General features: G+C 34.7%; 7 protein-coding genes and 1 long non-coding RNA gene across 10 annotated transcripts; 4 read left to right on the top strand and 4 right to left on the bottom strand.

Annotated features, from left to right (window-relative positions):
* Positions 1–25,334: 25,334 nt before the first annotated feature.
* Positions 25,335–26,693, bottom strand: LOC147399088 (chlorophyll a-b binding protein 4, chloroplastic-like). Its single transcript, XM_086448503.1, has 3 exons — positions 26,416–26,693; positions 25,729–26,144; positions 25,335–25,620 (listed from the first exon to the last, which is right to left on the bottom strand). The coding sequence occupies exons 1-3, from the start codon at positions 26,622–26,624 to the stop codon at positions 25,484–25,486; spliced, it is 762 nt and encodes a 253-aa protein (XP_086304629.1). The 5' UTR covers positions 26,625–26,693; the 3' UTR covers positions 25,335–25,483.
* A 1,932-nt stretch (positions 26,694–28,625) lies between these two features.
* On the top strand, positions 28,626–38,991 carry LOC147399087 (anaphase-promoting complex/cyclosome 2). Its single transcript, XM_086448502.1, has 16 exons — positions 28,626–29,098; positions 29,293–29,370; positions 29,878–30,109; positions 31,752–32,047; positions 32,231–32,302; positions 32,531–32,772; positions 33,016–33,432; positions 33,581–33,782; positions 33,932–34,046; positions 34,132–34,214; positions 35,074–35,193; positions 35,351–35,439; positions 35,516–35,597; positions 36,658–36,849; positions 38,173–38,241; positions 38,322–38,991. Exons 1-16 carry the CDS (start codon positions 28,871–28,873, stop codon positions 38,445–38,447), a joined length of 2,643 nt encoding a protein of 880 aa, XP_086304628.1. The 5' UTR covers positions 28,626–28,870; the 3' UTR covers positions 38,448–38,991.
* A 1,422-nt stretch (positions 38,992–40,413) lies between these two features.
* On the top strand, positions 40,414–42,074 carry LOC147399086 (uncharacterized). The gene is made up of 2 exons (XR_015180095.1): positions 40,414–41,184; positions 41,769–42,074. It is a non-coding gene; the product is annotated as an uncharacterized LOC147399086 (long non-coding RNA).
* Positions 42,075–42,706: 632 nt separating this feature from the next.
* Positions 42,707–45,505, top strand: SDG35 (SET domain protein 35). Its single transcript, XM_086448501.1, has one exon. The coding sequence runs from the start codon at positions 43,791–43,793 to the stop codon at positions 45,366–45,368; it is 1,578 nt and encodes a 525-aa protein (XP_086304627.1). The 5' UTR covers positions 42,707–43,790; the 3' UTR covers positions 45,369–45,505.
* An 802-nt stretch (positions 45,506–46,307) lies between these two features.
* Positions 46,308–56,306, bottom strand: EMB1579 (ATP/GTP-binding protein family). 2 transcript variants are annotated; one of them, XM_086448499.1, is made up of 23 exons: positions 56,091–56,306; positions 55,060–55,157; positions 54,723–54,926; positions 54,000–54,287; positions 53,862–53,888; positions 53,697–53,770; positions 52,768–53,436; positions 52,619–52,664; positions 51,865–51,957; positions 51,718–51,773; positions 51,369–51,486; positions 50,973–51,181; positions 50,826–50,889; positions 50,210–50,386; positions 50,066–50,090; positions 49,956–49,979; positions 48,889–49,874; positions 48,710–48,784; positions 48,551–48,625; positions 48,065–48,466; positions 46,845–47,132; positions 46,689–46,751; positions 46,308–46,591 (listed from the first exon to the last, which is right to left on the bottom strand). In XM_086448499.1, the coding sequence occupies exons 2-23, from the start codon at positions 55,129–55,131 to the stop codon at positions 46,502–46,504; spliced, it is 4,125 nt and encodes a 1,374-aa protein (XP_086304625.1). In that variant the 5' UTR covers positions 55,132–55,157; positions 56,091–56,306; the 3' UTR covers positions 46,308–46,501. The 2 variants fall into 2 exon arrangements, with proteins under 2 accessions (XP_086304625.1, XP_086304624.1); XM_086448498.1 differs by having other exon boundaries at positions 48,889–49,979.
* A 7,003-nt stretch (positions 56,307–63,309) lies between these two features.
* LOC147399083 (NAC domain-containing protein 100-like) lies at positions 63,310–65,318 on the bottom strand. 2 transcript variants are annotated; one of them, XM_086448497.1, is made up of 4 exons: positions 65,187–65,318; positions 64,556–64,778; positions 64,190–64,467; positions 63,310–64,093 (listed from the first exon to the last, which is right to left on the bottom strand). In XM_086448497.1, exons 2-4 carry the CDS (start codon positions 64,743–64,745, stop codon positions 63,473–63,475), a joined length of 1,089 nt encoding a protein of 362 aa, XP_086304623.1. In that variant the 5' UTR covers positions 64,746–64,778; positions 65,187–65,318; the 3' UTR covers positions 63,310–63,472. The 2 variants fall into 2 exon arrangements, with proteins under 2 accessions (XP_086304623.1, XP_086304622.1); XM_086448496.1 differs by lacking the exon at positions 65,187–65,318 and adding an exon at positions 64,864–65,021.
* Positions 65,319–83,713: 18,395 nt separating this feature from the next.
* Positions 83,714–85,625, top strand: LOC147399082 (pentatricopeptide repeat-containing protein At5g15300-like). Its single transcript, XM_086448494.1, has one exon. The coding sequence runs from the start codon at positions 83,904–83,906 to the stop codon at positions 85,533–85,535; it is 1,632 nt and encodes a 543-aa protein (XP_086304620.1). The 5' UTR covers positions 83,714–83,903; the 3' UTR covers positions 85,536–85,625.
* Positions 85,626–86,943: 1,318 nt separating this feature from the next.
* Positions 86,944–96,017, bottom strand: LOC147399081 (2-hydroxy-palmitic acid dioxygenase mpo1-like). Its single transcript, XM_086448495.1, has 4 exons — positions 95,522–96,017; positions 87,491–87,553; positions 87,327–87,398; positions 86,944–87,242 (listed from the first exon to the last, which is right to left on the bottom strand). Exons 1-4 carry the CDS (start codon positions 95,867–95,869, stop codon positions 87,126–87,128), a joined length of 600 nt encoding a protein of 199 aa, XP_086304621.1. The 5' UTR covers positions 95,870–96,017; the 3' UTR covers positions 86,944–87,125.
* Positions 96,018–107,645: the final 11,628 nt, after the last annotated feature.

The following is a 107,645-nucleotide window of genomic DNA, read 5'->3' as shown; positions in this document are numbered from 1 at the left end:
TAGAAAATCAATTAGAACTTGGCCTGACTTGAGTGTTGAAGTAAATTTAGTAGAGGACGGACCCTCTATAGTACTTTTTCCCTGTAATTCTCTGTAGTGCAGTAATACAGTTGAAAGAATGCCACATGGCAGAGATATCAAAATCCCTTCGATGAATATTGTACTCCAGCAACTATTCATTTTCAAAGACCTTGATCAGGATCAAATAAGGTTTATTTTTATTTATTTTTAAATATGATTTAAAACATGATTCTTATATGTTGGATTGGTCTTTTTTTTTTTCCAACATGGACACTGCACTATGGACTATGGAAAGAGTACCACAGGGAACTATAAAAAAAAGTATTATTGAGAATCTGTTCCCTTTTGGTTGACACCTAAGACATGTGAAGATCATAAAATCCCATTACCACCAACATCAAAAACTTATTCTCGAAATTTGAGATTGACCAACTAAATTATGTTCCTCCATTTAATTCTATAAATAAAAAAAAAAAAATTGGATCATAAGTTATATATTAATTTAAGCCTCCATGAGCATCTAATTAATTAAACACAATTGAGTTGCTATAGTTTTATGTTTTTTGAGTTGGAGATAATTGTCTAATCAGTTACAATTTTGTGATTGGATGAATATCCTATCAACTTACATCACACTTTTTTGTCTTTCCTTTACACTCCTTCTAATTTTATCATATCTCTTTTTTAACCATTTTCTTATTGACTATTTTTAACCTTTGAACCTAAAAAAAATTTAATAATAAGGGTAAGACGTACTTGTGTAGGATACAAATCCAACTAAGATAAATCTCCTATCAAGTTATAGTTTTATGGGTTCTACTTTATATCATTTATTCTTCAACCCCTCTCACTTTACTATATTTCATCTTTTACCTTTTTAATAACAATTTTTTTAATGATATCCTTTCAATTTTAGTTTTTTTTTACTTTTACCCTCTTAACTCAACTTTAAATCTCATTATTACATTTATGTATGTGTGTGTGTGTGTGTGCAAGGGGGAAATAAACCACCTACCAAATTATAGTTTTGTGGGATCTACTTTATTTATTTTTCTCTTCACTTTTCCTAACTTTACTATATTTTCTTGTTTATCCATTTTAACGTATTTTATTATTTTCTATCTTTTACCTCATTTAACCTCAAAATTCTTTTATAATATCTTTCGATTTTTTTTTTCACTTTTACCCTTTTTAACACTCCATCAAACTATAATTTTGTAGGATTCACTTTTTTTCTTTACATTTCACCCATATAACTTTTCCATATTTCCTTTCATATTTTTTTGTGGGATTTATTTTATTTTATTTTTCTCTTCACTTTTTCTAATTTTACTATATTTTCTTGTTTATCCATTTTAACGTATTTTATTATTTTCTATCTTTTACCTCATTTAACCTTAAAATTCTTTTATAATATATTTCGAATTTTATTTATTTTTTCATGTTTACCCCTTTTAACATTCCATCAAACTATAATTTTGTAGGATTAACTTTTTTTTTCTTTACATTTCACCCATATAACTTTTCCATATTTCCTTTTATATTCTTTTGTGGGATTTATTTTATTTCTTTTTCTTTTCACTTTTTCTAATTTTACTATATTTTCTTGTTTACCCCTTTTAACCTATTTTATTATTATTATTTTTTATTATCTTTTACTCATTTGAACCTTAATTTTTTTTTATAATATCTTTCAAACTTTATTTTTTTCACTTTATCAAACTATAATTTTGTAAGACCCACTTTATTTTCTTTACATTTCACCTATATAGCTTTTCCATATTTCTTTTTGTATTCTTTTAACCTAGTTTATTGTTTTCCATTTTTTACTCGTTTAACCTTAAAAAATTTCAATTATACTTTTCCAACTTTATTATTTATGTTATTACCCCCTTAATCCAAGAAAGGATGTTTGTGGTGCCTACAGTATAGGCGAACTCTAGTATATTATGTCTCAGGGCATTTCTATTCCATTTGAAGCTAGATAAGTGGTTAAAGTAGCTCTTATCACATGATGTGACACTTGAAATCATAATAAAATTACCAAACCTAAAAACAAACAGTTTAAGGAGGAAGAAATGATTTAGAAATGCATTAGGGGAAAAATAGATGTTTGGTTTCTTGTAAGAATGGGATGGATTGCTCCAACATCCTAAGCTTGTGTGCTTGAGTAGTTAAATTGAACATGATTGAACAAGCATACTTCTGGGGTGACCCATTGAGAGAGAGAGAGAGAGAATCCTAGGCAATAAGTTTTCTAAGAATCACCACAGGCATGAAAATGTATGCTAAAGTCTAAGGTAAGAAAAGGTCCCAAAGTTAATGTGGATGAGGGGACCACCATATAAAGAGAATGGCAGCTCCATGAGATTTTGTTGGGTCTGTCCCCTTGGAATTATATGAAGAAGAGGGGAGAAAAGCATGGTGGTGCTTTCTGACCCCTTACCATTACTATTGGGTATTCCCCCAGCCCCCCAAAAGAAGACAAAACCATACACCCTAGAATGAGGCTGCAAGGCAAAAGCATAATGTTGTAAGGAGAGACCATCCATGGAAACTTTTAACTATGCAGACACAAACATTAAATATCAATGACTTTGGCTTCTCCCTTAACACATCACATTTAAAGCCTAAAATTAATTACTTTTGAGATCATATGAACTATAACAACCATGAACCCATTACCTAAACCATGTGGTTCCATATGAGGACTTCTGAACCAAACTACATGGCATTACATACAAATTTGTTTAAACAATAGTGGGCCTCATGAATTGCCCATAGATAGCTATGGGAATGATCAAATATTCTTGATAATTTTTTTTTTAACTAGCTAGGTAATTAATTGGGATTGATTTTATTGGATTAAGTATTTTAAGAGGTGTTTGTGGCACGAGGCTCTCGTCTTCATTATCTGAAATGCCTCATGTCTAGTTAAAAATGTGTAAAAGCTTGTGAGGAATATTAATCATTTACAAAGGAAGAAAGATGGTCTAGCTACAAAATAGGGATGCCTGATGCCTTATTTACAAACATTTTAAAATAAATCATGCCAATGGTGTGGATTGGTCATGCATATGGTTCAATGGCAGAATGCAACATACACACGCCAACGCAGGCAATCATTCATTAGTCATGATAATCTTACTTTAAAAAATGTACTTTGTCTATACATTGTTGACGTGGCAAGTGCACAAAATCATTGATCTTTTTTCTCTAGACACAAAGAACAAGGAAACAGATCTACATTTACGTGCATTTGCCATGTCATTCGCATATAGACCGTGTGTGTTTTAGTGAGTCATTTTATCATTAGTCATCATTTATATTTAGGCAAGTGATTTAGCAAAAAAAAGTTTATATAATAAAACAAAAATGTAGGACCTGCTTTTCCGAGATATAAACTTCTATCCAACTAAGATAAACATCCTATTCAACAATAATTTTTATGGGACTCACTTTATTGTCATTCATCTTCACTCCCTCTAAGTTTACTATATTTCTTTTTTTACCCCTTTAATTCACTTTATTGTTTTCATCTTTTACTTTTTAATCTAAATAATAATAATAATAATAATAATACCTCCAATTTTAATTTTTTTTCCTCCTTTACCCCTTTATTTCCAAAGAGGATGCCTTCTACACAACCGAACTCTAGAATGTATATAAGTAAGCAAGTAGCTTATGAAGGCAACATGATGTACTTTGATAGGGGCATCCCACCTAATTACATAATTCGAGATCTCAAAGGACCCATTGAGTTAGCATTTAAATATTGTTGTACAACAAGGTTAAACTCTCAACATCATTAAAATTCACAGATGACTCTGATGTACTCCACATCGATGGGGCTTAGATAATTTAATTCTACAACGAATAAATTATGTGCGTCTTTAAATTCATACTAAAAAAATTTCAATCCAATCTAACATACTTCACTAGAAGCTTACTTAATTTGAAGAATCTGAATTCTTCACATAATCAGTTAATTCTAAGATAGATTTGTAATACACTTATAAATATTACAGTGTACTATATTTCATGTTGAGAATAGTACTCTCTTTGTTTTATATGCAAGGTGAAATGGGCAAATGTACATGTATCAAAAGGGTTTATTTGTAATTTAAAATATTAATTAAAGGGTTTTTGAAGATTACATAATGAAAATGATATTTTTTTGTAATTTTAAAACTAAGGAAGATGATAATAAGATCATGGGATCGTAATTTTCTTGATTTTATTAAGTTTAAAATGTATAGATAGGGACATTTGTGAGATCTAAATTTTGGTGTCCAACCACTTCTTCTTTGCCTTACCGCATAATAATAGCAAAGAAGTAAAGATATAAGATATTTTGGTACATTGTGACCCACAACTTAATTTCTTGTTACATATGTTTGCATGACATTTTTAACAACTTATGACCCACAATTTAATTGTTGGATAAACCTACCGACATTAATGCATTCAATGTCATTTAACGAATACTAGAAGGTGGTATGTGCAAACCCACATTTCTGAAGGGCTTAATTGTAATTTAAAGTATTAATTAAAGGATAATTTTGAAGGTTACAAAGTAAAAAAAGGATATTTTTTTAATTTTGTAAACCTAGCAACATGAAATAGAGATGCGAGATTGCAATTTTCTTGAATTTTGATCAAAATTAACTTAAGTATATTAAGTTTAAAATTTAAATGTTAAAGTGGGGGTATTTTTGAAATCTAAATATTTATGCGCCTGCAATCTTCCCAACTACTTCTTAGTGACAGTGGAACAAGATTTAGACCAAGAACAAGACTAGTTTCTTAATGTGAGGTGACAGAACTCATGGATGCATGCATGTTATACTTATGTGATGTGTATCTATGATCATGGGGTTTCTTTTTAATTATTATTTTAAAACCCTGTTTTAGTGTTTTTCGATTGGGACAAGAGAAACCTGCCCCTTCAGGATGGTTTAAAATAATTTTATAAAATATACATTTAAACCAAAATAATTTAATTATATTTATAAAAGAATTAATAGGTGCTCAATCACAAAATAATATTGTGTAAAATACATCTTTTCTAGAAATTTTTTTTTATTTGTATGAAAGACATCAATAATTTATGGATTCACTGAACTTAAATAAATCAACCAAGGTTTTGAAAATCTTAATTAAGTAATTGGAATCTGATTAATCATTGAACTAGACGATTCACACTGAATATCGTGTTCAAATCCGAGGGATGCACCAACTCAGATTAGGACTAGTTTCAAAACCATGTATAGGGGAGTAGATCCTCTGTAGCAATTTTCTTTTGTAGCACATATCAAGGATTGATGGTGTGCCACATCATTGAGACAGTTATATCTAATTGTTAAGATTTAGGAGTTAACGACCGTCCATTTCAAACACTTGATTTGACTAAGAAAAAAAAATTGATAATTTTTTTACCTTAATTCAGGAATTTAAGAGGATTGTGTTAGATTTTTTTAATGTGATTTTCTATGTATTGTAGAACAAGAGCTACAGAGAGCTACAATGGAATGGCTCTCCATATATAGTACCACTAATTACTAGTCATTAGCTCATTTACTTATCAAAAAAGAATTATAGCATTAACGGTACTGCCCAATTTTCTTTTCATTAAATCGTTTCAATATATCCTTATTTGTTGTATTATATAATTTCATTGAACTCACTCTAATTTTTGAAAGAGTAGAATAGAGGAACAATGTTTGTTTAGCAAACTCCAAATATTTGGGATTAGGCTTTGTTGTTTTTGTTGTAATTGTTATTGTTATTGTTATAGATATAATTGCATCTTTGTTTGAGAAGTGGTGGATTAAACTTGAAACTTGACTAAATTGAAATCTAAAATACATTAATAGTAGAAACTCAACAAAGTTAGGTGTTAAACATAAGTCTTGTGAGGGACAATAATATGGTATTTTCCTTGAGATCCACAATGAGTCTCCAATTTTGATTTAACTTCGATCCAAATTCTCCAAATGCCAAAGGGTGTATCAACAAAAGTATTTTGACACCAAAATAACAACTCCATTTGTGATTCAAAATTTTTTTTTTCCGCCTTCTTTCTAATTTCTAGGATTTTAGGTTCATGACTTACAACCATAATCCCTCAATCACAATACCATTTCCATTTCTTGCTGGTAACTAGTTTGGATGCTAAGGCAACTATTGCATGATAGGTGGTAATTCTTTGTAACATTGAGAGGCATTTATTCCAAGGAGTGTTACATGGAGTTGGGTAGTGATTGCACATCGCTATCTAGTGGGAGTGAATCCTCTACAGTGCTTTTTTCTTGTAGTTCTCTGTGGTACTCTTTCTACAATAAAAGTCATGTTAGAAAAAAAAATTGTCCATCAGATATGTAAGAATCATGTTTTAAATTAGATGTTAAAAGAATATCTATTTCTTTAAATCTGATCAAGGACTTTGAAAATGAATGATCTCTGAAATCCAAATATTCAATGAAGGGATTTTGATCTCTACCACATTGCACTCTCATAATCGTATAACTGCACAACATGGAACTACGAGCGGAGAGTATTATAGGGTATCCACTCCCCTATCTATCCAACTTTGATCATATTGGCATCGAACTACGGACTTATTCCTAATTCCCGCCTCTGTTTCTAAAATCAAGATCCCAACCTCCTGCCATGTATCTCAAGGTGACATGGGGGAGATGTCACTTTAACCCCTCATAAGTTTCTTGACTTGAAGTGTCATTAAAATAGTTGGTGTGGTAATAAAAAAAAAATGTAAAATAGACCCAACAACAGATGTAAGATGATGAAAACACAAGGTACATCACACCTACACAGAACTAGAGCTGGCTCTCTACAGTTTACACAGAAAAACTTAGATGAGGCCACATACAAGTGGCCAAGGGCCATATAGGTCATGAACAGTATACAGTGCTAGTAAGTAGGTTGGAAGGATTGTTTCTGAGATGGTTTCATGTATACATACGGATTTCAGTGAATTATCCAAAAATAGTGATTGGAGTCACCCACTTAAAATACCACATTTGTATAATAAAGGGTGGGTGGGTGCATGCAGTCTACTGCAAAGCACTCAAAAAAATTCCTAAAAAGAGATGAAATCAATACTATAAATGGATGGTAAAGATGGGTTTTCAGTCTTTTATATGATTTAAACAAATATATATATATATATATAGGGTCAGGTTCAAGGGCCATCTGAGAAACCGTCTAAGAAAACTTTCGTCGGTAAATAAAATTTTAAAATATGGGTTAGAAATTTTGGATTGAGCTGATTTTTTGTGAGGATGATCTCTATGATGGAAGATCATCCAAAAAAAAAATCAGCTCAATCTGAAACTTCTAACCCCGTTAAAAGTGATTTAGAATGTGGACCGTCGATTTTTTACCACTTTTTATCACTAATTTGTAAATCACTTTTGATGGATTTACAAGTTTCTGATTGAGCTGATTTTTTGTGAGGATGATCTTCTCATCATAGTGACCATCCTTGCAAAAAATCAGCTCAATCCAAAACCTCTAACCCTTATTTTGAAAAACGAATGTTTTCTTAGACGGTTTCTCAGATGGCCCTTGAACCGCCCCCATATATATATATGTATATAAATTAAAGTTTGTATAATAAATATACAAAACAAATCTTCTCTCTCATATGCAGTACTTGTACCATAAAATAATTTGGGAGATGAGAGAGAGAGAGATCCAATAGAAGCCAAATAACTGAGTGGTGAAAAACCAAAACAAGGGTTGAAAGATACTGAGTTTTTAAACTGTGGCAGTACAATGTAATAGAGGAGAGAGAGAGATGTAAGAGGTTATTTAACTGTACAGATGATGGAGCTGACAAAACAAGAACTGTGGCTGGCTTTGTAGCAGAAGAAAAGGAGAGAGAGAGAGAGATGATGATGATGTATGATGGGTTGGGTGGGAATGATGTATGATGGGAAGGGAAGGACAGTTTTGATTTTGTTCAGATTTTCTAACATTGATTGGTGAAGAGACAGCTTTGCAAGCATAGAGATGGTTTTCTCTCTCTCTCTCTCTCTAACTAGAACAAGATATTGGGGCCGTCCACGTGCACAGTCTGTTGTGTTGGTTCGAATAAACAAGGCAGCCCCAACGGTTCTCATGCACACAGTCCTCTCTCTCTCTCTCTCTCTGCACATTAATATTAGAGAGTTGCTATGGCCACACCAACCGTGTGCAATTCGTTTGTGTTTTATGTATAATGAATTGGTGTGGCATTAGTAAAATTTGTTGTGGCAATAGTAAATCTATAATATTATAGACTTATATTATTTTCTTTATTGAAAATATTTAGAAGAAATGGTACCTAACGGTCGTTATAACTGTAAATAACCGCCGTTATTTAACTCAGTAAAAATCTCTAATTTGGAGAATAGTCCTTGAAAAATAAGCATCCAATCTACTAAATGGACGTCAAAACAAATTAAGAGTTCTTAAAATTTAATAAAATAAGAGAAGAAAAAAAAAATATTTTAAATTTAACATTTTTTAATTATCTACGGATTTGATATAACTCATCGGAACTCCTTTAACTCAAAACCTGTTTAGGCAGGAGAATCTGACATTAGTCCAATCAGTCCCTCTCAAATTTATTTAAACAAATCGAAATTCGTCATTTCCAAGAATAAAAATCCTTATTGATTTAACTTTCCCTCAATTAAACTGAAATCAGACAATTTAAATAAGCATTCGTCACGTTGTCAGGTGTAACGTACGCCTAAATCATAATCTACACAATTTAAAAATCTTCACCTTTATTTATTTATTTTAGGAATAATAGTTTATTTTCTATTTTTAATGTCGAATCCAACTAGACTTACTAAGCTAGTAAGTATTTCATTCTGACTAAGGGTATGGCATCCAAAAACATGATCCCATGGCTCAAGATTGTAAAGGACAAAATTCTATGAACTTTGAAAAAAAAAATATTTTTCATAGTTGAATTTAAATTTTAAGTTTAGGAGATATGTGGAAGTTTGATAGGTGGCATTTTCAAAGTCTTGAATTAAGCTATAAAAAAAAAATATTGAATTATTATTATTAATAATTTTTGGATCTAAGCTTTTTGAAGAATCATAGGGGGGCTTTAATCCATTTTAGCAAAACGATCCATAGTAAGGCTTAAAATCTTACTATATTAATGAGGAAAATGTTCCTTCTAATGTCTAATAACTTTAAATGTTACTTTTTCGAAGTATCGACTAATTGAACTAAGAATGAAGATTAGGTAAGGGAAAAAAAATGAATAATGTTGAAGTGACCTTAGGTTGGAACCTCATATCGCACTTTTTAACATGAAAGTGTATGGGAACAATAGATACTTTCATTGAGATATAAGAGAAAAAGCATTTATGGTCTCTATCCACATTCACGTCAAGAAGTGCAATATGAGGTTTCAACTTGAGGTCACTCCAACATGATTCGAAAAAAAATTAAGTGTTGTCTCCAAGGATTTATCCCCAATATTAGCCAAATAGTAGGAGCGTGAAGTAAACAGAAAAAGTCATGTGTCATGTTATGAAGAGGGTACCTTCAAAATTTTGAAGCGGTATGAGTGCTTCAAAGTCCAACTCATCAAGTAAGGTGCCTTGTTTTGGTTGAAATTTAAAATACATTGAATTCCTAATCAAGCAAGTCGCTTTCTATTTTGTATGCAATCCAATATATGTAATGTCAGGTTAAAATATTTCATGCAGACAACTTATGTCACTATAAGAACAAGATACCCTTTTGGATTCTGACTCTAATATTACTTAGCATGCGAGACAAAGTAAATATGTTTTTCTTAGTGATTAAATTATTTGGATGTAAAAGATAAGGAGTATTATCTACAATTATAGAGAAATCGATCCAAGAACAATAAATAAAGAAAAGCAAATCAAGAAACAATCACATACAAAACACAAAGATTTTAACACAGTTCCCTTAAGATTGAGGTACACCCATGAATCACACGATTCCACTAGAGAAAATTCACAATTACAAATTACACCCTTTTACCCAATATATATATATGCCCCCAAGAAAACCTAACTTGAATTTTACACAATACCAATAAAATTATGAAAATACTCCTGAAAATTTTCTTTAGGAAGTTATGTCCCTGAATCCCTACCTTTTGAGAAGAGGGGACACTAGCCCCCCAACAAGGTCAGTGCTGAGTTTGATTGGAGTCTCTACTGTGCTAAATGATGAACAATACTACTTTCTAAACAATACCATCAAGCTTCACAAATCATAACAACATTTAACACCATTATTTGTAGTTACCTATTACAAAATTTGTAGAATGTTGGCATTAATTCAAAGAAAATCATTTGAAAGAGGTTCATAAAAATATCAACAATAAATCAAATGTGAAAAAATTAATGACTATTCAAGAACTTGACAATTATTTAACTATTCCTCTAAAGAATTTCTTTCATCTATCCCTCCACCTAAAATTTCCCAAGAATTTCCAAACTTATTTGAATTAACCAAAGTGATCTTGATCGAGAATCCTAACATTATTAGAATGGTAGCTAGTCAAGCAAGTTGGGTGGAAAGCATTATTTAATAAGAATATTTGAATAGATTTCCTAGAGATTTAATAAAAGATGTAATTGGTTATGATATTTTGACCTTACCATTTTATCTCTAGAAAGTAGATTATAAATATGAATTTCAATTCTATTTGTTGATTGTAATACTTCTTATAGACTTATAAAACTATCCAAATTCAAATCTGATATCCGAAATTTTCGAATAATATCCGATTTTTTGAATTAGAATTCGAATCGAATTCGAATTTTCGACTATCCATTGACACCCCTACACCCATCACATAACTTGTGTTGCTATGCTTATTAAAAAGAAAAAAAATTCCTCCTAACTAACTTGATTCAGGGTGCCCATTGCCCTCTGCAGGTCCATAATAAAACAAAAGATGCAGACGTCCTTTTGAATTTTTGCTCTACTCAGTCCCCATACCTGTATACAAACAAAAGATGTTAGTAGCTCAGGAGACAAGAACTTCATGGCTGCAACTTATAGGCATGGGGACAAGATCTCTGCTCAAAATGGAACAAAAATTTCACAGTTGGCACTCATCATAACGTGCAACGAAGCTACAAGGATGAGGAGTACTAGATATCGATCGGCAGATGTCAAGTAACATAATCCAATACTCGATGCTAAGAATTTGATAAATGTGGTTTCATGCCATGTGGGCTGCAACCCTACATCTTGTTCAACCAAGAGGCCCAAACTTTCAATTATAAACACCCCATACCATGTCAAAATTTACATACCAATGGGTGATTCATCGCTTATGTAACGATCTATTATATACTCCGTTCACGATTTTCTTCGTTTGAAAATATAAGGAAGGGTTATAGATTTCATGGATATGATAATCAAATATCAATCTAGAAGACCTGTGCCACCGATGTAATTATCCCGACAAATAAGCTCCCACTTAAATATAAAGTCCCCCAAAAGAAGTCCCTCAAAATTATTAGAAAAATCTGTAAAATTTTCTAGATTTTTGTGACTAAGTGGGTTTATTTGAACTACAATTTAAGTGACGCTTACTCTTTATTTGAGACTGGACCACTTGTAAACTTATTATTTTCATTGAAGAGAATACTTTCATATATTTAGTTGCCAAAAATTCGTTTTGGGTGAGTGAGAAATCGACTCCAAACAACTCTTACTAGTTATGGTTTGTTATATGTGATTTGTAAAGCTATTGAGTTTATTAGTAAAACTCGATAGTCCCACATCGGATAGGAGTAAGAAATTTATCTAGTTCTTATATAAAAATTCTCATATCATTTAAGTGTATATGAGAGAGATATTTGTATAAGCCCACACACACCCAAGGGGCCCACGGGCTCAAGAAGGATTTAAATCATTGGTCCATAAAGTCCTTAATGTACGGGAGTGTAATTTGGCTTCACCTGGGTGTGCGCAACGGGCCCTTTTCCAAGAGACATCATGTCTATAAATAGGTCATTTCGACCTTCGATTTGCTAGACATGTAGATTGAAATGTTGACAAAATTGTCTTAAGGACATTATGTTCAATACTAGTCTCGATCAATCTTTATTTTGTTCGCTTCTCAGGAATCTACCGAACAATAAAAATCATCTAAAAGACTACATATAAGAAAATTATGCCTAAAATACCAATGATAAAAATCACCTAAAAGACTACATATAAGAAAATTATGCCTAAAATACCAACGATAACTCGTTTACTAGAAGCTTATTTCCATAAAAATAAAAATAAAAACCTCTTGTTCTTCTCCTTCCATAGATCCCAATAGAATGCGAACAGGTCCATCTTCATAAATTGTAGTAGAGTTAAAAGAATATGATTTGGAGAAAAATACGATACATCAATGGAGATTCAAATAATTATAACAAAGAGATGAAAAAAATGAGACCAAATAGCTCTACCAGTTACAATGAATGAGCACACGGTCAATTGATCAGACATTGGCTTTACAAATTAAGGGTGTAGAAGTTCACCTTGGTTAGACCATTAGAGATAATGTGATTCAAACTCAAAATCTTAGCTTGAACCATCCACGTTAAAAAAAAACCTATTGCCTTCCACATAAGATATTACTTTTATAAGAATTATTTATTTTTAAAGTTTTTTTTAGTTTTTTTTATTTTTTTAAGTTAAAAAAATATTATTCGGTAATACAATCAAAATTAGACAGGTTCAACAGTCCAATGTGATAAATTTAGGAGTCCAACTCAAAACTAATTGACAATGAGTGGAGAGATCCAGGAGTTACAAGGTAATAAGTGTCCGACGTGAGACTAAATTCACTATGCCCCACACATGTGGGCTAGATTGGGCCAAAGCATGTAGAGATGTGAAATGGGTAACATAGAAGAGAGAAAGACCCGCTTATGATACCATGATAAATTTGGGGGTATAACTCAAAACCAATTGGCAATGAGTAAAAAGACTTGAGAGTTTACAAGGAGAAAGATGAGGTAATGAGTGTCCGATGTGAGACTAAATTCAACACGACTTGCCCAACCAATTCAAAACTATCTAACTCAGGTTAACCCAAGCTAAACCCACATTAATGAGCTCGAACTCAAACTGAGCTTGGGCTAATGAGCTCAGATTCAATCTTCGGGTTGCGTTTAGCTCGAGTTGAGGACTCTGCCACTTGAGTTAAATTTGGACTTGCCCTTAGCCAGCCCAAGTTGCAATCCAAATGCATTACAAAAAAAAAAAAACTGGGATTTAGGTAAGATTAAAAAATTTCATGATTTTTTTATTAATAGATTTTAAATAATTGTTTTTAATGATTTTATGTAATAGTCATAATTTAATACATTACCACTGTATTTTTATAATATTAATTAGGATAGTTTCAAATTTGCATCAAACCCTTATCTAATTGTAATATTAAAGATTAAAAGGGTATTTTTATAATTTCAACAAATTAACTGTTAAAAAAATATTGCACGTTCATTTTATTTTTTTTTACCAAAAATAGCCTAATAATTAGTAAGTTTAAATGCATTGTTTGATTTAAAATTTTGGTGTTGAACAACTTGATCTTCGTTCATTATAATAGCAAAAATTAATAGGTTGAATTTTATTTTTTCCCAATATGTGAGAAGGTATTTAGTGGGTGAAGATGGATTTTGTTTGAATTCCTTCCCAATTGAACTCTACCATTACGGTACAGCTCGTTCTGCTATGCTACTATGGTCTACCCTCCTTGCCAACCTACTGAGCTTCTCAGGTACCGCACATTTGGGCATAGTTGGATCTTTTCTCTAACTCGACGATTGAGTCACTCGTAGATCCAGACACGTGTGAGAGATTAGTCCGCTGAAGTTGGATAAAGTTGGTGAGAAATTCGGTCAAGGTATCCGACTATACATATAAAATCGGGAAGTGTTCGAAACCCTAAAGAGAGTCAAATATTTTTGAAAGTAGGGGTTAGAGGTTTCAGAATGGGCTGATTTTTTGTAAGGATGGTCTCTATGATGAAGAGATCATCATCACCAAAAATCAATTCATTCAGAAAGTTCTAACACTAGTTTACAAGTTAAAGAGTCAACTCATTCCGAAACTTCTAATCCTAGTTTATAAGTTGAAGAATCATGGACTGTCCGATTTTTATTAATCAGGATGGTCTCTGTGCCTCTCCACGTCAGCCACAGCGTACCAAAACCACATGTATTTATTAAGACTCAATAACCACTTAAATTCATTACTACTCAATTAAACTTTGAATCACTTTCGAAGTAGGATTCTTGTCGTCACAGTTACACTTAACTGTTTTATACAATAATATAAAGTTGAAAAACTCTGACACACTTACATCACACCTGAATTTTGTTTTTTAATCAATCATAAATACTTTTTCTTTTTTATACCCCTATTTTCCTACATGATTAATGCCATTCGATATCCAACTTTGAATCATTTTTCTTCTTGGAAAACAACTGATTTGATGATTTACCAAAAATCCCCAAATGTTTGAAATGGAATCCACCCATTGATGGATGCTTAACAGTGATGGATCTTTGCGACCTAGGCGAGGAGGTGAAGGTGCTTTAATTAGAGACCATAATGAAGACGTAGTCATTGACTACGCAGTATGCACTCAGCTGAAGACAGTCGTACATCACGAACTACTTACCATTCAAGAGGGTCTAAGTTTAGTAATAAAATACAGATATGGGAAGTTGAAGCTTTCCCTAAGTTTCCCTATACTCACAGTATCACATATTCATAATACATATATTACATAAGGCTTCAGTTCTTGATTTGGTTCGATTCTATAGAAGTTTGATCTGAGAGTCGAATCAAATTTGTTAGTTCTCCATTTTCTTAGCCTGAAATTAAACTACAACTTGTTCAAAACCAAACCAAACCATCCTAAAAATATCGGTTTGGTTCAAGTTCGGTTCTCGGTGCACACCAAACCAAGTTGCACCCCTAGTGATTTAGACATACCTTTCACATTTTGGTTAATATTTAGGATCACCTTTTATTTTCAAATTGATGGCATCCCTTCAATTTAGTCTTCTCTTTTGGGCTAATGTTATGTGGAATAAATACTCCCATCTTCAATCTCTAGCCCAAAGCCCTTCAATTTTTCACCTAAAATACATCATCTTGAAGTTGTTAAACTTTTATGGTAAATTTCGTTCAATCTTATCTTCAATCCACCATTTTCCACTTTGCCTTAACCATTCATAGAAAGCTCTTAAGTTTTCTTCAAAATTTAATCATTTTCTACTTCATAAAAATCCTACCTTATATTTTTAGGTTAGAAGGTAAACGTAGGTAAACTCTTAGGTTATATTTGGATTGAGAGAAGAGAAGAGAAGAGAAACTCAATTTCTCTCCACCATGTTTGGATTGATTGGAAAGAATTAGGGACAACTTTGAAATTTTAAAATATATTAAAAGAGATTTAGAGGCAGAGTTGGAATTGTAAAATATTTTTAAAGGGTTTTTTTCCTCTTTTCTCCACTTTTGGAGATAAAGAAAATTAACATTTTTTTTTCTCTTCTCTCCCCACTTAACAATCCAAACAAGATAAATTGAGATAAACTCATTTATTTTCTCTTCTCGGCTTTATATTTCTCTCAATTCAAACATTGCATTAAAATTTGTAAATAAGAGATTTTGAAAATGAAAAAAATGGAGGGTTGAAAGTGACTGATTTGTATAAGAGAAGGATATGAGGGTGTACACACCCCAAATTGTGCAAACTCGATCAAAAAAAGGTTTCAACTAAGGCCCATTTCACCTCAAAGATCTTACAAAGTCTAAAAAATAACCTTTTGCCTTTTTTGTTTAAAAAATTTCCAACTTAACCAATTTGGCCCATGGACCTCGTGCATTTTTCCTAAAGAGAGTATCCGTCAATATTTCATTAGACCCCGACATTCAAGAAAACCTCTTATTGATGGGTCAAGTCTCATGAGAAATTTTAACATTACCCTCATTTGAAAGTAAAGTTAATATAAAAAATACTTAGAATTCTTGTTAATTTATAAAAAATAAATAAAAAATCAAAATAAAACAAAAATTAAGATAATAATCTATTTTGCTTTCAAAAGACAAAAAGAACCAAGTATGATATATTATTATAATATTTCTACTCAGAAGTTTGGACTTGGCTTAAAGATAAAGTCAAACTGCTAAGAAGGTGTCCCGTGGAAGGAAAAAATCTGCAATGCTCCTTGAGATTCATAATATGCCTTGATTTGTTTTTTTTTTCTCCTATCTTTGTCCTTTAAGCACCAAAGCAATAAATTGCAACAAAACACATCATGCAAGCCACAACACCATAAGAGGATGATTTTCTTTCGTCTCTTTCAATTTTTCTCTTTATTTATAATTTTTTCCTAGGATGGATTTTTAAAAATCCGTTTCTCACTTTCAGCATCCGCTCATGCATTTGGTGCACATGTACAATTGTGGCGTGATATAACGAATTCAAAAGGGAAAATTAATTAAAGGACCCTCAGGAAGGGTTTCTTTCTAAATGGTCTCTAAGTTTTGCACTAAAATCTAATTTTGTGGATGGAAATGATGAGTTTGAACGTTTAGATGGATTCAATTGTGAGAAATGTGGGAGATGACATCCATGGACTGTTTAGAAAAAGAAAAGTTTACTTAAGTAGACTATTAAGAAATCGTCCAAAACTTATGGATTATTAAGAAAAAAATTCCCTTCACCAAGATCCTTTATGTAATTTTTCCAATTTAAAACCATCAATCATTCTTATCTATTTCAGACTCACCTTCGGCAGTACCCAAGGTTGATACATCCCAAGACCAACTTTGAGACATACTGAAACGAGTACCAAGTTTGACTTCAACTTAACAGTTACATTTCGGACTCACCTTGGCACCCCGCTTCAAAATTTTGTAGGAACTCTCTCAGCATTTTGACACGTGGTTTTTCGTATTTAATTCACATCTCTACTTTTTCATTTATATTTGATATACCTCTTAAGACCCCACGTGTAACCCAAGGAAGAGGGCTAATTCAAAATTTTGAAGCGAGCTGCCCACTTCAAAGTTTTTTCAAGTGAGAGTGAGGGTCTCATGTCTTGAGACTCGAGGTCACACATGTCTGATGCAGTGGCGGATTTAGAGTGGGGGCAATGGGGGCACTTGCCCTCATAAGAATTTTCAAACCTTCTTTGGTGTAATAAACTATTGCTCTCCCAATTTGTTTTACACTCTTAGTTACCCGCACAAAACAGTTTTCATTGTTATGTTGCCCTCACAAAAAAAATTACAATCTTCGTTGCCCTCACAAAGAATCTTTCACTCTTACATTGCCCCCACATGAGTTAAATCCTGACTCCACCCCTGGTCTGATGTCTCTATTTTGGAAAATTCCAAAAAAATTGTTGCAGCTAATATGCATTTCAGAAGTCATTGGTGTGGCAAATCCTTTTACTAGTCAAAGAAAGGGCTTTAGAAGAAACCATGATGAACAAATTTCACTTATCTATACTTGAGTCTGAAAGGAAAAATCTCTCTTTAATATGAATTTTAGATCTGATTTGCCATTTTGCCCATAAACTATTCTCTATATATTAAATGCTAAAAAAAAATAAAAATAAATGAATTGCAAGTTTTTGAGTTGATTTGGTTCGATGGACATTAGACTCGAAATTTAGAAATATGTTGTAACCATTTACAACATTAGTCTAAGAAGCATGTCATACAATTTTTATAACACGGGCTTCTAAAATATTCATGAAAACCTAAACGTGTCAACTCTCAAACAAGTACAGTGTCCTTAACTTTTTAAATTTATTGTCAGAGGAGTAGTTGAGGTATTTTTTGAATAATTTTTTTAAAATATATTAAACTAATATTTTACAAACACATCTTTTATGAAAAATGACTTTTTGTTAACAGAAAGTTCCACTATAATAGAAAGTGATCCATTTAGGAAAGAGTGTGATTGATACCGTCAATCACTCTAAGATTGTTGGAATTTTTTTCAATATGAACTCTACCATAACATTACTACTCATTTCTCTTCTTCAAAAATCAGTTTATTTTAAAATTTATAATCCCATCAAAAGTGATTTATATAAAATAGACAATCCATGATTAATCAACTTGTAAACATAGGACTAACAGTTTTGTAATTGACTGATTTTTAGTGAGGATGATTTCCTTACCAAAAATCAGTTCATTCCAAAACCTCTAACTTGTGTAAGACAAGATGAGTAAGGCAAAACGTAGGTTGCCAAAGATTTCCCATATGTATTAGGTTCCGTTGACTCAAGATATGACATAAGATCTTGATCGTCTAAGCACAAAATCCAATAATTGAGATTTTATGCGTATCTCAACAAAACATATCCTGATCTCGAGGATAATTTCCAATCTTTTGATTTTGTGTTTACATAATCAAGATTTTATATCATATATATGGTTCGGATTCCAATGACTCATGAGAGAACACATGTTCCCTGTCATATAAGCATGAAATCCAGCTATGCTTTAAAAATTGAATTGATGATGAACAAACCATAGTCAGACCCTGATTTAATTTGGTTGGTATTATTTTGAAAAATATAAAACTATATATTTATTTTTCAAAAAAACCTTTCTTTATAATTATAAAAAGATAATACTCACAAGACTTAACCGAACCGATTTTATTACAAATTTTGATTGAACTTGGTTGGACCATCTGTAAGGTTTGATTTTTAATACAGAATTTATATAAATTGTAAGTCCATATGGCATCTTAAACATAATCGGCCACATTGATATAAAACATTTTTTTTACCGTTGGAACCTCGATGACCCTGTATTTTTAGAGTTTTAGATAAAGAAGAAAAATAATTTATCTTTTTCTTGTTTTCTTAACAAAAAATCTAATCTAGACCATGAATACTAAAGATTGAGATGTGCCTTTGCACATGCCACATACTAATATCGTCATAAAAGATAGGGGTGCAACTTGGGCGGGCCATATCCGAACTTGATGGGTTTAACCTAACCTTGGGGCAAGTTTGGGTTGGGTTCGGGAATTGACATCGAATTGCTCAAACTTTGTCATATTTTCTTGAATTTAATATTATTATAATTTAAAAATATATTTAAAATCTTTGTTTCTTTCTCATTCACATTTCAAACTAAAAATAAAAAAACCGTCCTCGATTGATTTTCATTCAAAAATGAAGAAAAATATGAAAATAAACCCTTGAAAATGATTTCTTCGTTATTCTTAAATCATTTCCGACAATATGAAGTCTATGAACTTGATTGGGATGCCGAAAATTCAATTTATTTTGGACAAAAACGAGATATTTTTTCTTTAATATTCATGAATCAGAAATCAAAGGTTATTCTTTTTTTTTTTTTTTTTAAATTCAGATTCATGTCACTTATTATGTGATTGAATCATCTTCTCGAATATCAAGTACTCATAAAATACCATGAAAGGCATTGCAGAACACATCGACATATCACTAATATCTAGTTTCCTATTTAATATAGTTTGGTACACAATGGGAGAAATAACTCTAATCTAATCAGCACAAATCTCTTGGTGATATATATGTTTAGGCTTAATTATATTTCTATCTTCAGAAGTTTCATCATTTTATATATATGGGCAAGAAGTCAACAAAAGAAAAAAAGATTATTTGATGTATATCTTCCAACAATGGATCAAATATAAGTGAAATACTTTTCTTACAAACATTAAGATTTTAAGTCTTACTAAAGTCGTTTTGCTCAAATGTATTACCACATCAGCAATCCAATACCATATTCCCCTAAGTTTCATCTAAAAACTTAGATAAATATTTTTTTTTTAAACAACTTCTTTTGAGCTAGATCCGAGGTTTTGAAAATGGATGACTGGAACATAACTATTAAACTTAAAATTGAAAGTTAAATTTTTTTTTTTCTTCCTAAGTTCAGATAATTTTGTTTCTACAACCCTCTAGCATCAGATCATGTTTTTGTATGCAGGAGGTGAGTCCAACTATTATAATTATACAGTTAATAAAAGAAAAAATAAGTAACACGTAACACACCGATGATGAGACATGAAATTTGATTCTCATTTTTTTTTCAAATAAATAGAGGTACGATGGGTTAGGGGCCGATTGATTGCACTTCTAAACACGGATTTTGATGCGTTTGGTACCTTCCCAAATCACACAAAACCTCCTTTAATTTGTTAGAAAAGTTCTTCTCCTTTATATTCTCTTTCTAATTTGTGTATCAACGAAAGTCAGATTGTTTTAAACGCATACTCATAATTGGAGATTAACTTTCATATACCATTCAATACCTCCAAATCACCTGACATTTTTTTAAAATCATGCACAAGCATTTTATTTTATCTTTTATTTTTATTTTTTTCATTCTACTTTACATTTTTCCTAAGAATCGTAATCATGAATACCATTCAATATCCAAACTTGGATTGGCACAATACTTTCTGGACTAACATTTTTGTATCCAAAATCACTAAATTTTTGAAATGGGATCCACCCCTTTATAGAGTAGCGTAAATGCTTAACACGGATGGATCTTAGTGGCTAGGCGGGGCAGAGCTTTGTTTAGAGATCATAACGGAGACATCATTGCAGACTATGCTCTCAGTCGAAGACGGTCCTACATCACCAACTCCTTGCTATTCCTAAGGGACTAACTTTAGCGATCAAATACGGATGTTGAAAGTATCTTCAGACTCGCAAGAGTCTATCGTTGGATCTTTCCCTATACCCACAATGTCATATATTTTCAAAGAAATAGATAGGTTATGCAAAGAATTTGACAAAATATCATTTCATTTTGTTTATAGAGAAGTCAATAGGGAGGCTGATTTTTTAATATCATAATATATATATTTTGTGCCAAAGAGAGTCAAATATTGTGCCAAACATTTTTCAAAATAGGAGTTACAAGTTTTGGAATGGGCTGATTTTTTGTGAGATGATCTAACCCTAATTTACAAGTTAAAGAATTGTGAACAGTCCATTTTTGTAAATCACTTTTGATGTAGAGATCATCCTTACAAAAAATCTGTCCATTCCAGAACTTCAAACCTATGTATTGAAAAAATGTTTGACAGCTTATTTGGCTCCTTTTAAGGCCTCCGAACACCACCCTATATATATATATATATATATGAGGGCGGATCATGGGGCATAAGTAAAAAACATATGTAAAAACAATGTAATAACAATCATTTTTTCAAAATATAGGTTAGAAGTTTCAGATTGAATTGATTTTTTGTGAGGATGATCTCTTTGATGAGAAGATCATCTTAAAAAAAATCAGCTCAATCTGAAATTTCTAACCCCGTCAAAAGTGACTTAGAATGTGGACCGTCGATTTTTTACAAATAATTTGTGAACCACTTATGATAGATTTAAAAGTTTAAGATTGAATTGATTTTTTGTGAGGATAACGAAAAATCACCTCAATTCAAAACTTCTAACCCATATTTTGCAAAACCATTGTTTTTACTTATGTCCCATGATCCGCCCACTCTATGTATACGGGAAAGTGTTGCTTACTTCAGTAGAAGATAAATTAATAAATACTTTTTTAGAAATATTTTTCTAATTCATCTTTTTTCTATTATACAAAAGAGGACTAGTGGGCAAAATTCTTCTCAATTCTTTGTTTAATTCATTTTATGTTAGTTAACCATATGAAGAGAATATATATATATATATATATATATATATATCAAAATAAAATTTTTCTTTAACGAAGTTATGTCTCTCATGGTCACTTCCTTATCTTTTAAAAAGGAGTTCTAATAATCTGGTTTGCTTTTCTGTATACACTTTGTACTCTCTCTTCACACATAATCGTATATTTTTTGCTTCACAATATTCAATTAAAGGGGTAAAAGAGATAATATAATTAAATCATGATGAGGATGCTATTTAGTAACATCAAGATGATGATAATGTAATAATGAAAATTATGATGATAAGGATGCTAGTGATGAGATGAGGATGTCATTGTAGCCATCTTTTGATAGTCTATAAAAGAAAACCAAGATCAAATATAATGTATATAATAAACAATTAAAGACAGAAAGGGGCTATAGTTAGTTTTTTTTTTTATATCTTGAATAGATTTAGTTGATTGTAAAAATGCACATAAAAATGGAAGCAAATACATGCTTAAATCCCTATATACCCAATTAAGAAAATAAATAACTATAAATAGAATGAACCAAAAAAAAAAAAAAAATTTACCTGCAAATATTAGATTTTCAATTTCCACCACTATCTCAAAAAAAAAAAAAAAAAAAAAAAAAAAACTTTTAATTCTTTAATAAATTATTTAAAAATAAATAAATTGTGGATGATGTAGTTAAGAAATATAAGAAAAGAAGTATTTGCTACTTCAAATTCTTTATACATATTTGTTTTGCTCTTTGGATATTTATAAGAAAAAAGTCATACTAAAATTATGGGTACAATAGTCATATCAAATGAAATTAATTTTCTTACACATGCACTAACCATGTGTTCTATTCTTTTCAGACTAATGCTGAAGTGATCTCAAGATTGTACCTCATATCACACATCCAGATGTGAAAGTGTGTAGGAAGAACCATAGATGCATTCAATCAAGATATGATTCAAAAAGCGTCTATGATTCCTACATACTTTCATGTCCAGATATGAGATATGAGCTACAATCTTGAGGTCAGTTCAGCACGACTCTTTTTTTATTTTTAATGAGACTCTAAATGTGTATATCATATGCAACCTTCACCCCCATGTTTAGAAGGGCCTCGAAATTGTACAAACATGCTTAGTTTGTATTATCTTATACAAAATGTCTACTAGAATATTTGAAAATCCAGACCGCTTCATTTGTTTGATTTTTAATCACTAGGGACCATCTTAATTAATTAGTTACTGGGAGTGGCTCTTTGCTAAGCTTAGAAGTCTAAAAAATACTAGAAAGTAAATTATTTATACCAAGAATAATGATGAAGTAACATTGCGAGAGATATCGTGTGGGACATTGGTGTCCATAGAACTATAAATACATTCATCGAGATCTCACTTGTATTTCGATAAAAAACTTCTATAGTTCTAACACACATCCACGTCAGCCAATGTCCCCCCACAATGTTACTCTAGCACGATAGGGGAAAAAAAAGAGAAGTGAGATTTTGACAAGATTATTGTAGCTATTCATCAATTCATTTGAAAAATTGATTTGTTCTAGCAATGAGTTTGACATCGAAAATTATCTAATTTGCTCGTCTAAGTCATGAAAGCTCCATAAAAGCAAGGCAATTTAGACTGCTCCATACATGGTTGGGATTGTGTGTGAACATATGAGTTCACCTTCACGAGTCTACGGATCCCAACCCTTTAGATATACATTACTCGAAGGTGTGTACAACAAGTAAAAATGCAAGGGTAGAATAGTATTTTTAATTTTTTCCCTACCAAAAATCATTTAAAGTGGGTTTAATTAGCCTTCTTTGTGGGTGCAAATAGAGCGATCCAATGAAATTTTGTTTCATGGACAGATGGACTCATACCTAATCGTTAAATACGTGTCGGGGAAATGTCGGAAATTTCAGTTTGTTTCGGTTTGAATTTCGCTTTTCTGAAACCCGAAGCTTGTATTGGTTTGGGAATTTCGGACGCCTCGCACTCGTTCTAAAGATTGAATTTGAAGGTCGACCGATCATATAAGTTGAGCTAAACATCATTGTCCTCTCACTTTCATTTTATTTCTTCATTATTTTTCAGTTATTTATCTGTAACTATTTTTTCTCTGTTTTTTTTCCCTAATAGATTGTTCGACCTTGTTTTGGTTTCTAGACTTCTGGGCCACTTAGCTTCAACTTGTTTTAGCTTTTCTCCTTTGTTTTTATATATGGTAGTTCTGGGCTTAGGGTTTGTAAAATGGTTGGAATCTCTCAATGGGCACCGTTCAATTCCGTTCTGCTTTGATCCTGTTTTTTTTTTTCAAATGTTGCGTGCGTGTGTACTTCATGGGTTGGTCCTGATTTTAGCAATCAATGAGTGTTGTGAACAGGTTTCCAGGAATTTTGATGTGTGAGCGTTCAATTTTAGTGCGTTGGCTTCAAATGTTGTACTTCTTTATTTCTTTTTGTAGATTTTAGTTTCAATTTTTTACACATTTAAATGGTTTCTATGGAACTTAATGGCGTCGGAGAAGAATGCTTCACTTGGATTTCTATAGAGAATTGTTTCAATGCAAATTCAAAATGGAGTAATGTGGAAAAGTGTGAAGCAAGAGGATGCACATTTAGCTAGTTATAGGACAATTCTTTGCGTCCATTTGAAGGTGTGTGAAGTTCAAAGAGGAATAGAGGACTAAGGGGTTTGTCGTGAAATTCGTAGGATGGGAAGGGTTAAGTTAAATATACAAAGATTAGAGAACATGAGCAGTCGACAAGTAACCTTTTCAAACGGGAGGTTTGGGATAGATCTTGAAGAAAGCTAGGGATCCATCAATATGTTGTGTAAATGTTTTGTATTTTGTTGTGCTACGTAGAGTTGTGAGGGTGCATGCGACAACGCTCTTGCCAGGGCGTCAATTGGCAGGGGTGGAGCCCCTTACCCAAATTTTTTAAGGATACAAAAAAGGTAATTGTGTAATATTTTTTTAAGTGTTTTCTATTTTTGAAGATTTTGTATTTTGGGGAGATGTACATATTTTTGGTAACTTTCAATTTTATAAATAGAGATTTTCAGGATTGTAAAACTTAAGAGAAAATAATGATTGTTCTTGTTCTGATTCATGGACATAGGCACGTTTTTGAACCATGCAAATTCTTGTATTGTTCATGTGTGATTTTTTGTTCTCTTTACTGCTTCGTTCTTTCACACTATATTTGTGACATTGACATTGCTCTTCTCATGTTTTCACCAACTAAAAAACCACATCATTCCTTGGAGAGCTAATTAAGGTAGTTTTATTTCTTATTCTTTGCTCGACCTTTCTGTAAGAAATTTTGAAAATTAGTTTTTTTTTTGAAAATTATGTAGTTAGTTGTGTAGTGGTATTGGGCAATTTAAATCCTATTATGGGAGCTTAGCAAGCCAAGCCTCAAAACTAACCTATACAAAAACATCATATTAATTATTATTAGACAAGTGAAAAACCATATCTGCTATTTGTCAGATTAGATTGAATTTTTAGCATTAAGGGTTGTGAGTTCCTTCTTCTAATTTTCTTCTATTTGGAAAGTAAGATCTAATTAACAAATAGAGTTGAAGTAATAGTAGATAGAACTACAATAATATTGTCTTCTTAGTTCACCTGTACATTGAAAATTCTCTTTCTACATTGAAGCTCATCTCTCTCTCTCTCTTACACATAATACCATGATTACATAAGAAACCATATCTTCCATGTCAAATTAGACACCCCTGAATGTCTGGACAATGGTGTTGTGCCATGGGTCGGACAAGTGTTGGAGTAGGTTATCAAAGGGTCCTTTCCCGGTCACATTGTGTTGGACTATAAACCCTAAGAATGCCAACATTGCCAATCTCCCTACGAATACAACACAAACAATTAACACAACCAGTTAGTTTATTTAAGCCTTATGTTCTATATAAATAAGTTCATTAACATTAATGATGATATGGTGGCGTTACGTACCATTGGCGAGCTCCTTCTCCTTAGCTTCAGGAGTTGGTGCGAAGTTAAGTGGGTTGAATACGCTACCAGGGTAGCCGCACTCATGGGGAGGCAAACTATAGTTCTTGAAGATAGGATCTTGGTTAACGCATCCTGGGTTCTTTATGTCTTGCCACCTTCGAATCTCTACGTAATGAAATAAGATGAACTCGATCACAAACAGGGTTGAAGATGATGCGAAGTATTCAGCTTTCCCTGCCTCGTACCATTTTGGCACATTGATTATTCCTAGTGTGGTGAGGACCTCTGGCAACAACATTCCCACAACACCTAACATGGCCCAGCGCCCATTAACGAGCTCGGCTTGGACGTACCATCTCAAGTTCTCAGGATCCTCCGCAAGCCCAAGTGGATCAAACCCATTGTCACCAGGGAGGCTGGAATCAATTTTAGTCCATTAGTTGATGTCCATGGATAGTCTAATAAAACATAAAATTTGGTAATAAGATTAGGACTTTGATCTCAATCTATGTTTCGACATCTATATATGATCTATAAGACGGTCAAGATCTATTGTTTGATTGGTCTCATATAGATCCTCTAGGCCTAAAGTCGACCTGATATGATAATTACAACCATTGATTCTCACTGATGCATCTAACGGTTATAATCATCTGATCAAAAAATGTAATAGAACACAGAAAGTACCTGCCGTCGAGATACCCAGGCGAAGCCAAACCTGGTAACCATTCACCCTTTTTGGCTTCAATTTTGAAGGAACTTGATGACGAAGATGACACATTCGATTTAGTGGAAATTTCTCTAGTGAGTTTGCCAGAGGACCCGGCGAGGAACTTCGATCGCGATGTGCATGGTCGGAAAATGGCAAGAGAAGCTTGTGTAGCGACGGTTGTCATCTTTCCGACTTAAATTCCGGCAAATGGAATAAGTCTCAGGCAATGTGTAGTAGTAATGTTGGTTAAATGTACATCTTGTGTGTTGAATTTCAATAGTACTCCTATGGTCCATATTCATTACTGGAATATGACCGTTGGTTTCTGTGGTCATTGGAATTCAATGGTTGAGATCTATAGTGGTGCTAAAGCTGACCAATGGGAGCATTTGATCCCTTATCCTTACTTATCTTGTTTCCATATCCACAAATCTCTCTCTTTGTTCTTGTTGGTCGAAAATTTTAGTGGGTTCTACATTCTTGCCACGTAGGAAGATTCTGGTAAGGATATCTGATGGGGGACACGTGGAATCTATGAAACCAATCAGCTTCCGACATGTGGTTGGCCGAGGTTCTCTCTTTTCTTCTAAAATATCCAAGGCTATTCAGTTTATTTATAGTAAATTTTCTGTTTTGGGGCGGGGAGGAGAAGTTGTTGCATTGAACACTTAGATGGATAATTTCATCCTAGGAAAGGATAAGTTTATCCCGGGATAAGTATATGCTATGAATCATGTACTTATCAATGAAATTTTGGAAACTCACACATGTAAGATGTTAATTCAATTCAGGGGGGAAGCAATCTCCTATTATGCTGATAATTATGAGAAACTTAAATGTGACATATATATTTGTAGAAGAAAGTTTGATTTCAATTTTACTCTTGCTATTTGTACCAATCTCATGTAAATGTTGCCATGGCATAATGGCTCATTCAAATATACCTTATATTGAAGTTAGAATTTAACCCCCGACAATCGTCACGAGCATCTTCTTTAGGATTATAAAATTAAAGAGAAAAGATAATAAAATTAGAATAATATTATTGAAGAATGAGGGGAGGAGTAAAAACAATAAAATTAGAGAGTTTTTATTGACAACTTTTACTTATTAAATCCCAATTTCTTAAATTATTTGTCACACCCCAGCTATTGATTAGAACACGGCTTCATATATTATTAAGGTTTAGCTCAAATTATAAGTTCATCATTACAAAATATTGTAACAATCTTTCAAACAATTTCAATAATTGTTTACAATTATGATTAGACTCATATAAATTCTTAAATCCAAAAAATAGAAATCTAAGCTTCACAGAGAGAGAGAGAAAGAAAAGAGAGAGAGAGGGCATATTGGCGTCCTTAACTTTTACTTATTCTCAACCTTATCTCAATCACTCTTTACAAGGAGATTAACAATCAGACAAAGAGACGAGAAAATCATCTTGTTTCATTATGTAAATTATTGTTATATTATAATTTTAAATATAAAATAAAGTCGTGATTTTTTGACACTCCCTCTAACACACGTCCCTTGATGTGACATGGGTTAAAATCATAGATTTCCCTCCCTCGGGATGCATAAATGTACATTCCCATAAATATTTATAGTTGTATCTCTTGAAAAAAATAATCTATGATTCTAGCACATGCCACGTTAGGAGGTGTGTGGGGCCATTTGAAAATCATTATTCTTTAAAATAAGTGTTATATGATTAGGGTGACTCTAATGTAGATTAGAAATTTAAAGGCCATTGTCAAAATGGAATTATGCCAAACTACTGGGGTCAAAGTGTATTTTACCCTAAATTTTACCAATGTGATTGCCGAGGCAAATGGTAGCCATGGTTTTAAATCTCATCGCAGATCAAGACAACTCGTTCAATATATCTTGGTATTGTCCACCGACAAGACGAATAGACAAGTAAAATGTATTAGAGGAGATTTAAAATCATGGTTCATTATTCTCATCGTTGAATGAGACAACTCAAATATATTAAAAATTGTGCTCAAGATGACTCGGTCTCGTTCATGGACGAGACACCAAAACGAGTTTTAAAACCACGATGATAACTCAAAATCATACAAAATTGGGCGAGTTAGAAGATCTACGAGTCGTCTCAGACTCATCGAGTTGAATGAGTTCAAGGCTGGGGTGCGCAGTACACCTCGCCCGCCACATTTTATGTCAACCAAGTGGCGGCAAACAGCCCCAGCACATCTGCTGCTCGATCTTCTGAGAAAGAGTCGAGTGTGCAATACGCACTCCCGCCATTTTTACTCGAAGATCCTCACAGTTTCAATTGATCATCCTTAAACAACAACTCTCCATCTCTTCAATTCAAAGATAAAGCTCTGTCGAAAGCTAGGGTTTTTTTTTTTTACCTCAGTGTCTCACTGTTCTCTGTTTCCATATTCTCTGGAACTATAGATGGAACCAACATCTGCGACTTATAATTTAGGGTTTTTGGATTCAATTAGTGACGACTCCATCGACGAGATTCTGGAGAGCTGGAACGGTTTCTGTGTCAGCACAGATGCTCTTCTAAAAGACAAAGGAGATCTTTCGGTTGGATCCGACTTCATTTCTTATGTGCACAATCTTTGTGAGCACAACCTCGATTCTCTCGTCCAAGATCACTTTTTTAGGGCCCTAGAGGTAAGTTAATCAGTGATTCTCATACCAGAAGATTTGGTAATCTCATTCGAGGAAATTAGATCGTTATTTGTAGAGTTCTATTAAGGTTGGTGGTTGCTTAATTAACGTAAATGCGTTGCGGAGAAGAGAACAAAAAAAAAGATGAAACATTTGGTTTCATATGTTGGTATTTTATGAATGTTCTTTGGTTGCAGGAAACGTTTGAGAGAAATGGGGTGTCGAAGTTTTGGCGGCATTTTGATTCTTATAGCGACATTGCAATGTCAGAAAAAGTATGGATTAAACCCAACTTATTTTTTGCTGATTAATTAATTACTGAAATATATTGGTGGAGAACATGGGGAATGTTCAAGTAGCCCAAGTTGTAAATTTTAATTCTTTTTATATAAGTTTTAATGTACAAATTATCCAATTTTTATTAAGCCTTGCAAAGAAAACACATGTTAGGCATTCCCTTTCGTCTACAAATCAAATGTTCCATCACGAGTATTTCTTCTAGGGATGTTGCCCACACAAAAAAGGGATTGGGTCATTGGGGTATGCCTAATTAGTTTATCTGGAAGCAAAGACAACTGGTTTATTTCAGAGGATTATATTCAATATCTACATTACACGCCTTAGAAGTGAAAAATCGAATGATCCCGTTTCTTAGTTCATGATATTTGATTAATTTCATAATTTTAAATATGTATTGATCTTTTGTTGGGATACTTTCTCCTATTCACTTCATGTAAATATAACTTCTTTAGTGATGCCCTGATCTCGGTTTGTCAACACAGAGTCAGGAAGATTGGGCTCAGCAAGTATTGTGTAAAGCATTAGAAGAGATATGCTTGGAAAAACAGTATCAGGAGAAGTGCTTGTTAATGCTGGTTCATGCTTTACAGTCATACAAAGAGAGCATAGTGGAGGGAAGGCATACTTCAGATGTGGAAAGAAACCGTCTTTTTTCTAGGTACCAGTTGTTGGTATCTTCAGTTCTTTTGACATCTCTTCCTCGCCATTTTCATGGTGCGTTCCTTTGGTAGCTTCTGTTTCATGGTTTGACTTTATGCCTTGTATTAATGCTGCTAGACCTTCCTCTTTATTTTAGATGAAATAATTTTCTTTTGCTGTTGCCAATGCAAATCCTGTACCTCCATTCCATTTTTTCTAAATGGATTAAACTTTGGGGACTGAAAAAACGTTATAACCTCAAAAATGTTACTTTTAAATGCTATAATCTGTTTAAAGATACTAGAAGGTGGCATGTGCAAACACTCATGTATCAAAAGGGTTTATTTGTAATTTAAAATATTGATTAAAGGGTTTTGAAGATAATATAGTAAGAAGGATATTTTTGTTATTTTTGTTAGTTGGTCCAGGTTAGTTCCCTCTAAAGTATCTTTTTTTGTTTGGTTGGCCAATCTGGGTAGGATCCTTACGTTGGATAATTTGATTGTGCGGGGTTGGATCATTCCCAATTGTTGCCCACTTTGTATGAATGATGGGGAATCTGTCGATCATATATTGATCCATTGCTCATTTTCTTATAATATTTGGTCGAAATTCCTTGGTCTCTTCGGTTTGAATTGGGTTCCTCCTCGTAAGTTTTCCTCGTTGTTAGTAGAATGGACTAGTAACGTTTTCCACTCCAGAAAAAGGATTCTTTGGGCTTTGCTCCCCTCAGCTATCGCTTGGGGGATCTGGAACGAAAGAAATAACAGAGTGTTCAATAATCAGAGTAGCAGTTCTCATGCAGGTTTTTTGGAGATCTTGGGTTTGTTATACCTTTGGTCAAAGCAGCATATAGAGTTTGCGGGGACTACATTTGATGATTTTGTGTTTAGATGGCACTCATTTTGTAATTACTAATGTTGTTTTTCTTTTCTTTTTTGTTCTTATTTGAGGCTTTCTCGGCCTCTTTGTTTCTTATTTCCCCTTTCTGATCAATATATTATACTTTTCAAAAAAAAAAAATCAATCAACGTGATTATAGGGATGTGGGATTGCAATTTTCACTATTTTGACCAAAATGACCCTGATACTATTAGGTTTAAATGTGAAAGTGGGGGCATTGTTGGTCATTCTTATTTTGGTGTTGAACCATTTCTACTCTGCCTTCTCTCATTATAATAGTAAAGATGAACATATTTAGCATACAATATTTTTTCTTCCGAATCACTCTTTTCTACAAATGGTTAATTGAAACTGAAACCATGTTGCTTATACATTAAAAGACTAAATTTTTCGGGCATTCTTCACTACTGTCTTTCCTTACCACTCAGTATATTGCTCAATAATATGCATTATTGTTTGCCTGATGTCGGAATTTCCTCTTTTAGTAGTCTCCTTTAACCAGAAGGTACATCCCATTTCTTTACATTTCAAATGTAGTTCGGCATGATTTTCTCTTAGTTGTCTGCCCTGACATTCTTAGGGTTGCAATTTCGGAGGTCTATGGTGTTCCACTTCACCTCATGAGTTATTAGATTGTGCTTTCATGGAATCGTGTTATTCTGTTGGCCTAATGTAAATAACTACATATTTTGTGCTCGAGTATATATGCTGGCGATCTTTTTTGGAGGCTTTATAGTTTATATTGCATGGCCTTTTACATGTTTGCAGAGAATAATATCGCCAGTTATGTTTATGTCTTACCATGTTCTTCTAGAGATAATCCGCTTGTATTTCAAGGAAAGGTTGGAAGAACTAAGTACGATGATGGCCAGAGGTTATGAAGATGTTAATGAATCTTATGTTAAAGATGACATGGATTTAGATGAAAGAACTGAACCCTTGTCTAGAGTTGGTGAAATGGTCATTGATAAAACTTCTCATGAGAGTGTACTTTTGGAGAACAACAAATTGGTGAAAAATATAGGTAAGGTTGTTCATGATCTCAGAAGTCTTGGGTTTACATCTATGACTGAAGATGCCTACGCTTCTGCTATATTTATGCTTTTGAAGGTATGTTTTTCTCTATGAATTGACTTATTTTCTATCTCCTTTCATGTTATGTAGGAGTCAAAACCCAATTTACGGTTCTTATGGAAAAGTCAATTTATAGTGTTACCCATTGTGATGACCAAATTCAATGCATTTTTCTCACTCATACTTATCACATCAATAACATTCTTTTTTGTGTAGCAGACTCAAGTTCATGATTTAGCTGGCGATGATTACAGGTGTTCTGTTTTGGAGTCCGTTAAACAGTGGATTCAGGTAATTGTTTGGTTTCTGCTACTACTCTTGATTAGATAAGTCTTGGATAATGATGTCGTGGATTTTAAATCAAACATTTGGATTACCTACATTCTGACTTTTATGTTGATTATTAAAATCATAGCTCATAGGCGAGCAGGTATTGCGATTTTGCATGTAAACAAGTGCTGCGTTGCAGAATTATATTTCTGGGGGAGGCTTCTAATATTCTGCTGTTCTTCTGTGCAGGCTGTTCCTCTCCAGTTCTTATATGCACTTCTAGCTTATCTTGGTGACTCGGTTAGTTGTGATAGCCCTTCATCTGGTCTCAAGTCACCTCTGGCTTCACGTCCCTCATGCTACCCTGGGATCGATACTCCCTCTGAAGGACTTGTCAGATGGCAATTGCGCCTTGAATATTTTGCATATGAAACATTGCAAGACCTAAGAATAGCTAAGCTCTTTGAGATTATCGTGGACTATCCTGACAGGTAATTGTTTCACTTTTTTTACATGAATAGTGCCACAGATTCTTAACCTAGAAGCAGACTTTGATTGTTTAACTTGCTGAGATAATTATGCATCCATCATCCTTTGTACTGTTGAACAATTGAATTTTCAGTGGATGCAACAAAGTGATGCTCTAATGAACATAGAACTTGCAATTTTTTTCATAGGGGGTTTTATTGGGCTCATATTTCGTTCTATGAATGTGATTGTTATGGCTCTTGCAGCTCTCCTGCAATTGAAGACTTAAAGCAGTGTCTCGAATATACTGGGCAACATTCAAAGCTTGTTGATTCATTTATATCTGCTCTGCGATATCGTTTGCTTACTGCTGGTGCCTCAACCAATGACATATTGCACCAGTATGTTTCAACTATCAAGGCACTCAGGATAATAGATCCAAGTGGCATTTTCCTTGAAACAGTAGGAGAACCAATAAGAGATTATTTAAGGGGAAGAAAAGATACTATAAAATGCATCGTGACCATGCTTACTGATGGGCCTGGTGGAAATCCAAATGGGCCTGGTAACACTGGGGATAGCCTTCTTGAGGAGTTAAATAGAGATGGAGGAAATCAAGAGAATGCTGGTTGTGATGATGATTTCAACACGGACGACAAGCAAGCATGGATCGACACTGAATGGTATGTTTACATGTTTACATTGCCATGGCTTTCAATGAAGATGCAAGTTATGAGCTTTAATATTTTCTGAGCTTCTCTGATGGTATAGACTGTAGCTTAGCTATTTGAAATTAGATGTTTTCTTAAATGGGTGTTGTCTTTTTTCCAGCTGGGAACCTGATCCAGTAGAGGCTGACCCATTGAAGGGTAGCAGGAATAGGCGGAAGATTGACATACTTGGGATGATTGTTGGCATAATTGGTTCAAAGGACCAGCTAGTTAACGAATATCGTGTTATGCTAGCCGAAAAGCTTCTGAACAAATCTGATTATGACATTGACTCAGAGATACGTACTCTAGAACTCCTTAAGGTAACCTCTCTGTCCATTAAATGTGATGAGCTTTCTGTTGATTTAGTTGCTCGTATCGGCTGCAATTGATAGTTTGGATGCTTATTGCTAATGTTTATTTTACTTTGATGTGTAAATTTGATGCCCATGTTCCTGTTATCATTTTTCAGATACACTTTGGAGAGGGTAGTATGCAGAGGTGTGAAATTATGCTCAATGACCTAATTGGTTCCAAGAGGATAAATACCAATATAAAAGCAACCATAAATCATCCATCGCATAGTGGTACTACTTCCTTTAAAAAAAAATATTCAGCTTGTAAGCAAGGAGAAATCATGTTCAGTATTAATTTTGTTCGATGTGTTTTCAGGTTCCAAGCAAGGAGAAACTGGAGTGTCACTAGATCTTCTTGATGCAACAATCATATCTTCAAACTTTTGGCCACCTATACAGGTATTTTAGGACAATTTTAGCAATCGTAGCATCAGCTAGTATTACTCTCTTGAAATATTAGACATTGAAATATGGTGGATTTTTCTTTTGTTTGGGATGAGATTGGGAGTGCCTCACTCAACATTTGATCCTTTTTTTTTTTGTTTGGGGGTGGGGATAAAGAATTCTCAAAGAGAGTTTGAATATTGTGGTAGCTTCTTCCCTTAGGAGTCATATGGTCCATTTGGAAGGGTTTGAAGGGAAGAATATTGATGTGGGATATAACCTCAATGATATAGTGATGAATATCAAAGAAGTGTTGAACTCTTGGCTGTCAATCCTGGGTGAATTTGGTTGTTGTGTTGACAACTTCGTTTTCAGATGGGGCAGTTTGATTATTCCTAACGAGTGGATTTACTTTCCTGTTCTATTCTCTTTCATCTCTAATTATTGCTTCTATCGCTAGAATGTTTTTATTTGTATTTGCTGGTGTTCCTACTGTTTTATGAGTTCATTTACCGATCAGTAAAATGAAGAAGAAACTAGGACACTAAAACTTTCTGTTACTTACCAAAAAAAAACTTTCTGAAATGTGTGATTTACCTTTGAGTTATCTTACTGAGGGTAGATGTACTTTTCTTGACAATTAACAATATTATGGTTTTAGTGACTTAGAAAAAGGTTTATTGTAAACTTCACTTGACATTATCTGGATGCATTCAAGTTGGTATGTAGCCCCAGAATCAATAAAATTCTGCTCCAGTTCATGGTTATTTAGGCTCTGAGTATGTTGTTATGATCTTTCATAAAAAGCTTGAGTGTTAGGCTTATTTCATTGCTGAGAAATTTTCTTTGCACTGACCTTAAAGTAAATTTACAGGACGAATCCCTTAACATACCTGTGCCTGTGGATCAGCTGCTTTCTGATTATGCGAAAAGGTTTAATGAAATCAAGACCCCTCGCAAGCTATTGTGGAAGAAGAATCTTGGTACAGTCAAGGTTGGAAACTAGTAGAACTTGGTGGCATCAGTCCTATTTTTATAGAATATGTAAAACATTAAGTGGTGAAGTTGAATCTGCTTTCATCATTGCCTAAAAATTCTTGGAAGTTTTTTGACTGGTTGAAAATATTAATTATGATTGTGTGCTATTTCAGCTGGAGTTGCAATTTGAGGATCGGGAGGTACAGTTCACAGTGGCTCCGGTGCATGCAGCAATCATCATGCAATTTCAAGATCAGACAAGGTAAATTGTGGGAGATGTCCCTCTATATTCTGATTGTATATTATCTTCTAATGATATTTGTATTATTCACTTGCAGTTGGACCTCTAAGAGCCTTGCAACTGCGATCGGGGTATCCGTGGATGCACTTAATCGGAGGATAAACTTCTGGATAAGTAAAGTATGTTAGATAGTTTATCCTTTTTTTTTTCTTTTTTTTTTGGTGGGGCAGGGGGGAGAAAATGTGGTAAATGATTCACGTTACAACTGATAGCTTTAGATCAATATATTGCTTTACCGAAAACCACTTGCTCACACTTGAACTGGCAATTTCTCTTGCAAACTCCCTGTATTCAACTGAAATTTAACCAGATGGATCATGTTGGTAATATTCTTTTTATTGAACAAGTGGTGATTTCCACAGCTAAAGCTGCCAACCCATTGTGTTAGTTTACATAGTTGAATTAAAAAGCATTTCCTTCCTTGGCGATTGATTTCCACTTTATTGTTAAGTTAATACATTCTTGCATCATGTGCTCTTTTACATTCTATCTTTGAGAAACAGAATTTTTTGTAGTTGGAAAACCTTACAATTTTCCCTGACGTTCTCATCTTTATCTTGATCGTTTGATTTTGATTTTCTAAAACTAGTTCAATTACGACCAATCACAGAAAATATGAAAGAGCAAACTGTAAAACCACATTTTATGATGAGTCCTTATTTGTTATAGCAATGTTTACATTTGTGTGTGTGTTTTGACCGCTATTTTGATTCCTTTTGTGTTTTGTGTGGACAAGCCGTGGCCGCTGCCTATAATCATCATTTGTTCTCATGCACGGGAGCGGATTTAGAGTGGGGACTGTGGGGGCACTTGTCCCCATGAGAATTTTCAAATTCTATGGATTAGTGAGCTATTGCAACAGATTTTAGCGGCGGATAAAGAAATCTGCCACTATTGCCCCCACAACTATTTTTTTCACTCTTAGTTCCCACAAATTATTTTCTACTCTTGATTGCCCCCACATGGGCAAAATCCTGGCTCTGCCCCTGCTCATGCAGACGTTGATGGTACAAGATTGAATGATTCAAATTCATTCACAATAACAAAATTAATACAAATGTCTAATTGGACCTCCTTTTTAACTTTTTTTTTCGTAGTGGGGAAGTCACTAATAAGAATGTGAAATCTTAGGAGGAATGTTACTTTTTATTTCACTTTTCCTTCATGTGTTTTGCCCAGGGAATCCTAGTTGAAACACTGGGGACAGAATCTGATGACCACATATTTACTCTTGTCGATGGAATGGTTGATAGTGGGAGGAATGGTGTTAACAGTGCAGCATGTGAAGACCTTCTAGGAGCCGATGAGGAAGGAGGGAGATCTGTAGCATCTGTTGAGGAGCAACTACTGAAAGAGATGACTGTATACGAGGTTTGTGACATTCTCTCTACCTGATACAGTTTCCTTGTTTGTCCAAAAGTGGAAAATCTTCTTTTTCTGGTGCTTTAAAATAAAATATTTTTCTTTTAGAAAATTCCTATAAAACCCTATAAATAGATAAATAAATAAAAAAAAGTTGAATTCAGGCTTGAGGCGCATGATCGCTTCTTGAAGATAGTTTGAGCCTCCCACATGAAACCATAGAATAAGTGACATTCAACACCAAATTTGAGTCTGTAGGCATTGCACTTCTTACAAAGGCTTCGTACAAATCTGTCTGATTGCCCAATGTACAAAATTGTTTTACTCTCATTTAAGCCCAACAAAGTATAGTATAAACGTGATTTAACTGATTGGCTTAGTTCCAAATTTTCTAGGCAAAATTCAGCAGAGATTCTGCTAGAGAAACTCATGAAATCTCAGGAAAATGTAATTAACAAATTAGTCAACTGCTTGAAATCAAGGACAGAATAGTGTTTTCCAACCAAAGTTGGTCACATTGAGTTTCAGGAAATCTGAAACACTGTTGCAAAGTTTTAAAAAAAAAGTGACGTCTCTCTTCCCAAGAATCTTACTTTTATCTTCTCTTTTCAGACATAGATTTTCTGGTTCTTGGATCAAGTGGTCTTTCTTGTCTGGGTTGAAAATAAATGGAAAGATCCTAGCACTACTCAGGGGCTTCTGGGAGCTCTTTGGTTCATTTAGAGAGCTTGTTGGATTGGTCCATCCTGGTTTATTTCCTCTCTTTGTTCTCTATGCCTAGGTCGGTGGAGCTGAGATTAGAGAAATTGTTTCGGGACTTCTTGTTACAATGTGCCAATCAACTTGTTTGTCATTAACCAACTATCATTAGATATGTTATAATGTTTTACCACCTTTCAAACATTCCTTTTTTCCAAATTAAAAAAACAATCTAGCATTCATGATATCTTTTGCTAATTCTGCATATTGGTAATCTTATTACCTTTATGGAAATTGTTTTCTCTTTTAGTTATTTGATGCCCGATGCCCCATGCCCAAGTACTATTAGGTCAAATATCTGTAGATACTATCTGCTAACATAGTTCTTCAGTTTCCTGCATCCAAGCATAACAATAGCTGAATCTAGGACATCCAGACTCGTCAATTTAAAGTGATAATTTATTATAGTAAGGATAAAAATTGTCAAGGCTTAAGAATGTGACGTAAAAATTTGTTCCTCAGATAATACAAATTTCCCGTGTTTCTTGACATATGGATAATTCCAATACAAGTGGGAAATTTTAATTTCAGTATGTATATGAGCGTCCCTGACTGAGTTGATTTTGGTTGCAGAAATTTATTATGGGGATGCTTACTAATTTTGGCAGCATGGCATTGGATAGAATTCATAATACTCTCAAGGTAAGGCCCTTTGTAATAAAAAAAAATTGGTGAAAAAAAAATTGTATGAACAATTATTATTAAAATAAATTTTATGGCAGATGTTCTGTGTAGCTGATCCTCCTTATGACAAGTCACTCCAACAACTGCAAAGCTTCTTGTCCGGTCTCGTATCAGAAGAGAAATTAGAATTAAGAGGTGGGATGTACTTTCTGAAGAAGCAGTGAGACAGATGAGCAAAATGCTCCAATATAAGTTAAAGCATTTCGCAAATGACCTTGGTGACTTTTATCTGTGCTATAAGGGATTATTATAGAAACTTCTTTATAAGTGGGTCGCAAAGGTCTTTCCCTTTAAGAAATGTAGGAAAGAAAATGAAGAAGTTGGGTCCTCAAATCTCTGTTACATGTAGAATCTGTACTTTTGTTTTCCTTTCCCCAATTTTCTTTTAGTTCATTTCTTTCGAAGGTCAAGTTTGTTCTGTGTTTTTGGAAATGTCAGAAGGGTTAGCTTAGCTTGAACCAATAACCCAAGGCATTTGTTGGCAGCTATCCACCCCAACATCTTTTGGGATACTCTGGAAATCACACTAGAGTTCAGTTGTGTAGGTGGTGTTATTCTCGAGTGCCAGTTGATAGTTGTAAGAGTAAATCTGGGCACTTTGTAAGCAAGTTGTCCCATTTTATCCTCACATATACAGCAATACATGTGCACAATTGTTTATAAATCGAGCAATCCTTTAGATGGGCCATAGAGCCAAAGTTAAACCAAGCGGGTAAGTCTTGGCTTCCTAACCATCACTAAAATGAACTGTTTATGCTTTTTGCTTATTAATCATCCAAGGAAATGGTTTACCATTTTTATATCTGGAGTGGGAGGCGTTCATACTAAATTGGCTGATTTGTCTTCCCCCAAAATACTCCAGGTTGATTTTCAATATCACTTTGATCCATTTCATTCTTAGAAGTTGGATAATTCTTCTTAAAGTTCAGTCCACTTTCTGAATTTATGTAACAACGTACTACAAGCTCAAACTTGAGCAACTCGTGAAACATTACTGGTTTATTGTAGCTCTCTGTGTATATTCGTTAGTCTTGGATATCTTGATAGTGTATATTACTGCACTCTTCACAGATTTGTGATGTGCAAATACGTTTGTTTATCATGTTCCTGTACTTAAATATTGATTGGTTGGTTTTCTTAGAATTTGAGATAATGCGGTACGAACTCCATTAAACCATAACTTGCTAATGTGTTGATGTTCTTATTTTTTAAACTTTCATTTTTACTCTTTCTATGTATTGAATTCATACTAAACTCAAGGCAAGATTTCATTCAATCCAAGTTTTTGCAGTTCCTCGCGTTGGAATGAAGACAATGTTGGATTCTTGAATCAATATAAGGATAGGTCTGTTGAAGAAAACCAAACTAAAATAAAGAACAACCTCGAGTGGTTCCTAAAATTCTTTGAAATTTTGTCTCAAATAGTATAGTAAGTGCTCTGATCTTCAAAACTGTTGCCTCTGAACCTTTCTTATTTCCCAACATCATCTTTATATTTTCTTCTTAAGGGTCTAGCACGAACTAGAAGGGATCATTTTAAAGAAAATCTGCCCTTTTGAGAAACAGGCCTTCGTCCTCATGTCATCTTTCAAAAGGTTGATACCAACACGTGAAGGTTTTGCGCATATATATATATATATGGGAAATGTTCAGCACCCAACCATTTGCCCAACATGTTTTGTCCTACATGGGTTAGAAGTTTTGGAATGAGCTGATTTTTGGTGAGGATGATCTCTACGGTTAGAAGATCATCCTCACCAAAAATCAGCCCATTCCAAAACTTCTAACCCCATGTTTACAAATTGAAAAATCGTGGACCGTCCATTTTTTGTAAATCATTTGTGATGGCGTTAGAAGTTTTGGAATGGACTGATTTTTTATGTGGATGATCTCCTCACCATAGAGATCATCCTCACCAAAAATCAGCCTATTCCAAAACTTCTAACTCATGTAGGACAAAACATGTTTAGCAAATTGTTGGGTAAATGGTTGGGTGGCGAACGGGACCTTATATATATATATAGAGGAGCCTTTAAAGGATATAAGTAAAATCATACGTAAAAACAATCATTTTTCAAAATATGGGTTTGAAGTTATGGATTGATCTGATTTTTTGTGAGGATGATCTCGCATATATATAACTTAAATATCTGAGCGAATGTATAACAAAATGTTGTGTATTTTTATGTATTTTCTCCATATGGTTATTTGGTTTGATTAATTGGAAAGTTGTTTTAGCGACCATGGTTTTCGATATTTTTATTACTTCCACCCTTATTGTCAGCCAAAATATCTCAAGAACTTGAAGTAACCCTTAATATTAAAATTTTAAAACATGGGTGTCATTGATTATGATGTTGTGTCGTATAATGGATGACCCAAGGGGAGGTCGTCCTACTATGGGCAATTTTCTCGAGTGAAGTCAAAATCACCTAATTTCTTGAAACCCAACTAGCTAGAAATTACACCTCTCTGGTCGAATTTGGTTCACAAGTCCACAAGGGTTCTAAACTTCACCTTTTTTTTTTTCTTCCATATTTTATAAAAGTGATATTTTTCTAGATCTGTTGATATAGTCATCATGTTGAATGGTCAACTATGCCAATTTTTTCTCATCTATCTCCACAAAAAGCTTCTCTCTCTCTCTCTATATATATATATACTTTGACTAGATAAGATTCATACGCCTCTGCATCACACAAGTATTCATTTTAAGTTATAAGACCTCTCATTTCTTTACAAAGAAAACCAGTGGTCCGGTCCTGTCCATATGCCGACTATAACGATCTTCGCAGGACTGCTATCACTGCTTTGGAGAGTAGTGTTTTCCTTGGCTGAAGCTTTGGCCGATCTCTTCACTCGCAGACTTTGAACCAACCATTTTTATAATTAATTTTTCAGGTAAGTTTTTTTCTTTTTCTTTCTTCTTTTAATTCATTAGTTTATGTAGCCATGTCTTTCCTACAAGAGGTTCAATTCTGTCTAGATTGGAATCTTTGTTTTTTAGAACCTTTAACTTGCTTATTATGATAATAACTTTGAAGAAATAAAAGCATATATGAACACAAGTGTGAAAAAACATAATTGAATAAAGTAATATTCATTTTGTCGATCTCAAATTTTTTACATAAATATTTGATGATAGTAATTATTTTTCTAAAACCTTTTTTTGCTCTATTATTTGATTTTTTTTTTTTTTTTTTTTTAATCGATAGCCACTCCCACTCCCTCTAATTTGATTGTAATATGTTAATATTGAGTGTTGAAATTGAGATTTATTAGATTAATTAAACTATATATTAACCTTCCAAACTGGTGTTGAATCTATGGGCAAGCAAGCAAGAGAAATTTTTTTTTGCCAATAAAAAAAAAAGAAAGTAAAAATACTTTTCCTAATTTAAAAATAAATAAATAAATGTGTACCCTATTTTTATTTATTTAATTTTATTTATAATTAATTTTTATCATCATTTTTTTTTTTTCAGGTAGAGGTAGAATGGAGAGGGAGTTGAATGGGCTTAAACAGAGTGAAATACTAGAATTGGCCCATTATGCAATAATGGTTGTTAATGTTTGCTCTTGTGAATTGTGATGCCTCTGTACCTTAGTTTAATTTTTTGGGTTTTTTTTTTTTCATATATATTTTTGTAAATTTTTCTTATGATTTTTCCCCTTTTTTTTAGGGTTAAATAAGATGAATTATCATTCATCAGAAAAAGAATAAAAACAGAGGGTGTATTGAGGCCTAACAAAGGGCATTAGAGGAATCAAAGACCATAGTTTTTCTCTTACTTGAATGACTTATCTCAAGAGGTTATGTTTGACTTTGTCATAAGTGACCATTAAATTTGAATTCTATTTATTTTTTAAAGAAAGTCGGTATGAATATGATTGAGTCATCTAAGGTTGTGTTTGGTAACACTTCTCAAGTCTAAAATCTGGAAACACGTAAAGTTTAGAAATTAGAAATTAGACTTCAGAAGTTTCGTCGAGTGTCCCCAGCTAGTTCAAAACTCCTGAATTTTGATTCTGAAGTCTGAATATTCAGACTTTCACAAGTGTTACCAAACACACACTTAGTGATTGTTAATAAAGAAATATCAAATTTATAACAGGTGGCACAGAGGTGTGGGCCCACTCAAGATGATAGTTTGTTTGAATCCAGACCGGAATCTATGTTGTATAGGCTTCACCAAATCAGGTCCTGAAAGTCAGATGAATTGGAAGATCCCAGCCATAGAATCTCATGGATTTGATGTGGGTCCACAGCCACAGATCAGTGGCCACTGATTATCTTTATGATTAGCCGAAAACCAACTGTCCAAGTATTAGATCAATAATATGATCCTAGCCATTAAACAATTATACTTTATTTTAGAACTTTGACTACTCAGAATTTTGTTCTAGCATTGATGGTGGGTCCACAACTTTTGAGCAGGTGGGCGTTGCTCATTCGTAATCTGTGGGCCATAGTAATCAAAGAGAGGTTCTATCAACATACCAATTTTTTTTACTTATAACACACCAGACTATGTCATTTAATTTTAAGAGATATTTTCCAAAGAATAATGCTGAAGCGACCTCAAGATTGTACCTCACATCACACATCTTGATGTGAGAATGTATGGGAATCATAGATGATTTTCCCGTCAAGATGTGTAATATAAGGTACCAGCTTGAGGTCATAACTCTTTTCCAAAACGTGCCCAACTTATGTTCAATTCCAAATCCAGTACACTGTTCATTTTAATTCCCAAAACATATTTTTCAGCGAGTTCGTCACTTTTATCATCAGCAAACTCGTTGAAAAATTACCAAAGAGACCATAGATAATTTTAAAGTTACTTTTATAATCAACGAGCTCAATGATATTTTTAACAGCGGGTTCGTTCGTTGGTATTTTACCAGCGAGATCATTGATTATAGAAGTGACGAATTCACTGGAAAACATGATTCGAGAATTAAAATGAACAGTATATTGGACTTGGAATTTTATCATATTTAGCGCACGAAAATGGAGATTCACCTAATTTCAAAAGGATTGGTGTTTTGATGTGAGTAACAGTTGGTGTGCCAATATAATTTCTATAACAAATCACATTTTCAGTTTCCCATCATATTGGTCATCTAGATAAGTTAATAAAGTAGTGGATTGGATTGGGTTATGCGTGGATCCAAAACTGATCCAATAATAGGGGGAAAATAAGTTCCAGAGATCCATACTCAATCCCATCCATGATCCATCACATACTGTAGATCCAGACCTAATATTGCGTGATCCGATAGAATCAACCCGACCCATTGACATCCTGCAACTATTGTTTTTCTACAACTCATCATTTAAAGTAGAAACCAAACCCAATATAGCCGTTGCTTTCCAAAAATATGAATTGAAAAATAAAAATCTGACCGTTACATATTTATTCAAAAATATAAACTGAACTACAACAAATCAACAATACGTTCTTCCCTATCGAAAAATTGAAGAAAAGAAACAACACCAAGAGATGGAAGAAGAGATGATGCAGCAGCTAAGATCCAAAGCTACAGAGCTCCTACTTAGAGAAGAGTGGAAGGAATCTATCGAAATCTACTCTCACTTCATCTCTCTCTGTCAAGAACATCTCTCAAAGACCCCTCAGAAGTCTGATTCAGATCAGATCTCTAAGCTCCAGAAATCCCTTTGTTTAGCCTTCTCAAATCGAGCTGAAGCACAATCCCGACTCAGAAATTACTCCGAGGCCCTCGAGGATTGTGATGAAGCACTGAAATTACAGAGTACCCATTTCAAGACCCTTCTCTGCAAAGGTAAAATCTTGCTCAATCTTAATAAGTACACTATGGCTTTGGATTGCTTCAAATTAGCCCTCTCTGATCCTCAGGCCAATGGGAACTCCGAAACCCTTCATGGGTATCTAGATCGATGCAAGAAACTCGAGTTCCAATCGAGGACTGGGTCTTTTGATTTGTCTGATTGGGTCTTGAATGGGTTTCGAGGAAAGTCTCCGGAACTCGCTGAATATATAGGTTCCATTGAGATCAAGAAGTCAGAGATTAGTGGTCGAGGCCTATTCGCAACAAAGAACATGGAAGCTGGCACTCTGTTGTTAGTCACCAAGGCAGTTGCCATTGGTAGGGGTATATTGCCCGAACCCCATGAAGATTCCAACGAGAGCGCACAATTGGTCATGTGGAAGGACTTTGTAGATAAAGTTCTCGATGTCGTAACAAAATGCAGCAAAACCCATAATTTGATTTGTACGTTGTCGACAGCAGAAGACGAAGAGGGTCTCAAAGTTCCTGATATAAGCCTCTTCAGGCCAGAAACTCAGGAGAGTTTCTTTCGAAAGGAGAAACCTGAAATGGGTAGGATTTTAAACATCTTGGATGTAAACACATTAACTGAGGAAACGATTTGGGCTAAAGTTCTTGGAAAGAAGAGTGATTATTTTGGTGTTGGGTTATGGATCTTGGCTTCCTTTATCAATCATTCATGCAATCCTAATGCGAGGCGCCTGCACATTGGAGATCATGTGATAGTTCATGCTTCCAGAGATGTCAAGGAAGGGGAAGAGGTCACATTCCCTTATTTCGATGTGTTGTTGCCATTGGAGAAGCGGAGGGAGATGTCTAAGACATGGGGATTTCATTGTAACTGCAAGAGATGCAGATTCGAGGAAGTTTTTGGTTATAGAGAGGAGTTGAGGGACATTGAGATAGCTCTTGAGTTTGGTTCAGATATGGGCACTATTGTTGTCAAATTGGAAGAAGGAATGAGAAGATGGATGGTGAGAGGGAAGGAGAAGGGTTACTTGAGAGCATCATTTTTCGGTGTGTTTTTAGAAGCTTTCAATTCAGAGAAGGTGATGAGGAGGTGGGGAAGACGTATCCCAGCAGCAGAGGCTATTGCAGAGAGTGTCTCAGAGGTGGTGGGCGTCGATGAGAGAGTGTTGAAATTGGTGGTGGAGAGGTTGAGGAGAAGTGGTAGAGGAGTGGTGGAGATGGAAAAAGCAATGAAGTTAGGGAGAGGTTTGTATGGGAAAGTGGTGAAGAAACAGGCAATGAGAGCTCTCCTTGAGCTTTAGCCAATATTAGCATTCATGACCAAAGCCATTAGAACTAACTAATTATTCTTTTAATTGTATTTGACTTGGAATGTTTTACAGCATGATGAGTTGAAATTTCCTTGACTAGGATTTGTTATTCAGATTTTAGAATTCATGTGAAATAATGATCCATTTTATAGTTTTTTTTTGTTTTGTTTTTTAATCCTTGAGTTTGGCAGCTGACCAAAGCCTTTTGTGCTTAATTTTCGCCAAGCCTACCATATCATCCTTAACTTAGGATGTTTTCTGGTATTTATTGCACGACCATGAACAATGTCTTTGTTTGTGCCTTTGTCGCCCTCTGGTTAAGGACATTAGGTTGTCAATCTAAAGCTTACGACTAGAATTATATAGTTTTAAAACTAGGCCATAACTTGTCTGAGACCGCAATGATTTGTCCATGTCATGTTAGCTTCCAAAGTAACTGATTCAAATAATTGCTGTGAAGCCCCACCAAGTTGTCTTGTTTCATGCCCAAAATATAAAACCGAAGATTTAAAACAAATATCAGAACAACTGAGATTAAGTTGATGAAACTAAGCAATTTCTGCTCAAAATCACGTCAGAAATTTCTCCTCCATCTTCTTGATGGGAATCATGAGCTTAATAGGTTTCCTTTGCTGTTGGTTTGTTCTGTTAAATGGTTTTGGAAATGAGAGGCTGGTTTTTGTACTTGTGATAGCTTCGTGGATTTAAGGATGGGAAAAAGTATTTGAGATATCTAGAATCTTGATTTGGTGGTGGTGCTACCAACTCTGATCCGAAAATGTCTAATTTTTATTTGAGATGAAAACATAAATTTTATTATCATTTTGTCAACTTTTGCAGTGTGGCAAAAGTCCCTCAGTTGGATAGAAGCCAGTTTGGATCATCAAAGAACTCGATTAATAAAAGATAAAGAAGATGGAAGGGAGCAAATGTTCAAAATTGGTGACCAAAAACTTCTACTGTAACAATGAAACAGAGACCAAGTACTCATCCCATGCTTTCCACAAGGACTTGGCGCAGAGACAGGTTTTAAACATATAATTAAACAGACTTCATCCAGGTAATGCAGAAAGTAAAGTCAAAAAAATAAAAATAAAAACCCTCCAACCCTATCCAACAAAATCTCAAATGTCAGACATCTTCACCAGCTTATTGTAAAGTATACGATTATCTCTCGCTGTGTTGCTCTCGAGGAGTGCACTTTGCACGAGTTCCTGTTCCATACAAAACAATTACAATGAACCAAAATCCCAAAAGACAAAAGTCAAAAGCAACCAAGAAAACCCAAAAGCTAAGGTGCAAGAACCTGACCTTGACATCCCTGTGAGAAAGGAATTTTCCCAAGTTATGGATAATCAACCTCAAATCTTCAACCTGAGAAACCAAGTACAAATAGTGTTAACCATTCTTCACACAATACTCATAAACACAACTTGACCTAACAAGGGGAAAGCACAATTGATGTACCTTGATGTAGCCCACTCTATTTCGATCGAAAAATCTGAATGCCTGCAAGAGTTCCTTATCGATGACAGTTGGCTCCTTTACAGCAGTCTTTGCTTTCTCATCTTTCTCATTAGTGGCCTCAACCTTTACTTCTTTATCATTGCTCTTCTCAACATTTGAATTGTCTCCTGCTTCAGCAGTTGCTTCTTCAATCTTGTCTCCCTCCACAGATTCTTTTGTTTCGTCCTTCTCTTCAGTTATTTCCTTCTCCAGCTTAGCCTTTGAATCAGTCTTCTTGTCATCTCCCACCTGAACAAGTAATAGTTAGAGAGACCAGATAGGTATTGAAAACACAATCTCGAGGTGCCGAATAAACTGTCGAACATCATGGGTCATGGGGGTGATGATTAATAATAATGCACGTCCAGTCTTCCATTAATGAAAAGAGAAATGCAATAGACAAGTTACATGATTCCCCAAAAATGTACAATAATATTTCCCTTTCCCTAAGTAGAGACATTAAAAAGGTGCCTACAACAGTATTCTGCAAAAATTTCAGTCAATCATTATCCATTTCATGAAATTATCAAGGATCAGTTTATTCCATCAAAATTTTCAAAAACTGCAGTATGAAAATTGTATTATTTCTCAAAAGTGTGTTTTTTTCAAAAGAGAGAAATCTAACTTCACAAACCCATCAAACTTTTTTTTTCTCTTCAAAAATTGATTCCACGTGTATTTGGATTAAAAAAGATAAAATTGAATTGTCCAATTAGTTGAAAGTACTATGTTTATTCATCAAACATAGAAAGTATGAGGTCAATCTAAAACAACATTTCCCTTCTCCACAAGGGAAAAAAAAGTCAATGAGTCCAGCAAAGAGACCACATTTAGTAAGCAAAGAAATGCTGGGTTTGCAATCAAGATAGAGAGAAACATTGCACTCAACAAATACAAGGAGATAAAAATAGCAATCATGGAACTGGAAAAGAAATGATAAGAATAGCAATCAGGCCACGAATTGCCCCTAAGGAGAACAACGCACACAAGGTGTAATGGAGATTTTAGGGCTGATGTTATTTTGGGCAAAGTTGAACAAGGACTTTGCCGGGGGGGGGGGGGGGTTCAAGACTTTGTGTTTAGATGAGTAGGAACCATGTTATGTGAAAAATCACACAAACCATTAGTGAAAAAATACTTTCTTATCAGCCCAAATAAACAAAGGAAAAAACGAGCCTTGCCTCTTTAGATGCATCATTATGATGGCTGGCATCATCCATTTCCTGATCTTCATCTTCCTCTTCCTCTGGATCATAATCATCTGTTTCATTGTTCATCTTGGAGTCATCATCATCCCCATCTGCATAAGCATCCCCCTCCTTTGCCACAGTTGCTTCATAATCTGGATTAGAAGCATCCAGTGTTTCAGATTTGACTGACACCTCCTTTTCCACAGTTGATTCATGATCTGGATTAGCTGCATCCAGTTTTTCTGATATGAGTGGTTCACTCTTCACAGGAAGCTCAGCAGTTTTCTTTAGACGCTTCTTTGCAGAGTTACCCTTGTCACTTCCGTTCTGGGGGGTTTCATCACGTTGTCTTTTTCGTTGATTTCGTTTGTTCACAAAATTAAGCCGCAGTTTCTATGCATAGAGAAAGCATAATTAGGAAACCAAATCAGTAAAAAAAAACATCATAAATATCCAGATTAATCATTTGGAACCAACCTGGAGAAATGATAAAAGGCGACAACCCATTTGATACTGAAGCATTTCATAGAGTGATTCAGCAAATAACGAAAGCTGTAAACGGAGAACGATTAGATATGAAAAGAACTTGGTTTCTAGATGGTGAACCTCAAATAGAATAAAGAAGAAAAAACAAACCTCAAATGTTGATTCCTCAATATCCTTGTCATTATAGTCCAAAAGTGAATCCAAAGAAAGTGATGTTGAGCGAAGCTGCAAAAAAAAATTCATAATCAGAAATTTACATTTAACAAGCTTGCTTTAATACAATTTAGATACATAAAATTCATATGAAATTTAAGTTACTTTCAACTCACTTTAGAATCTTTGCTCCATTTTGTTTGTAGAATCAAGCCGGGCTGCTTCGGAGGTTCCTCAGGCTTTCCCTTTTCTCTCAGTTCCTTACTTGATTTGTGCCTGGATTCATCTTTCCCATCTTTGATATTTTTCTCCTTCTCATCTTTTGTTCTCTCTCTCTTTCCAGTGTGACCATCCTTACCTGAGCCTTTCTCTTTGGCAGCCTCGGTCTTTTTATCATTCATCCCATTTCCTTCCTTCTTACCCACCTTGACATCCTTTATTTCTTTCTCACTCACGATACCACCATCCTCCTGTTTCTCAGCTGATTTCATTTTTGACTCCATTTTGGAACTTATTTTGCTTTCTGCTTTTTTCCCTTCAATCACAGGCTTGTCGGCATTTGCAGCTTGTTCTTTCATTTTTTCTGTTTCAGATCCTTTCTGGACCACCTTGTTCTCATCTTTATTACCATCCTTTTTGCTGTCTGCACTAGCACCTTTGTCATCTACTTCAGTAGCCTTTTTTTTAGGTACCCTTTTAATGATTTTCTTCTTTCCGGATTTTTTAACACCAACTTCTTGAGGATCTATTTTATCCTTGTCGGTTTGCATTTCATCAGCGTTTAAACCTTTTTCTTTCTCAGCAGACTTTCCGACAGGGACCTTTTTCACAATTTTCTTTCTCGCAAAAATTTTAACACTAGAAGGATCAACAGAAGCCCCATCCTGTAGAACAGTAATTTCCTGTTCAGGTTTGTCTAGTTTGTCTTCAACATCTTTATCATCCATCTTCTCACTTTCTTTGCTTGGTGTATCCTCCCCTCCAATTTTCTTCTTCACAGCCTTCTGTTTCACAACTTTCTTGATGATTTTCTTCTTCCCAGGCTTCTGAACAGATTCTTCTTCCTTTTTCTCGACATGCTTGCCATCCCCTCCCACATCACCAACATCTTTGTTCTGTATTTTTTTGTCATTTTCCTGCATTTCTTTACCACCCTCTTTCCCTGTTTTCTTACCATCAACTGGTTGTTCAGCAAGTTTATTGTGCAACTGTTTGACACTTTTTGGGGAATCAATATCCTTACCAGATTTTATATGACTTTGAACCCCTAGAAAAATAGGTTACTGGATATCAGTTAAATGAAAAAATACAATCAATTATAACGAAAATATGTTTTTAGAGTCACTAATTTACCTTTCACTGCCTCCTCAGAAGATTTCTAGAATAACAAGTAGAAAAATTAAGACGGCACAAGTATAGTAAACCCAAAAATAAATAAATAAATAATTGAAAACAATAGTAAAAACAACTCCTTCAGCAAAATAAGCAATAACAAACCTTCTCCTTCAGTAAAGCAAGATGCCGCTCTCTCTCAATCACGTTCTTCTTGTGTGCGAGCCATTGATCTCGCCATGCATTCAACAATGGAAGACATTCGGACAAATCTGGAATAAACAGTACAGTGATCTCTTTATGGCTAAACAACCCATCTTTGCCAACTCTATCATAGTGTATCTGCAAACACCAAGTTAAGAATCAAGAAATATTAATCGGGACATAAACATATCAGGGACAGTTCTAAGGGATAAATCTTATGAAGAAAGAATAAACAGAACCAGTAGATTATATAATACAAAGGCTTCACAAATAAAACAAATTGCTAATATTTCAATAATTCAATTAAAACCTAAGTTGACGAGAGACTACATTCTTTTGTTTTTTCCTTTTTCCGTTGTAGTTGTTAGTGCAACCTTGCCAGAGAAAGTACAAAATCATGTAACAAATTTAATCAGTTCAGTCATGATCAGACCAACTCGGCCATGCATCAAAACACCGTACTATTACTTAAATCCAAATTTTTTATCTAACAACGATGACTAACTTTAATATCAAACAAGTGACATGAAGCACAATGACAAAAAACGAGAATGAATGGGAGGGAGGGAAACATTACCTCAAGGAAGCGATTCCAGTGCTGGCAGTTGTGTAGATCGAGTTGAGTTAAATCTTTCGCATATCTACAACAATGACATTTCCACTACAAGTTTAGTTGGTGAAAACCCATATCTATACCCAAGTCAAATATAAATGAAGAACTCACCTCATAGCAGTTTGAATCAAGGAGTCATTAACCAATGGATCCCCACCATCAACAACATTGCATGGGCCTCCAATTGCCATGAAGGAACGGTCTTTCCTAAGAAAAGCGAACCTTAGGATGTTATTGATATGTGGTATGCGGTCATCAAAGCTTTTTTCAGAAGATAGCTCTTCCAAAGCATCCCTACTGATGCCACTCATCAGAATCACCTGAAATGCGCATTCTGATTAGCAAATTTACTAAATTACAGTAAACAGAGTATGAACCATTCACAAATCACCTTGTCAATTCCATACATCAATTTTTACAATGCAATAAAAACATCACAAATTCATAATATAATACTAAATTTTGATGTATTTACACAAAATATATCTTAATATGTCTATTATTCACCTTTGCATTCCACACTGTACTTCCACATCTTGATTTCCCTGATTCCTCAACTAAAGGCTTAGTTGATGGCTCCTTCTGCTCAGCACTGCTCTCTATCTCAACAAGGTCATGCTCAAAGCTGTTCCATTCAACAAGGTAATGAACTTTGATTTAGACGGGTCTATACACCAAGATTTAAATGCAAATTGAAAGTATGACATTGACATGTATAAACTTCAGTACAATTGAAAATAATGACAAGTTAAAGAATTAGACGCCTAAAAAACTTGGGAGAGACAACATATAAAAAGGTAAGGCAGAAACCATTAGAAACTTTAAAAGGTACTTAAATAGAATCTAAAGTAAGTACCTGACAGGAGTGTGTAAAGAAAGTTTCAGATTCTCCCTTGACCAGTTCACCACAACCTAAATACAATTGGGGTGTCATGCCAAATCTCAGTTTCAAAAGTGTACAAAACTGTATCTCTTGCAACCAAAATAAATAAAAGGGTCATACCTTACAGAATTCAGGAGAAATTGATAGTTTGGGATATCGCTTATTTATGGATAGATAATCCCTTTCGATGTCTACCAAACAGGATGGATAAACCTGCAAGTATACTACCTCAATTACGACAAGCTATTATTTTCACAAACAGAGCTCTCAAAGGTACAGAGTTATATGAAACAAAATCCAGGAACATGAATCAGCTACCACAAGATAATTATTATATGAAGAGAAATTGAAGTCTATTATGACTGCAAGGTCAACTCGTTTTTAAGTGTTCAATCGATTCTCTCTTTCCAGTGCTGTATGGCTCTAGTAGCATAACATCCACCATCAATACCAAAGACAGACTAAAAATAAACAATGCCACAAACACATTGCATATATTAGGTCGTCCTAAGAGACCCCCACTAGTAATGAATTCTAATTGATTCCTAAGCTTCTACATAGAAATCCTGGAAATAGAAGTCTTACAAATATCCTGGTGATTAAGAAACTGCCCACTAATAAAAGTTCCAGAACAATATCTCAGAAGAGGTGTATTATCCCAATATCCTAGAGACAGCGAGGTGTATCCGAATATCCTAGAGATAGCCAAAGGATAAGAAGAGAAAAACATGTTCCCAAGAAGAAACCCTCAACCCCATAGCCAAAGGATAAGAAGAAACAAGATAAGATCCTATAAAAAAGGCCTCAACTCCATAGCTTCACGGTTGACAAATTCCCAACATCATTGAACGACTAAGTTCTTATATGATTTTACCTTGCAGATATACTCTCTCCTTTTTTCTCTAATAGGTGAATGACGCCTTCAGGAATAACAGAACACACAGTTAGTTAAAAAGGCAGCATACGAAGCAGCAATCCATTCAGAACTATAGCAGGGCACAAAACGAAAAAATCAAGATCCACCTATGCAAAGCCTCATGACGCGGGGAATCTCGTCGTAAAGATTTATCCTCCCTCACCGAAGAGGGGCCACGTTGTTCTTTAGTGATTTTTGGTGGAGTTCGTTCACGCTTAATTTCAGTTCCAATTTTGCGTTCTCGTTCTCGTTCTCTCTCTTTGTCCCGTCGCTCCAGAAGGCGTTTCCTTTCACGCGCTCTTTCTCGTTCTCGTTCCCGTTCACGATCCTTCTCCCTTTCTCGTTCTTTCTCTCTATCACGCTCCCTGCGACGCTCCTCCTCCCTAATCTCGAGATCCCGACGATACCCACCCCGATCATCTTTTCGTTCATCGATCCTGGATCCTCCAACGCTTGGATGTCCACTGTGTGTCATAAGACTACCTGGATAATCAGATTCCAGTGATCCCCGAAGTCCTTTTCCCGTGGCATAGTCACGACCGGGAGGCAAGCTCACCCCATAACCTGCGCCAGCGGAACTCTGCGCGTACATGAGATCATCGACATTTCTTCGAGGTGCTGCCCCTAAAATGGACACCTGGTGTTGTGCACCATAGGAACCACTAAGCATTGACAAATTGCGAGGATCGACATCCATTCTTGCACCATAGGAAGTAAGATCTTGGGTTGCATGACGAATAGTAGTAGCACCCCTTGCTGCAAGGTAATCAGTTGGTCTGCCAGAAATGTGAATGCTACTCAGTGTAGTAAGAAATACAAGAGTATCTGACATAATTGTGCAATGCCTACACCATCGCTGTTGGTAAAGAAAGGTCTCTCATGCCAAATACTGAGCAGGATTGAGCATAAGCCGTTTATTATGTAAAGAAGGATCAACCCTAAATAAACTGTTTACTCACAAACCACACAAGTTTCCCCACAAGAACCAGCAGTCCAAGTCAAATAATAAAATAATTTAGCAATTATAGAGAAGTACCTAGCACTCCCATCCAAAGAAGCAGATTGCATTGATTGAGACTTCAGCATTTGTTGTTGTCGAAGTAACGACGCCTTGTGAACATTTTACAACAAATTAGAATGTTATCTTTACCAGACTACAAGACTTAATATACAATTGTACATGTGTAGCAAAAATGAATACCTGGTCGATGTGATCATACATCTCAGGCTGTAGCAGAAGCCAAAAGAAATAGTAAAAGGTCAGGTTATTATTGAACTAAAGCACGAAAAAAAAAAAAAACACCAAAACAAACCGGGAAAGGAAAGGTGTGCACCATACCTGATGTTGATGACCAAGACCAACTGAATCAGTATATCGTCTGGTTGGTTCACTTTGCAAGTCCCTCCCAATATAAGCACTCTGCTCGCCATAGTTCCTTCTGTCTATGGAAGGATAATCTGACATCTTCCCTGAGGAGTACTGATCACCTTTTTGACCATATCCATGGCTTGATGATGACACATAATCACCAGATGCAAACTTGGGGGACTCTTCCATAGCAGAGGCATAAGCAGTACGACCTTGAAGGGCTGAGGAACCTGCCCCCTTTCCAGTCAATGCAGAAACCTGTAATAAGAGCACACATGCCAAAGTTAAAAGGTTCATTCAGTAATAGATGCTCTCGTGCTACAATAATGAAATTCCAACTGAAATCCGATCCTCACATTTTTTTTAGTATAACAGAAAAGTTATAATAAAGGAGACATTTAGTGCAAATCCCAGACAACACAAACATCAAACCAAGTAACAATGACAACAAAAAAAAAGACTTCTACAGAAGAACACTAACAGTTTGGAGATAATGATGATGATTAAGACCAAAAATGAAAAAAAAGAACTATAAGATTCCCCATTTTGTATTTGCAGGAAAAAAAAAACAAGTATACTAGCACCTGCACAAATTAAGAATGCAAATTACTAGAAGCACACAAACAAAGTGAATGCTTACACCGGGCTACACATGAATGGAGTTCATGTGTAAAAAGAAGTCAAATCCCTGACCTGTTGAGCATTGCTCGAAGTAGATGAGCCATACAAAGCCCCATATTGTCCCCCATAATGAGCTGCAGCAGAAGGATGGGCTCTATATCCACCAATGTCTGCTTCTTGGGAACTACCTAGCATAGATGAATGCCGAGAGGGCATAGAAAGCTGAGAGGCTCCATCAGCGCCTCCAATAGAACTTCCGGGATAAGCAGATCCAGACTACAGATAGGCCACCACAAGCCAAGATAACACATCACTTTTATTAAGAAAATGTACTTGAGGCTTTGTATTGGTAATGATTCAAAATGCTAACTATTTTACATGGATATATAATTTAACAATATATGCTTACATTTTGACCGTACGCCTGCTGTGCTGAATATGACTGCTGCCCATAGGCATTACTCCCCCGGGAAGAATACATTTCTTCTCGTGAAGAAGAAACGAAACCTAAGTGAAACCATGAAAATGGCACAGATAAGGGATAATATCAAATAAAATGCCACACATATGGCATGACATATTTTAAAAGCCTCTTAACATATAACCCTTCTAAATAGAATTTTTTTTTCTTAAAAAGGAAGACCCTCTGACAGATATCTCCTGTTTTATTGTCAATTTTCTTTGTAGGCACCAAGATTCTGTTTTTCTATCTTTCTTTACATTAACGAGATAATTTACATTCACATCCAGCCGAAACAAACCACCATTTCTTGAAGTAAGTTTAGCACAATGTCACTATTAATTGAAATTTATTACTTCAAATTTTTTCTATCAGCTAAGCGACCAACAATTTCTTTGGTATTATATTAAATGAATTAAGTAAATATATAGAAGTAACCAAATATCAAAGTTTTTGAAAGTTGTTCTGCAACACAATTAAAGAACCCTTCTTGTTCTGATAAGCCTCTCAAAATGACTTTTGACATGTGGCCCTCATTACATATCTAAGTAACAAACATGTAAAATCTACAAATCAAAATAATCTCTATAATGGTGAAGTTCCAGTCCAGTCTGTATTTAGCACGTAATTAAAGATAATTTTTGTCATATAATTCAGATTGAATCTGAAAGAAATTTCACATAGATTTAGAGCTAAAATTTGATCATGAACACCAAGAACCAACACTACCTACCGATACATAAAACAAATCAATATCGCTAAAATCATTAAAATCGTTCTACCAAAATTATAAATCCGATAAAATCTTATCGAATCTCTCCCACCAACATAACGAAAAACATGAACTTTAATCTTGTAAAATCATCAGCAACAACAGATCCAAAAAACTGTGCTATCTAAACCAAAAAACGAAAAATAGAAATGAGAACACTGTGCCCTAATTCCTTAATTAATAACGATGTTTAAGGGGGGGAAAATACCTTTGGAGAAGAAATGAGAGCAGCTCAAAGAGATTTTGTTCGTCGATTATTAATCTAAGAAGAGCAAATTAGAGTTTTTCATCCTATCATCGAAGCGCAATGAAGATAACGTACGCGGGAGATGACAGAAAACCCTAAGAGTGAGTCAGGTTATATGTTTGGTGTGGAAACTGAAGGGCGGCTGCCGCGCACAAAGAGTAAGGGATAGAGTAGGGTGCTAACATGCACCGAAATAGTACGGCGCACGGAAGTTACGAGAAAATTCTAAGGTGTGTATCTCTAATATGTAAAGTCGAGTGTTTAAGATATGAGGACCAAAGAATAGCCATCTGTAATAGATGTCTCCTCGACTTCAGTCTTCTTTATAAGGCTTACAGAAAATGATTGAAATGCCCTCGTCCTTACCCTCTACCAAAAGCCTTGATAACCCTCCACCCTTAGAAAAAAAAATATGTATCCAACCTAATGTTCAAACGTTTGTCGAAATCATTCATTTTTATTCCCCAAAACCCATCTCCTTAAACCACCCCCAAAATCATGTCTTGTTCCTCATGTTTGAAGATTGTGGTGGCTTAATTTTTCTTGTGAGATGTCTAGTTTTCTTATTGGGATTAGGCTTCAAGAAGCAAGACAATATTAAAAGAGACTTTTCCCAATGTGAAATGGGCTCGGCTTGGCATATATTGTATTTTCGAGTAGGATTTCTTTTATGTTTTTGCTTTGTGACATTCATTTCGACTGTGGGACAAAGAGTTTGTAATCTTTATCGTTGATAGTGAATTTTTCTCCTCTCCTCAATAGATGTAGACAATTTGTTGAACCACAAAAAATTTATGTGTTCTTTTATCTTTATTTTTGTTATGCTTTTGCTTAACAATTTCTTTGCATCATAAATGATTGGGTTCAAGGGAAATCAAAGATTTTAATAAGAAGTTGAGATGGGAGTATTTTGATCAATTTTTATTTCTCTCGCAGAAGATCAAAGTCTACGTGTATGTTAAAAGTCTTAAAATCTAGGGATATCTCTAATTTTTACCAAGCCCAAGTGCATCAAAAATATCCATTTTTCAAAATAATTCACACAAAGGTTAAGATGAGGACTAAGGGCAATTTGTTCTTATTTATTAAATTGTCGCATGATTACAAGGTCGGTAGATTTATGATTTTTTTTTTTTTTTGTTGACCTAGGGAGAATACTCACATTGGTGAGACTATAACTAGCTGGCGGCCCAAGCAATGCCCACAACCACGTGTTTCATTTTAATCAGGGGGAGTTTGTAATTACTTAATTTTGAACTCACAACCAAGGGGAGCAAACCCATGTTACTACGTCATACCACTGAGCCCCCACCCTGATGAGTGTAGATTCGTGATTTTGAACATTGATTAAATCACATCAACATTTTTAAGAATTTACAACGAATTCTTGCAAAGCTTAGTCGAACTAGAAATTGTTACAAAACTTTATAGGATTGTGGGAGGTTAACCAAAAATGGAGTGGTAGACCAATAAGCCTTCTTCCCTTATCATCTTATCAAAAATTATAGATCTCTTGCAAGTTTCAACAAATAAAACAACATGATTTGTAAATTGTGAGACGTAATACTCTTAATCTGTCACTAAATATGTACATGATATTTAGTACCTATAGGTTACCACTCAGCAAATCGATACATTGTAGATGTACCACACGTAATGTTGTGTATTAATAGTATAAATTTTTCTAATTTGGATTAGAGATAATAGATCTGGGTATATAATTAATCAAAACTATAGAAATTTTGATTGAATTAGAGCTATAAAGATAAGATAAATAACATTATAATTAAATGAAAGAGAGGGAGACGGAACCATATATTAAGAAAGTGAGACTTCGAAGGAATGAGATTGAAACAGAGAAAGAAAGCAATCAATTGTAACAAAATAACAAAATTATCTATATGACAACACTCATATAACTTATTTATTTTTTTGATAGATAACGAATTTTATTGAAAAATTGGTCGAGAAAACCAATTAACAATACAAAGACAATAAAAAACACAACAGACTACAAAAACTAGCACGAATTACTACAAATCCAATCCAATCTTAACACAAAATCACCAAAAAATACATTCTTAAACTCAAAGAAAACCTTGGATCAGAAGAAGATGCACGAAAGCATTGTGAAAGACACCTCATCAGCTGATGCTTCTTTTTCTTCAAAACACCTGACGTTACGTTCCTTTCAAATAACCAGACAGATTGCATAAAGGGTGAGCCTCCACAACACTCTTTTAATATCATTAAAAGAACACCCGCACTCGTCTATAATTAAGGTGGGAATAAGAAAGATGATTCATTTGTTTCACTCAAATCTAAAGTAAGGGGTCATGTTGCCTACTATTGACGTCACCAAAAACCTGAATTCGAGTGTCAATTAGCCCCGAAAGGAGTTAAGGTCCACATCCATACACGTTGACAACTATAATGGCCTAACTCTCATAGAGATTCATGACGACTTACTACAATAATCTGTTAAAAATGGATCTCCATTACATATAATTTAAATAACCTTACATTCTCACCATAATTACATTAGGGGAAAGCTTTTTACACATCAGTATCTAATTTAATATTGTCGTTTGATGCTGATAGTATCCTTCATCCTATAGACAATTTTGATCCACTTCAAGGGAAATCTTCCTCCAAAATTAATTAATTTATTTTTATTGATTGATAAAATAAGAATTACATTCACAAATATATAGAGTTTATGACTCTGATGATTTGAAAGTATAGAGCGAATCCTCAAACAGTTTAATTCCTAATTATCAACTAAATTTTGTATCCTACACATCCTCTAAAAACTTACTAAAATAAAAATAATATTACGTATCTTAATAATGGTGTTTTTTGTTGGGAGTTTGTAAAAATATCTTCCCATCTAAGTTGTACAAGTGTTTGAGAATAGTTTTTTTACCTAAATTAGGAATTATTTTTTCTAGAAAGTATAATCTTTCTTAAATAATCATTTCTAATTAAAAAAAAATATTATATAGTGTAGCTTAATGCAACTAACATCCTTTTATGGGGTCCATTAACTATTGGATATTTTCTTTGTTAATTGGAAAGGATTGTTATTGTGCAAGTCTTGAATGGCTAAAGATTTAACTTAGTTCGGGTAAGTCGATGAAGACATAGAGTACAAAAAGAAAATTTGTCTCAGAATATCCTTTTGATGCCTTGATCATTTAGTTGAATCAGTAAAATAGAAGAAAATCTGAAGAAAAATAATATACTCAATGTCATTTGACTTTTTTTCTTTCGAGCATGGTTTAAAACTCATTTGACGTCTCGTCTCATCCATGAACGAGACCTAGTTATCCGACTTATTCGAGCCACCTCGTTCAACAAGGACACAATAGGCTGACTTTTGAGAAACACAACAGATTTAAAACAACTTATCAACACGTCTCGTTGGTAGACGATACTGAGATGAGTTGAACAAGTCATCTCAGTGTCGGACAAGATTTAAAACCATGCTTTGGAGTAAACAAATATTTAAATCAAGTGACCTAAATGCTTTCATCCCATGTAATTACATAAATAGATAAAAAGTAACAGATTTTTCTCCTTCAATCAAAAGAAATAAAATGACCTATTTGTTGTATTTCAGAAATCATCGAATTCATTGCACTCTTTTTTTTTAAACGGTAAAATCCAACTTTGATCTTAATCAAGGTATAACCTTTGATCCATATATATATATTTTTTTGTGATATATATATAATGTTTGGAGGCCTTAAAAAGAGTCAAACATTTTTCAAAATAGGGGTTAGAAGTTTAGAAATGAGCTGATTTTGTGTGAGGATGATCTTTACAAGTTATCTTGGACCGTCCGATTTTTGTAAATCACTTTTGACGTGGTTAGGAGTTTTGGAATGGGCTGATTTTTGGTGAAAATGATCTCCCCACAAAAAATCAGCCCATTTCAAAACTTCTAACTCATACATTGAAAAAAATTTAGCATAATATTTTCAAATATTAGTTATCTTTAAAAGATTTATTTAGCGAAGAATTCATTACTTTTCAAATATTATGAATTCCCTGCTTTTAAACAAATAAAGCAGCAAATTTGGCACTTTTGAAAAGAATTGAAAGTTTCACTTGATAGAACTTCGAAAGATGCCCAAATTGGCCAAATGGATGCCCAGATCAAAAGTTACTTCATAGTTAAGATTATGGTTGGATTCCCCTGCTTTTGACTATAAAGAAAAAAAGTAGTAAAATCATTGCTATCAAGTGGAGAATTCGCCGCTTCCCAAAATCGACAGATACGTTTAGTTGAATCTTCACCTGATACTGAAGATACATGCATAATTAATAATAACCAAAAAAGGATGCTTAGATCAAAATTACGAATTATGATCTTGATCTTTTGATAAATTAGTTACATTTTTTTTTTAGAAAAAAACATAATGTTTCATTGTAAAAGATTAAATCTTCAAGATGATGAATCTATCATTCATCATCAAGAATTATTATAATATATCACAAGTAACTATTGAAAAACTCAAGTGATGTAAAAGAGGGGAGAAAGGGTCTTTTGGGTACTTTAAATATTTTCTTAAGGTGTAAGGGCATTTGATTGAAATCATTTTACTAATTGGATCATTAACTTGCCTCCCAAAAATTAGGGGCATTTAGCAAGAAAATCTCATATTAAGATGCATTGAGTAATTTTCCCTCAAGAAAATGATATGTTTTGCATGTGAGATTAAAAAAAAAAAAAAAAAATCTAAAGTACTTAGAGGACTAAATTGCCTAATAGACATCAAACCCATATATTCTGCTGGAAAATGAATCCAAATAAGTTGTCTTCAAAATACAACAAAACCCAATTTGTTTATGACTTATGTTCTATCAAAGCTTTCACTACCAATGAAGATAACCTCTCACATAGGTTTTCTGATAAACAATACAACTTAAAATGAAAGAGAATTATTTAATTTTCATTTTTGTTGTTGCATATTTTTATGAAATTGGTCCTATTATATAGATAAACTAGAGTTTGCCTTTATCGTAGACAAATGGGTAAAAGAGGAAAGATATTAAAGTTATAAGTGTACTATTGAAAAATGAGGGGGGTGGGGGAGGGGGGAGAGTAAAGATAATAAAGTTGAAGGGGGAGAAGAGGAAATGCAACAAAATGGGATTGTGTAGACCCCAGTCATTTGTTTCAATTTGTATTCCCCATAAATTGTAGTTGGGTCTGTTGTATTTTATTATATAGATATCTAAAAAATGAGATTCATTCAAAAAAAAAAGAAGTGATGTGTAGCTCCTTTGCGATTAAAATCCATTAGGTGGCCTTCTGGGATGCGCCTTAATTTGAGGTCAAGAATTATTAGATGCTCCTAAGGGTAGGCAAACCTTCTTCTCTTTTCCTTTCTCTCAACTCTCAAAGACTTCAATTGAACCAACTACCCTAGCTCAATTGGTATGACACATTGCAAAGCAGCGTTGAGGTCATTTGTTCAAGTCCAACTTACTCATCCAAAAATATAATAGTAAGCTAGCATATCACATAAATAATAGTGGTATACATATATAATAAAATACAAACGATGAATCCCACTCTAACAAATATTGAAAGGTATGAGTGCCCCACTCTAACTACAGTGGATTAGGATTTACACTACCCCCCTTCATTATTTTTCCTTTTCACTCCTATCAATTTTATTATCTTTCCTTTCCATTTAAATAATATCCCTCAAATTTTACTATCTTTCATCTTTTACCCATTTAACCCCAAAGAGGATGTTTGTGTCATAGATACGAGCAAACTCTAGTTTATATAATAAAATACAATGACGGATTCCACTCTAGCTATTGTTGTAGGGTATAAACATCTCACTTCAACTATAATAGAGTGGGATCCAGACTATCCCACTTTAAGGTATTTCCTTTTCACCCTTTTTAATTTTATTGTCTTTCCTCACCTCCCTTCTCTTTTCTCAATAATTTTCTTTAACCCCAAAGAGGACTGGCAAACTCTAATACTATATATGACATGAATTAGTTAACACCTTTTTTTATTTTTTTTCCTTTAGCAAGGGTGAACGTGTGGGTTCAATGGGATTTGAACGTTGGTCATGAGATCAACTCTCCTCAAGGCTTTATCAACTAAGCTAAGTGACACCTTCAACCAGTGGAGCACCTCATTACATGATTTTAAAACGTGGTATTTCGTCCTCCATTGAAACTTTGTTGGATTTGAATATTTTTATTTAAAGAATAAATGTTTAAGTTAAAAAATTAATTATTTTTTTTTCAAAATGAAAAACATGATTGACTTAAATGACATCTTCAAAATATCAGACGAGTCACATTGGATCTTAGACGAGTCAGTGTGAAAGACGATTCACATGAATGGTATTGAGATTACTCGATCGGTCTCATATGATTTTTAAAGCCATGCTTCTTAAGTTCATGCTCACTTTTCTCCACTAGCATACATTATAAAAGCCTTGCAATCATTCTAAAATATGTACTTGAAGAATACTGAGGATATCCAAAAAGAAGAAACACACACCAATTAACCAAGATACTTTATGATCATTTATACAAAAGTTGAAGTCTCACACTCTGTGCTATGGTAATTAAATTATGGGTAGGTCGCCTAACAATTAAAATATTTCACATTATCAAGCTTATGCATATAGAGCTAGCAAGCGACGGGGAGTCCCCACTACATGAAATAATTCAAAAGAAAAGAAGACAATCACATGAGATCACAACCGATAATCAGAATCCTTAGTCGTAAAGACCCACATATCCAAATATCGCTTTGATGATTTTGCAATTTTTGGGTTATGGATTCAACCCCTCGCTACCTAACCGATTAAAAAAGGACCTATGTTTCATTAATAACGAAAGAAATTACATAAAGAAACCCTACTAGAACCCATGTCGTCGATGATATAATACTAAATTCCATAGGAATTATTATAAAAAATAATAGTTAATTCATGCCAAGATCAGTTAGCCACCAAACGAAATCTTACTTACCATGTAGTTTGGATACACAAACGATTTGCTAAATCTAAAACCTTGATGACCATGTTACCCAATGAGACACCTTTATCAGACACTTAAATTTTTAAGTTTAAATGTTGTGTACCAATGTCACATAATTCATATAAAAACCCAAGAAATTGGTAGAAGAAGAAAATTACCTAAAATACCTGATAATATTCTTTCATTGTCTTTCATGTTCTTTCAAATTCAGAAAATTTATACACACACCATCAATTTGAGACGATAATAGTAATTAGAGGTCTTCCTCTTATGTCTCTCTCTCTCTCTCTCTCTCTATAGTTCTTGCTTCTATAATTTCAATAATTCCAGATACAATCAAGATCTTCAGAAAATGGGTGTTGTTGATCTTGGAAAGATCGTTGACCCATTTCATGATTCAAAACAACCGAAGAGATTTCAGTGTTCAAATCAGTAGTTAGGCTTGTTTCTTGTGAGATACTAATCATCTCCCTCTCTGTTTTGCAATTCTGTTTCATGGTTGATCCATTATTTTCAAGAAATCCTCTTAAAATGGACTGATCTTGCATTAAACCAGAACTTGGGTATTGGAAATTGGGTAGAATAGGTGGAACTTGAGCGGAATAGAAGGAGTTTTGGAGGGAGTTTTTGGAGAAAATCAATGAAGATGGTGAGATACCACAAGGGCTTATGGAAGCGGAGAAAGCAGGAGAATTGAAGCAATCAATTGTACCCTCCTGAATTTTCTGAGCCTCCATTGAATTGGAGAAGCAGGTCACGTGAGCTGTCTGATCTACAACACGTTTGTTCTTGTTGTTGTAGGGGGAAGAATCCATTAATGGAGGCAAAAGAGACGAACCCAATTCGTCGCTGAAAGAGCTCATTCTCAACAAACCTGGAATTTGGTTTTTCTTCCCACCTGAACCCTTTTCAAATATCCTGGAAAGAACCCATTCGTTCTATGAAATAGAACGAAACAAAAAAAAAAATAGAATCAATCAACAACATAACACAAAACAGAGAAAAACAGAGTAAAACAGAGGAAAATTTTCTACCTTGGGTGTTTTGGGGAGGTTACAGAGAGAATATTTTCCTTCTAACCTATACTCATGCATGACCCAACTGCTTTTTTCTCCTTTTGGAGCTCTTCCTTTGTAGAAAACCAAAGTTTTCTTCATTCCAACAAGAATTTTTGCTCTGTAAATCTCTTTATCTTTCCCTGTAGCCTTCCAATATCCAGCTTCAGTTGCTCTGTTTGTTCTTAAACCAGTTGGGTATTTCCTATCTCTTAAACAGAAGAAATACCACTCTTTCTCACCCATTTTAGCTTTCCCTTCAATCAAAAACCATAACAAATCTTAATGAAATAATTACACTCCAAATAAAAAAATATATATGTTTTTTGATTTTAGAATACTTACATGGCAAATCCCAAGGTTCACACTTGTTCAAATCCACCTCACCCATAGCTTTAGCATCGAAGTTGTTATCAAGAACCTTCTTGGCAAGATAATGAGTTATAAGTTCTTCATCAGTTGGGTGGAATCGAAAACCAGGAGGCAAATTATCCATTTGATCATCTCCTTTACTAAGATCAGAAACGTTTTCCATCCTTCAAAACACTTTCAATCCTCTCTAAAATTTCTGTTTCACAAAGAAAACTCGTAAATTTTTTCTAAAATTCAAATGGGTTCTTGCTATCAATCTTTAAATTTCAAGGAGAACCTACCAAGGGATTCAAATACAAAAGAAAAGATTCCATGAACTGATGAAGAGTTTCTAAGCTGAGAAATTGAGAGATGTTTAAGAGAAAAAATGTTTTTGAGCAACAGAAACCTCCCCTAAATAGGGGTTCATGGAGAGAAAGAAACGTGGTTTGTAAGGCAAACAAGTTGGTGGTTTTAGTTCTCTTTTAACTTTAGTGTAAAATCTTTCTTCTTTAATTTGACCAAATACAATTCATCCAAACAGCCCAGCTTGTAATATTTATTAGTATTCAAGTTTAATTAATAATTATATTAAAATTTAATTATATAGGGTTAGAACGCGTACCTGCTACGATTGACGAAGATCAATAAGACCCAAAATCTATGTGTACGTCGATGCTACTGGATCAATCACGATGTTGTCCACTCTTGAAATCCTTGGATCAGAAAGGAAAGAAGAGAAAGACGGAGACTTTAGAAATCTAAAAAAATTCTATTTATATCTCACAAGTCCTCAACCTCTTTTTAAAAAGGTTGAATTGATTCTTGCATACTCTTAATCCAAGACCAACTCCTTATGCAACTAGGATTCTAATTCCCAATTGAGGAGTCCCAAAAAGATGTATATATGATGTGGGGTCCACATATGCCCTAATCAATTATACCTTCTAATTAAAATTATGGGTGATTGAGAGTTAGACACGCCCCTCCATGTTTTGATCAATATTAAAGATACCCTAGTGTTTTCAAATTGATGGTATGCCCCCACCTTGATCTAGGTCTTTTCTCAGAGACAAGCGTAAATGACCTAAATGCCTCATCTTCAACCTCTGGGCAAAAACCCTTCAATTTTTCTCCCAAACCATTCATTTTCAACTTGATTTTTTATACCTTGTATCTTCGTCAATCTTAAAACCTCAAGAACATGATATAATAATTGGAGAAGTAGAATGATGGATTTTTAGGTAAAAAATAAATGATTTCTACAAAACATTGAAACGATTGATTGAAGAAGTTGAATATGTTAAAAATAATTACCCTAGAAATTACCAGCTTGAAGATAATGGATCTTTAGGTTAAACTTGACTTCAATCTTAATATTCTCTCTCTTTTTTCAACCTTCAAATCTCATTAACAACTAGGAAGTTTTGGAGAAGTAGGAGTAAATTTTAGGTAGGAAATCAAGAGTTCTCTACAAGACATTGAAGAGTTCAAAATACTTACCCAAGTTAACAACTTGAGAAAAATCAAAAGGGTTTAGCTAGAGGTAAAAGACAAAGGCATTTAGGTCATTTGACATTAGTCTCGTACAAACCTAGGTCAATGTAACATGTTATCAGTTGGAAAACACGGGTATCTCCAATATTGATCAAAATGTGGAGGGGTCTTTCTAAATCACCTTAAAATTATCAGTATGGAGAAGGTTTAGGAGCTCTTTTTTTCTTTTCCTTTTTAATTTAATTTACTTTCTTAGTTAGATGTTTAAACAATCCTATTAAAGTAATAAACAGTATATCAAGTTGTTTAAGGACAATATTCTCATGAACAATAGCAACCCACTGAGGATAGAGATAGATTCTATCCAATTGAAAATATGGTGCACACTTTTGCCAAGAAATATCAATAACTAAGTATGAAATTGTAGATAACCAAGAGAAAGATATATCGTGCCAATAAAAATAAAAATAAAAAGAGAATGATATATTGGTAAATGGATGGACCGAGGCACACATTATAAGTGTCATCCTAAAAGTAGATTAATTGTCCCCGTAATGATGGAATTAGCCTACAAGGATTCAATAGTAGAACACAGCGATATAAGAAATTGATTGTTATCTTATTTTGGAATCCAAAATCAGACAAATCAATATGCAATCAGGTATTCGTTAATTTCTCAACGTTACGTACAGTCGTCAAGACCTGAACATGTATCGATGAATAAAACGAAAAGGGTTGCAACTTATTATTGGGCTCCGATGAAATGGTGTTATGAAGCATATTCTAGTAGGGCTGTCAATAGATGGGATCAGTCCCAAAATCCAATCTGATAACTTTGGATAGGGACCAAGGATTTGGGTTCCTATAAGGATCCTATCAAATAAGGTTTGATCTGATGAGAGTTCCATGTATTTTAATATTCTATTTTCAAGAATTTTAATTTTGTTTTGGCGCATGCGGAGCATTCGCATTGTAGCTCGGTGCTAACAGACGTTATTGTAGAGGATATTTCTCACTAGGAACTGAGGGGTAACACGTGGCACCTATGGATTCCAGTTTGGTATGGATATAGAAGGGTAAAATCGGTAGTGGGATCCAATTAAGTCTTAAGGTCTCATCTCTATATATATAGATGGACAAATGAGCTACAAGGTATGATTTTCTCCCCTCTCCAAATTGAACTCATTTTTGTACTAAATCTCTGACTTGGACATCAGAGTGGTGTCGTTGTAGGTACACCTAGGAGAACGAGGAGAGGGGATCGCAAGGTGGAATCTGAGATCGAAAAGTAGAGCGAAAATCCGCATCTACAGTTATCATTCATTTGACAAATTTGGGGGTCCAACTAAAAACCAATTGACAGTGAGTGGAGATGCCCATGAGTTTATAAGGAGAGAGAGACAAGTCAATGAGTGTCTGATGTGGGATTAAACTCAACATGTCCCCGCACGTGTGGGCCAAAGCACATGAAAATATGAACTGGATGACATGGAGGAAAGAAAGGCCCGCTCTAATACTATGATAAATTTGGGGGTTCAACTCAAAATCAACTGGCAATGAGTGGAGAAGCCCAAGAACTTATAAAAAGAAATAGAGACAAGGTAATGAGTTTTCGATTTGCACTATTTTTCTATAAATGGGACCTCAATGGTCATTTAGAAGACAAAATTCAAAGAGAACTAGAGCTTGGCTTGAATCTTCTTTGAGATTAGTCCCTTTTTTCTTCTTTCAGATCCTCTCTCTTCTGTTACATTGCTCTTTTTCTTCATCTCTCATTGGCACAAATGATTTTCTAATGGTAATGAACACAATTTAGAACATCGAAACGATTGAAGTGTACACTCTCAAGCCTAAGACCTTATAGTGAGAACTCCTTACACTAACAAAAGCTAGCTGCATCAGTATTAATTTTAGTAGTTATATTCAATTCAAATAAATCATATATAAGACTCAGTAATTCTTTCTCTCAAACATCTCAATTTTGTTTAAAACAAGTCTATAGTACTCGAAGATGAACCCCATCTCTTACTGCTCAAAAACAATTCAAATACAGATTATTTTGAATATTTTGTACATAAAGAATCTCATTCAATGATAGGACCTTTTTAGAGATGAAGATTAAGAATCACATTTACTTCAACAACAAATGCAAACCCTTATGAATTTCCCAAAAATAATTGTTCGCCAACTTCTACCATGGTATTTAGGAGGCGGAGACATTCCATTTTTAGTAGATGCCTCCGGTGGCCCATCTTTGCCCATTAATCCTACACTCACCAATCATATTCACTATGGATACAACTGAAAATGATAATAATAATAATAAATCTCTATGTTTGTCATGTTGTCTTCAATTGGATTCTTTTTTTTTTTTTTGAAGATTAATGGGGGGTTAGGCAGACCCCCAACCAGAGAAAAACTAGCTACAATCTGTCATATCTATGTCCAGAGGCGTCCTTACAAACAATGTCCCTAAGACTAGTTGGGAGATCCCCATACTCAAAAAGAGTTATGCCCGTATTGGGAAGGATGGAGGCTAAAAAGTCCGCCGCTTGGTTGCATTCTCTAAAATAGAAGCTGAACTCGATTTGATGAAAAGACGAAGCTTTAGCTCTTATAGCTTTGACCAACCTCTCTTCCTTTCATGGAATACCTTGCTTCCCCTTGATGCATTCGATTGCCACCTTCAAGTCTGATCTAACCTGCAAGTTCTGGATATTCTCTTCTACTGCTATAATCATTCCCTTTAGAATTGCTTGAAGCTCGTGGAAAAGGACGGTTTTTCCTTGCGTATGCTCAGCTAGGGCCTTTACTGTAATGCCGTTGCTATCTCTGATTATGGCTCCTTCTCTTCCAACATCCCCTCTTAGAGATCCATCAGTATTCAGGACATGGAATTCCTCTGGGGGTTTGTCCCATTTGCACCTTACCAAGGTTCTAACCTCAAAATTCGGTGAGAGGCTCCATAGATCCATGAAATTCCTTGAATGGGCATTATCTTCGACAGTGGCAGTTAAGCTTTGGAATCTCATCTGGACATTTCTTACAATGAAGGACTCTAGAAGCTCGAGAGGGTTGTAGCTGTTTTGGAACAATCTTCCACATCTTTCGGCCCATAAGTGGTGTATGAAAGCGTTGAAGGCGAGTTTCTTCATGATGGTTATTGTAGAATTGCCACTAAAGTTGTTGCAAGCCCATTTCACTTCTTCTCTCCAGTCTCTGTTCGAGTGGCTTATACATGACCTTTTTAAGATCTTCTGCCAAAGCTTAAAAGAGTACTCGCACCCTAAAAACAAATGGTCTTCATTCTCCGACGAGTTTCTGCAAAACCAACAGCTTGAAGTTTGAATGATGCCTTTTCCCTTCAACCTATCTTGTGTCTTTAGCCCCTTGTTAAGACATAGCCATGAAGTAGCACTATGCCGTTTAATGTTGTTTGGGAACCACACCAATCTAGGCCACGTGACTTGAGTAGATGGATGTTTAATGCTTTTATAGGCTGACTTCATAGAGAACATACCTTTGGGATCGGGGGTCCATATAACTCTATCATTCTCAGTGCAATCCAAGTCCAAGGCACCGATCTGCTGCCACATCCCCCCCAACGAGGCCGCTAAGTGGTAAAGCATGGACCATCGCTCATTTAAAATCAAAGTGTTAACCTTAGCTTCTATGTGCAATCTCTTCTCATAAGGGTTGTGATGTAAAGTGTTTAGAATTACCCCCCTATTTATCCAAGGATCCTGCCAAATGAAGGTATCATTACCATCACCAATTTTGTGCACAATCCATTCTCTGACGGTCTCCCTTAGTTGGAGAATTTTCCTCCATATCCAAGAGACTTGGTTGTGTTTTATGGGCATTGTCCAGAAATGATCCCCTTTTATCATGTTTTCCTTGATCCACTGAACCCAAATGCTCCTCTTGTTTGAGGCGATATCCCATATTTGCCTAGCTATACCTGCCTTGTTTTGAATCTCCAAATCACGGATGCCTAGTCCTCCCTCTTCCCTATCTCTTGTTATTTTTTTCCAGCTAATGCAGTGCATTTTACTGCGCATATTTGGGCCAGCCCACAGGAATTTAGCGCATATACTTTCAACCCCTTTCAACACTTTCTTGGGTAACATCAACACATTAGACCACTAGACCTGCATGCTGCTGATCACCGACTTGATAAGCTCCATCCGCCCCGCTAGAGATAAAAATCTTGCTTTCCAAGACTTTATCTTGCTTGTGATCTTGGTGAGAAGAGGTTGACAATCAGCTAGTTTCAGTCTTGAGGAAATGAGGGGCAGTCCGAGGTACTTGACCGGGAGAGATGCTTCACCAATCTGCAGTGTATTGCAGATTTTTACTATGTCTCTAGTACTTATCCCTGCACAATATAGGCAATTTTTTGCAGGTTCATGTTTAGCCCTGTTGTGTTACTAAACCATTTGAGCGCTTCCTTGATGGCTTCAGCAGATTTGGGGGTGCCTCTAAAGAAAAGCATAACATCGTCTGTGAAAATCAAGTGACTAATTTCCGGGGCTTTGCACTTTTCCATCAGCTCTATGTGGCCTCTTCTGGTGAGATCCTCAAGCTTGGCTGTCAACATCTCCATAACTAGAACGAATAAGTAAGGAAAGATAGGATCTCCTTGTCGAATTCCCCTTCTACCCTGGAAGTAGCCTTTCAACTCTCCATTTATTGCTACTGAGTACATAGGTGTGGATATACATCCCCATATCCATGCAATGAAGTTGTCGGGGAAGTTCATCATTTTGAGACAGTAGATAATCGCCTCCCAAGCCACTGAGTCATAAGCTTTCTTCAGATCCACTTTGGCCACACATCTAGGGGACCCTTGCCTCTATGAAAATTTCTGACAAGCTCATGGGACAGCATTATGTTGTCTTTTATTGATCTTCCTTGGATGAAAGCTGATTGGTTTGGACTGACTAGCTTGTTCAGTGTTCCTTTCAGCTTGTTAGCTAGAATCTTCGAGATACACTTGTACAATACGTTGCAACAAGCTATGGGCCTGAACTCGTCCATGGAGGTGGGTCTTTCAGTTTTTGGGATGAGCGTTAAGATTGTTGCATTCACTTCTTTCACCAACTTGCCCTTTTGAAAATAGAATTGAATAGCAGCCTTAATATCACTTTTAATGATGTTCCAAGTCTTGTGGAAGAAGGTAGCCGTATACCCATCTGGGCCTGGGGCTTTGTCTCCATCGATGGAGAACATTACTCTAGTGATTTCCTCTTCGCTTACAGGGTGGAGCAACTCTTCGACTGAAAACGCGTCTAGCTTCTTCAACTGAACTTCATTGACACCTGTGCTGGATTTAGATCTTGTCCCATACAAATTCTTATAGTACCCACTGATTTCAGCTTCCAACCCCTCTTCGTTCTCCAGCATGTTCCCATTGCTATCTTGCAGTGAGGTGATTCTGTTCCTAGCTCTTGTAGCCACCAAGGATTTGTGGAAGAAAGGAGTATTAGAGTCTCCCAACTTTAGCAAATTGACTCTGGACTGCTGTCTTATTGCTGCCTCCTCCCTTCTTGCAACCTCATAGTAGCTTTTAGAAATCCTTCTTTCTTCTTCTACTAGGGTCAAGTTCATGGGTTGAAGTTGTATCTCTTTCTTAACCTTTTGAAGATGTTGGAATGTCTGCGCAAATTTTTCCTTGTCGTCTCCATAGAGGTTGGCACTCCAAGCCTTAAGAACTGTTTTTAGTCTTTTTAACTTGAGAACCACCTTGTACATTGGGTTCCCTCTCACAGGACCCTCCCAGCTGTTGCTCACCACATCCAAGAACGAATTGTTCTCTGCCCAAAAATTGAAAATTTTAAAGGGTCTAAGCTTTTTGGCCTCCATAACACCTAGGGAAACAACCATGGGGCTGTGATCCGAAATCCCTAGAGTGAGGAATTCAGCCTCGGAGCTGTTAAAAGCCTCTATCCAGTTAATGTTGGTGAGCACCCTGTCCAACTTGGATAAAATTCTTCTATTATCTTGTTTGTTGCACCAGGTAAGCTTGCAGCCCCTTGCTTTAAGGTCCATAAGGCTTGTTCTGTGCAGGCATTCCTTTAGATCTTCGACGTCAGCGTTTCTGACTCTTTTACCTCCTATCTTCTCAGCTTGGGAAGTAATGGCATTGAAGTCCCCCATGACTATCCAGGGGAGATCAGTGTGGGCTGCTATGTATTCTAGCTCCTTCCATGCCCTTTTCCTTTCGTGCCTGTCATTCTGCCCATAAATCACAGTCATGAGGAATTGGTGCCCTTCCTTGTGGCTCCCTTTCATTGTGATCATCTGGTCTGATTTGTAAACCAGCTCCATCTGCACCATACTACTGTCCCAACCGATCCATATCCTCCCCTTCAAAGCATTGGCGTAGTTATCTTCCATTTCCCAATTAGGCCATACCCTTCTCGCAGTGCTTGTTTTATTGATTTCCCTTACTCTTGTTTCCATGATCCCCATAACGTCTATTTGGTTCTTCTTAATGAATCTTCTAACCTCTTGTTGCTTGAGAGGGTCGTTCATCCCTCTAATGTTCCAGGCAGCACACTTCATTGAGAATTGCCTATGTCCACCTCCTCCTCCTCTTCCTCTTGCCCCTCTCCATCGTTTTCTTGTTCCGTCATAGCTTTCATTGCTTCCTTGATGTGCTGTAGAGAAGGGAGCATGTTGGCTTGCTTCATAGAGACTTCGTCAACTATTAGCTTATTGAAATCTTTGCTGCCCCACTTATGAATTTCCACACTTGTGTTATCTTCCTCGTCTTGAATTGATAAGAATCTGTTGGAGGGAGTGTTGTACTTCGTGTTGTAGTTTTTGCTTCTCCTTATGTTGCTTTCTCTCTTCTCTTGGGATTCTCCTTCCCCAAGAGTACTCTCATCACCCCTCCCTCTCTCAGGAGTCTTGTTGCTGGTCTCCCCTTTCTCCTTATTGTAGGTCCCTGTATGTGATTGCTCCTCCCACTCCAATCTATGCTGGATTTGATTCCCATCCTTTCCCCTAGTTCGACCTTTCTCGTTTCGATTGTCTACTTGGTTCGTATTAGTATGGGCATTGCTGATTTTCCTGTTGTGCTTGTTGGGGATAGTAGTCCATTCTTCCTTATCTCTTTGCACTTCTTCTGTTTTTGTCGAGATCCCCTTCTCCATTGTTATGGCTTGCGCACTTTCCTTCCTAGTTTTCGTTTGGGTGCAATGTCCTTCTACATGTCCAAAGGTACAGCAGGAGGGGCATCTAGGTGGCATCCAATCATATTCGATGAAGACTTCAGCTTGAACCTCATCCTCCACTTCCACTTGGATCTTGTTTGGAAGGTCCTTCACAGCACTTATTTCCACACAGACTCTAGCATACGACAGCCTCAAGAGACCCTCTGTAGCACTATCCATAAACAGGGGTTTTCCTATCGCACTTGTTATGTAGCTTAGAGCTTCCGGGTGCCAAAACTGGTTAGGGAGATCATGGAGCTTGATCCAGGTAGGGATGGCTGCTGTTTCCAGTTTTTCTAACTCTATTTTGTTCGTCCATTCCTTTAAGATCATGAGTCTTCCTGCAATAAACCACGGCCCCTCTTGGAGTGCCCTCTGTCTGTCTTCTTCATCCCCAAACTTGAAAAAATACAGCTTGTTCCCTTTTGAGAAAATCTCTAGGCTTCCTCTCGGTTTCCAAAGCTTGTTGACTGCATTCTTCACAATTGCATAAGAGAACTTATGTCCCAGAAAGTGGCCTACTAAGCTGCCCTTCCATTCTTCCTCTCCTTTCTTAAGTATTTCTTTGGGGCAAGTGATGATAAATTTGTTGCTGTCAAGAACCTGGGGGTGGAAAGTCAGTTTTCCATGTCCTCTAGCTGAGGCCTTGTTTTTTGCTCCCACCAACCCTGCCCAGGACACCTGCTTGCTGTTATTTTTAGGATTGGGCCCCTTTGTTGGGGGGTCTTCAATTGGATTCTTATTGTTACTGCAATCGTTAGCTTTATTGCCTCATTACATGCCACACCCATATAAATATTCCTTAATTCTATCTTGATTTCGTCCCTCACCTTTTTATAAATTTTGTGGGAGTCAAGTTTAATTAGATTTACATTTATTGCCCTCTTCCACTAATTAAGTTGGTAGTGGATGGTTGACCAAACACACACACACACACACACACACACTCTCTCTCTCTCTCTCTTTATATATATAAAACATGTTTGATCCTATGTGAGTTAAAAGCTTCAGATTGAACTGATTTTTGATGAGGATGATTTATGTGATGAGAAGATCATCCTCACCAAAAATCAACTCAATATGAAACTTTTAACCTCGTTAAAAGTGATTTACAAAAAATGGACGATCCGCATAAAAAATGTGAGAATTGCAGTAAATCCCAAGTTAACCCCAGCATTACTCTTAATATATATATATATATATATATATATAGGTAGCGTTCAATGACAAACTTTTTAGCAAACTTTTTGGCAAAACATTTTTCAAAACATGAGTTAGAGGCTTTGGAATGGGCTGATTTTTGGTGAGGATGATCTCTATGGTGAGGAGATCATCATCACCAAAAATCAGTTCATTCCAAAACTTCTAACCCCATCAAAAACAGTTTACAAAAAATGGACGGTCCACAATTTTTCAGCTTGTAAACATGGGTTAGAAGTTATGGAATGGGCTGATTTTTGGTGAGGATGATCTCCTCACCGTAGAGATCATCCTCACCAAAAATCAGCCCTTTACAAAACCTCGAACTCATGTTTTGAAAAATGTTTTGCCAAAAAGTTGGCCATTGAACGCCCCCCTATATATATATATATATATATATATATATATATATATATAATATATATATATATATATATACTAAGTTAATTTTACAATAATATCTTCATGTTTCATCTATTTTAATTTAGAATAATGATAAATGCTAGTACGTGGTTGGTACGCGACTGACGTGGTATGGACAAAAAATCACAAATATTTTTCTTGTGTATCCCGAAGAAAAAGATCTATGGCTCTATTCCCTTACCACATCAGTTGCATATGAAAAATCGTGTGCATTCATCACGACTCTTTAATTTAAGTTTAAGTCATTTTTGAATTCCTTTCATGATGGAAGCAATCTTTACAGATGCCATTTGACTCCCTCACCAACTACCATTCCTTAGGCACGTTTGTCTCATGAATTATCATATATGATTCTTGATTTGAGACAACAATCGTTTGTCATACTCCATTGGATTTCAACAACAACATAAAAAATAAAAATAAAAATAAATTTTTTTTTGACTTTTTAGATTATATATTGAGTCTTGAAAAAAAAATTAAACAAAAGACATAAATTCTGTATCTGTTTTACGTCAAGTAATGCATGGAGTAACTCTCGATATATATTAAAAAAAAGACGCGTAAGTAATTCAAGTTACCATGTTCCCATTGAAATGAGATTTACACAAAATCCATTCTCCCACCTAAAAATGAGTTCTAAGGAGAAAAAAAAAATCATAAAAAACCTTTCATAACTTCTTTTTTTCTCCTTTAATGAAAGAAAAAGGACACTCTTATCAATAGGCAAAGTTTATTATCACAACAGTTATCATTTTCAAATAAAGAAAATTTTAGAAGTAAACACTCTCATTTTTAGAAAAAAAATTGTACCAAGATATCATCATTCAATTGAAATGACCATTTTGACTTCTCCTGCTTTCCATTAACTGGTTTTTCTTTCTCTTTTTTTAAAGATTTTTGACTTTATCGCTCTGAATCCCACCAAACTATACGATTGATCCTGACCCCAAATGAGTGTAATTGTTTTTACATTGGCGGAGACGTGCACGTATATTAAAATATAAAAAAAAAGTGAAATATTCATTTGAATGACAATATTTGTATGGAAGATGCTAGAGTGATTGTATTTCACACTATATTGATTGAAGGTGTGCACGGAACCATAGATGATTTTTTTTAAGATACGATCGAAAAATATTTATGGTTCTATGTGCACCACCACATCAATGTAGTGTGCAAAGATAGTCACTCCAGCACGACTCTATTTATAAAATCATGAAAATTAAATTTATAAAATAAATTATATTATATTATAAGTCGTGCTGGAGTGACCTCAAGTTAGAATCTCACGTCACTTCTTGAGGTGAAGGTGGATAGGAATCATAGATGTTTTTTCACTTATTTATCGATGAAAAGCATCTATGGTTTACATTCATTTTCACATGTGAGATTTGAGTCCAAGGTCACTTCAGCATTATTCGTGTAGGATGTGACTTGATACCTATGGTATCTTCTATTACATTTTAAAAATACTAAAATACCCTTCATCCATTTCTTTTAAATGTCCATTTTGTAGAGGACATGGAGGTCATTCTCAAGAGCTATCGTTATCTAAAAAAAGGAAAATCAGGGAAATGGCTGTCCTTATATTTAAAAATAGGGATATATTAGTAATTTTATGTTTTCACAGTCAATGATCAATAAATTAAGCGTTTATACTCACAATCAAGACTTTACAGCTGAAAAGTAACGGTTTCCTTTTCAGGAAACAGATCAAATGATGTGGGGACGCGTGGCGCCTTTTCAGCCTCAGAGGAATTTAAATCGTCTAAGCAATGTATAGGAGTTACGGTCTTGATTATATTTACGAGTCAACGTCCATATCCGCCACGTTTACATGGGAACAAAAACATTCGACAGTGCCGCCGTTGGATGTAAGGGAAGTGGTACCAATTTTACACGTGGCAATCACAAATTGAATGGACTAAAAGATATTATTTTGCCCAATTTCCCTTGGATTGACCACTAATAGTCTAATTCTAATACTAGGTAATATTAAGAGATGGTTAATGTGATAAAATTGTAAATTATAGATATGAAATTAGTATTTAAAGTAGGTAACACGTTTGACCAGTACATGTGTGCAGTCAGTAAAAAGGCTTATGGAGTCGAGAATAACAAAAACATTTGATAAATTGGAAAAAAAAACATAGTTATTTTGTATCAATTGCACTCCATCACTTAAAATATCCTTCATGATTTTCATTCATCTATTGTACTATAAATAAAAAAGTCTTATTGGAGTGACTGAAAATATGAGATGTTCATTATAGAACCTTAGTGTTAAATTGTTTAAAGTCGTCATTATTTTTTAAAAAAAATTAGTGTGAATAGACACCTGAAATGATTCTAAAATTGATTTTATCATCGTAGTAACTTTCATATATAAAAAATGTATGATCTATCGAATATATAAGTAGGGAGGTCCGATTAGAAAATGAAGAAGGTGTTAGACATCCCATCATCTTCACTAAAGGTAGTTGGTTACCTTGAAACTTGATCAATCTTTTGAAAAATTTAAGGATATCAAAAATACATGTTTAGAGGTGATGTGTGCAATATATAAAAATATTCCCTTAAAAAAGGGTTTTGATATTAATATAACATTAGGAATATCCTATGGAAAAAGATAATCCATCTAGTCTATATTATTTATATGAGTAAGAATATTGATTTGGGGTAAGTAGTTTCGTATGCATGAAGAAATATGCCAAGTGACAATTATTATGCGATGTGGGTCCATTGAAGGACTTTAAGCTCTTACTTGAAATCAACTTGAGATTTGAAAATTTTGACATTTTATAATGGATTTGTACAAATTGGGGTGTCTACAACGACCTCAAACTGGAACCTCATATCACACTTTTTGACGTGAAAGTAGATAGAAATCATATATGCTTTGTCACTCGGATCTCGATGAAAAACACCTATGATTCCCATACATTTTCACTTCTAGAAGTGCAATATGGGATTCCAATCTGGGGTCACTTTAGCATTATTCATAAAAAAAATTACATCTATTTTTCTTATTTTCATTGGAAGTTTTATTTTTTGGAAGCAAAAATCATTTTTTTTTTCTTCCTACCTTAATATTGGTGGAACAAAAACACATAGAAAGGTGCAATTAGTACCTTGTGATTTGCATCATCCTATCAAGAAAATGTCCTTACATTAATTTTGAAAATTAAAATTTGTTAGATACTTAAGTTGGCTTGTGTTGTAGGCATTGGCATCCTTATTAGGGTCAAAGGGGTAAAAGAAGAAAAACAGTAAAATTAAATGAATATTATTGAAAAGGGGTAACGGAGGAAAAACAAATAAGTTGAAATGAGTTAATAGGAAAGTCAATAAAGTAGATGTAGTGTGAGCCCCATTTGATTGTTGTTAGATCAGATGTTTATCCCAAGTTGTTTTTGCTCACAGGGCTCATACATTCCTCAGTGTTTGCCACATTAAGTATATAATAGTAGTTTTGTAACTAACAAGGGTACTATATAAATAACCCACCCATGGGTTGCCTAAGTGGTAAGGGCGAGCACGTGAAGTGTGGGTTAGGCGCACGTCACAGGTTTGATTCCTCTCTTGGATTTTTCTCATGATTTAACTGGGGGACCATGGCGGTGGATAGCTGTGGTAGTCCTCCCCGAGATTAGTCGTGGTGTGTGCAAGCTAGCCCGGACACTCAATTAGCAACAAAAAAAAAGGGTACTTTATAAATCACGAATGCTATTCCAAGCACGTGGGTACATGTGCTTGGCCAAATTTCTGTGAGTAAATTTATTTTATTTTATTGTTTATCCCTATAAAATTGTAATGGAGTATAACCCACCATTGCACTTTATTATATTAGATATCACATGACACCTTGAGATACAAGAGAATGAGAGGTGGAGCTAATAAATTTGACTACTATTATGTGTCAAAAAGCGTTAGGCGACTTAAAGACGATAAATGCATCCACTTGTGTAACCAACGATAAATCATTAATTCTCCACCGAATATTTTTCCAGACTTGTGTTTTAATCCATTAAATTTAAATATTAATAAATGTGAAATTAATCTTGAAAAATTATGAAATCTGATGTTCTCTAGAGTTCTTGGAATAGGATTGGTTTTCTATTGCAACCAAATCCATAATTGAGGTGTTGACATAATAAATTCTTACATTGACCAATGCAATTGTGGGCCATCATCCAGTGTGTGTGAGATCATTGGCTCTCATTTTCTACTACAAACAGTAATTTCTCTCACATAGTTGTCTTATAATCTTTAGTGAGGTCCCATGGCGCTTATCTTCCAAAGATAGGTTATATCACTCTCATAAAATTAATAGAGTGTATAAGTAGTAGTGGCAGGTATTTGAAAGTGAGGGAGAGATCTTAGGTCACCATCAAGTGGGCCCAAAAGGGTTGGTCTACCATCCATCACACTTTTCACGCGTGGGAGTTATGCACGTGAGAAATCAAAACAAAAGTCTCTTGATTCATTTGGTGATGGACCCACCAAAGTCAACTTTACAATAGAGAGAAGGTGTGACGTACAATGCAACACCCTACTTTTGCTTCATGTATATGGCATGTCCCCTACCAAATCCACTCCATGTTCAAATAATTCATACTGGGATGGTTTTAGAACTCGACCGAGTCCGAGTTGACTTGGACTAATTGGAGTCGAGTCAAGTGGTATTGAGTGAGTCTGTCAATGTGAATGGGAATCCTCTTTTTTGATTTTTTATGACAAATGTCTAGACCATAGGTCAAGCTAGTAAAGACAAGGAAACTGGCCTCTTAGAGCACCGAGTCTTGCCCACATCCCTAGCAATACCCCCACAAATCAAATTCGTTAAATTAAAGGAAGCCTAATCAAAGCGGGCAAACAAGAAGATTTGATTGAGTTGATGATGGACTGGATCTCGAAAGGCTTTCATAAATACGTATGAGAAACGGAGGGTCGAGAGAGGCTTATTGCACGATCCACTCAACCCAGTTAAGCTAATAAATGCTTACCATCAGCCTTCCTTTTTATAGAAGGGCACTGACTTCAGTAGTAGACAGACATGACTTCTATACTATACAATATAAACCATGTTTGAATTTGTCTTTGTTTGACCGAGACCTCCATCTAACCTTGACTTTTTCCGAACGAAAACTCCGCACCGGAAAAAACCCTGCCTTGATCGCTTCAGTCGTATCTTGTCGAACTAGGAACTTTCAGTCCCCAGAGGAAAGGCGGGATTTGAAGGGGTCCGAGGGACTTACCGAGAGGGGACTCTCGCCACTCCAGGACCCACCTCAGCTTGAGCCACACATATAGTAAGTCGGAATAACTTCGGATGAGTGGCCAATGAGGGGGCTTCAACTCAAGACCTCTCCCTTTTTAAAGGGAGGCCCAAACCATTATGCTCAACACTTAGTAAAAAAAAAAAACTTCAAAATTGTGTTTATATAGATTAAAAATGTTGATTATAAAAACTCAACAAAATCAATTACTAGTTTGATTCAAAACGATTAATTAGCATTTCTCATATAAAAAAATGTGTGCATGTGGGTTAAGTTTTTTTTTTTTTTTTTTGCTTTGACAGATTGCACGTGCCAATCATCCTAGTACATGTTCAGCATTAAATGTAGTCACTTTTATGTGGAGGGACACATAGAGATTTGAAAGTATGACCTGGAGGACAAATCCAATCATCCTTACCATCTCAACTAACACTTAATGATGAATGTGGTTTAAGCAACTCATGGAAAATGATATATAAAAATATGAAATTCTATCAATTAAAACATAAAATCCAACTATCGGGATTTATCATTTTTTGCTAGACAAGCAAGGAGTTAGTGATCAACGTGAAAAGTAGGTTCAATACATTTTGAACCTAGATTCTGGGATCAACACTCCACATACCTTGCCAACTTAGCTAAGTTGGCACCTTCAAAATATTCTATCAGAGATTTATTTTAGAGATCTGTGTCATATAGATATGTGAAACTTCCTCAGGACACGAATTTAAATGGCTGGAATTTTGATATAAAACGAGATTTGGTGTTATTCAGCTCTTAATCCAATTAATAACAAAAATAAATAATTTCATATTTATCAATTAATGTCAAATCCGTTTGAACAGATTTAAAAAGATGAGACTCCATGGAACCAATCTGTTCAAAGTAGGTTTCGTGGGCTCCTATCCAATCCCAAAATCAAACTAGTAATGATGTTATAATTTTAAATTAAATAAATAACAATTTAGAGATATTTTTCATTTCTTTCGTATAAGTCATCATAGAAAGAAAACAAAATCAATCTTGCATGGTGGGACCTATGGTGAAAGCTGGTTGGATGACAGCTTATGTCCATTCCATCTCCCCCATGGCTGACTATTAGTAGAGTGGAGTACAACTGGGTCCAGAAGCAGATCCATTCAAATCTAGAGATTTGCACTGTTTTTGAATAGAATTTTTTGACGATTTCTGCTCCTATAGGGAGTTAGCAAACATTTAGATAGGTCATTGCTCTTGTGTGAAGAGATTGGACTTTTGCTCTTGCACGAAGAGATGTATTCAAGTAAGACTTTAGATTCTTCAAAAATACATTATTGCATTTAGATTATTAAAAATAATTTATCTTAAAATTCATTCTTAGGGTTTGTATGATTAAAGAGAAATTTGTAATGTGAAAATTGCTTTCTTTAAAAAATGAATGTTAGTGTTTCATCATCCTAAGGTGGGGTAATCGTGCGATAATAATATCAGGACATATATTTTTGCTAACTGTGGGTATCCCCACTCTTCGGGTGAGACTAATCCTACGGTCACAAGCACCACCCCCTCAAAAAGTCTTGTGTGCAACTAGTTAAGTCGACAGTCAACTTGAACTTGGAGGGTGGTTCAAAGGAATTCATTGCTTCACGGGATTTTGAAATCTTGACTTAATTTTCCTGAGGAGCTTATCAAGGCTCAACTTGCCACTAGGCCAACTCCTGATGAAATATTTTCTTACCAAAAGTTAAAAAAATGTATTTTCATTGTAAATAATTTATCTGCAAAAATATGCAATCAAACATCTATAAATAGTATTTCTGAAAAAACCATTTTCCCTGCCTATTCCCTCCTCAGTCATACAGGTTCTAAATGTCAAGGATTGGAACAATGACTTTATGATTATTGATTAATGTGCTTGTAATTGACAATCTGATCCCAACTTGTATATATATATATATAAAGAATCCAAATTTGTCGAATCACTCATGTCATGGTCATTTATGTCTTAGATCTTCTTGTTCCGTCGTTAGGCTTATATTCTTCATGTAGCATTCAAATCAAATGACTTTATACAATTATGTCACTTCTTCCAAACATTATAAGTAATCTTGGAGACATTTTCATTTTTTCCTCGATCAAGGGTGGGTGGAGGGTGGAATTACCGTGGCTAAACATTTAAATCATCTTTGACCATCAAATGAAATGTGAATAATCAAATCCTCATCGCATTACGACAAGGGGTGGTTATTTATGTCGGTGCTTCTAATAATTTTGTCTCAAAATTTCTTTTAGAGTCCTTGACTTCACTTTGCGAGAAAAGCATCCAATGTGATGTAATATCGTGACGTCGTACAATTAATATGATTTTCTATTGATAGAAAATTAATAGAAATATTCTTTTAATATATAGATAGAAGTTGGACTAAAACCCAGGACTTCAAAAGTAGAATTATAATATGTCAACCAGTGAGCTATAGATCCTATCCAAAATAGTTGAAACTTTGTTAGAAAGGTAAATTAGTTGGTGGAATTATTGGATTAATTTAAATAAAAAAATATTTAGAAAGAATTAAAATATAATTTTGAAATATTGTCCTATATGTCGTTTGACAGAGACTTGTACCCACTTAAACCAAAAGTCCAAGAAAATATATTTTGGGTGAAAACTTTGAAGAAATCAAATTAAATTAAAAGAATTGTAACTTAATAATCTCTTATATTTAATCTCACATTGGTTAAATATAGAATGGATTCCAAGTATAACTGGGATCATTCTCCTATTATTCTTAGTCGAACAAATGGATTATCTATACAAATTACAAAGTATATTTATTTACGTTTTATCAATAAGTCCATTTTTAATGAGTTCAGTAATTCGATGCTGACGGGATTTGATCTTAGGTCTTAGTATCATCAACAAAGATTTTACCAACTAAATTATTTGGCATATGTTTTAAATTTTTTTATTTTTATGGGTAAGTTGGACTTGAACACACAACTTCAAAGTTGTTTCGAAACATTTTAAACTAAGTGAGCTATAGGACTAAAGTTTTTAACAATATTATATTTTTTTTCTATAATAATTTTATGTTTGAAATATATATGTTAAAAAAGAAAAAGTAAAGATCGATGAGAGCTTTCTAACTATATTTTTCTTACTCAAGCCAATTTATAGATTGAATCTCATATCATTTTAAATAATTCAAACAAAAGTCAAATTATATTTTAAATAAGAATAATGATTTTCGGACGTCCCCTATGACAAGGCTTGTGTTAGAATCATAGATTGTTTTCATTAGGATAAACAACTGAACATATTTGTGAGGATGTGTAGTTGTGTCTCCCGAGGGAAAAATTTATGATTCTGGCTCATACCAAATTAATTGGCGCACGGGGGCGCGTGTGTCAGAAGGGGCGTTAGAAAATCGCGAGTTTTAAAATAAAAATAAGGATATAACAATTAGAAACGTTGGCCGATAATGTTGATTGCATGAGTAACTTGACAAGTTTAAATCAAATATTTTACATATTTCAAAATAATTTTTTTATTTAATTTAAAATTAAATAAATAACATAATCCATAACTCGACTGGTTACATTTCAGTGTTTCCGAGTCCACTTGTGGAGTTGGTAAACGAGTTTTAGGATCGAATCCACTTGAAAGAGTTTGTAATCGATGGTTAAGATCAAACCAATGGGAAGATTTTCTACATTGGACGGTTGAAGATTTAAAAAGTCGTTGTGATGATAAGGAAAACTGACAACAGCTCCCATCGTTCCCAACGGTCGAGCCTATGGCAACGATGTTCGAACTTACGAGCTCTGAAACAAATCCATGGTTTGATGGTTGTTAATGGCTTCAACTCCAACTCTTCCGCACTAAGAGAGCTTATTTTCACTAGTGCCATAGCCATCACTGGAACTATAAATTATGCTCACCGCCTGTTTGAACAAATTACTGAACCAGACATCTTCATGTGGAACACCATGATCAGAGGCTCAGCTCAGAGCTTCAACCCTTCTGACGCCATTTCCCTCTATACCCAGATGGAGGAACACCGTGTACGGCCCGATAACTTCACTTTCCCTTTTCTTCTCAAGGCCTGCACTAGGCTCTGTTGGGTCAAAATGGGTAATGAGATACATGGGAAAGTTGTGAAATTTGGGTTCGAATCGAATACTTTTGTGGGTAATACACTTATTTATTTTCACGCGAATTGTGGAGATTTGAAGGTTGCAAAAGCGCTTTTTGATGGATCAGTGAAACGGGATGTGGTCACTTGGTCCGCATTGACAGCGGGGTATGCGAGACGAGGTAAATTGGGGATGGCCCGTCGGCTTTTTGACAAGATGCCAGTTAAAGATTTGGTTTCTTGGAATGTTATGATTACTGGGTATGCTAAGGGTGGGGAGATGGATAGTGCGAGGAAACTTTTCGATCAGGTCCCTCAGCGGGATGTTGTCACTTGGAATGCAATGATCGCGGGCTATGTGCTTTGTGGATCTCATGAGAAGGCTTTTGAGATGTTTGAAGAGATGCGACGTGTGGGAGAACAACCGGATGAGGTGACCTTGTTAAGCTTGTTGTCTGCTTGTGCAGACTCGGGGGCAATGGATGCCGGTGAGAGGATACATTGCTTCCTCATGGAGATGGGTTCGAGAAACTTCAGTGTTCTTCTTGGGAATGCTCTTATAGACATGTACGCTAAGTGTGGGAGCATTGAGAGAGCACTCAAGGTGTTCAGAGTGATGAAAGAGAGGGATGTCTCGACGTGGAATTCAATAATTGGAGGATTAGCTTTCCATGGTCATGCCAACGAATCCATTCGTTTGTTTGCAGAGATGCGGAGGGAGAAAATCAGGCCAAATGAGATCACATTCGTTGGAGTATTAGTCGCTTGTAGTCATGCTGGGATGGTCAGAGAGGGACGTCAATACTTTGATCTTATGAGAATTGAGTATCGTATTGAGCCTAACATTAAGCATTATGGTTGCATGGTAGACTTACTTGGGCGTGCAGGGCTATTGGATGAAGCATTTGAGTTTGTAGAAGCCATGGAAATCAAGCCTAATCCCATAATTTGGAGGACTTTACTTGGGGCATGTAGGACTCAAGGGAATGTTGAGTTGGGGAAGCGTGCAAATGAACACCTTCTGATGATGAGACGGGATCAAAGCGGGGATTATGTGTTGCTTTCAAATATCTATGCGTCGACGGGTGAATGGGATGGCGTGGAGAAGATGAGGAAGTTGATGGATGATAGGGGTGTGAGGAAAGAACCTGGATGTAGCCATATTGAAGCAGATAATAAAGAGCTCATGAATTTCTTGTTTGATTCAAAACCCAAGTTGAATTTAAAAAACAATGTTCTTTGATATTCTTTCATGTAGGTATTTTTTTTATTTGATAAGTATAAGATTATATAAATGAAGAAGAGGGGGAGGCTGAGATAACCCCCAAACAACACACAAGAATCAACAAAAAAAAGGAAGAAAACAAAAATAAAGAAAAAAAAATACAAGGATGGACACTAGCTGTCAGAGATGGCATCCCAATTAAATAAGAAATCTTGAAAGCGCACTCCTTCAAACGCTTTGTTCATCTTAGACCAAAGGAACAGAAGTCCAATAATCTCTAAAGTCACTGTGTGGACCGAGCTCTCCTTGCTATGAAATACCCTGTTGTTGCGCTCTTTCCAAAGACTCCAAACAATGGCCGATGGAAGGATAGTCCAGAGAAGTCTCTTTCTGAAAGAGAAGATATTCAAACTCCAACCCTCCACAAATTAGTTGTAACCTTTCATGTAGGTATTTGAGTTACCAAGATATCAATATAAATTAAGCAAATAGTATGTAAATTAGTTTTAACAAAAATAAATTGAGATTTGAGGCATTCTTATTAAGGATTGAGGTTCATCATCCTCAATGGTTCAAACTTCCAGGCGGCAAGCCACAACAATACCTTGATCAACTCCCATCAAGAGTTGCTCTCTTTAGTTCTACCATTCCCTTTCAAGGCCTGAGCTCTCTTAATTTTATTCTCATATCCCAACACTAAACCCACATCATCAAAATATATGCCTTTAAAGATGAATCCAATTTTGTCATTCAACTCTTCTCTGGAATTATAACTTTATTCAAGACATGTATTCTTATTTTTCTTACTGCCCCCATTGATATCATTTTCAGCCTTCTCGGACCTTTTCAACTTGCATTAAATCAATCGCTAAATTCTCCCCTTCATCTCCACATGATGTTCCTATATGACAGATTGGACCCAAATCCATGCCCAAATCATTAAACTAGCTTTACTTAAAATATCTTTGCAGTAAGAATGGTTTTCTAAAGAAAACCACTCTTTTCTGTCAAAAAGAAAGAAAGAAAGAAACAATGGGTTTCTTTAGAAAATCATGATCGGCAGATCTGCAAACCAGTAAGCCAAAGGAAGCTTTTGATTTCTTCAAGAGAATGTAATATAACTAAGGGCGAGGTAGCAGACAACTCAACCTATTCTTTTTGGCTTAAGATACAGGAACATTCTTAGATCTATCTAGGCAAGCAAAATTCACTGATGTACTCTGAAACATCTTGGATCTTGTATTTCTGTTGGGGGGCATACTAATCATCGGCACATACAAACTGTTTAAAGGCATTGAAACCTAATGATGGAAATTCGAATAAATGTCCAAACCAGATTTGGTAGCTTTGGAATACCATAGTCGACTAATCATAATCAAAGCCTTATCACAAAAAATAGTTTAAATAAATGTATGTGTGCAATGTGTAAAGATAAATCCCAAGGCCACTAATCTGAAACCCATTCCATGCAATCAGAAGCACATTAGTTGTATCATATGTAGTTTCACAAGGTACATAGGTACAAGTGTATGTATAACCACAATTATAGAAGATTCTAGTTATAGATATGTAGTAAAAGATGAACACAGCCCTGACCCAAGTTATAAACTAAGAAACTTTCTTTTGCTTCTTATCTTGCCATTCTTTGATATCAGCGTCTATCTTTGCTTGCACACTTTCCTGGAAACCTGGATATGGCTCATATCCCAAGAACATCTGAAGAGCCTGAAGAAGCCAAAACATTGCAGAATGACAGCCCATTCAAATTGAATAAGTGATCCTCAAATTAAGTAGGATTGACATAATTACCTCGAGCAAAACGAAGAATGGAGCCATTAAAAAGGCTTGAGAGAGATTGTCCAGAAGAGCGGGAGCTCGTTTCTGCGGAAATATCGAATGAAAATTAAATTGTTTGAACTTACTGAGCAGTAACGAATTTTTGTAGCTCCAAGTGAAACAATATGGTTAGTTACCTCAAATACTCCATGGCCTATGAATTGCCCAGTCCAACAAGACAACTGAGCTACCAGAACTACCTGAATATAAAGTGATTTGTTTCCAGCTTTTAGTTTAGATCATTAAAAAATAGAACAGATTAAATATAACTTCAAAGGAGTAGTTGAGATGAGGCTTAAACGAGAATAGTGATATCGACATGAGTTAATAACTTTAAACATGATTCAAATTTCAGATGTCTGATCCAATTTGAATCAAGCCTGTATCCATATGGGCAATTTCGTAAGATATTATAAAAACTAGAACCTAAAGATTTTTTGACACTTACTAGTACAATATGTGATACACCTTTTAATTACCCTTCTCATTATGCACCTGAATAGGTCTCCTTCACACACTAGTATTCAGTTATAGTCTTCTTTGCTCATCACTATGAACCTCTCTCGCAACTTGCCCTAGTAGCCGCCCAAAAGTACAACTCTTTTTTTTTTTTTTTTTACAAGTATAAAATTTTATTGATTAAAGAAAAATGCAAAAGAAGAAGGCCAAGGTAGCCCCCAACCAAGTAAGACAGAAAAAAAAAGAAACAAAAAAGCAAAAACAAACAACATAAAACCCAGCAACTCTACGAATCACAAATAGAATCTCATCTGAACACAAAATTCTCGAAGGATACCCCCAAGAAATCCTCGGTCAGCTTTGACCAAAGGTAAAACAAACCCAGATATCCAGATGCACATCTTGAGATGTACTTTCCTTACCCTGGAACACCCTGTAGTTTCTCTCTTTCCAAAGACCCCAACCAATGGCCAAAGGAAGAATAGCCCATAGGTACCTTTTTCTAGGAGAGAAGATATTGTAGGTCCACACTTCCAAAAGCAAAAAGAACGTTTGTGGTAAAACCCAAGACAACTGAAACCAAGAAAGAAAGAATAACCAAACTACAACTCTTCTTGAATTCCCCTCACCTTTCTAGACCTAGGAAGCTTCATTTGTTGCTATTTGCATCCTCCACCTTTAAGCATCCTTACCCTGTTGAACCTCACCTAGATTCCTAATATTTCTTGACTTCTTCCTCACCTCCTCTCAAGATGAAATCTCCATAAAGTGTTCCTCTCCACTTTCTACCATTCGGGTTTGCTCATATGATTGAGATAAAAAGGGATCAATGAGATCTCTCCACCTCAAAAGAGCATAACACAGAAGCTGGTGATAAGGACCATTTAAAAAAAATCACAAAAAGATGCCCCCAAGAGGGAGATTAAACCCAAACTTTGATTAACCTCACAAATTCATCTAGCTATTGAACAATCCAAGCTTCCCCAGCAGGTCCGGTAATATCTAGTCTAGAAAATAACACGCCTTAATAATTTCCCGATAATTTAGGGTAGAAAAGGAAATGTGAAAAATACTCCAAACTTCAATCAAAATGCTAGACCTGATATGCAGAATTTCACACACCAAATAGAATGCTAGCATTTAGGAGTGTGATATCTTGAAGTGAAAGATGTTAGGATCATAGAAGTTCAGAAAGCTGCGCCACACATACAAAAGTGGTGATATGAAACTTTTGAACAAGACGGAAAACTAGAACAGGTAACCAAATAATAAGTAATTTATGGATTGGTGAATTGTGGAGAACTACTCATAGTAATTCAATATCAACCAAAGAACAATCCTTAATCTTAAAAAACAACAATTAGACAACCTGCCATATAGAAATGGAAGAAGAAAAAAAACAAAGTAAGAAAACAATAAGTGCATGACACAACAAGATAGCCTACAACAGTTTGGCAAAGATAAAACAAAAAAATACAGTCAAAAACAGACAAAAGCCACAGCTAATTTGGATAAGAGAAAGAAAAAGAAAATACGCTAATTAAGATAAGATAAAGAAAAAAAGAAGAAGAAAATACCTACTTCTATTGTGTACAATAATAACAAATAGGAAAAAAAATTCAGAATCTTATACTAGAAAGAAATCAAATGACTATTGCAGCTTGAACTGAACAAATCTTATTCCCAAATAAAAAACAAATAGCAGTATCAGGTCAAGCATTTAAACGCATGAAACAGAAGAATACAACTTATCAGTTTGAAGATGTAGACTGAGGTGCCCCCTCTTTCCCACCCCTCACCACACTGTGATGCTGAAAGATTGTGGATGTCCATCCCCAGGATTCGGCAATCCTCGGTGAAGGAATCTTACGCAGTTTCACCCTTGATTGCATAAATAAAATAGCAAACTAGAAAATAAAGCAGAAGAACATGAGTCTATGTAGAAGTTTTGTTCTGTTTCTGCATCTGAGTTTACATAGAACTGAAGGGGACATGTGGCATTGGAATTAACGAGAATGTGGAACATTCTCTAACAAACAGGTCCCATGGTTACAAAAAAAAGGACAATTGTAATAAATTAATTGTTTAAGGAGTTCTTTGACCTAAAAGAATGATCATTAACGCCCACATCCTTGCCTGCCCCATGCCCAGCTTGCATGGTGCTTGTGCGCATGGGCTCTTCCATAGAACTCTCAAGCTTAACTTCAGTAAGAGCAAGAGTAAGCCATATGTTAACCCACTCAACTTTCTTCCACTTGTAGAAGTATGATTAAAAATCTAAACAACGTTAATTTGAGCATTAGTTTCTCATTCCCCAAAGGATATTATTGATCTACAAGTGTAAGGTTCTAATGTCCTCACTTCATTGATGTAGGACCTATAATAAGATGATACTTGTGCGACCTACAAACCACACAAAAGTGGAGCTCCTTTCACCAGATATTTTTTTGTTAAAAAATAAGTAAGACTACTTAACACATAATCAAGCATAAAAAACCTGATCTATACAGTTAAAATGTGTAAAGGAAAAAAGGGAAATAATGAGTTAATTAACATTGATTTGCCAATTATCAAAAATGAAACAAAGCCACCTAGCCCACAATAATCCCAAATCTCTTTTTTTATGAGTAATTCCAGCTCTCTCTCTCTCTCTCTCTCTCTTAGAAAAACAACTCGTCAATCGAATACAAACAAATACAACAGCAGATGATATGCACAGAGGCTCATGATTCACGGAACCACGGAGGATAGGGGTGCCCAATTCAATCAAATAATAAAATCTAAATCAAATCAAGCATAAAAAAATAAATAAATAAAATAAAAGAAAGACCCATTCACTTACTAAAGACGCAAATAAAATTTATTTTCATATTGAACAAGAAAAATATTTGTCACCCAGTATTTAATGTATCTATCAATAATCCCAACAACATCAGAACAATAACTGTATTTATGCTACCCAGCATTTAATGTATCTAATTCTAATATCCCAACAACATTAAAACCAGAATTTTTCTTTGATAAAACCATCTACAATTCGGAAACAAGTATAACTTGAGCAATGCTCTCTGGACATGCCGCTGATGCTCCCTGTCAAGATTGGCTGGGCACAAAACTGAAACCAAACTTCATAAAATAAAATAGAAACAACAAAGCAAACCAATGCTAGTTCAAACTGAGATGGAAACAGTAGAATGGTTAGTTAGCCAAGCCTTGACTATAGCGGAAGAATTTGGAATAGTTCATGAGACAGAAGACAAGGATTGTTCGCTTATCTTAAGAGTAGTTATAGGAGATTCAAAGGATAGAGCTCTTCTTGAGACAGAGTTGCAGGAGTTAAGTAAGGATAGTGGAGTATATGTTGATGAGTTGGGTCTAGATGTGTCGGATAGCCAAGAAATTCAAACATTCAGGGATGGTCAATCGAATGAGGTGGTTGTGGTAGCTCCTATGGAATCGGTGAAGAGGTTATGCAGGCCAAAATTGGCCAAGGTGGCGGAACAACAATAGAGTTGGTTTGCGGTTGAGACTTGGGCTTTTTGCAAGTTACTATGACGATAAAAATTCTGTCTTGGAACGTAAGAGGGTTGGGGGATAGAAGGAAGAGGGCGGCCGTGAAGGCGTTTATTAGATCGAAAAGGCCTACCTTAGTCACTATTCAAGAATCAAAGCTTTCGGTTTGCGATGATAGGGTGATAAAGGATCTTTGGAAGGGGAATATTGGTTGGGTTGCTCTTCCAGCTATTGGGAGTGCAGGCGGAATTATTTTGATGTGGAATAAGGAGTTCATTCAAGTGACTGACAACATAGTGGGGGCTTTTTCTATTTCGATCTTGTGTAGGCGCGTGAATGAGGAGTTTCAATGGGTTTTTTCAGGGGTTTATGGACCCACTATGTGTAGGGAGAGAAAACAATTTTGGGAAGAGTTAGAGGACACCGCGGGTTATTGGGATAAGCCTTGGGTACTGGGGGGGGACTTCAATGTCATCAGATTCACCAACGAGAAGAATGGGGGGCAGAGAATCACTAAGGGGATGAGAGAATTTAATGTTTTTGTGAATCGCTTTGCCTTAATGGATTTACCCTTGCTTGGGAGAAGATTTACTTGGTCTAATAATCAAGTTGAACCCAAGATGTCTAGATTAGATAGATTTTTGGTTAGTGGGGAGTGGGAAGAGAAGTTCCATAATGTGGTTCACACAGCAGCCCTAAGTTTGGTCTCGGATCACACTCCTATCGTTATTGAGGCGGGGTCTAGCCGATCTAGACCGATTCCTTTTCGATTTGAGAATATGTGGCTTATTCATCCAAATTTTGTAGACCTAGTCAAAGATTGGTGGAGTGAATGTCCAACGGTGGGGTATCCAGGTGTGGTGTTTAAGAATAAGCTCAAATACTTAAGAGAAAAATTGAAAAGATGGAATAAGGAGGAAGTGGGGAAAGTAGAGTTGAGACGGGGGGAGCTCTTGAAAGAGATTGAGGATTTCGATTATAAAGAGGAACGGGGCGAGCTAGCAATAGATGAGAGAGTGATAAGGACTGAGCTTAAGGTAGAATATCAAAGAGTGGCGTTGATGGAGGAGATAAGTTGGCATCAGAAGTCAAGGATCCAATGGCTCAAAGAAGGGGATAATAATACGAAGTTTTTCCATAAGGTGGCCAATTATCATAGAAAAAATAATCTAATGGCCAATTTGACGATTAATGGGTTGATGGTGGAAGGGGAAGAAGGTATTAGGGAGGGAGTAGTGAGTTACTACAAAGAGCTTTATAAGGAAAGAGAGGATAGGAGACCTCGCCCGGACAATCTTGATTTTGAATTATTGACTGATGAAGAAAGGGGGTGGTTGGAAAGACAGATTAGGGAGGAGGAAGTGAGATTAGTAGTGGACACCATGGGTGGGAACAAAGCTCCGGGACCAGATGGTTTTACAATGAAATTTTTCAAGTCATGTTGGGAGATTATATCCGAGGATTTCATGAAGGTGGTTTGGGAGTTACAAGAAAAAGGATGCCTAGATTATGGCCTGAATAGTACCTTTGTGGCGTTGATTCCTAAAAGAGTGGGAGCGGCAGACTTGTGTGATTTTAGGCCTATTAGTTTAGTGGGATCTGTGTACAAAATTATATCCAAGGTGTTGGCCAACAGATTGAAAGAAGTTTTGAAGAAATTAATCGGTTCTGAGCAAGGTGCTTTCATTAGGGGAAGACAAATTCTGGATGGAGTGTTAATGGCGAATGAATGTTTAGACTCTAGAATCAAAGACAAGAAGGCGGGGCTAATAGGAAAAATCGATATGCAAAAGGCTTACGACCATGTGAGTTGGGATTTTTTGGAGTATATGTTGGGTAGGATGGGATTTGGTTCTAGGTGGATTGGGTGGGTTATGAAGTGTGTTACGTCAGTGTCCTTTTCTATTTTAGTCAATGGTAGTCCAACAGGGTACTTTCGAAGCTCCAGGGGGTTAAGACAGGGGGATCCATTATCCTCATTTTTATTTCTGATTGTGACAGAAGCATTGGGAAAACTGTTTAGGAGGGGGGTGGAGTTAGGGAGGTTATCCGGTTTTAGAGTGTCTAGTGAGGGCCCGTTGATATCACATTTGCAATTCGCAGACGATACCTTAGTATTCTTAGATCCCTCTAGAGAACAAGTGAGAGTGCTTCGGATTTTATTATGTTGCTTTGAAGCAATTTCAGGTTTACACGTCAATCTGCAGAAAAGCAAGTTGTTTGGTGTTGGTGAGGTGCAGGGTCTTCAGGTTTTAGCTACTACTTTGGGGTGCAGGAGTGATATGCTTCCATCGTCCTATTTAGGCTTACCTCTCGGGGCTCCGTATTGCAGTAAAAACATTTGGGAGGGAGTTATCGAGAAAATGGAAAAGAAATTGAGTACCTGGAAGGCCAAATACCTCTCAAAAGGGGGTAAGGTAACGTTGATTAAGAGTACTTTAACGAGTATTCCGATTTATTTTTTATCCATGTTTTCGATGCCACAATCAGTGGAGGTTAGGATTGAAAGACTTATGAAGAATTTTCTGTGGAATGACAATAACGGTGGTAAAAAGTATCATTTGGTGAATTGGAAGATAGTTTGCACTCCGAAGAAGAATGGAGGTCTGGGAATTCGGGGGCTAAGACTAACTAATAAAGCTCTCCTGGGCAAGTGGCTATGGAGATTTGGGGAAGAAAGAGATAACTTGTGGAGGAAAGTGATTAAGGCAAAATATGGAGAGAAGAGATTTGGGTGGTATAGTGGAGAGCCCACAGGGACTTATGGCTGTAGTGTGTGGAGAGGTATTATGAAGGTTGCCGAGAGGTTTGAAAGGGGAATCAGATACAAAGTTGGGACTGGGGACAAGGTCAGATTTTGGGAGGATTTATGGTGTGGAACTTCAACTCTGTCTACTCAATTCCCATCCTTGTACGCTTGCTCGTTGAAAAAGAATAGTTCAGTAAGACAATGTCTGATTCGGGATGGGAACACGGACTCTTGGGATCTAGGAGGTACTTTAACGATTGGGAATTGACAAATGTTACATCTCTTCTAGATCTCCTCAATTCGATTCAATTAAGAGAGAACGAGCCAGATAGAAGGGAATGGCTCAAGGCTAAGGATAAGAAGTTTTCTGTTAAGTCATTCTATTATTGCTTGTTGCCGGAGGGTGAGATTTCTTTCCCCCCATCCATTGTTTGGTCCGTTCATGTCCCCTCAAAGGTGTCTTTCTTTCTATGGTTGGTCTCATTAGGAAGAATTCTCACCTTGGATAATTTGATCTATCGAGGGTGGATTACTCCAAATTTTTGCTTTCTTTGTTCTAGGGATGGGGAGTCTATTAACCACATTCTTGTCCATTGTCCTTTTACTCGAGATATTTGGATGTTTTTCTTATCCCGTTTCCAGGTGGATTGGGTACTTCCTTCATCTTTTTTGGCGCTTCTAGAGGGTTGGAGTTTAAATATATTTGATTCTAGAAAGAAGCTTCTATGGGCTATCCTGCCGTTCGCAATTGCTTGGGGTCTTTGGAGAGAACGCAATAACAGGATTTTTCATAGCAAGGAGAGCTCGTCTCACATTGTGATTTTGGAGATCTTGGGTTTGCTCTTCCTTTGGTCAAAACTGAATAGAGAATTTGAGGGAGTGTGTTTCCAAGACTTTGTTTTTAATTGGGATAACATGTGTGGTTTGTAGTCCCAAGTAGGACGTGTTCTTTTGCTTTCTTTCTCTTTTCTTGTTGTTTTCTTGTCTTGTTGTTTGGGGGCTACCTCAGCCGTCCGTTTGCCTTTCAATTTATATAATTTATATTTATCAAAAAAAAAAATAAACATAATTCATATAACACAAAGATATAAGAACCAATTCCAAAAAATAAAAACAACTACATCAAACTCTCCAAGAAAGAGAGATATAAGCAACTACTATGTAGAAAACCCAAGGTGATCTCTTAACCATCCCAAACACAACAATAACACAAATAGAGAAGAACAGACCTAAATAGAAGCTTCAAACAAACCATCATCTCAACCATGATTTACAATATCAATTGAACAAAATAAACAAAACCCACATAGATTTGAGTAGGACAAATCAAACTAGAAGCTCCAAACAAACCATCATCCCAACCCAACCATGATTTGCAATATCAATTGAACAAAATAAACAAAACCCACATTAAATTTCATATAAAAACTAAAGAACACCTACTCACCTTCCAAGCAAGAGAGTACCCAAGATGATTTGCAAGAGAACTGCTACCGACCCAACAAAGAAAACAGAGAAGAGCAGCAAAAGAACCAGCTTTTACATCCAAACAGACATAAAACAAGGCGTAGATCAAAGTCACCAAGAACCCAAAGTTCAAAACCAAGTTTCCAAACAGGGATAATTCAAACAAAGGGAGGTGGAACAGAGAAGGTGTGAAGTAGAGAAGAACAAGAGTTGTAAAAAAGATTGGCCAAACAAACAACATGTGGATGAAAATATTTACTGGGTTGCTATGATAAGCCCCATAGAAGGCAAAATGCTTCTCAAGATCAAGCAATCCACTCCTCCCCATTGAATATTTTTCAAGAGACCTTAAAATTTTTGAAACAAAAAGAAAAATTTTGTGTAGATTTTAATGGGTTTTTTTTGGATTTAATATATAAGAAGATGAGAAAGTACGAAATTAGGAAAACGTTGAAGATTACGCATGACATAAGAATCCTTACCGCCCCTTGGTTGCCGTTTACATTGGCGTTGCTCGCTAAAACGCGCGTATTGTGCTAACTTACGCTTTCTGATTTTGTGAGTTGTCACCAATAACAAAACAAAGAGAGCAGCTATTGGCACTCCAACTTTTAGTTATCACACCATATTAAAAGGAATAATGATTTTCTGACTCTCTCCACGTGGCGGGGCATAAAATTACAGTTGTGTATCCCGAGGAATAGATCAAGGGTTCTATACACAGTCACGCGGGAGAGTTAGAAAATCACGGCTCTATTACAAATAAGAATTATGATTTTCTGACTCTCCCTGTGACTATGCTCTCATACACCCTTGACGTGGCATGTGTTGGAATCAAAGATTTTTTTCCTAGGATACACAATTGCACATATTTATGGGGATGTACAGTTGTGTATCCTGAGAAAAGAATCTATAATTTTAGCTCATGCCACGTCAAAGAGCGTATGTTAGAGGGGACATCAAATAATCACGACTCCAAAAATAAAGAAAGAGATTTTTCCCAAAACGTGTATAAAAATCGAAATTTTGGTCTTCGTACATTGTTCATTTTAATTCCCAAAACATGCATTTCAAATGAATTCTTCATTTTTATAATCAATGAATTCTCTGCTACATCTACAAATTCCTAAATATTAAAAATGACGAACTCACGAGTACTTACAATATAAAATGACTAATGCATCTTTTAGAAATTAAAATGAAAAATGTACCAAACTCAGAATTTTGTCATATTTAACGCACGAAATGAAGATTCACCCATAAAGAAAAAGGATGAATCTCCATGTCATACATTAAATATGACGAAATTTGGAGTCTGGTACACTTTTCATTTTAATTCTAAAAACATGTTTTTTTTTATGAATTCATCACATTTATAATTAAATGAATTCGCTGATAAAAAACCAACAATTTTGTCATATCAATGACAAATTCACTGGACGAACATGTTTTGGGAATTAAAATGAATAATGTATCGGAATTAGAATTTTTTCATAAGTTGCACATATTTTAGGAATTGTCTCTTAGAAAAAAGGGGAAAAAAAAAAAAAAGTTGCTATTGCCACCCCAATTTTTACTTATTACATCTCATTAAAAAAAAAGAAGAAAAGAAACAAATGGTTGAGAGTATGTAAAAGTTGGGGTGCCAATAGAAGCTCTCTCTTTTTTTGCTTGATTTATATATTTTTTAGTTATGGGATTGTATTATAATGTTTTGTAATGTTGAGATTATAAATTAAGCCAAACCTTTGCAGTGTTTGAAGAGTGTTTTTAATATTTACTTGGGATGCAGTAAATAATTTAAGAAATTGGGCTGTAATAAGTAAAAGTTGGGTGCCAATAGAGCTCTAAAAAAGTATAATTTTACGGTACCCCTGCTTTTGGCAAAAACTAAATATAACCCCAGATTCTCAAATTTATGATAGGATACCCCTTGACTTTAGTATTCCACTTGAGAGTACTCAAAAATGACTAGAATGCCCACATCTTCAACTTCTTGTAAAAAATTCTTGATTTGCTCTTAAAACCAATCAACTTTAAACTCTAGTTTAAACATTCTTACCCTCATCTTCATCCTTCAGATATTATCTTAAACTTCAACAAAAAGATTAAATTTCCGATTGTACTACAATTTGACGTAGGAATTTTAGGATATCCTAAGAGAAATCCACCAAATGTGATAGCTAATTGAGTAGCCTTTGAAGTGTATATACAAACTCATAATTAGTGAGGTGAACTTGCTCGTGAAGGTAGTAAAATTATTAGGTAAAAATTTTACCCTACAAAAAAGACTAAAGTCAAGGGGTGTGTCATTAATTTGAAAACCAATGGGTATCTGTAGTTTTCATAAAAAACCAGAGGGGTAGTTCAAACTTCAAAATTACTCAGTAGGGTAGTTGAAAACAAAGGGCAAGTCACCAGTTTTTCATAAATAGATTAGACCTTCCCCACCATCAGCTGTACCTTTCCACAATAGACTAGACGGCATTTCATTTATCTTTAAGAGTCATCGACTTTCATTAAAGCATTCGCTTTCGTTGGTGGTGATGTTATGAATCTTCTTTTAAGATATCTAAATCTAAATAATCTTGAGTGATTTTTCCTTATTTTAGAGTCTTTTAGGGTGGGTACTTATTTTCATAATATTATTTTTATTTTTTATTTTTTAAGAATTATGTTTTTTTTTACTCAAAAATGTTCACTCGATTTATATGCGACTGACGTGGTAAGGGCACATAACCATAGATTCATTTTCTTCGAGATACATAAGGAAAAGGTCAACGATTCAATGCCCTTATCACATTAGTCGATTACAGCGAAAATTTTCGATTTGAAAAATCATTAATATTTTTTAATCTTGCAATCCATTAATCCAAATATTGTAATATTTGTTATACTCATTTTGTGAACATGTTTGTTGACATCCCAATATTTATTTTAGTAAAGCACGGCATGACTTATTATTGTCTTATAAAATTATGGGAAAATTACTTAAAGGATCTTAGCGGAGGGATTTCTTTTTAAGTAATCCATGAGTTTTTAGTGGTTGTTTGATAGTCCATTTAGTAAATTTTTATTTTCTTAATGGTCCCTCAACTTCATCTTTGGAACACCTAATTCACCATTTTTCATCTTTTTCATATATTTAGGTTTTCCAACTGCGATTCTAATCATTTTCGACGATTTTTTATCGTGGATGACAAATGGAAATGATAAACTTATAATTTTGAATATTTAGATGCATGTATTTATTTATTTATTTCGACAACTTAAAACAAAAAATGAAGAATGAAGTCAAGATTCAAAAAATAATTTACAATGTTGAGCTCACCACTATTTATTGTTAAGCTCACCAATATTTATTTATTGTTGAGTTCTACAATATTTACAAAAATATCAAACTCAACAGTAAAGATGTTGAACCCAATAATAAAAAGTGGTGAGCTCGATGCTAGTAAAATCCACCCATTTTCATTTTTTTCAACTAAAATACATGAAAAGATCAATTAAAAACTTGACATAATGATTTGTGTAGATGATTTCAAACCAAAAGACCCATTCTTGATAGATTTTCATCCAAAAACGAAGTAAAAAAATATTGATTTTTTTTTTTTTTAATTTTAACATACATTTTTGAAATGCTTGAAAATGACTTTTTCTCCCTTCTCAAATCATTTTCATCAGAATAGATTCTCCAAAACTCAATCAAGATGTTGGAAATCCAATTTTTTTGGACAAAAGTGATGAGTTCGAATGGTAGGATAAGTACGACATTTCAATCGTAAGAGAAGTGTGGAGTGCTTTCAGGACTGATTAAAAATTAAAATTTTACTAAATGGTCTATCAAGAGAAGCCCTAAAATTTAGGGACTAATTAGAAAAAAATTCCTCCATCAAAGTCCTTTTAATAATTTTTCCTAAAATATTTATGTGGTGTGACTAGTGCTTTTTTTTAATCTATATGAACGACAAACTTGACAACTTTTTTGGTTGCACAATCCTTAAATACCTATTGTCAAAAGATGCTTTCTTTTCCCCTCTTTGGAAAATTCTCTAAGCTCTTTGCTTTGTTAATAGGTGGTCTTTTTTCGCTACTCAAACGGTGATGCATTGGACCCCATAACAATGATTAAGTCTAACATGTTTGTAACTATTTTAAGCTAATGTAAGTCATAATCAGGATTCATGATGAGGGTGGTGGATTGTTTCTAGGGTGAATTATCATTTCGTGAGTTAAAAATAAATTATTTACGATTCCAACTAACTATTCATTTTAATTACTAAAATGTGAATGATCACGTTTTTATTTTAAAAAAAAATCAAACTAGTAAGTTTTAAAGTGACTATTTAGCAGGTTTAAAGTGACAATTTCACTAGTTCAAAACCTCCAAACTCATTCTTGTAAATGTTTTAGTAATTAAAATAAATAGTGAGTTGGAATCATAAATTCGTCAAACGTTGATCACTTTTTCGTAAATATCTCTTATTCATACATAGACTATCAACTTGACACAATCCTCCTCTTTTATTCAAGTTTGAGATTGACAATGTATAAATATTGAACAAGTGGAGTTCACCTCTAAATCTAATATATCTAACATAAAAGGGAAGAAAAACAAGGGAAAGGGGGAATACTTTTAAGGTGTAGATATTAACATTTTCAAGTGTTAAAGAAAATCCTCAAATCTGAAATATTAATCAACAAGAACAATAATAATCTCACAAGACATAAGATATATGTGGTTTAGTTAAAGAATCTATATACGTCCACGGGCGAAAACGACGATTTCACTATGATAACCAAAGAAGAACTGAGTTACAATTTCATTACCTCTCGTATATCTCTTTTTCTCTCTCATTAGAATTTCATCTCTTACCATTTATATACTTAAGGTTACAAATAGGGTAAATGAGTCGGATCCAAATCAAATGGACCTAATATTTTGGTCGGGGCACTCGCCCCCAAACCCTCAATAATCGTTGGGAAACCCCACACATTACCAATTAAACGAGTCATTAACGGATCATCAAAAGATTCGGGTTGAATGTACAACAACCCTCCATATACAAGAATAGAAGATACAACCCAACATCAAGTTATGCTCTCTTCCCTCTTCCATATTCTAACAAAAAAAAAAAATTTACTTCAATTTTAATATATCTAATAAAAATCATATTAACATTTTCGAATCAGGAGCAAATCCTCAATACTCTATAACACTTGCTTAGACAATTGAGAGAGCGCTATATGGTAGAGACATCAAAATCCATCTGTTGAATCTTTGGAGTTCAATGACCATTCATTTTCAAAGTCCTTAATCAGTCTCAAAGAAGGTTCTTTTTTTTTTATTAAAAAAAATACATTTTATTTTTGAAAAAAACAAATTTGATCTAAGACATGATCCTTACACGTTTGATGTATTATTATTATTATTTTTTTAATATTTCATTTCCATCGTGAAAAGAACACCACGGGTAACTACTTGGAAAAGAAAAAGAAAAAAAAAAGTATTACAAAGAATCCGCTTTCAAATCAACTTAATTCTATATGTTCTAAAGGTTATCTGTATTTGATTTAAACTTCAAAGCTTCTTAATTTTGAAAGTGAAATGAGAGACTTTAGGGAAGAGACATTTGAAAGAGAAAGCCACATACGATCACGGGTGTTTTTTTATCCTTGTCTAGGAATAGGACCAAGTCCATATCTTGGCAAAAAAGAAAACAAGAATAATAAATCCATGGGCCTTAGGTTAAATTAATTAATTGATCTGTACTATTGTTTGAAACGATGTTTAATACACTATTTGCTGAGTCAACTTGGCCGAGTCAATATATCTGAGTATAAAAGCTATTAAAATTAAAATCATATTTATTTTTTCTTCTTCTAATAAAAACATTAAATATAATCTATAACTTGGTCTAATTTCCAATTTTAGTCAACAAGTTTTTCAATCAACCCGATAAATCTAATTTTTCAAGTTTGTATATTCGTCTCGAAATTTAATCCAGGTCAAGTTGACTTGCCTGAATTCTAATTAATTTTTACCAGCACATTATTTTATTAAAAACCATTATTAATAACCCATTTACAATTTACAGTAGGTATTCTTTTTGGATATAATAATTGAATAATGCTGAAGTGACTTAAAGATTGGACCTTGCATCGCACACCCTAAGGTGAAAGTGTATGGGAATCATAGATGATTTTCCTCAAGATATGAGTGGAAAAGCATGTATGGTATCTATACACTTTCACGTCAAGATGTGCGATATGAAGTCTAATCTTGAGGTTACTCTTGCACGACTCATAATAATTACAATATTATGTAACATCTTTAGTTTAGTGAAATAATTTCAAAAATAATATTTTTAGTGAAAGCCAATAATAGAAAACATAGCTTTAGATATAACTGAGTCAAGGAAAATGAGTAATTGGGTTTAATAGGGATAGATATGATCGTACTAGAGGAACATGCGAATAATTGATTGGTTTTGATTGGGAATTTGGGATAGATATGAAAAAAGTGGTAAAAATTGAACAAATCGCTCCCAAGCCAAATTCAGGAAGCTCGAGTTGAATAGACGGTGAATAATATAATATTGACTCAATTGAGGTCATTATGATTTTTTATTAAAATTAAATTTAAACAATGAACCTTAGAAGGTTGAGGTGTTATTTGAACCAACATGCCGGTCCAAGTGCACTTAATGAAGATCGTGGTCTGGACTCTACACGAATAATTGGACACCTGATGGTTGCAGATGATGATAAATGTACAATGGGTGTCTTTATAGGAGTGGTATGAGGTATCTCCTTTGGATCTCATTTGAAGAGGAGTGTTTTATTGAATTCGATCCGAGGTGAAGATTATTCAACATCTTGAATTTTTATATGCAATAAAATAAGATGAGGGAGAAGATCAATTTCTATTTGAAGTGCAGTTGGATCAACTGAAGATTAGTTGCTTAATTTTCCTGATTTATGAGGATTGGAGCTTATTTTTATCTATAAATATGAGGTGAGGGACAAGTCTTTAATATTTCTAGCAAATCAGTCTTTAATATTTCCAGCAAATCAGTTGAATGGCAATTAAGAGAAGTTGTGTAGCCCCCCCTGTGTTAATGGGGTTATTTCCAAGAAATACATTGAAAAGTTAGACTCAAACTAAGTCAAAAATCTAAAGTTTATTAGAAGTTTAGTCTAAAATTGCCAAAACAAAATTAGCTCAAGAAAAGGGTTCAACTTATTTGAAAAGAAAAATAGTTAGGTAGGAAAAAAAAAAACCAATTTTTTTCATAAGAAAAATATTAATTTGATGGCCCACGCAGGTCTTGGACCTGCGACCTTCGTGTTATTAGCACGACGCTATAACCAACTGAGTTAATAGGCCACATGAGACAATATGATGAAAGAAATAAAAACATTTAAAAACAAAAATTAACAATCACTCATCACACTAAGAGCAACTTCAACCGTGGTATCTATATCCATATCTATTTTAGTGGTTATGGGTAGTAATTATAGATATTCATGAGGTATGCACTCGAATCATGTTACCCATAAATTATTTAATAATTTTTTTAATTCAATATAGATTTGACACTTTTTGAAATTTACTTATTTTCAAATTACTATTTGAATTTTTTCCCTCCAAAAAAGATGGGTAACTGAGTGGGAGTACCTATTTTGGATATCAAAAATGTCAAGACCCAAACATTAGTGAGGTGTGAGTCTTACGTTGAAGACATTATTTTTGGACTCTACTACCCAAAATAGCAATTGGGAGGGCATGGGTACTACGCAGGAGTTGCTCTAAGAAATATAAACAATTAATTATATTCTAAGAATAATGATTTTCTGACTCCTCCTTTGACATACTCCCCTAGCGTGGTAGTGCGTAAAACCATAATTTTTTTCTCGAGATACACAATTGCACATATTTGTAGGGAAGTGCAATTATATATCCTAGGGAAAAACTATGATTTTATGCATTGCCACGTCACGGGTGTTAAAAAAATAGATGCAATCAATCTAAGAAAATGAGTCGAAAAATAATTACAAGACAAGATACAATCACATAAAGAAACACAAAAATTTTATGTAGTTCCCTCAAGATTGAGGTGTGTCATTCCACTATGAAGATAAAACTTGTAGTTACAGTTTACAATTTTTCATAAAAAACGAGAAATATAAATATCCTAGAAAATCTAACTAGGATTTTACCGAATATTGGAGAAATTATGAGGGGATCCACCTAAAAATGACATGATTCTAAACTAACTTCCTTCGACACTTAGCTCAACACTACGATGACACGACAATGTGCCCTAAACCGTAAATTTTCCTCAAGATACAAGGAAAAAAATATATAGTTCTTCGCGCATGCTACCATATCAGCAAAATGTGGAAGAAGTCAACTCAGCATTTTCCTTGTAACAATCCTAACCATTAACTCTCAAGACAAATATTCAACAATCATGTCTATATCAAGATAGGTTTCCCCATTTGATTATTTCTAACTTCCATTTAATATGATCTTGTAATATAAAAGAGTTAACTAGCATGACTAATGTTTCAAAGTTCATACATTTTGCAGATACGTAATGGTTTGAAGAGTCATTGAGTGTGCATCACGTTGTAAACAAGGAGTACTTATTTAATTTTATCTTTTAATTTTTTTTATTTTTTTTATTTCTAAAAGGGACTCCTAAACAATATATACCTAGAGAGAAAGGATGAGGTATTGGCATGCAAAGGAAATCAAAATTTCTAGAAGCGCGTGAGATTGTTTAAATTGTCACATTTCTCAAGGCCTATTTCTAGAAGTATTTCTCCATCATATGTGTTTGGATTTTGGATTCAAGGATAGTGAATGAAATTTTCCTTCTCTTGGATTAAGAAAAATGCATTATTAAATGGAAGTCATAACTAGATCAATTTATTAAATGTTATTTATCACAATTCAGCTAGAATCACGATGATAAATAGGGGTATCGGCAAACATGTTCGATTCTTTTATTATTTTTTATATTTTTTACATTAATGGAAAGAGATACGAAGACTAAGTTTGAATACCAACTAAGAAGAGGAACAAAATAATTTTCAAATCTGTTGTTGAAATTTCATTTTTATATATTGAAAAATGAGATTGGAAATAATTGTGAGTTAGATCAAGTGTGATCAAACATATTTGACCTACAATCAAGCCAAGGCATTCCTAGTCATTTGATCATTCGTCGACTCAATGAGCACTAAGGCGACAACTTGGACAGGCCAAACTTGCACCTAATGGATTCAACCTGACCTTGGGTCAGGTTTGAGCATAGTTAGTTAGGGTTCGGACAAACAAAAGTTTGACTGAATAAAACTAGGTGGGATTCAGGCATAGACATTGAGTTGCTCGATTTGTCTGAACTTGACTAAATATGGTTATAATTTAAAAATATTTTCTGTTTTTATCTCATTTACAATACACATTTCAAATTTTAGTTAATCATCATCATCTTTTTCATAACATTTGCTTATAATTTCATATATGTGAACTTTGAAATATATTTTTAAGACAAATAATTATATTTTTTTTCCATAACTTATCTTTATACAAGTCATTACAATTACAAATTACCTAATATTAATGAGGAATGAATCAACTCGACTTGGGTTGAACGTTTCATGCCGAAGAGGTCAGGTTGGGCATGGCACAGGTTGGTGTTCATCAAGTGTGGGTTGATCCCCAACCTGGCCCAAGTGCACTTTGGAATATAGTCATCGATTGATCTTCATTGAAGAAAATGAATATCAACATACATTTCCTTTATTTATAAGTCTGATATATCTTTCAAACTAAATCACTTCAACATTTGAATTTGGATTGGATCAACCTATACAATCCATCAACAAACCTAATGAGGATGAGAAATTTTTCTTTGATAGAAACAAAATAATGCACTCTTTAATTGAAATAAGCAAAGTATACATCCATCATTATAGTTCATTAATAAGAAATAAAATATTTATTATTTAGATACACATTGTGAGGAAGCCACTTAATGAACATAAAGCAAAATATAAGGTATATGATATTTAATAGGGTTGTTAATGGATTGGGGTTTGGATTAGATTGGTATTGATCTGCTAAGGAATTTTTAGACTCAAGCCCAATCTAGATTTGATCTGATCTGATATGTATATATAATCCTTAATTTAAACTTGTAGTTATCAGATCGAAATTTCAATTCTAATTTGATACATTGATAGCCTTAGAATGAAGTATTTTAAAATAATTGAACCAATTGTCTCATATTTATATTTAATATTAAAATTAAAATTCAACAGTGACAAAATAATGTATTTTTTTTTTCAAAGTTCTTAGAATTTCATTCTCCCAAAGCCTGTGACATTGGATTCATGTTTTTAGATTCCAAGATATGAGGTCATGACTCTCAATAAGATTTGAGTCAATTTTTAATAAATAAAAGATTTATTATGTATAATTGGAGTACTCAATAAATTTTAGACTAACTAAAATAATATTTATTAATTTTTGATAAAATATGTTATTTATTCATAATTACACTAATGGAGATGCTGTAATACCACTAGAAGGATCAATAAAAATATTTACAAAGATTTTCAAATCCAATATTAAATTTAAATATATATTCCTCTCATAAGTTTGTCTTATTTGTTATTTTTTACTATTATATAGAGAAAACAAATATTATCCTCAACAAATTGACACTATTTAATATATTTTTAAACTACATAAATTTATAATTTCGAGGTGGTCTTCTTTTCCATTTGAAGTTTAAAAATGGCAGTCCAGTCAGCGCTGCGGTTTAGCCGTTTTATAAAACAACTGGCCTAACTGTCAAAATCTATCCACCATTCCCAATAAACCACTAACACCCATCTGTCTTGCTGTCATCTTGAGACAAACGTACTCCATAGATCTACACCGTCCTCAAATCAAATAGGAAGAATCTCTATAATCATCCAAAACGGTGAGGATTACAGAGAAGCATCCGGGAATTTTAATGAGTTTCTATTGGCACATCAATTTTTTACTTACAACACACCAACCCATATGGGCATAATAAACCCATTTTGAAAATTGGAATTTTAGGGTATTTTTTTTTAAGCACATTTTTTTTGTGCAAAATCCAATTTTCAAAGTGTAGTTATTGCACTTTAACAACACAAGTTAATAAAATCCTATAAAAATTTTGTTTGGGTGAATCCCCATTTTCTATGTTGAAGCTGGTGTTCTGTTCATTTTAATTCTCAAAACAAGTTTTTTCAATGAATTTATCATTTTTATAATTATTATATTTATTGATAAAATATCAAGAATTTTGCTATATCAATAATTTTGTTGGTAATTTATCAACGAATACATTGATTATAAAAGAGACGATTTCACTAGAAAATGAGAATTAAAATGAATAATGTATCAGAATTGAAATTTTCTTATAAGTTGTGCACACTTTAAAAAAAATCTTCAAGATTTGATAATTTATCAACAAATTCATTGATTATAAAAGTGACGATTTCACTAGAAAAACATATTTTGAGAATTAAAATGAACAGTGTGTCAAAATTGTAATTTTCTTATACGCGCGCACACTTTAGAAAAAATCTTCAAGATAAATCTTCATTTCGTGTGCTAAATATGACGAAATCCTGAGTTTAATTTCATTTTATTTTTCAAAACATGCACGTTTTGGGAATTAAAATGAAGAGTGTCCTCAAACCGAAATTTAGATATAAGTTGCTCATGTTTTGGGGATTGACTTCTTCAAGTGCTTCTGACTCCTACAAGGAGTCAGAATTACTATATCAATCATTTGGATAGGAGTCAGAAGCACTATATCAATCGTTTGGATACATAAGCACTTAGAGAAGTAATTCTGCAAAAGAGTAAAAATAATACTTCTGAGAGAAGTACCGAGATCAGTACTTCTCAAAATTATTTTTTGGCAGAACAATTTTATCTGTCAAATATAAGTTGCGATTTCAATTATACCCTCACGAGATTTTCATTTTATTCAATATATCCCTCGTCAACTCATCAAAACATAAAATTCTGTCAAAAGTACTTCTTA

Source organism: Akebia trifoliata, chromosome 7, assembly GCF_017979445.1.
Source record: "Akebia trifoliata isolate Shusen 1 chromosome 7, ASM1797944v1, whole genome shotgun sequence".
In the NCBI taxonomy this organism is placed as follows: domain Eukaryota; kingdom Viridiplantae; phylum Streptophyta; class Magnoliopsida; order Ranunculales; family Lardizabalaceae; genus Akebia; species Akebia trifoliata.
Note: the sequence above shows the minus strand (reverse complement) of the source record. Positions and strands in the feature narration are given on the sequence as shown.

What these genes read in the sequence shown, in the direction of transcription:
- LOC147399088 (XM_086448503.1), bottom strand. Translation starts at nt 26,624, where the DNA reads ATGACAACCGTCGCTACACAAGCTTCTCTTGCCATTTTCCGACCATGC. An exon ending in CCTGGGTATCTCGACGGCAG is followed by an intron (nt 26,145 to 26,415) that starts GTACTTTCTGTG and finishes AATTGATTCCAG; the next exon opens with CCTCCCTGGTGACAATGGGT. An exon ending in GGAGAAGGAGCTCGCCAATG is followed by an intron (nt 25,621 to 25,728) that starts GTACGTAACGCC and finishes TTGTATTCGTAG; the next exon opens with GGAGATTGGCAATGTTGGCA.
- LOC147399087 (XM_086448502.1), top strand. Translation starts at nt 28,871, where the DNA reads ATGGAACCAACATCTGCGACTTATAATTTAGGGTTTTTGGATTCAATT. An exon ending in TCTTCCTCGCCATTTTCATG is followed by an intron (nt 30,110 to 31,751) that starts GTGCGTTCCTTT and finishes ATGTTCTTCTAG; the next exon opens with AGATAATCCGCTTGTATTTC. An exon ending in TAAACTTCTGGATAAGTAAA is followed by an intron (nt 35,598 to 36,657) that starts GTATGTTAGATA and finishes TGTTTTGCCCAG; the next exon opens with GGAATCCTAGTTGAAACACT.
- SDG35 (XM_086448501.1), top strand. Translation starts at nt 43,791, where the DNA reads ATGGAAGAAGAGATGATGCAGCAGCTAAGATCCAAAGCTACAGAGCTC.
- EMB1579 (XM_086448498.1), bottom strand. Translation starts at nt 55,131, where the DNA reads ATGTATTCTTCCCGGGGGAGTAATGCCTATGGGCAGCAGTCATATTCA. An exon ending in TCTTTGGATGGGAGTGCTAG is followed by an intron (nt 53,437 to 53,696) that starts GTACTTCTCTAT and finishes CATTTCTGGCAG; the next exon opens with ACCAACTGATTACCTTGCAG. An exon ending in ATAATGATGCATCTAAAGAG is followed by an intron (nt 47,133 to 48,064) that starts GCAAGGCTCGTT and finishes TTACTTGTTCAG; the next exon opens with GTGGGAGATGACAAGAAGAC.
- LOC147399083 (XM_086448497.1), bottom strand. Translation starts at nt 64,745, where the DNA reads ATGGAAAACGTTTCTGATCTTAGTAAAGGAGATGATCAAATGGATAAT. An exon ending in TGAACCTTGGGATTTGCCAT is followed by an intron (nt 64,468 to 64,555) that starts GTAAGTATTCTA and finishes TTTTGATTGAAG; the next exon opens with GGAAAGCTAAAATGGGTGAG. An exon ending in ACCTCCCCAAAACACCCAAG is followed by an intron (nt 64,094 to 64,189) that starts GTAGAAAATTTT and finishes TCTATTTCATAG; the next exon opens with AACGAATGGGTTCTTTCCAG.
- LOC147399082 (XM_086448494.1), top strand. Translation starts at nt 83,904, where the DNA reads ATGATAAGGAAAACTGACAACAGCTCCCATCGTTCCCAACGGTCGAGC.
- LOC147399081 (XM_086448495.1), bottom strand. Translation starts at nt 95,869, where the DNA reads ATGGGGAGGAGTGGATTGCTTGATCTTGAGAAGCATTTTGCCTTCTAT. An exon ending in TAGGCCATGGAGTATTTGAG is followed by an intron (nt 87,399 to 87,490) that starts GTAACTAACCAT and finishes ATATTTCCGCAG; the next exon opens with AAACGAGCTCCCGCTCTTCT. An exon ending in CATTCTTCGTTTTGCTCGAG is followed by an intron (nt 87,243 to 87,326) that starts GTAATTATGTCA and finishes TGGCTTCTTCAG; the next exon opens with GCTCTTCAGATGTTCTTGGG.